Genomic DNA, 108,788 nt, shown 5'->3' with positions numbered 1-108,788 from the left:
TTTCTTGTTTCATGAATAGTGGGTCATCCTGTCACACACCATCTGGCTAACTAATTCACTCAATCGTAATCCTAACGAAAATGTCTGGGGCTATTTGGAACTGCTAGTGGAAGCATAGCAGTCATCATGCCTGTGATCTGGTAGTTTTATAGGAACTAATTATCAATGAGTTGCATCTCTGCTGGCAAAATGTTATACATTTTTGCACCACACTATAAAATTCCTCTTTGAGTCGTCAACAGGACTGTACATGTAAATTATTTTTGCTTCTAATTAACCCTCTCCAACCTGTAACTATGGGCTCTCATTTCATCCCTTAATAGAGTCATCTTTTGCAAACACACTGATATAAGTGCACACATTCACAGTTGTTAGAATTCTGAGCCCCATAAAGAGAATATGATAGTGATCCATTATACATATAATTAATTTTTGTGTGTCAAAAAATGTAACTAAAATCTAGAGGACATCTTCATATAAGCAAACCATATGATACACCACATGAATGTGTGATCAATATCTCTCAGTATCCACATGAGTTAGGAGGCCTGTGATTTTTTTTTGCAGCCATGGCAGATAAATTGGTGCCAATTAAACCTGGATTTGACAGAAAACTGAAAATTCTAATGTAAGGAGGAAGGAATTTTTTTATTAAATCTCAGCATTAGTATTCCAATGAAAACATTTCCTTTTGGTGGTTGGACAGCAAGTACATCTCTTGTAGATATACTTGTAGCTTTAATTTTATTCCCAAGTGCTGTCACTATACTCAGTATTAGTCATTAAATTCCCCTGAAACTTGATGTTTTGTAGAAATGTCCTTTTGAGTTACTATGTCCTTTATTGATTTAGGCATATTGGTAGCTCTTTCTCTGTACTATTCATTTATTCCATGGGTCTTTCTACATCCCCATCTAGCTACTTATTCTAGAAATAATATTAAAATAGTTGAAATTTATATCAAATTTTGCGTAGGTGAAATGAAAAATGGAAAGATTACCACACAGATCTATGCCCCTCATGGCTGAAAAAAATTACATAAGTCTCATTTCTGAAATATTTTTTGTGTGCATTCTCAATATTTTAGTGATTATTTTTAAATCGCACTGCTTGATAATACAGCAAAACAGTACACTTTTAGTCTGTTGTGTAAGATGGCAAAATATGCAAAAACTTGATAATCCAGTTTATGAAGCAAAATCAGTTTTGCAGTTTTCCATGATCCAAATGAACACTGGCAAAATTAATTTTACATATAAGGCATCACATAATTTAAAGTATAATTTTTCAGAACAATTTATTTTAACAAAATAATGAGTGAGTTTGGTGACATGTAAGACCGATGTACACAGTCTTTTGCTAAGACTATGTGTAAATTTGAATGTGCTGTTGAAATTACTCTCATAGTTGTATGCAAAAATCTAGATTTGCTTGTTCTTTTTTGAAGTCTCCTGTGCTTTCAGCATTTGAATTTCATAACCTGAAATCAATAAGGTGGTTATTGTTTACACTAAGAAATATAATGAGCCAGTGTTAAAAGATGATGTCAACATAAATGCTATGCAGAAAAAAATATGGATATTTACCCCAAATTCTTGTACTCAAATATTCACCAAATGCGTAAGTCACCAGTGTCCATACATATATTAGAAGTACTAAGGAAATACGTAGTGGCCAGGTAGATGTTATAAATATTGGGTAGAGCCATACTCCATCAAAGTAGTATGTTGAAAAGAAGCTGAAATTATGAAAGATAATAGTTTAATTTTGTCTGTGAATAATGATTTATGGAGTGATCATGTGTTTCATGCTGGATTATGTCTCACATTTTTAAAAGTATAGTTTTAAGAACCACATCCTGCAGAGGAATATTCAGAATTAAGAAAATAGTAAAAATTGTGTGTTAATTAATTTATTATTATATCCAAATCCACATCATATTGGCTATTGACAATCATTAATTCACATTTGATTGTAATCAGGAGTTTAACTTTGTTGGTAAATTGCAGAGAATCATGGACAATAATTGTTTGTGCAAGTGGCAGTGACTTTCTCAAGGGATACTTAACACAACTGATAATGTTGCACATGACAGCAAATAGACCTGGTAGTTAGACCAGAAACTGCTTTCACACAGAGTTCATAAAATTTGTTTGGAGCTTTTGCTAATATTCCACAGTTTTTGTTGTTGTTCAAACATCATAATAAGGCCAGTCGAAGTGAGGTGGCTTAGAGATTTTATCCAGTACAAGGAATAATGATTAGGAAAAAAATTAATTTTTTCTTGCTGTCAGTGAGCTTAAAAAATTATTAAAGGGTGAAAGAAGCTGCAATTTGCCATTGAACTAACTGTACTCATTGATATGACCTCTTTTTAAACTGAAGATAGAGTGAATTAATACTTTTCACTTCATTTCATTTCTAGAAGGATCAGCCACTATGGTCATACTGTAAAAACTCAGTTACCAGAAAGACATGTTTAAATTTCTGAATAATTTTACAAATTAATGTACATTATTATAATATTAGCAGAAATGAAATGCAGTAAAGTTGTATAACCAAAAACTTCAACAATATTTTGTTGTGGAATAATAAACATCATGGTGTTGCTTGTACTGTAATAATACAGAAAACAGAGATTTGTTTAAGATGCAGCAGCTTAAAAATAAGTTGGCAGGATTTAATAGAAATTAATGGAGAGTCTTTGGACATGAGTACATTAAAACTGATGTTTTGCAGATAATGGACATTGAAAAATGCGTACATGGGGACAGGTCCTATCGCCCTATTGGAAGTGTACCCATCCATTTCCTTAAAATAGAGCTCTAGAATTCGTTCACTGACAGGATATTAAAATAGCAATACATGTGATATAATCCATGCCCTAATAATGTCAGGTTGACAAATCTGTGTGGCATAGGATCATGAAAATATTATACAGACATTCCGGTGTTACCGTTAGTGTGTGGTCATGCATTGTGTGCTGGAAAATATTTCTGAATTCCCTGCTATGCAACAGTCATCAAAAGGGCCTCTGACATCCAAGTGGCCATCATCAGTGACCAGTAGTCCCATTATCTTCAAGGAACTATGCCTATCATTAATATCAATCTGGTTTCATTCAAATGCTTTCCAGCATGCTCTTTCTTGATACTGTTAAACACAGAAGTGGCAAACGATATAAGTCTTGTATCAGGAAATAATACACCACTTGTCGTTATGCTGTCCACTTAAAAATGCTTTTTTTGTACATGATGAATATAATCTTATTACTACCTCTGCGTGGAAGGTGTATATTGGGCATTTGTATCAGTTTGAGCTTGTTGGTGTCTCTTTCAACCACTTGCTAAAAATGGCCAAAACATTCTCATTATGTACACCTGCCCTCATATAACGAACCATAGTTCTGTATTTATCAGAGGAACTGAAAAAAAAAAATAGTCTTAAGTGGTAAGACATACAGAAATATGATCAGCTATATCATATAGCCTAAATGATGTATTTGCCACCCTTTAAACACTGTTAAGCAGTTGAACACTTGTTGACATCAATGTATACTCAGATTACTTGGTAGTACTCTTCACAAATTAAAGCAGAGCCTCAAATTGTCAATGTTGCACTTATTCTTATCAACAGCACGTTCTGTGTGCAACTCTTGAACATTCCAAGAAATCTAATGGACATTAGGGTTTAGAAATCTAATGGAGTATGAAATGCAAGGACAGTTAATGAATGAATTTAAAAACAACTATAAAATAGAGACACAATGATCTTTTATGCACAATGCAGTGCTTTAGTGTTAGTATAAGTTCATAAATTTAGTGTTTAAAGTTAAAGATAGGTGCGAAATTCTTTTTGCACAGGAATAATTAGTGGCTCAGAACCCAATTCTGGGAGGCTATCATTAAGGGGTGGTTTCATGGTGGATACTACATGAAATGTTGCCAGTAGACAACTCAATTTTCTGTGTAATTTGAATTTATTTATTAGTTCAGTAAATAAGAATTATCAGTCTGATACTGAAACTGTGAGCTTTCACCAAGGGTTATGACTGAATCAACCTCCTCACCCCAATAGAAGGGCATGTCCTCAAGTAACCCATGAGAACACCATGCATTTGCCGGTTGGAGCTTAAATAAAGAGGCTCAATGTATTTTCATGAGTTTACAACTAAAGATGACCTGAAGACTGGACCAAAATACCAGATGGTATTCTTTGAATTCTCGCAGTTTCCACATATTTTGTGGAGCACTTACTATGCTGGGAAAGATTTAAATGTCTCGTATGTCCCGATCACTGTAAAGTATGTGTTAGTATGTTCAGCTAATCTGGTGCCATTCAGCCTGTTTCTCTGAGACTGAAAGATAAAGCCTGTGTGCCAGTTAGGACAATTCTAGATGATTTAAACCATCACATTGTCACAAGATGTGAAACAATGTCAATAGAAACTCTCCAGTCTACTCAGTTGTACCCACATGAGTGACTCCAAATACATATTGTGGATGACAGCTGGAATATTAAGCACCTGCTGAATTTATTTTAGGAAAGTGTTCACCACCACTTTCTATTACCAACTGAAGACATAAAATCTTTATACAAGTCCCTGAGTGTATTTGGCACTTTGTTCATAATTGTCCATTTTGATCACACATTTTTATTGTGTAATATTATATTATATATTGTTTTATGTAACTTATGCTACATATTGATATGTAATAATGTGTGATTAAGATTGGTAATTGTGAATAAACTTTGTATTATGTTTTCCTGTTTACAGTTTAAATGTGTGTCTCACAATTATAAACTTGTTAAATTATTATGAAAAGGATAGTTGCTATTCAGCATATAGCAGACATGCTGAGTCGCAGATGGGCAGAAAAAAAAAGACTGTCACAAAATAAGCTTTCAGCCAACAAAGGCCTTTGTCAAAAATAGATGACAGACACACACACACACACACACACACACACACACACACACACACACAAATGCAAAGTTGCATTTGCTTGTGTGTGTGTCTGTTGTTTATTTTTTACAAAGGTCAACAAGTTTATTTTGTGATAGTCTTTTTGTTGTACCTATCTGTGTCTCAGCATCTCTGTTATGTGGTGAGTAGCAACTATCCTTTTCATCATATTGTTACATTCCATCCTGGATTTTCCATTGTTTGATTTTAAACTTGTTAAATTTTTAGTCCATTGGGAGTTATTACTTAGGAAACTTTATAACTATAGTTCTTGTTGTAAATGTGCATTTAGTTTGAGATTCTCTGTTTCATAGCTCAGACTGCAAGAAAAGAAAACAGTCACCCCATATAATACAGTGCTGGTGAGTTGTAGTTAGAAGCCTTATTCTTGTTTTCCAGTTGTGATGTCATCTAACGTAATGTAATCACTGTGTTTATTAGTTTTAAATCAGTAGACTGCCCCTTGATTCTTTAAGGAATTGAACTCTCACTTATAAAGCATCTTGAATCCTCTGACTACTTTGCAAATGAGTTAATGTGTTAAATATTTGACATTTAGTATGCAAGTGAGTAAAAGCTTAGAACTGGTTTGAAATTATGTTTAAACTTTGTTGTATGTTTTAAACCAGTTGACTGCCCCCCCCCCCCCCCTCTCATTTTCAATACACTGGATGGCTATAGTCTGGTTAATTTGCACTCCAGTTTAAGCTAAAGCTATTTTTCACAACATCTCAATGTTGTCATATCTCCTGAACTCTGTGTCGTATAATGATATAATTTTGTAGTGTTCAGTGGTATATAAGGTTATTGTTAGCAAAATGTATTGCAAATATAGTTGATAAAAGAAGTTATGCATTGAAATGTCATGCTTGATGCTGAAATTGTACTGCAAAAATGGCCAAAATAGTGTAAAATCAAACAATGGAAAATCCAGGATGGAATGGAACAATATAGTAAAAAGTATAGTTGCTACTCACCATTAGTAAAGGTGCTGAAGGCACAACAAAAGTGATTCAGCATCTCCACTATATGGTGAGTGGAAATATTGTAAGTGATAAGCTGTCTTCCTTTTATTAGTTAGTGGGAATGCCAGTGAGGAAAAGTTTTGTAAAGGTATGAAATTATTTGTTCATTGGAAGTCACTAAATGCTGTCTGTCACAAATACTGGATTAATATATTGTGGCTAATTTACACACCATGAGTTCCACTACATTATGGCCTGTACACTGTTTCTAACTGTGATATTTGTCTTATTCTGTTAAACCATTAACATCAGCTTATTGCTCTTAATAAATAGGTCATGATAACATTAAAACAAACAAATGAACACCATCCAAAAATGCCTTGAAGGCCCAATAGTATTGCCATATCATCCTCAGCCCTTAGGTGTCACTGAATGCATATACAGAGGAGCATGTGGTCAGCACAACACTTTCCCAACCTTTGTCAGTTTTCGTGACCAGCATCACTACTTCTCAGTCAAGTAGCTCCTCAATTGGCGTAACAAGGGGTGAGAGCACTCAGCTTGCCAACAGCATGCAGTAGACCCAGACGGTGACCCATCCAAGTGCAAGTCGAGCTCAACAGTGCTTAACTTCAGTGATCTGATGGGAACCGGTGTTACCATTGCTGCAAGGCCACTGGTAAATTCATTCAGTAGTTATATGAAACATGGAAAATCAAATTTTTGTTGCCAATCACATAGACAACCTGCAACTGGGACCATGCCCCATGAGCCAGAGTAGCAACTTAGTATCACAGATTACCCTTCCTGCTAGCATGTCTAACTTTTAATTAGGACTGAAGGTGAATCTGTGTGGGGGAAAACATCAGCAAAGTGTGAACTATTGCATGATATGATCATCCACTTGAGACAGCAATTCAACTGATGTCCAAAAAAAGAGAAATCCTATTATCTAAATACTGTAATTACACTGATTAGACATGTAAGATTTTGGAGAGTGATATGCAATTGAGCTCTTCTCTATCATATGAGTAGAAATAGGAAAAAAATTACTGCATTTGTATGTAAAAAAAATGAATTGAAAAATATACTTCTTCTTAATATTTCTAAACCAAGAAATTAAATGTTTTTCAGGAGGACTTTTGTTATGATTCATCTGGATAATAACTGAATAATGGTATCTTCAACAGTTATATTTATGGTTAATAACTTAGGTGGCTTATCTTGTATATTGCACTTGTATGCATATGAGGGAGAGAACCAAGGAATGCAGAGGAATGGAGGGGATGTGTGGTAGTGACTAAAAACAAAAGGAACATTTATTAGATATCATAACTCTATTCATCTACATCTACATACATAGTCTCCAAACAACTATGAAGTGCACCATAGAGGGTATTTCCTATTACAACACTTATTAGAGCTTCATACCATTCATTTTGCATATGAAATGCAGAAAAAATGATTGTTTAAATATGTCTCTGTCTGGAGTAATTAGTCCAACCAAGTCTGTACAGTGAGATGCATGGGTGTGCTTTTGTATGTGTGTGTGTGTGTGTGTGTGTGTGTGTGTGTGAGAGAGAGAGAGAGAGAGAGAGAGAGAGAGGGTTGTAATAAATTTCTATATTCCTCAATTAATGTTGTTTTTCATATTTTGTAAGTATGTTACCACGGGGTGGACGCCATCTGTCTTCAAATAGCTGCCAGTATCTCTGTGACCCTGTACCATGGGCCAAACAAACCTGTTGCCACTTCTGCTATCCTGTGTACATGTTCAATTTCCACTGTTTGGGCTATCTGGTATGGGTCCCAAGGATGAGTCAAGGATGAGTCAGAGTGAGTGTTTTGTGAGCAGTCGTGTTTGTACACTGATTCCATTTTCCCAGTAGACTACAATGAACCAAAGCTTGGTATTATTATGAATTAACTGATTCAGTTGTGACTTAGTGCTATTATAGTAAAGAAATTTCATGTAAGAAAAGCCACGTGAAAAGGAACTTCAATGAAAAAACCTAACTATATTTAGCAATAAGTTAAGAGAGGTTGAATGGCTTTATGACAGCTGTATCTCAAGTAGTACTAACTTTAACAAATTTGTTGGTAGCTTTCTTGAAATATTTAATGAAACTTTTCCACTTAATGCCAAATGTAACAAAATTACTAGGAAGATTAAATGGATAACTCAGGGTATAAAAATTTCTAGTGCCAGAAAGAGGCAACTACATAATGAACTGAAATATAACAAAAACAGACATTTTGCTGTGCATGTGAAACATTATAAATCCATATTCAAAAAAGTTGTAAAGGCAGCAAAACAAATGGCAAACAATAAGTTTATTTTACAACATAATAGTGAGACAAAGGCAGTGTGGTCTGTTGTCAAATTCTAGTTAGGTGTTAAAGTCAGTAGTAATGAAATAACTAAGATTAAAGTAGATGATAATGTTGTTGTAAACCCAGCTCAAATATCAGAGTGTTTAAATGAATTCTTCATAAATGTAGCAAAGTCAGAAGTTGATGTAGCAGGATATCAGAGTAAAGTAAATCCCTTTGGACTCAACCAAGAAGCTGAGTGTCTCACAGATTTTAAAAAAAGTCACAATAAAGGATGTGAAAAATGTCATATTGTCATTAAAAAATAAAAATTCTGCTGGGTGGGATGGGACACCAAGTAAAGTGATTAAATCAGTATATGACATAGTAGCACCCTCGCTAGCTAAAATAATCAACCAATCTTTTGAAAAGGGGTGCTTTCCTGATGTGTTAAAATATGCTGAAGTGAGACCTCTGTTCATGAAAGGGTCGAGGGAAGATATGGGAAACTATTGTCCTATTTCTATTCTCCCAATCCTGTCAAAAGTGTCAGAGTAAGTAGCTGCAAATCAGATCAAAAATTTTATCATGAAAAATAATATTGTTGTAAGTAACCAATTTGGATTCGAACAAGGAAAAAACACACTGGATGCAGTAAATAACTTTATTGAGAAGATATGCAAATGATTGGATCAGAGGAGTAAAGTCGCAGGTATCTTCTGCAATCTTTCAAAAGCATTTGACTCAGTGAACCATGACTTGTTTATCTACAAATTAAACAAATATGGGATTTAGGACAAAGCTCTGAAATGGCTCATATCGTACTTGCACAACAGAAAGCAAAGGGTAAGTGTCACATTAAATGCAGTGAATTATTATTCTAAATGAGTACAGTATCACAAGGTGTGCTTCAAAGCTCCATGTTGGGGCCAATCCTGTTCATATTCTATGTAAATGACTTGCCCATAAATATAAATTCCCTGTCAGTTGTGTTTGCGGATGACACTTCTGTTTTAATTGAAGATGGTGCAGAAAAAATTCAGAGCTCCATTGTGAGCAGAATGGGTACTCTAGAAAACTGGTTCCAGTTAAATGGCTTGAAACTGAACATTGCAAAAACCAATATGGTACATTTCAAAACCAAACATTTGAAATGTGTGGATCTTAAAATACATCATCACAATCGTCCTATGGAAGAAGTTAACACAGTCAAATTCCTAGGACTAAATGTGGACAACAACTTAAACTGGAGTACCCATATTGAGTTCCTATCAAATAAACGAAGCAGCTTTGCATTTGCAATGCAAATACTAGCAAACTCTCTCTGACATGAGTACACAAAAAATAGCATATCACAGTTATTTTGAATCTGTCATTAGGTATGGTATCATTTTCTGGGGAAATACTGAAACTGCATAAGAAAATTATAAGATACATGTGTGGTGCACAACAAACAGAATCTTGTCACCCATTATTTCGGAACCTGCAAATCCTAACAGTTCCCTCCATATACATTTATGAAATTATAATCTGTGTACACAGCAGATAAAAATTATTTGAGGAAAATCATTTTAACCACACATACAACACAAGATATAAAAATAATTTTATGTTACCCACACACCATTTGAAATTATATGCACGAACTCCACAGTATATGGGTATGACAATATATAACAAGCTAATGGGCAAAAATATATTTAATATGAAGCCAGAGAGTCGAAAAATAAGGCTACAGCAGATTTTGTGGGATAAATGCAACTATTCAGTAGAAGAATTCATAGAGGACGACATGATAATTTGAGAAAGGGGTAATTAATTGTTAGTCTTTTATTCTATGTGTAACAAAATTGTATTGTTATTATGATACCATTTGTTAAAATCACTTGTTGTAATTAATTGTTAGTTTTTTATTGTATGTGTATTATTATATTCTATTATTGTTATCGTACCATTTGTTAAAATGTGGTGTTGTATGTATATGGTAAAATTTTACCAAAATTTTGATGTGTCTCCTGTACCTGAATCAAATGATTTGGATTATGTACGTTATGAGACAATTAAACCACAATTCACAAATTCACAATAATCACAAGTATTCACATAGATGCCAATATAGACACAAGACAAACATGGAAGTGACAAAAGGAACTGTCTAGCAGCTGCAGAAGGAACCTGCAAAGCAGGACTGCTCATCAGTTGGTAACATGGCAGCTCATATAGCCAGTTTGCTCGTAGTGGAAATTGTTGTGTACAATACAATTGTGATTTTAGTTCTGCTGCGTATTGTTGACCGCTGTTTTCTCAGAGGCATTGCGCATTACAAGGTCATGCTTAAGGTAGAAGGTGAGTTTAAATTGAGGGCTACAAAACTCATCATTTGCTATGGTTCAGTCATTGGTCACTTAAAATCAGCTGTTGAGAGAGCATATCACATTACTGTCATATCTCATGAGAGCTGCCTCCAAATAGATAGTAAAGCTAGAGAACTTAAAAACAGAAATGGACAGGTTGAAGTTACTGTAGATGTAGTGGAAATTAGTCAAGTGCAGTGGCAGGAAGAACAGGACTTCTGGTCAGGTGAGTAGAGAATTATAAATACAAAATCAAATAGGGACAATTCAGGAGTAAGTTAAATAGTGAATAGGAAAATAGGAATGTGTGTAAGCTTGCAAGTATTAAAAAAATAGCTGAAATTGCCAAATTCATAGTGTATCAGGTGGCAGTAGAAATGTACACCCCTACTGGTGCTGTAACAACTTTGCATGCACAACTAGGCACACACACAGACGAGGTTGGCAATGCATTTGTAAACAAGGAGACATGACAAAACCTGACTGTAATTTGTAAAGGGCATTTCAGGTTACTGTTTGTTGATAGTTTCTCTGACACTACAGTACACAGTTGCTATTTTCAGAAATTAGCCACTCAAGTAACATCTACTACAAATTATCAGTTGCTTTTTGCAGTACTGGTAACTACTGACAATACAGATAAAGCCGAATTAATATTTATTGTGCTTTCATCAGGCAAGCCTGCTAATGGTACCTTAATTTTTCTTCCAGTTTCACAGTATTGTGGGGTCCAATTAACATTCTCAATATAGCAATGATGAAATATGAAGAACATGGTTTCCAGCCAAATTCATCTCTTCTCCTGAGAATGTACATATGTGTCATTTGTTTGTTGATTTCCTTGACATTATATCGAGATTTCATTTGAAATTGTAGTTATGTTAGAAGAAATAGGAAATATCTGTGATGATTCCATGAATTGTGGTTTGGACGATGTCAGTTGTGCCATTAACAGTTCTGAAAAAGAATACCTAGTCTAAAAAAAATGTACTGCAACAGCTTTCAGTAACAAAGAAAAGGCAGTGAATAGCAAAGTTTCACATTGTGGCTCTAACAAGATAGAGTTTGTTAAATGGAGGATGGAAAAAATGCTTGAAATTATACAATGTGCGAAGGTCTTTTCATTTCTTAAAATCAGGGCGTGAATTGTACAAATGGAAGAATGAATTACATGAAGTAAAAAATATGTGCAAAATGGAAATCTGAAACTGTTTGAATGAGAAACTGTTTGAAAGAGGCTGTGCGCCATTACCGATGGAGATCTATGAGACTGGGCCTCCAAATTGCATCTGATACAGACATTGCTAATTTCCAGGATTCATCAACCTGGCTATGCAGATTCAAGAAATTATACAGAATAGGAAGTCACAAACTTATCAAATTTATGTCATTTAAACATGTGCAGCAGCTGCCAGTGATAGACAATGCTATAGAGAAATTCATAGCTAACATGAAGACCAAACTTGCTGTTATTCCCGCAACTGCTGTTTATAATGCTGATTCATGAAAGAACTGCATACACTCTGCACTTTATTATTTTAGTGTGAAAAAAAGACAGAGTTGGTTGCCCAATCAGTGAATGCAATGAAACATTCTTATACGATAATGACAGTGATAAGTATGAGTGGTTTCCACAGCTGTATATCTGTCTTCAAGAACCACAAGGCAAATCAGGGCCAAAAATAAAAATAAAAATGGCTGTTTAGTTGCAAAAATCTCATAATCCATGTATCAAAATCTGGAAAAATGGGAAAGAATAATTTGCAACATTTCGTACAAAATGTATTTCTGCCAGCTGCAGAAACTAATTTATTGCGTTTGTTGGATACATGGTCTGGACATAACCACACCCATGTTTTTGTGGTAGATGATGAAAAAACTGTAGATGTAATGTGGATTTTGCCTGGAACTACTAGCGCGAAAGTGGAAAGAATTTTTCAGGAAATTATCAGATAAGATAATTTCTGATAAATCTCTTCATTTCAGGTTTATCAGCAAGACCATATTCTTAAGCTCCAGTCATTTGTGCATACCAGTTTTCTTTGCCATGTTTACAAGTTTGATTAAGTATGCCTGATATGCAGCGCAATATGCAGAACAATGGCCGGGAACATTTCTGACTCCATTCCAATTCTGTATAAGTAAAACTAGTGGTTACCATGAAGTGCCTGAATGCATCAATTTTGCCTTTGTTCAATGTGCCTGTTGCAAGAAAAATGTTTCCATTCAATAGACACCACATTTTTGTGCCCACTACAGGGAATAAACAAACAACTGTTTGACTGATAGTCTAATGTACAACATTCAAACATTATTATAAGGAATGGCCTACCAAGTTACAAGTCCTCATTGATGGAAGTCATCTGCGACATCAAACACTGCCATGATTTTGTTCCCTTTGCTAGCCCCTTTTACCAGGATTACATGTGAAAGAATTGAACTGTTGATATCAAGCTACTCAAAAAATTGTTTGTATAGTTTAAGCCAGGTTTTCACCAGAGAAAACAAACTAACAAGCACAAGCAAAAGAGAATTGTGTCTGGGGTACCCAGTAGGCCTCTTGCAGGTCTTTCAACTGGATGCCACGGCAGCTACTTACACATCCGTAAATTCCCCAGTTACCTAACTGGAAAATGAAGACCTGCAGTTTAATGTGGAATCCTAATCTCATGTCTTTCATCGCCACTCCAACATCTGTGAGAATGAATGCTTGGTTAAAAATCATAGATCTTACATGCATAATGAAAACGTTACCTGTGTCACCTCTTGAGATGATACTCTATGTGGGCAATTAATGTTCTGTTTATAAATTTCCCCTCAACGGTAATGAGAAGCCACAGAAAAATGGCAGCCAACATATAAGGAAAGTTCTGGACCAGTCCTAAGGAGAGATGGAGATGCAATTCTGTGTAAAGTGCATGATCTCCACACATCTCATGTTTCCATGCAAATTGAGACACTTAAATTCTTCCTCCGCTGTGCCATTTTGCATACTCCATCAAGAACAGTGCACTTGCCATGCAAAAAAATCCTCATGGAATAGCAAAGTTACAAATTGTGGCTCTAACAAGATAGAGTTGTATCCTGTATGCTGAATATTAGCTCCAAAAACTAGTAACACAGCTTTCATAGGCAACGTTTGCTACCTCATGTTCTCTCTCCTTTCCTCTAGTATAAATGATTCTACACATATACAAGTGAATGGTAGTAAATTTTCTGCAAATGTTCATTTGCATGTGTTCATTTCCATTCACTCCATTATAAAGAAGGCTTTAGGTGCTTAAAATTGGTGCCTGTGAACTTTGGATAATTCTGCTCTGCAGCACTGAGTGAATGATTTGCCAAGTTGCGTGCTACGTGGGCAGAGCTGTACAAATGCTGTTATAAGCTGTTTTTCAAGCAGAAAAAATGTGTAACTTCAAATTTTTTTACAAAATACTTGCAGTGCATTTTAGCAGCTAAAATTTTGGCAGTGCATTTCTTTCATTGTTTTTTTCCTGTGTATAAAATTTCAGGATGGTTTTCCACATTTCTTATTGGACCATTCCCTTGTCAGTGTATCATTACCTCCAGAAGAATTCATTGCGTGGAGTACAGTAGAAGACATGCACCCTCCTCAGATCCAGTCAGCTTCCTGGGCATCTGAAAAAAAGCTTAAGAGTACAAGTTCCAGTTCCACTGTGACTTTTATGGCCTGCCAAAGAAACATAAAGAAGACCTTCCACTTCATCCATTTATGAAGAGTATGGGAGCCCCAATACACAATCCAGCAAAACATTTGGTTTCTCTTTTGAGCCTTTTGGTAGGGAAATATGAACACCATACTCAAAATTCAGAAGATTTTACATGACAACTGAAGAACCTTCATCTCAAACCGCAAATATGTTACTGAGTTTCAGTGTTGTGTCTTTATTCGCACAAGTGACGTTGGTGGATTCAGTACAACTCACAGGAGGAGGAGGAAATTAGTGTTTAATGTCCTGTTGACAACAAGGGTATATTAGAGATGGACCATAAACTCAGATTAGGGAGGGACAAGGAAGGAAACTGGGTGTGCCCTTACAAAGGAACAATCCTGGCATTTGCTTGAAGTGATTTAGGGAAATCATGGAAATCCTAGATCAGGGTGGCCATATGTGGGTTTGAACTGTCAGCCACCTGAATGCAAGTCCAGTGTGCTAAACACTGTGCTATCTCACTTGGTCACCTCATAGGGACTAAGCTGAAAGAAGACATCTTACATCTTTTCAAACATGTGCTTAATTTAACTTATTTTGTGTTTTTACAGCCAATATTTTGAGTAAACTGATGGTTTTCCTGTGGGTAGATCCCTGTCTACTGTAGTAGGTAAACTTTTTGTGGAAGACTTCAAGGACAAAGCTCTTCAGTCAGCAGTTTTGAAACCTAAATATTTTTGGAGATAACCAGACAATATGTTTGTATTAAGGCTACAAGGAACAGTAATGCTTCCTTCATTTTTGGAATATCTTAAAACTCCCTCTGTACAACAATCTTCTTCACTATGGAAGTGAAGAAAAATGGAGTCCCATTTCTTGATGACATGATTCATATGAAAGAAGATGACTCCTTGGATCACAGCGTGTTTCATAAACCAACACACACCAATCTATATCTATGAGCTATAAGGGTCATCAACACCCCAATGCAGTGGTGTATTATGGAATCTTGTTCATAGGCTAGAACTGTCTCAGATCCAGAGAGCTTATCAGGAGAGCTTAGCCATTTCCACTATTATTATTATTATTTAATGGATACACTGCTAAGCATATTCAAATTGCATTTTGACCAGCATGCTCTAAACCTCAAGAACAGCCAGAAGACATGGAAAACTCCACAAGGATGGTTTTTCTGTTTTTGTACTTTATGTTGATGGCATCTGCTTTAAGATCAGCAGCAATGCCTCCTTCATTTTTGTTAAATATCTCCCTCCACACAACCTTTTGCTTCACCATGGAAGTGGAGAAAAATGAAGAACCCTATATACACTCCTGGAAATTGAAATAAGAACACCGTGAACTCATTGTCCCAGGAAGGGGAAACTTTATTGACACATTCCTGGGGTCAGATACATCACATGATCACACTGACAGAACCACAGGCACATAGACACAGGCAACAGAGCATGCACAATGTCGGCACTAGTACAGTGTATATCCACCTTTCGCAGCAATGCAGGCTGCTATTCTCCCATGGAGACGATCGTAGAGATGCTGGATGTAGTCCTGTGGAACGGCTCGCCATGCCATTTCCACCTGGCACCTCAGTTGGACCAGCGTTCGTGCTGGACGTGCAGACTGCTTGAGACGACGCTTCATCCAGTCCCAAACATGCTCAATGGGGGACAGATCCGGAGATCTTGCTGGCCAGGGTAGTTGACTTACACCTTCTAGAGCACGTTGGGTGGCACGGGATACATGCGGACGTGCATTATCCTGTTGGAACAGCAAGTTCCCTTGCCGGTCTAGGAATGGTAGAACGATGGGTTCGATGACGGTTTGGATGTACCGTGCACTATTCAGTGTCCCCTCGACAATCACCAGAGGTGTACGGCCAGTGTAGGAGATCGCTCCCCACACCATAATGCCGAGTGTTGGCCCTGTGTGCCTCGGTCGTATGCAGTCCTGATTGTGGCGCTCACCTGCACGGCGCCAAACACGCATACGACCATCATTGGCACCAAGGCAGAAGCGACTCTCATCGCTGAAGACGACACGTCTCCATTTGTCCCTCCATTCACGCCTATCGCGACAGCACTGGAGGCGGGCTGCACGATGTTGGGGCATGAGCGGAAGACGGCCTAACGGTGTGTGGGACCGTAGCCCAGCTTCATGGAGACGGTTGCGAATGGTCCTCGCCGATACCCCAGGAGCAACAGTGTCCCTAATTTGCTGGGAAGTGGCGGTGCGGTCCCCTACGGCACTGCGTGGGATCCTACGGTCTTGGCGTGCATCCGTGTGTCGCTGCGGTCCGGTACCAGGTCGACGGGCACGTGCACCTTCCGCCAACCACTGGCGACAACATCGATGTACTGTGGAGACCTCACACCCCACGTGTTGAGCAATTCGGCGGTATGTCCACCCGGCCTCCCGCTTGCCCACTATACGCCCTCGCTCAAAGTCCGTCAACTGCACATACGGTTCACGTCCATGCTGTCGCGGCATGCTACCAGTGTTAAAGACTGCGATGGAGCTCCATATGCCACGGCAAACTGGCTGACACTGACAGCGGCGGTGCACAAATGCTGCGCAGCTAGCGCCATTCGACGGCCAACACCGCGGTTACTGGTGTGTCCGCTGTGCCGTGAGTGTGATCATTGCTTGTACAGCCCTCTCGCAGTGTCCAGAGCAAGTATGGTGGGTCTGACACACCGGTGTCAATGTGTTCTTTTTTCCATTTCCAGGAGTGTAGATGTCATGTTACGTAGAAAAGAAGATGGCTCCTTGGGTCACAGTGTGTTTTAGGAAACAACACACACTGATATATATATATATATATATATATATATATATATATATATATATATATATATATATATATATATATATATAACGACGATGTAATAAAACAGAAAGAAACTTCCACATGGGAAAAATATATTAAAAACAAAGATTCCAAGACTTACCAAGCGGGAAAGCGCCGGCAGACAGGCACATGAACAAAACACACAAACACACACACAGAATTACGAGCTTTCGCAACTGGCAGTTGCTTCGTCAGGAAAGAGGGAAGGAGAGGGAAAAATGAAAGGATGTGGGTTTTAAGGGAGAGGGTAAGGAGTCATTTCAATCCCGGGAGCGGCCTTTAAATATGTCTGCTTGTGTCTGTGTATGTGCGGATGGATATGTGTGTGTGTGTGTGTGCGAGTGTACACCTGTCCTTTTTTTTCCCCTAAGGGAAGTCTTTCCGCTCCCGGGATTGGAATGACTCCTTACCCTCTCCCTTAAAACCCACATCCTTTCATTTTTCCCTCTCCTTCCCTCTTTCCTGACGAAGCAACTGCCAGTTGCGAAAGCTCGTAATTCTGTGTGTGTGTTTGTGTGTTTTGTTCATGTGCCTGTCTGCCGGCGCTTTCCCGCTTGGTAAGTCTTGGAATCTTTGTTTTTAATATATATATATATATATATATATATATGGGCTATAAGCTGTCATCAAGTATCCCTATGCGATGGTGTACTATGAACTCTTGTTCATAGGGATAGAGCTATCTCAGTTCCAGAGAGCTTGTCAGCAGAGCTTAGCTATCTCTAATGTGTGTTTGTTTGAAACAGATACTCTAATAAGCATATTTGAAATATATTCTGACTAGCCATACACTGAACGCCAAGAGTAGCCAGAAGAAATGGGGAATGTCACAAGGATAATTTTTCAACCTTATATTGATAGCATGTCTTTTAAGAACAGCAAGCTGTTTGGCTGAAAGAAAATGATGCTAGGTTCTGTTAAAGATGATCTAGGTCTTGCGATGTTAAGCTGCTTCTTTATCATTATATTGATTGGCAAGGTAAAGTTTACTTCGGAACTACAATTTACTAGTGTCCAGATTTGCTCACCTTGTTATTTTTTCACACTTGAAAATATTTCTCGAACAGACTTTGTTTCTCAAACCACTGCAGTTATTGCTAGATGTCAATAGTACAAGAGCACCAAAATTGTTGAAATAAATATGATGTTTCTCATAAGCAATATTTTGTTTATTGTACTGTCATTTATATCTACATCTACATATATTCTCTACTAGCCACCAAGCAGTGTGTGCTGGAGGGCACTATTCCTGCCAAAGTCAATATCCACCCCCCCTTTCCATTGATCGATTGTGGAAGGGAAAAATGACTGTCTGAATGCCTCAGTACAACCTCTAATTTCCCTTATCTTTGAATGGTGATCATTGCACAATTTGAAAGTTGGTAGTAATAATATATGCTCTACATCCTCAGCGAAGATTGGATTTTGGAATTAGTGAGTTTCCCCTTCTGTTTAGCATGTCATCTATCTGCAATTGTGTCCCACTTCAATTTTTCTATGAGATTTGTAACACTCTCATGATGGCTAAATGTACCCGTCATGAATATTGCTGCTCTTCTTTGGACCTTCTCAATGTCATGAGTCAGACCCAACTGGTAAGGGTCCCATACAGATGAACAATACTTTAAGACTGGATTAACTAATGTATTGTAAGCAATTTCCTTTGTTGAAGGACTGCATCACTTCAGGACTACCAATAAACTGCAATCTAGAGTTCGCCTTACCCATTACTTGTGTAATCTGATCGTTCCATTTGAGATCATTTCAAACAGTCACACCCAGATACTTGACAGATGTTACCACTTCCAAAGACTGGGCATTTATTTTGCACTCATACATTGATAGGGATATTCACTTTGTTATATGCAGTAGGTTACACTAAGTAATATTGAGAGATAACTGCCAGTCATTACACCGTGCATTTATTTTCTGCAAAGCCTCATTGATTTGTTCACAACTTTTGTGTGATACTACTTTCCTGTAGATTAGAGCATCATCAGCAAACAGTCTAATGCCACTGTCAATACCATCAACCAGAACATTTATGTAAATTGCAAAAACCAGCGGACCTATTATGCTTCCCTGGGGCACACCTGATGTTACGCTTGTTTCTGTTGAGGTCTCCCCATTCTGAACGACATACATCGCCCTGTGTGTTAGAAAACTTCCTGTCCAAGCACATATGTCATCAGATAGACTGTAAGTGTGCACATTTGGAGCAAGCAACAGTGCAGAACTGAGCTGAATGCCTTTCGAAAGTCAAGGAATATGGCATCAACCTGGGAGCTGGTATACCAATCCTCTTCTTTAGTCTTTTTCTTCTTCTTGTTTATCCTGGCTTCTTGAGATCTCTTGTGAAGAGACATGATACAACAAGTCCCATAGTGATGAGGGACAATCAATGAAGTTAAACAACAGTTGATAATTTAACTTTTGAATCTGCTGGTTTATTGGCATTTATGAAAAGAAAAACATTCTCATACTCTCATGTGGTCAGCAAACATCATGTAACATTTTGTGTGTGTAATGGGCCTTACTATGCCGCAAATCATTCTAATGAATTAATTAATCTGCTTTGCAGTGTTGCTGGGCAACATAATCAACAAGGTGATACGTGCCTCGATATTGTGAATGAACTTTCGGTTCATTTTTGCCAAAATCAGCAGCACTTGTCTCAAAATTAATTTCCAACCTCATGCATTAAGTACAAACACATTTGCAACTATTGTATGTGATTTACTGGACATCTCAATCACATACTAGCGTGTAATATATTTCAAATCAAGCACGCCGGTTTCAGTTTTCCCTAATGGGCTAAATGACCCTTTTGTAATAACGTGACATGTCTATCTCACATAAAGTTTAAATGAAACTGGATTTACTCTCCATTCAGGTCAAGATCACAAAATAAAATTCACCACATAGGTCAGCGAACTGTACATGCACACTTTTAGCGTTCTAAGTGATAACTCATCTCAGAGTAAAAGCCGCACTAAAATTACACTTTTTTTAATGCATACAAAATTTAAAACATCTTTATATTAAACAAATAAATTATGGCATGTGATTACTAATTAAACATTTCCCATTCTGAATAACCTTCAAGAACTTATATTTCGTAATCAATAAAATATTATCGCCTGAAAGAAATTATTAGTTTGCTAAAACAGATTCAGATTACAGTCAACTCGTGTCTAGATGATGACACTTGCTTGGAATGAACAAAATACCTGTACTGAAAAATACTGTCTGTTGAGTAATTTACTGACTCTTATAACAAATTTGGTACCCCTTGCATCGCTACACTGGCCCCCAATCTGTAATTCGCGATAAGATCAAAGACATTACAGGATTCACTGGAGTGTGCTGGGGTTGTGTACTGTGCTGTTATATCTTAGTTCAGCCATCCCAAGATGCATAACATAAGTTGTAACATACACTTTACATCAAATTTAACACAAATAATTGTAAATGCGAGCCTAATAGGAACTGCCCATTTAAATGAATCTCCAAAAGTCAATAAATTTGTTCAAAATTCACTTTCTGACACGATGCACTTCACACTTACTACACAACACACACACACACACAACACTTCACTATTTGCTGAGAAGCCCTTTCAACTGGTTGCACAAGGCAGGGATTGCAGCCAGTTCTGATAGAAAATGGATTGAGCTTCACCAAGCTGTATACACAGCTATAGTCGGCTGTGTCATGTTCTTATTTCTTGCTTTTCAAATGAGCCACGTACAGTGTCAGGTCAAATAACATATCAGCTGGTAACGTCAACTATGCTTCTCCACTGTGTGTCTTGTGATTCTCTCTGGAGCAAGTGTTGTGTCTTCATCTGATATTGTTTTGTCAACAGAAAAACGAAGTGAATGCACAATTCTTGTAGTTATTCAGTGAATGTGTTTCATATTTTGATTAATAAAGATTATTTCCTTGAAATTTGGATTACAGCATTTGTTGTCTGTTTCACAGCTTGAAGTTCCTTACTGCAGGTTGGGAATATTCTCATCAATGTGTATCTTGATATTCTGCTGTGTTTAAAAGGTTTCATTAATTAACTGTCAAGTGCTCGTTTATTGTTATAAAAGCATGCTACAGATTTGATTAAGGGTTTTTCCCTTATTGTGCAGATTTGCATCTTCATCATAAATACTGTGAGTATTGTTCACCTGTGCTTGTTTTGGTGCTTTTCTTTTTCTTTCTATTCTATACTTTGTCATCCAATCTTGAAGTTTGTTCAGTCCCATAATTGTCCTCAGTTTATATTAGACAATAGTCCTTCCATCTTCCTACCATTGTACCATCATGAGATTTGTATTCATTTTCCTTACCATAATGGTTATCGGTTCATCATGAAAATCAAAGAATTATTTTGGTATGTTTTGTATCATACCTTCATTGTCTTCAATGCATGATTTTCTTCTTATTATGTTTTCAAGATTATAATGTCAGTTAGACAGTTACATCAGGTTTCTTTTAATTCCTTTCTTATATTTCCTTTAGCTTCGATCATGTCCATTACACACACATGAAATATACTTTCTACCATTAATACATATAAAATTCCTTCAATAATTCATCAACATAAAATACTTCTGCCTCTAGGGTAGCATTCTTTTAAACTTAACTAACCACCTTGAAGTCAGTTAATCTTCCTTTCTCTGCTTCTTTAATCTATTAACTGCTTCTTTTTCTTTTCAGATATTATCTTTTCTGTGAACTTTTTCATTTTAATCTTCTGAAATTATATTATTGTGGCATGTTTGCCATAACACATACATTATATTTAATAATAATTGAATAAAATAATCCTCATGTTGTTGTTGTGGTCTTCAGACCTGAGACTGGTTTGATGCAGCTCTCCATGCTACTATATCCTGTGCAAGCTTCTTCATCTCCAGTACTTACTGCATCCGACATCCTTCTTAATCTGCATAGTGTATTCATCTCTTGGTCTCCCTCTACGATTTTTACTCTCCACACTGTCCTCCAATACTAAACTGATGATCCCTTGATGCCTCAGAACATGTCCTACCAACTGATCCTTTCTTCTAGTCAAGTTGTGCCACAAACTCCTCTTTTCTCAATGCTATTCAATACTTCCTCATTAGTTATGTGATCTACCCATGTAATCTTGAGCATTCTTCTGTAGCACTACATTTCAAAAGCTTCTATTCTCTTTGCAGTAGCCACCAGAAAGATCGCGGGAGGCGCACATCGGCACGGCGCGTCACGGACAGTAGTTTCTGCAAATAGAGTCCGATCCACCAGAGGGCACATGAGAATTCGGCCGCGGCCTCTGCCAGTGGAACAACAAGAACAACAACTCAGGCAGCATGGGCCGTGCCCAGTCATTTCACATCGGGCATGCCTATGAGACAGTTCCTGGTCTACTCTGAAGTGCGACGTAAAATATGAACCATGTTACTACACAATTGGCGACGAGGATGGGATCGTTCTTTCGCATGTTGCGTCATTGTTCCGGTTTTCCAGCTTATCCATGGCATGGAGGGTTTTGGTTGAGCAGCAGACGGAGCTCATGGCCACCATGAAACAAGTGCTTCCGGCGTTGCTCTCCACGCCTCTGGAAAATTGGATACCGGTCTTGGTCCTGCACCGACATGGCCACTGGCTCTATACCTTGCAGACGGGGGACCGGGAGGTACGTCGTCACCAAAATCAGCTACGTCCACGTTTGGGCACCCACCCTCCGACCCGTCGAGCACCGGCTTCCCCATTGCCGACACCTGTGTTGGTTTCTCAGAGGACGCTACCACCCCTCCCCCCTGTGATTCAGCTGCACTGCGAAGGCTCTCAGCCTTGGCAGCCTCCAGTAGCTCCAGCACCGGCATCGCCATTGATAGCGATGGCCCAGCGAGAGCCAGTCCCCCTCACAGGCCCAGTTTCTCAGAGGGCTGGTTCACCTGTGGTTGTCCCTTCGCCATCGTCCCTGCCGCTGGGTCGTGCCCCTCCCAAGGTGGATCAGGATCCAGAGTTCGACGGCCTATCTCCCGTTCTGTCCTGGGTTCTGGTAGTGGGACAATGGGGGCATCTTTGTGTGGGCCACTTCCAGCCGTATTCGAAGGTTCTGGCTCGAGGGTTGGCAGACCCACTCGACTCCAGCCTTCTGATGGATGTGGAGGTCATCACTCCTGCAAGACGCTCCACCAACCGATGCAGTGGATTACAGTGGCTTCACCTCCCGAAGGAGGAGGAGTGCAGTAGCCACCAGAAAGATCATGGGACGCGCACATCAGCACGGCTTCTCACAGATGGCAGTTGCCCCAAATAGAGTCCCATCCACCAGAGGGCACGCAAGAATTCGGCCGCGACCTCTGCCAGCCGAACAACAAGAACAACAACTCAGGCAGCACGAGCCGTGCCCAGTCAGTTCACATCTGGCATGCCTATGAGACAGTTCCCGGTCTACTCTGAAGTGCGACGTAAAATGAGAACCGTGTTACTACATTCTTCTTGTCCAAACTATTTTTCGTTCATGTTTCACTTCCATACATGGCTACACTCCATAAAAATACTTTCAGAAACAAGTTCCTGACACTTCAATCTATACTCGATGTTAACAAATTTCTCTTCTTCAGAAACGCTTTCCTTGCCTTTGCCAGTCTACATTTTATATCCTCTCTGCTTCAACCATCATCAGTTATTTTGCTCCCCAAATAGCAAAACTCCTTTACTACTTTAAGTGTCTCATTTTCTAATCTAATTCCCTCAGCATCAACTGACTTAGTTCGACTACATTCCATTATCCTCGTTTTGCTTTTGTTGATGTTCATCTTATAGCCTCATTTCAAGACACTGTCCATTCCATTCAACTGCTCTTCCAAGTCCTTTGCTGTCTCTGACAGAATTACAATGTCATCGGCGAACCTCAAAGTTTTTATTTCTTCTCCATGGATTTTAATACCTACTCTGAATTTTTCTTTTGTTTCCTACACCGCTTGCTCAATATACAGATTGAATAACATCAGGGTGAGGCTACAACCCTGTCTCACTCCCTTCCCAACCACTGCCTCCCTTTCATGTCCCTCGACTCTTATAACAGCCATCTGGTTTCTGTACAAATTGTGAACAGCCATTTGCTCACTGTATTTTACCCCTGCCACCTGAATGAGAGTATTCTAGTCAATATTGTCAAAAGCTTTCTCTAAGTCTACAAGTGCTAGAAACATAGGTTTGCCTTTCTTTAATCTATCTTCTAAGATAAGTTGTAAGGTCAGTATTGCCTCACGTGTTTTAATATTTCTACGGAATCCAAACTCATCTTTCCCGAGGTCAGCTTATACTAGTTTTTCCATTCGTCTGTAAAGAATTTGCATTAGTATTTTGCAGCCATGACTTATTGAACTGATAGTTTGGTAATTTTCACATTTGTCAGCACAAGCTTTCTTTGGGATTGGAATTATTATATTCTTCTTGAAGTCTGAGGGTATTTCGCCTGTCTCATACATCTTGCTCACCAGATGGTAGAGTTTTCTCAGGACTGGCTCTCCCAAGGCTGTCAGTAGTTCTAATGGAATGTTGTCTACTCCCAGGGCCTTGTTTTGACTCTGGTCATTCAGTGCTCTGTCAAACTCTTCACGCAGTATCTTATCTCCCATTTCATCTTCATCTACATCCTCTTCCATTTCCATAATATTGTTCTCAAGTACATCGCCCTTGTATAGACTCTCAATATACTCCTTCCACCATTCTGCTTTTCCTTATTTGCTTAGAACTGGGTTTCCATCTGACCTCTTGATATTCATACAAGTGGTTCTCTTTTCTCCAAAGGTCTCTCTAATTTTCCTTTAGGCAGTATCTATCTTACCCCTAGTGAGATAAGCCTCTACATCCTTACATTTGTCCTCTAGCCATCCTTGCTTACCAATTTTGCACTTCCTCTCGATCTCATTTTTGAGACATTTGTATTTCGTTTCGCCTGCCTCATTGCCTGCATTTTTATATTTTCTCCTTTCACACATTAAATTCAATATATCTTCTGTTACCCAAGGATTTCTACTAGCCCTCATCCTTTTACCTACTTGATCCTCTGCTGCCTTCACTATTTCATCCCTCAAAGCTACCCATTCTACTTCTACTGTATTTCTTTCCCCCATTCCTGTCAATTATTCCCTTATGTTCTCCCTGAAACTCTGTACAACCTCTGGTTCTGTCAGTTAATCCAGGTCCCATTTCCTTAAATTTCCACCTTTTTGCAGTTTCTCCAGGTTTAATCTATAGTTCAAAACCAATATATTGTGGTCAGAGTCCACATCCGCCCCTGGAAATGTCTTACAATTTAAAATCTCGTTCCTAAATCTCTGTCTTACCATTATATAATCTATCTGAAACCTTTTAGTATCTCCAGGCTTCTTCCATGTTTACAACCTTCTTTCATGATTAAATTCTACCTGGCGGCTTCCTCTTTCATTTCTTAGTCCAAATCCATATTCACTTACTATGTTTCCTTCTCTCCCTTTTCCTACTACTGAATTCCAGTTACCCATGACTATTAAATTTCTGTCTCCCTTCATTGTATGAATAGTTTCTTTTACCTCATCATACATTCATCAATTTCTTCGTCATCTGCAGAGCTAGTTGGCATATAAACTCGTACTACTGTAGTAGGCATGGGCTTCATGTTTATCTTGGCCACAAGAATGTATTCATGATTCTGTTTGTAGTAGCTTACCCGCACTCCTATTTTTTTTATTCATTGTCAAACCTACTCCTCGTTTACCATTATTTGGTTTTGCATTTATAACCCTGTAGTCACCTAACCAGAAGTCTTGTTCCTCCTGCCACCAAACCTCACTAATTCCCACTATATCTAACTTTAACCTATCCATTTCCCTTTTTAAATTTTCTAACCTACCTGCCTGATTAAGGGATCTGACATTCCACCGTCTGATTCGTAGAACGCCAGTTTTCTATTTCCTAACAATGACATCCTCTTGAGCAGTTCCTGCCCGGAGATCCGAGTGGGGGACTATTTTACCTCCAGAATATTTTACCCAAGAGGACACCAGCATCATTTAACCATACAGTAAAGCTGCATGCCCTCGGGAAAAATTATGGCAGTAGTTTCCCCTTGCTTTCAGCCATTTGCAGTACCAGCACAGCAAGGCCATTTTGGTTATTGTTACAAGGCCTGATCAGTCAATCATTCAGATTGTTGTCCCTCCAAGTACTGAAAAGGCTGCTGCCCCTCTTCAGGCACACATATCTGTCTGGTTTCTCAACAGATACCCCTCCGTTGTGGTTGCACCCACGGTACAGCTATCTGTATCGCTGAGGCATGCAAGCCTCCCCCCCAATGGTAAGGTCCATGGTTGATGGGGGGGGGGGGTGGATAATCCTCATAACTATATAACTATATACAAAGTAATGAACAAAATAATACATCTTGCTTCTCATCCTGTGGCTCAAGTCTAATATCGGTGTCCGTTTAGTAAATACTTTTCTCATTCTCTTTTCCTGCATTTTCTCTTCATAATGGTACATATCTTCTCATTGATAATATTTCTTTATTCTCTGTTGTGGAATAAACCTTTTATCACATCAGAATTACAGTCAGCAAGTATATAACTTCCTTGATGGGGAATTTGTATCATTCTGTATAGTCCAGTATGTAAATACTGCCATTTCTTATTTAACTTTCTCTTTATTAAGGCTTTTGGATGATTTCTCACCAATATTTCTTCTCCAACAACCCAGGTTTATTACCTTCTTCACATTTTTCTTGAATTTTACTTTTTGTAATTGAGTTTGATGTTGTAGATTTGAGTCAACTTTCTTCAAGATGCCCTCCTCAGTGAGATTTTCTCCTTCAATTTGTGGCCATTCCTTTAGCCAGTCTTGAGAATTGTCCTTGCCATACATCACTTGGTTGGGCAAATATCCTGTAGAAATATGAAGCAAGTCATTATAAATCCTTTCAAATTCTGATAACCATTCGATCTATTTGTAATTTTGGTGTGTGGTATAGGTATGTAGAAACTGTAATCATGGAACAGTCTTTTGATCCACAGGGATAAAAACATGATATATATTTAATATTGTATTCCCTCATAATCTCTCTCCAGGTTCTGCTGGTGTAATAGGCAGCATTGTCTGTCAATATCATTTTTGGTTTTCCAATCTCTGTTTTGAAACCATTGACAAATTTCTTTAACATAGGATGCACATGTATATTCCTCAAAGGATAAAATTTCACATATTTCAAAAAAATATCATAGAATGCCAGAATATACATAAATCTTCTATGAGTAGTAAGACATGGTCCACACACATCACAAGATATCAATGTTGAAGGTTGGTGTGGTATGACTGAATGTAATTCAATTTTTCAGCAATAGTTGATGGGTTTAGTTTTCTGGCAAATCTTACATTTCTTTAGAATGTAACTAGCCAAGCATTCTAAGTTTGGATGGTAGTAATATTGGGCCAACTCGGATTTGCATTTTAAAGATCTACAAATTGTCCCCACTTCAGATGTGTACACCACAGTAAAGAGTCCAGATGTTCCTTTGGAACGCATACTTTCCATGGTTCGCCATGAGGTTTTCTTTGAAATAATATATTAGATTGTAAAGGATATAGGTTACCAGAATAATTTGTAGCTCCTTGGGTGATTACATCCCATTCTAATTGTGATCCTATAATCTTAATGGTATTCATATCTTGTGGATCATCCATTTGTAAAAGCGTAGCTCCTAGGCCTGTTTCAGAAGCATCAATGGCAATGCAAAAATCCTGTTCAACTTTCGGATGATGTTACAACGGGGTGTTAACTAAAGTGTTTTGGACTTTGTCAAATGCTTGACTACACTCAGAGGTCCATTTCCACATGATGTTCTTTCGCAATAACTGTAATAAACATTCTTAGCTGATTAATTGATTAGGTAATAATTGACAGAACAATGAAGCTAATCCTATGAAAGATTTTAATTCCTTTTTATTTTTCTGGTAGGGACACTCTTTGATACCACTCATTTTCTTAGGATTCGGCATAATACCATCCAGCATAATTATATGTCCCAGAAACTTCAGTTGACTTCTGGCGAATCTAGACTTCATTAAATTTACTGTTACTCCATACTCCAAGAATTTCGCAAATATTTTTTCAAGCAGACTGAGATGCTCCTCCCATATTTTGGTAGTGATCAATAAATCATCCACATACAAGGTAACTCTAGTGAGCAAATCTAGTCCAACTGCAGTGTCTATCACCAATATAAATACACCTCCACTAATATTTAGTCCAAATGACATAACAGAGAATTGCTAACTTCTGCCCATAAACATAAAAGCAGTATATTTTCGCGATTCAATAGAGATTGTCATTTGCCAGTATGAACTTCTCATATCAAGGGATGTCAGGAAGCAGGCACCACAGAATTTCTGAATTAATTCATCCCAATTCTTAGGTCTTGTCTGTACTGGTATGATTACCTTTTTTATCTCTCTGGCACCTAGAACTAATCTGACATCACCATTTGCTTTGAGGACCACCAAAAGAGGGCTACAATTTTCAGAATGAGAGGGCTCTATAAGTCCCCACTCTAACATTTTGTTAATTTCTTTCTTGACTACCTCTCTCTTCAACCAAGGAACAGGAGAGAAAGGATACGTCTTAATGTTGTATTCAAAATCTTTGATTATTCTGGGACATCTGTTAAATACAGGCAGATAATTACTTATCAAGCAACACAAACTTCTTGTTGACTTGCAGATAGGTATTCAGATTCAGAGATTTTCTCCTGAAGTGTAACTTGACTTATTTCTTCTCCAATATATTCAATATAGAAAATATCACCAACTAAATTACAGTCAATACCAATATAGCTAACCATGAACTTCATGCAATACTGATCTGGGACTGTTTTGCCCTCTACGCTGTCAAAACATCACCTTCTGAGTCCAAGGTACATGTTCCTTCTTTTGAATTGATGAGTGCTCCAACATTACACAAAAAATCTAGATCCCAAACACATGGTATGGTCATTCTTGGAACAATCAAGAAGGTACTTACTATTGAAGCCCCCTGCATTACAATTTTGACTTGTGCCAGCTTTGAGACCTTTTGTGCTTTCGCACTAAATGCTCCAGATACGGTACATCCAGTAACAGGAAATGTAAGCACTGATGCTACTCAACTAAGTTGTTTAATACTATATTGCATCATTATGCTAATAGTTGCTCTAGTATCAATAAAATTTTCAACATCAATACCATTTATTACTGCTTGAACTACTGCCTGCAAAATTTGTCCACACTTATTCGAAATGTAAGGTGTTTCTTCAATCAGTTCCTCCTTTAGATCCAAATCATCATTATACCTCAGTACATTCACTTTAAAATGATGCCTGCCCTCCTCATCCTCTCCAGTCATCCTAGGAAGGCTTTTGGTGACCAGTTCTTGTTTAATCTTTCGGTAGACATTGGTGGTTCATGTACTTCAACAATACGTACAGCATGGTCGGAATTTGGTAGTTGTCCCCTTCATGACTTTATTGCTCCTTTACCAAGTGGTATTGGTCCTTGTGGTTGTTGTACTTGTTAAGTTACATTTGCATCTACCCATCAAACTTTAGGTGTCAGAGGGTCTTTCCACGGTTGTATACTATCAGGATTGTCTTCTGGGTATATATCATGTCTGCATGAATTACCATACTGATTATTCGCATTATTCTGTCTGCATTTTCAATCTGGTTTTCATGTACTAATCTGATTCACCTGATTATTATTTCCATAGGTTTCTTTAGTATAATAGTTGCTACATTTATACTGATTATTATAATTGGCTTTATTATAGCCATAAGATTTCGCTTGTCCCTAGGTTTGTTGTTATTGTTAGTACTATTATTTTTATTACATAGTGAGGTAGACATCTGATTATTATTCCATACTCAGGCATCTTTTAGTATCATATTGACTGAAATGACTACAGACAGGAACTGTTCCACATCATAGTCAGGGTTATTTATGTTTCTCTTGTATATGAATAGGTAATCTTCCTTTCAAAATATGTATCACTTCTCTATGGGAAATAGGATCACTCCAGTACCTCACTTTATTAATGTTTTTCTCAAAATACTGTCTTAATGAACCTTGTTCACTATTATAAAATTCTGGTTGATACACCTCCTTTCATAGCCCCTCTTGTTCGCTCCTCAACCAGTATTTCGCTAAGAAAAGTTGTTCAAATTCTGCGCATGTATTAAAATTCTCACTTGCTTCTGCAGCCCACAGTGCTGCTTCACCTGTCATCTTGGACACAATAAATTGACGTCTACCATGTTCAGACCAACTGTGAGGAAAAATATGCTTAAAGTTGTTGATGAAAATTTTTGGATGGATGTCATCTTTTTCAGTTGAAAAGGTAGCAAACTGCCTGCTTTTGAATATGGAAATGAAAATAACACTTTTATTTAAAGGGGGTACTTGTTGTCTTCAAAGTCAACAAGTACCTGCTTTGGATAAAAAAGTGATTTTCATTTCCATAACAATCACAAAATTTATCAGGAGTATTCCCACAACAGTTACATTTTACTTCACTACAGGATTTATTATTTCTAAGTCTGTCTTCAGAATAGTTGTCTTTAGTCAATACATGTTGTGCAGATTTTTGTTCTAATTCTGACAATTTACAGTTTGTTTCACTTTGCCACTTAGGTTACTTTATCTTTAATAGCCTGAAACTCACTAGTAAATAACTTGATAAGTTCATCATTTGCCATCTGTTTTTCCTTAACTACCTCATCTTGTTTCAACTCGAGAGTGGTATTGCCTTTCTCTTTGATTTCTTTATTTTGAACTTCTATCCACTCAGAAAGATCATCATCTAATTTTTTAGTTTGGTCCTTTAAATATTTATCTATGACCGTGCAAGTGTTTATTTCAAATTCTGACATCTTTTTAGACAGATCCTCACTATGCCCATTAGCCTTCAAGTAACTACTTTCACAGTTACAGATTTTATCTGACAAATCACTATGCCTCTTTGATATAGTTTCACATTTATTGTTCATCTCATTAATTTTACCCATAATTTTGGTGTGTAGGTTTGTCATATCCATGAAACTTTTATTTCTAATTCACTAAATTTAGTATTTAATTGTTCTTCCAACTCTACTTTTAAGTTATCAAATTTCTCATTTAATTCTTTATTATCATATTTAAGTTACTCAAACTTGTTGTCAAATTTTTCATTGAGTAAACCCATTTGGGTGTTGAAATTTTCAGTTTGGGAATCAAATTTGGTATCAAACTTATCATTTAAATGATTCTCAGTTAACTGACACATACTCACCAGGAATTTAATAGTTACATCATCTTTAAGCTCTGTAACATTTGATGTAAGATTCACACTTTCTTGTGTATCTTTGGTATTTATAGACTAATGTATATTACTATTTCTACTTGTACTCGGGTCTGCTTCTACTGTCACCTCCACATCAATGGTATTACTATCACTTAAATTATGTGATTGCCGTACTACATTTATAACATTTGGGATTCTTTCACCAAGATATTCCTCACTCAATTTATGCAATTGCTGGTCCATAATTGGTTCCCTAGATACCTCCTCATGTGGATTATATCCACTTTCACTCCCCTCACCTGTCACTGGGTTGCATTATCTCGTGCTCTCCATGTTTGGGTATAAATTTTTCCTAATATCTTTATATACAGTTAAAATATCAATATCAACTAAAAATATACTTTCACCAACTGTAGAACTGTTCTTTTATATCATGTCCATCCTACTCATACCTGCGAGTACTTCAAGTTAGCTGTGAGTACATATCCTTTCCAATTGTTTGAAGTTCGTGCCTTGGGCCTGAAGTTGTTAGTATATCCTTTTCAAGCCCCAAGTTGCAGCACCAAATATACCAATGCCTGTTCTTTAATCTTTTTCTTCTTCTTGTGTGTCCTGGCTTCTTGAGATCTCTTGTGAAGAGAGACGATACACCAACTTCTGTAGTGGTGTAAGACAATCAATGAAGCTACATACAGTTAATATTTTAGCTTTTGAAACAGCCAGTTTATTGGCATATATGAAAAGAAATACACTCTCATACTCTCATGCGGTCAGCAAACTTCATGTAACATTTTGTATGTGTAATGGGCCTTACTACATCACAATTTATTCTAATGAATTAATTAAGCTGCTTTACAGTATTGCTAGGCAACATAATTAACAAGGTGATATGTGTCTCAATTAAAACTGGACCTTGATATTTTGAATAAACTTTCAGTTCATTTTTGTCAAAATCAGCAGTTGTCTCAAAATTAATTTCCAACTTCATGCATTAGTCCTAACACATTTGCAACTATTGTACATGATTTACTGGACAGCTCGATCATGAACTGGCGTGTAATGTATTTCAAATTGAGCGTGCAGGTTTCAGTTTTCTCTAATGGCCTAAATGACTCTTTTGTAATAACATGATGTGTCTATCTCATGTAAGTTTAATTGAAACTGGATTTACTCTCAATTCAGGTCAAGATCACAAAATAAAATTCACCTACAGGTCAGAAAACTGAACACATGCACTTTTGGCACTCTAAGTGATAACTTGTCTCAGAGTAAAAGCCACACAAAAATTCTCACCTTTTTTTATGCATACAAAATTCAAAACACCTTTATATTAAACAAATAAATTATGGCAAGTAATTACTAATTAAACATTTCCCATTCTGAATAACCTTCAAGAAATAAAATTTTATTGCCTGAGAAAAATTATTAGTTTGCTAAAATGGATTCAGATTACAGTCAACTCATCTCTGGACGATGCCGTCATGAATCAACACTTGGTTGGAATGAACAAAATACCTGTACTGAACAATACTGTCCTTTGAGTAATTTACTGACTTTTATAACAAACTTGGTACTGCTTGCATCGCTACACTGGTATCTAGAGCCTGTTGCATATCATGCACAAAGAGGGCCAGCAGTGTCTCGCATGACTGCTGTTTCCTAAAACCATGCTCGTTTCTGCAGATGAGCTACTCAGAGTCTAGAAAGGTCATTATGTCTCAACACAAATTATGTTCCATGATTCTACAACAAATCAATGTCAGTGAAATTGGCCAGTAATTATGTGCATCCAATTTTCTATCTTTTTTATAGATTACTATGACCTGGGCCTTCTTCCAGTCCCAAGGACTGGACCATACATAACAATGCTGGCTCATTATTCAGAAAATTCCAAATACATTAATACAGCTCTGTCCAAAACAGTCTGTTTTAGTTAACAGATACCAACTGAATTATATAGTCTTTTTTTCTTGTTCGCATGATGTCATTGGGAATGTCATGGCCATTCATCTTAAAGGGTTTGCATCATATCTCCACAGCAGAACCCGATGAAACAGAATAAACTGCTTAACTACCAGCTACTCCAAACATATTAAGATTTCTACTGCCATCCCAGCTTGCAGATGCAACGTGTCCACTCTTACCAGAACACATGCACACAAAAATAACTTTTGCATGATCACAGTTGTAACTGCATTTCCTTTGTAATAAATATACTTGTTCATGTTTATTACATATGGAATGGCCCACAATGACTTATAAATCATTAATCATATGCATGTTTTCCCCTTACACCTCTGACAGCCAGCCATTCTCTTACCATGGATATGAATCCTTGGGTAACAAATATTTGTTATCAATATTGATCATTGGACAGTTTTACAATATCTCTTTATTTTATACACTTTTTAGTCTTATTACCAGTTTTTCATTTAACTAGTCATATTCTTGCAGAACTCAGGCTTTACTAGCCATATTTATTTCACTTTTTGGAATCGCTGAATGTGTGCTGCATCCCTGGCAAACATGTGAATACAGGTTTTCATAAATGATCTTAGAAGGATTCTGCAGTGGAGACTACTGAATACGGAAAAGAGGGAGGACAGCCTGTGTACACCAGGTGATGTAGAAACAAAAGAAAAGAAATACTAAGGATGTCAGAACTTAAAAAAGAAACAAAATAGACCCGAAAGACTGATACTAATCCCCCGTCCCTCCTCCTCTATCCCCCTTCCCCCCCCCCCCCCTGCCCACATCTGCCTCCCCCCCCCCTCCCCACACACGCACCAGGGATCCCATTCTGGGAGTTCTTCAGTGATGTCTTGGAGAATGAAGATATTTGCCAATTCTACAAAATAAGTTTCATCAGCTTCTTCTCAACGGACCCCCAGGCAATTGTATTAGGACCTTACTGTTGACACCTAGTCAAGAGGGTAACAACATGATGTAGTAATCCCCTTCTCTGCCATAAACCCAACATTCAGGTTAAACCAATTCATTGGACTAAATTACCCAAACCTTCCATAAAAAATCCTCTAAACCCAACCATGTCACTTATCATCTTCAATAAGAAAAATCTGGAAATTCCATTGACACAAACGTTTATCAGACTAAATTCATGCATCCACTAGGAAGAGTATATGAAAATTTACTAAATTTACAAAGCTGGGATATCGATTTGTATCATTTGTTATAGGGAAAAGAACATTCATTGTTATGAGGCCAGTTTCCTCATCAGACACTTTCAGCATTTATGTGACTGACATCGAACCAGAGGAGTCACATATTTTGAGAAATTTTAAAATACAAATGTAACACTATGTCATTAGTTACATATAATTATTTCATTGTGTATGCATTAGTTATTCTATCATGTTGCTCTAGTATAGACAGTTACAAGTAACTACAGTTTTAAACAAGTTAGGGAAAAGGGTAAGAGACTGCTATATGAAAATCTAAAGCTGAAGGAATATAACAGACAACTTGGTACATAGCAGGCACCAGTCCACTAAATTCACACAGAAAGTGAATTTGTCTGTTCCTTAGGACACTTATATTTTGATCATTTCTATGTTATTAAGTACTTTTTCTTTATCACTAGAAGGTCTATTAAAAAACAGCCTTCCAATGTGGAGTCCCTATAATTCTAAAGGACTTCAATAATGAAGGAAAAATTTGCTTGTTTCTTTGTTTAGTTGTGAGCTGGGATGAAAAACTTAAACACCAGATTAGGTCAGCCAGAAAAATCTGCTATTGCTGAACTCTGCCTTGACATGGGACACAGCATGAACTATGGAGAGACAAGGATCCTCTTGCCCACTTCTGCGTGCTGCGACTTGACCATTAAAGAATTGGTCAAGTTTAGTATTACTAATGACTTAATTAAAAACAAAGATGATGTGACTTACCAAACAAAAGCGCTGGCAGATCAATAGACACACCTGAAGAAGCAACCGTTGGTTGTGAAAGCTTGAATTTTGTGTGTATGTTTGCATTTGTTTGTCTGTCTATCGACCTGCAAGCACACCTGAAGAAGCAACCGTTGGTTGTGAAAGCTTGAATTTTGTGTGTATGTTTGCATTTGTTTGTCTGTCTATCGACCTGCCAGCACTTTTTTTGGTAAGTCACATCATCTTTGTTTTTACATATATTTTTCCCACGTGAAATGTTTCCCTCTATTATATTCATATCATTAATGACTTAATTAACATAGACATGGGATTTCAACTCAGAAAAGCACGGGAACCAGCACTAAAGTATCATTGGCCATGATCAATGAAAATAATGATTTAAGAAATATGGGGAATTAAAGCCAGGACCATAAGCCAGGCACCAATACCTGGGCCATGTGTGTACAACATGACCATGGCTCACAGCCACCTTTTTTCCATTCCATGCATGTAAAGACCGTGGCCCACTTCTTCAGCAGTAAACTCTGGATGTTCAGGCCATCTACAACTCAACTATGATGACACTATAGCTGTGCCCCCTCCCGCCTATACTTTTCTAGTAGGTCAGCACAGATTAGATTAGATTAATACTAGTTCCATGGATCATGAATATGATATTTTGTAATGATATGGAATGAGTCAAATTTTCCAATACATGACATAATTAAGTTAATTTAACAACATAATTAAGTTAATATAATAACTTTTTTATTTTTTTGTTAAAATTTTTTTGTTTGGTTTTTGTTTCTTTTTTCTCTCAATTTATATCTCAAAATTCCTCTGTGGAGTAGAAGGAGTTGTCATTCAGAAATTCTTTTAATTTCTTCTTAAATACTTGTTGGTTATCTGTCAGACTTTTGATACTATTTGATAAGTGACCAAAGACTTTAGTGGCAGTATAATTCACCCCTTTCTGTGAACTATACTGCCACTAAAGTCTTTTGTCACATTAATTGCCAAGCCCCAATAGCAGTGCACCAGTAGCTCCTGAAGATAGTGAGCAGCTTTTTCATGGAAATATTGTACATATCATACAATACTGTCCGATGCTGATTCAAGCAATGACAGCATAATTTGAGAACATTTGTGCTAGTGAACTGACATTCTCTCTTAAACTTTCTGGTTACGTCTGGGGGTTAGTCTGATGACTGATAGAAAGATCCAAAAATAAGTTTTATGCTTACTCTTTATGCTGACTCTTGCCCACACAATCTCCCATGCAGCTTTAATTTCTATCTCAATGGTTTTGAGTCTTTTGTCTACTGTGACACACCACCTCCATTCCTGCTACCCTGTCATTTTTGACAAACACTTAGATTCATCCCACACTCTCACTACTACCAGTTTTGGGTTTTAAATATATTTCTGTACCTAGTATCACATGGAGCCAATGGCCTTGCTGCAGTGGTCACACCAGTTCCCATCAGATCACTGAAGTTAAGCACTGTCAGGTTGGGTAGCACTTGAATGAATAACCATTGGGTATACTGAGTATTGTTGCCAAGCAGAGTACACTCAGCCCTTGTGAGGCAAATTGAGGAGCTAATTGATTGAGAAGTAGCGGCTCCAGTCTCATAAACCAACAAACAGCTGGGAGAGCAGTATGCTGACCACATGCCCCTCCATATCTGCATCTGGTGATACCTGTGAGCTGAGGATGACATGGCGGCCGGTCTGTAACTTTGGGCCTTCATGGCCTGTTTGGACAGAGTTTAGTTTAGTTTAGTATCACATGAGCTCCACTAAAGGAGTAGCACTTTGTTGCAAATGCTTCAACAGTTGATTGATACACATTTAACTGTCTCTTCCACATGAGTGGGGGGGGGGGGGGGGGGGCGGATGACATGTTTCTTTTGACCTTACATCTATTTCTTCCCTGATTAGATGACTGGATGGAGACTCACTTAATCTAAAATCCCTATGTGTGCTCCACCACAAACAGTCAGCTACTTGTTTAGCAGTCTAAAAGGACCCTACAGGTCTCAACCATACAGGAAGTCCCAGCCTACTTTTTCATATAACCTCTGAAGTCTCTGTTTCATGCCTTCCATTTGACTCTGAGGACAATGCTGCATATTTTGAACTATGTTGAAATTTGTGAGCAAGGTTGGTGTTCTCTGACAGTCACTAGAATGATACAAGTGTGACCCCAGAGCCCATACTACAGGCAACATTCATTCCATCATGTGATTCACAGTAAAATAATTGTGTTTGTCTAGAAGTTACTAAGGATTCAATCAAATAAAGTTATTGTTATTCAATAAGCAATATTCTGAGCAAATAGTAGAATATACCACTAGATGTTAAGTGTTTTATAAAATATATTACTGTTCTATAGGGAATCTTCACTCTGCAGCAGAGTCTGCACTGATTTGTAACAGGCATACTTCTGTTAAAACAGTTATTGTACCAAATAAGTATATTGTAAATATCTAACTTTCCATGTATTACACCATAACGAGCAAACAATGGAAAATCCAGAATAGAATGTAGTAATATCATGAAAAGGAAAGTTGCTACTCACCATATAGTGGAAATGCTGAGTCACAGATAGGCACAACAAAAAGACTGTCACAAATAAAGCTTTCAGCCAGTAAGCCTTCATCAACAATAGATGACAGGCACACACACATACACACACACACACACACACACACACACACACACACACACACACACACAACTGCAGTTGTTGTTTATGGCTATCTGTGACTCAGCATCTCTGCTATATGGTGAATAACAATTTACCTTTTCATAATATTGTTACACATTAATAAGCCATAGACTTAAGAGAAATTGTGCTGCTGTGCCTGTCTGGTATGCTTACTCCACAATTTAGGTTTATTCTAAAGGTATTATTATGTAGCAGTCATGAAATATGGAAATTATTACCCAAAAAAGAACTGTTCATAATTTCAGTTTGTAATTCCACTATGTTACTTAAAATGTCTTTTAATGACTCATTACAAATATCAGTCACATGTATGTTAATGGATGTAAAAGTGGTGGTTATTTGCTATCCTTCAACACTACTTTTTTTGTAGTTGTATAAGGATTAATGAGATAGTTTTTGAACAAGTTGTGTATTAATATGTCTCTGGACCACCCAACAAGAAATGAAGTGTCTCACTCATGTGTCACATTGAAGCATGTGACCAACCTAACTTTACTGTTATTCTGCTAGACTTCATGAAACTTGGCACCAGGGTCATGAGCACACCTTTGGTTGTGCATATTTTAAGGAACTTTCGCAGATGTACAAGTGGTGTGATGTAATTGTCTTACCGATCAAATACATATGGATTTAATAAAAAATGTGCACAGTTTACAGCATGCACAGCTAGCCCTTACCACTCAACTACAAGTTAACGTTAATGCCACCAGAAGTCAGCACACTGCAGCAGTAAAGTATAGTGTGGCCCAAGGGTCAGTTTTGGGTCCTTTATTGTTCATACTATATATTAATGAACTGCCCACAGAACACAACAGCAAGATACTTAACTATGCAGATGACACAACCATTGTTAACTGGGGAACCAACAAGAATGATTTGGCCCAAAATTGTTCTGATGTCTCATTTGGATTAAAGAATTACTTCCAAAACAATCACGTAAGCTTAAACATCAATAAAACAAATCTAATGAAATTTCAAACACACAACAAACAAGATGAAATGCAATGGAGTGTTGTGTATGATGATGGTTTGGAAATAAAATTGAAAGATAAAACTTCCTTTCTTGGCATAATGTTAGATCAGCATCTCTCTTGGGAGCATCATATCAATTTCTTATGCCAAAAACTTAGCAAACCAGTTTATGCAATGTGGACAATGTCACAATTTCTTAAATATGCTTTAGTGTCTCCATACCTCACATATGGAATTGAAGTATGGGGATGTGCTGCTGCCAAGTATGTAAATAGGGTATTCATCCTTGAAAAAAAGGCAGTTAGGATCATGTGTAAGCTTAGATATAATGAGCCTTGCAAAGCAATTTTTAAAATTATGAAACTAATAACACTCCCATCACTATATATTTTTAAAACTGTTCAGGTGATGTTAAAATACAAGCAGTACAATCATCTAAATAGAGAAGTGCACATGTACAATACTAGGAGGGACAATGATTATCACCTGGAAAGAAATAACACAAAAAGTGCAGACAAGAGCCCGTATTACATGGGGATCAAATTTTATAACAAATTTCCAAAAGAATTAAAATGTGTAAGTGGAATCTGCCTTGAAATTGCATTGAAGGAGTTCCTCAGCAATAAGTGTTTTCATAGTAATAAGGAATTCATCTCAGAAGAGTAGAATACTTTCATTTGTATAAATAGTATTTACACGTACAAAAAAAGTAGCAACATAATTTTTTATCTGTTAGACCTATTTTATATAATTGTTCCCCGCAATGTTATAAGGGGAATTGATCAATATGTAAACTGTTCAAGAAATACTTGTATTTGTCCATGGAGAATAAATAAATAAATAAAATTTTATACCCATTGTTGTTGTTCTGGTCTTCAGTCCTGAGACTGGTTTGATGCAGCTCTCCAAGCTACTCTATCCTGTGCAAGCTTCTTCATCTCCCAGTACCCACTGCAACCCACATCCTTCTGAATCTGCTTAGTGTAGTCATCTCTTGGTCTCCCTCTACGATTTTTACCCTCTACGCTGCACTCCAATACTAAATTGGTGATCCCTTGATGCCTCAGAACATGTCCTACCAACCGATCCCTTCTTCTGGTCAAGTTGTGCCACAAACTTCTCTTCTCCCTAATACTATTCAATACTTCCTCATTAGTTATGTGACCTACCCATCTAATCTTCAGCATTCTTCTGTAGCACCACATTTCGCAAGTTTCTATTCTCTTCTTGTCCAAACTATTTATCATCCATGTTTCACTTCCATACATGGCTACACTCCATACAAATACTTTCAGAAATGACTTCCTGACATATAATCTATACTCGATGTTAACAGATTTCTCTTCTTCAGAAACGCTTTCCTTGCCGTTGCCAGTCTACATTTTATATCCTCTCTACTTCGACCATCATCAGTTATTTTGCTCCCCAAATAGCAAAACTCCTTCACTACTTTAAGTGTCTAATTTCCTAATCTAATTCCTTCAGCATCACCCGACTTAATTTGACTACATACCAATTACCTTGGCATAAATCCCTCTAACAGCAGCACACGACTGAGCTATGTCAATTCACTCATTGAGTAGTAAAATTAGATTAGACATCAGTATGTGTTATAGTTATACTTACAGAAAACCTCATTTTGTGGGATTCTGAATGAGATGTAGCACATTAAGGTTTAGATTTCATCATACAGTTATCCATTTGAGGCACTGAGAACTGTAAAGTACATCATCATCAATTTTGAGACTTTAGCATTTATTCTTGCTTCTGATATCTGATTGTAGCATTTATTCATTCTTCTGATATCTGATGATCTTATAATGGGTCAGGTTTGTATATGTGGTAGGCCCACATGGAATATGTCAACATTCACAAAAATCTGTCTCACTGGTTCCTCTTGTATTAATTTAAATGTGGGGTCAAAGACAGCACCTCATTAATTTTTTAGTCTGACCATGTTGGTAGACATAAAAATGAAAACAATCAATTATTTATAAAATTATTTACTTGGATCGATAAAAAATTTACTCACCAAGCGGCAGCATAACACACACACATAAAAGACTGTTGTGATTGGCAAGCTTTTGGAGCCAGTGGCTCCTTCTTCAGACAGAAGGGTTGAAGGGGAAGGGAGAAGGGTGAAGGAAAAGGACTGGAGAGGACTAAGAAAAAGGGTACCATATGGGATGAGAAGGAAAGACTGATTGTTGGGGACTGCAGTGGATCAAATTTGAAAAACTGAGAGTTTAAGGTGGAAGACAGGGTAATTAGGAAAATGGAGATTATTACTAAAACATCATGCACAAGTTAATAAGAGTGAGAAGCTAAGTGCATTCCTTGTAAGAGATCTGGGAGAGGGTGGTGAAAAATAGATGGGAAAGACAATGCAAGATGCAGGAAATTACAACGGGGTGAAGCAAAGAGCAGTTACAGTGAAGAAAAGCTGAGACAGAATAAATTAATGTAAATTAAGGATAGGTGGGTTGTGAGAACCAAGGACATGTTGTAGCAGTAGTTCCCACCTGTGGAGTTCTGAGAAATTGGTGTCTGGGGGAAGAATCCAGATGGTGCATGCTGTGAAACAGGTGCCATCTGTTTTCTACCTTCCATGCGAACCCATTTATTTATTTATCTGTATCACCAAGACTACTCAGCACTTTGACCCAACATCATATCTAATACTGATTTCCATGCTCATAGATAGGTTCAGTTTCATTTTCATTTTTATTTGCATATAACAATTCCATTGTTATTTGCATACAACAATTTACGGTTCACTACACTGCTAGGCCTTCTCCTAATTGTCTGTCACCAATACATTCGCAAATTTGACAGGTATTTTCTTTTACACCATTCACTTATCTAAATTAGAATTATATATTAATACCTTCACCTGCTGACAGGTGTTGATATATATCAACGGGAATAGGTGAAAGTGTGTGCCCCAACCGGGACCCGAACCCGGTATCTCCTGCTTACATGGCAGACGCTCTATCCATCTGTGCCACCGAGGGCACAGAGGATGGTGTGACTGCAGGGACTATCTCGCACACACTTCCCACGGACCCACATTCTCACCTTACATATTCACACACTACTTTCATTGAGTCCCTACCCAACACACTCATTACTTGTGGAAGACATTCTTACCAAGTCATGTAAGAGTTCGGGTAGTATGTGTGCATCTGCACAGAAGAGGAAGCTCATGGCCGGTACTGCCAGAACTATATACTTACATGGATATGTTGTCTGTTCTTTTGGACATGTCCGAAAGAACAGACACAATATCCATATAAGTAAATTCACTTATCTTGTCTATACATAATTCTTTCATGTTTTTATGCGTTTGTTTTTCAGGAAATCACTCTGATCGACTTTTATTGCCGTCTCCTACGTCACTGTAATTGCCAAGCTAAGTAGTTTACATTTTCTCCTATGACTTTTGCTTTCTGTTTACCCAGTTTCTAAAATTCGACTTTGTTCTTGACTTTCCCAATCGATTTTTCCTTTTTTTTCTTTTTATCATTTTCCGTATCAATATAGATCTCTCAGTCATTACCTCTTATTAACGATTTCTGTACGAATTTTTATGATTTTTCGGACCTTTTTCGTTGCTTTTCTATCCTTTCCACCCTATTCATACTTATTTTTTTGCCACTTTCACGATTTTCAACTCTCCAATCTGTCCTGTTTTGCCATGAAGAATCCCCATATCATATTACATCCATTCCTTTCAAAACATGCCTTTGCACTATCAAAACTAAGGTTCCACATTCTCATCACTTAACATTTCTGGGCTGAGATGCCGTGGTCCATACATAAAACTCTCCACTGAAGTTTCGCCTTTGACTGTGGAAGGCAGCCGACAAGAAGTGAACTGCAACAAGAGCGGTATATGGATAAGCCATCCAGAGGGCGCGGCTGTCAATCGCGTGATGTTGGTTGTGCTATAATCTCTGATATTGCCAACTTTCTTGATTGAAATTGATCAATTGTCACACTGTTGCTGCACTGTTAACATCCATATCTTATCCAGCTTAATGCCTTCATCTTCTCTATTACAACTATTGCAGTGTTTAGCAATCTCAACACCCTCTCTGTGCATTCACACATAATAATGTGACATCTTTGCTATGACCGTCATCTCACTAAACGTCACTTCACGATCACCTTCCTGAAACACATGATCTGCTACAGCTGATTTATCAATATGTCCAAGGTGGCAGTTCCTTTTTTGTTCACCCAGACGGGTGTTGACGCTTCTTTTTGTTGTGCCTATATAGACATTTCCACAGATACATGGACACCTGGTATAGCTAGAGGATGTTGTTTATCTTTTGTGGATCTTAAACATTCTTTTATTTTTGTGGTGGGTCTGAAAACAGTTTCAACATCATACTCGTTTAAAATTTTTTGAATGCGATCAGAAAAATGGTAAGAATGTTTTCCCCTTAGGTTGGTGTCGATCCTCATCCATCCTGGTTGTCAGTCTAGGGCGTAGTGCATGATATATCTCTCTGTTGGAATATTCATTCTTCTTGAAGGTCCCTCTAAGGTGTTCAATCTCATCATTTAAGTGAGCTGGTTCACATATTTTGTGTGCCCTGTCTATTAATGTTTTAATCACCCCTCTTTTATATCTTAGGTGGTGGTTAGAATCTTTCTGCAGATAGCGAACAGTGTGTGTGTCTTTCCTGAATGATCCATCCTCTCAATTGATTACAGTCACGTCTAAAAAGTTCAGGTGACCATCGATTTCCTTTTCTATAGTGAATTGAATTTTTGGATTAATACTATTCAGATGTAACAGGAAGGCATCCAGTTCTTCTTCCCCATGGGTCCATATAACAAATATATCATCTACATTACAATACCATCTCTCTGGTCTTTTTCTAGCTGTTTTCAGTGCATGTTGTTCAAAGTTCTCCATGTAAAAGTTAGTGACAACTGGACTAAGAAGACTTCCGATAGCCATCTCATCAATCTGTTCATAAAAAAACATTATTATACTGAAAATAAGTTGTTGTAAGGCAATGTATTAATAATGCGAAAATATCATTAGGAACAATGTCCACTATACATGTGATTGCTTTGTTCACTGGGATCATGGAAAACAATGACACCACATCAAAATTGACCAGGATATCATTAGCGCCCACACTAATTTCCTTAATAATATTGATGAAATGATATGAATTTTTAACATGACTATCAGTTCCACCAACATGAGGTTTCAGCAGCGAGGCAAGGTGTCCAGCTAATTCATGGGTGGGAGATCCTATTGCACTAACTATAGGTCTCAAACAAAGGTACCAGCTGTTTATGGCTCTGAGCACTATGGGACTTAACATCTATGGTCATCAGTCCCCTAGAACTTAGAACTACTTAAGCCTAAGGACATCACCCAACACCCAGTCATCATGAGGCAGAGAAAATCTCTGACCCCAATGGGAATTGAACCCGGGAACCCGGGCGCAGGAAGCAAGAACGCTACCACACGACCAAGAGCTGTGGACAGCGGTTTATGGATCTTGGGTAATCCATAGAGTCTGGGCGAGTAAGCTTCTGATTTAAAGAGTTGCTTCTTGTCAGCTGAAGAGAGGGAAGACGCTTTTACCAATTGATTGGTCATTTTTATAATTTTCAATGTCGGATACTTCTGAAGTTGTTTGTAATTGTTGGGGTCCAAAATGTCCACGATTTTTTCCTGATAATCTTACTCTGCATTACAACAGTTGTGTTGCCCTTATCTGCAGAAAGCACGAAGATGTTTTAATCTGCGTTGATGTCCCTCAGTGCTTTCCTTTGTGCCTGAGATAGATTACTATTACGTGGCTTACATGTGCGCAAAATTCTAGCTGTTTCCATTCTCATAACATCAGCGAGCTGCTGTGACAGCTGATGGGTACTTGCCTCAACATTAGCCACAATATCTTCCATGGGAATCATTTGGCTCATCACTGCAAAATTTCCAACCTTAGCAAGTACTGAAACTTCATCTACAGTCAAGACTTTGTCTGACAGGCTAATAACTGTCTGAGAATTATCCTCTCTTGTGCCTCCCAACGTGTTCTTCTGTAAGCTATCGAACTTCCTCTTTTGTCTAATCACTGATATTTTGTCACTTACTTCCGTAGTTCTAAATGCAAGGTTATCAATCTTAGTCCAATCGTCATACTGCAAGTTATGAATATGAAGTTGAAATAGCTTACTGTTGGTTTCTACCAGTGCTCACTGTGTCTGTTGAATCCTCTCTCATAACATTGCTGATTCCATATGGCTGCAAACTCGAGGAGCTTGTGCTGAGCAGAATGTCCTCTTCACTTGCAAAAATTTCAGCATAGTTGACTTGTTTCTGCAGCATAACAGGAAGGTGAGCAAACACAGTCGTTGTGACTTCTTCTTGCGCATGCTCTTGAACTGTCAAACCGATGGTGACATATCCTCCCCGTAGAGGCATTTGATCATAGAATGAAGGCTTTCATGGCAGGTGTTGTCATCATTTAACACTCCTGAGCTGAGATGCCGTGGTGCATAACATGAAAATAACAGAATGTTTAAGATCCACAAAAGATAAACAACATCCTCTAGCTACACCAGGTGTCTATAAAATTCCATGCAGTTGTGGAACAAAAAAAAGTGTTAACACCTGTCTGGGTGAACATAAAAGGAACTGCCACCTCAGACATATTGATAAATCAGCTGTAGCAGATCATGTGTTTCTGGAAGGTGATCATGAAATGAAGTTTAGTGAGATGACCGTCATAGCAAAGATTTCACATTATTATGCATGAATGTACAAAGAGGCTATTGAGATTGCCAAACACTGCAATAATTGTAATAGAAAAGATGAAGGCATTAAACTGGATAAGATATGGATGTTAACATTGCAGCAACATTGTGACAATCGATTAATTTCAATTAAGAAAATTGGCAGTATCAGAGATTATAGCACAGCTGACGTCATGTGATTGATGGTGGCGCCCTCTGGATGGCTTATATATATGGCGCTCACTCTTGCTCTCATTGCAGTTTGCCGCTTGTCCTCAGAGGATGCCTTCCACAGTCAAAGGCGAAATGTCAGGGGAGAATTTTATGTATGGACCATGGCATCTCAGCCTGGGAGTGTTAAGTGATGACAACACCTGCCATGAAAGCCTTCATTCTATGGTCCCACATTCTGTTTCTTGAAACCTACTTCTCCCTTGGAGTTACTCGAAAAGTCCTAACACTGAAGGTCCTCATTTCTGGATGGAATCCTAACCTACTCCAAGCTCTTCTACAGTTTCCAATATAGCAATTTCTTGCTCTTACCCAACTAATCTGTGACCTATATGCCTCATCAGCAATTTTTCACCTACAAAATACTGCAGTTATTTGACCCTCATGTTTCCTAGAATCATATCATCTGTCAAGCCAACGTCAAACTGCAACAACATGCCAGCCTTCACCTCAAAAATCTATCCCACATTCTCCTAAACTACCTGTTAAGTGTTATTTCCCTTCCTGTCCTTCTGCAGCTCCCTAAGCAGCCACACCATCAACCACCACTCCTCTCCTACAAACTGAGTTTGGCCAATCTCCTTAACATTCCACAGCCTTCATCACTGCCTCCCAGACCAAGAATAACCCGTAATACTAAAAAAGTCACAACTGTACAGTGTCCTTAACATCTCATCTAAAGCACTCTCCCATCCTAAATTATTTGTATTATCTAAGGGCCCCACTTCCAGCCCTAAACCTCCATTTGATCATACTGCTTTGGTGAAGGACCTCCTTTCCTTCACATGTAATATCCATTGGAAGTATTGCTGTACAACCAAACCCCAAAACCTTTCCAACCTGACATTGAACCTGGTCTTGAACAGTTGACACCACTATCTCAACTTTATCCACCACCACTACCTCAGAATCATCCCTTACAAGCCTTGCAAGAATCCTCACGTCCAACATTGCCTCACAATCCTTCCTCAGGTCCCTATAACATGACCCTAACCTGTCCTCTGCAGAATTCCAGGCTCTATGTTACCTAAAAGCTGATGACTCCATGTTTATCCTCCCAGCAGACAAAGGATCTACCACTGTAGTACTTGACCAAAAGGAGTATGTTAGTGATGACCTACGCCAGTTGTCAGACACCTCCACTTACAGCATCTGCCATCAAGATCGCATCCCTGTGATTCAAACTGACTTGCAGTCCCTCCTTAAAACCTCAGGGCCCTCATAAGGACTAACACCTCAATCCATAGAACTTCTCACCCCACCCAAACAATGCACCCCCCCCCCCCCCCCCTTTTAGCTTCTTCCTAAACTCCACAAATCCAATCATCCTGGCCATCCCATACTTGCTGGCTTCAAAGCACCCACCAAATGTATATCTGCCTCAGTTGATCAATACCTGCAACCCATAGTACAAGAACTCCCAAAGATACCAAGCATTTCCTAGGTTGTCTGAAATCTGTGATCAACCCACTCCCGCCACACACCTTGCTTGCCACCATTGATGCAACATCCCTCTCTGCCAACATCTCCCATGTATATGACCCACCTGCTGCTGAACATTTCCTCAGTCAGCACCCACCTGATTCCAAACCTATGACATCCTTCCTACTCACCTTCATCAACTTCATACTTACCAACAACTACTTCACCTTTGAGGGGCAGACATACAAACAGATCAAGGGTATGGCCATGGGAACTAGAATGGCTCCTTCCTGTGTCAACGTTTTCATGGGTTGCTTGGAAGGGGCTTTCCTGGGATTCATTAGTGTTCAGTCTCTGGTTTGGTTGAGATACATTGATGACATCTTTACCATATGGACTCATGGTGAAGCCGACCTGCTAACATTTCTGGAATCTCTGAATATCCTCTCCCAATTAAATTTCACATGGCCCTATTCTGAATCCCATGCCACTTTCCTTGATGTTGATCTTGTCCTCACCATAGGCCAGTTACACATGTCCGTCTACATTAAACCTACCAACAAACAACAGTACTTACATTTTGACAGTTGCCATCCTTTCCATGTTAAACATTCCCTTCCATACAGTCTTACCATCTGAGGCAAACATATTTACTCAGATGCAGACTCTTTACAGCAATACATCACCATTTTTACCTCTGCCTTCACTGCATATAATTACACCCCCAGTCTAGTTAAAAAGCAGATTTCCCGGGCCATCATGTCCAATCCTGGCACTGCTGATCCCTCCACAAAACAACTTCGCAGCACTCCATTGGTGACTCAGTATTATCCTGATCTGGAATGTGTTAATCAGCTACGTCAACAGTGCCATGATTTCTAAAATCATGCCCTGATATGAGATCCATTCTGTCTGAAATTTTTCCCACCACACCTGGAATAGCTTTCCATCACCCTCCCAATCTCTGCAATATTCTTGTCAGACCCTATGCTCCTTCTGCACCCATCTCCCTACTCTATGGCTCCTACCCCTGTGACTGTCCCTCTTTCAAGACTTGCCCTATGCACCCTGCTACCGCCATCTATAATGGTCCTGTAACTGGTGAAACATATACTATCAAAGGGAGAGCCACCTTTAAAATGACACACGTCATATACCAGCTTTTATGTAAACACTGTTCAGCCTTCTACATCAGCATGACTACCATCAAGTTATCAATTAGGGTGAAAAGCTATAGGTAGAGGGTATATACAGGCAACTCCCAATATCATGTTGCAAAGCATGCTCTACAATATGACAATCATGACCTCGGCACCTGTTTCACTACACGTGCCACCTGGTTTCTTCCCTCAGACACTAGTTTCTCAGAACTCTGCAGGTGGGAACTAGCACTACAACAAGTTCCTGCTACTCACCACCCACCTGGCTTAAATTTATATTAATTTCTTTTGTCTCATCTTTTCTTCACTGTAAATTTTCTTTGCTTCACTCCGTTTGAATTTCCTACATCTTTCATTGTCTTTGTCATCTATTTTTCACTGCCCGCTCCTACCTCTGTTACCTACAATGCATTTAGCTTCTCACTCTTATTAACCATGCACAGTGCTTTAGTAGTGATTTCTGTCTTGCATGTTACCCTGCCTTCCACCTTTAAGCTCTCAGGTTTCCAAAACTGGTCCGCTGCAGTCCCCAACAATCCGTCTTCCATTTTCATCTCGTATAATAATTCTCCCCTGATCCATGGTTCTGGGTGACTTTCTCAAAATCTACCTCTTTTCCTAGACCTGTCCAGTCCTTTTCCTTCACTCTTCTTCCTTCTGCTTCAACCCTTATCTCTGAAGAAGGAGCCACTGGCTTCAAAAGCTTGCCAATCACAACAGTCTTTTATGTGTGTGTGTTCTGTGTTGCTTGGTGAGTAGATTTTTTTATCTATCTAGTTAAATAGTCATGTTGGTAGACAGTACTACTTGAATTTAATTATTTACACATTTGGCACTTTGTGTTTGGAGTTGGTTCTCCACAGTGCAGGAATCGGCTTTCTTCTATGGTGTCAACCTGAACTCCACTGAATCCATTTTAAGTGCTAATGGGAAAAAAATTACCAGGAAATGTTAGCTGCAATGCAATTATGGTCTGCACAACTACAAGCAACCATTTAACAAAAAATGTATAATAAGCATAAGTTGTTGCAATGTAAGAATGTAATGTTTGATTTTTGGTGTAAGCTAATTCATTAAATAATATGTATGTTGAGGATCTTGTACATTTGTCTGAAAAAATAAAAAAAAAGCATGAAAACTCCCACTTATGCAAAAATGTGAAACGGAGAGTAGTTTAAACTTATACATTATGTTGTTGTTACCATAACCTGTATTTAATTATGTACAAAATAACAAAATTCCACAAAATCAGTTTTTTCTTTTTTGAGACAAGTTGTGCATATTATTATTATTATTATTCTTATTATATTATTATTATTATTTTATTGTTATTGTTATTATTGTTGGTGGCAGTGGCTGTAGTTTAAATATACTGATAAGCATTACTGTTATAGAGCAGATGCTGTTAATTTCACACTCTCACAGTTAGCTGACACGAAAAATTTGTGAACACCCAAAATGCATTTTAACGAGCCGCCACTGTTTGAAATTACCTGATTATAGAGCTTACAATAGGTGCCTACTCCAGCTCCAGTTAATGTCTAATGCCAGAGATGTACATATTCAGATATATTTAATGTGTGGCTGTTGGCTACTAAATGTGAGTTACTGAGTTGTGAGTTGAATCCGAGGCTGTATATCATTTTAAGCTGGTGTAACATGCTGTAATTTCCCAGTTATGAAGATGCTTGCACGTGATGAGTGGAACTAGTCAATAATGGAATGTTGTATAAAACTGGTGGCTGCTCTAAAATATTAATATTACTGTTATGTTAAATTTCTGTACAGTTGAGCTATCAAAATATTATTAAAGAACAGAAGAATTAAAATTGTAGCATGATCAGAACCTAGCAACTAAAACCCATAAATGATTACTAAAAATGTTTGTTATTAAGAAACAGAAGTTTTCATATAGTACTTACCATATAGCATAAGCAACTTGACTTGCTGTGATACCCCAAACAGCCTTCTGCCGTGAAATAGTATACCAGTTAGATGTTATAAACATTTCAGTAAATACACTCACACTGCTAACTGTATGGAGGCCATGGTTTAACCAAACAGAAAAACACTGATCCAAAATTTTAGGAAATACCAGTTCACGGTCTATTAAATATATACTCCAAAATACCAATGATATAGCCTGTGTAAGAAGAAATGATTGTATAAAAAACTGTCTCACTTCTACCTATTCACATCAGAAGATGTTTTGCATTCATCCCAGTTCCCAGAACTCCTGAAGATTGATGTTGACTGTAGATATTGTATCACAGACACAGTCCCTTTGACTGTTCAGAGATGTCATTAAACCTGCTGAAGATGTAAACAACAATGCATAAGCAGTGCCTATTAGATGGAGGGGTCCCGACAGCCGATCAGTTCCAGTCATTCTACCTGGAAGGAGGTACATGGCTCGTGTTGTCTGTAGTACATCCATGCCTAGATGGTCAACATCACAGTTTGATCATGTCCACATTGTTACTTTATGCCAGGAAAGGCTCTAAACAAGGGAAGTGTCCAGGCGTCTCAGAGTAAACCAAGCGAAGTTGTTTGGACACGGAGGAGATACAGAGAGACAAGAACTGTCAGTGACATGCATTGCTCAGGCTGCCCAAGGGCTACTGCTGCATTGGATGACAGCTATATATGGATTATGGCTCAGAGGAACCTGACAGCAATGCCACCATGTTGAATAATGCTTTTCGTGCAGCCACAGGACATCGTGTTATGATTCAAACTGTGCATAATAGACTGCATGATGCGCGACTTCTCTCCCAACATCCAAGGTGAGGCCCACCTCTACAACCATGACACATAGCAGCATGGTAGAGATGGACACAAGACCATGGTGAATGGATCGCTCAGAATTGGCATCACAGTCTCTTCACTGATGAGTGTCGTATATGCCTTCAACCAGGTAATTGCCAGAGACGTGTTTGGAAGCAACCTTGTTAGGCTAAACACCTTGAGTACAGTGTTGTCCAGCAAGTGCAGCAACGTGGAGGTTTCCTGCTTTTTGGGGTGGAATTATGTGGGGCCAATGTACGCCGCTGGTGGTCATGGAAGGCGCTGTAATGGCTGTATGATAAGTAAATGCCTCCCTCCGACCGATAGTGCAACCATATCGACAGCTCATGGCCAATAATTCACACCATCATCATGCGCATATTGTGAATGACTTCCTTCAGGATAATGACGTCGCTGAACTACAGTGGCCATCATGTTCTCCAGACATGAACACTATAAACATGCCTGGCGTAGATTGAAAAGGGCTGTTTATGGACAACATGGCCCACCAGCCATTTTGAGGGAGCTACACCGAATCACCATAGAGGAGTGGGACAACCTGGACCAACAGTGCCTTGATGAACTTGTGCACAGTATGCCACAATGAATACAGGCATGCATCAATGCAAGAAGCTCTGCTACTGGGTATTAGAGTTACAGATGTGTACAGCAATCTGGACCACCACCACTGAAGGTCTCACTGTATGGTGGTACAACATGCAATGTGTGGTTTTCATGAGCATTAAAAAGGGCAGAAATGATGTTTATGTTAATCTCTATTCAAATTTGCTGTACAGGTTCTGAAACTCTCGGAACCGAGGTGATGCAAAACTTTTTTTGATGTGTGTATCTGCAGTTGCGTATAAGACTACTATATATCTCAAAAGTGACATAGTTTTCCCATCATTGTTATGTAACCTTAAAATATTCATTGAATTACACATTTTTATGTCAGTCACTTATCTCATAGGATAATGTAAAGTTCTCCAGAAAGTTCTTCCTACAGTCGATAAGAGGGCAAACAAAAACCTAGGCTAGCGTCTGTATAATCAAGTTTCATGTAGTTCCTGCTCAAGATGATTGAAGAAAATATTTAAAACCAAAGTATCAACATTTTCAGCATACAGTAATTAAGTAAGACCTTATTCAGTTGTGGAATTTAAAGATATATGACTTATAGCAACTGATCTGCACCATTTTCAAAAGGAAAGTTTGCCAAATTTATCTTCACTCCTTTCCTGCACCAGGCTAATAATATAACTCAAGTAACACTATACCTAAATAAAATTCATGGCTTAATACCAGAATTTCTGCTTTGATGCTTGGGTTAGTCCGTTCATGAACCATGGACCTTGCCATAGTGGGGTAACTTAACATGACTCAGTGACACAGGAAACCAAACTAACATATGGTTCCTTAAGAGAGGCAGCAGCTCTTCCAGTAGTTGCAGGGACAATCATCTGTATGACTGACTTATCTGTCCCAATAACATTAGTCAACATGACTTTGTTACGTTGTAGTGTGAACTGCTGGAAGAAAGGGAAAATTACAGCTTTGTATTCCCAGAGACATGCAGTTCAACTATATGGATAAATGGTGATGGCATCTTCTTGAATAAAATGTTCCAAAAGTAAAACACTCCCCGATTCGAAACTCTGGGAGGATCTTGTCATTAGGAAAAATTCTGATGTTCTATGGGTCAGGACATGTTCTGCTAGATTCTTAATCAGTTAGATACGTTATAGAATCTAAAAAGGGAATGGGATAAATTGAAGTTAGATATAGTGACAATTATTGTAGTGCAGTGGCAGGAAGAACAGAACTTCTGGTCCATTGAGTACAGTGGTTTCAGTGTATAATCAGATATGGGTAATGCATAAGTAGGACTAATCATAAATAAGAATATATGATCATGAATGAACTACTGTGAAAGGGAAAGTGAAGACACTGTCATATCTAAGATAGATAAAAAGCCAAAGCCCACTACAATAGTACAAATATATATGCCTGCTGTCTAAGCATCTGATGAAGAGGTAAAAATAATGCATGATGAGATAAAAGAAATCTGTCGATTGGAATGTGATGGAGGGCTTTAATTAAATAGTAAGAAAAGGAATTATTCATCATTTGTCTTTACAGCTCTTTCAGTAGCCATGTTGCAGACAGAACTGCTCGACATCAGGCCCGCCTGTTAATCAAACAACTGTTTATACATATACATAAGCCCAAACATATTCAGCACCTTTGTATAAAACAAAATTACATTTATAGATAAAGTGGCTTGTCAACTCACCAGCCAAACTTAGAGTAACGCCATTTAATTGTGGATGACAAGCTACCAATATCCAATAATGTATTAAAGGTCCTATGTAACCAAATAATGTGGAAAAAATAGAGTGAATGACAACAAACAAAAACTGTTTTGGGGTCTAATTTCATTATAATAATTATTACTTAAAATTGTTTATGTTTTACAGTACTGAATAAACAAAACATACTGAAGTGGGCACAAAGGTGCTGAAACAAATTTGAGTTTATCTAAAAAAAATAGTTGCTTACATAACAGGAAAACCTTACATCCAATAACTTAGGGAAAGATAGAGAAGGAAAAATAGAAGGAGAGCTTGGACTGGGGAAAAGCAATGAAAGTGTAAGCCACCAGATAAAAGTTTTGTCTGAACACAATTTAATGATTATAAACACTTGAATTAAGGCTCATGTAAGAAGGTTGTACACAGGTAAGAGACTGGGAGACATCAGAAGATTTCAGATAGGTCATATACGTTAATGATAGGACAAAGATTTGGAAACCTGATTCTACTGTGTTATTCTTATGTTTTGTAACATGGAAGTTTTCATTACCTGTAACAAAAAAATATTAATGGATAAATGTACTGGGATGTGAGTGTAAAAAAATCCAAGATCCTTAAAGAAACAATTAAGTTACAACAGTAGTGACAAATGTTTTTTGTACTTAAAAGTTCTGCTAATCTGAACCCCAGTAATCCAATGGTTTGGTTAATCTGAACATGAAAAATGTTAGTCTAAGTATGGAAAACTGTGTGGCAAATTGCTGTACATACACATTATTTTAATTTACACAGTACAGTAAACATGTATTAGAAAAATTGACAAGAAAACATTAGGTTTAAACAATGCATAACAATGAAGGAAAAGATGTCAAACTTACTTAAATGCAGCGGACGTTTTATATCTACTTTTTAGTTAACAAAAACTGACTCATTGTTTTTTGGAGAAATAAAGACAGTCTGTTATAAGATGCATAGTTGCGCCATCATCTCGTAAACATCAAATCAGAGGGTGTAGCAGTGGGCTGTTGCTCCAAATAGTGAAGTGCGAGGTCAAGGGCGGCAGCTGCATCACTGTGTGGCACCAGCTCTCCTTTGTCACTGTCAAGTTTATTGTCACCTCCATCACAGCAGTCCACTTCTTCCTGGTCTTGAGTCATGGCAGCAACTAAATCAGCATCAGTAAGGTTCTCCTTCACACATGTCCCATTCACTGCCATCCACTCATTTACGACTCCTTCACAAATGTCTTCACATCCAGAGATTGTCTGTATCATTTGTCATAAATTTTCCTCTTCATTTTCAAATAAATTGTCCTGAAATTCGATAGATGTCCACAGTTTTCTCCACAAATTTCTCAGAGTATTTTCTGAAATATTCTGCCATGCCTCAGTGGCCCAATAAATAATGTCCTTCATGCTGGTCTTTTTTATTTTGTCCACTAAAGGAATGCTATCATCTTGGATCAGCATTATTAAAAATTGCTTTCTGTAAGTCAGTTTTAATGTTTGTGCTATGCCCTTGTCCATCAGCTGTAGAAGTGGTGTAACATTCGGCAGAAAAACTTCGCCACAATTTCTCCGTCACATAATTCCTTAGTGCTGGGTGAGATGATGCATTATCAATCAAAAGGATTGCTTGGGGAGACAAATGATTTTCCTTAGTAAACCTTCAAACAGAGGGAACAAACTGGTCATGAAACCATCCATCCATGCATTTCTCTGGTTGTGATAATGTACAGGCAGGGATGTCATTTGCAGTTTTTAAAAGCTCTGGGCCTAGCAGATTTGCTGATCAGCATTAAAGGCAGCTTGTAATTAGCAGCAGCAAGCTGCATGCTAATAATGTCACACGATTTTTGCACATTTTAAAACCAGGAGCATGGTCTTCTGCTTTTGATGCCAGGGTTTTTGATGGCGATGTCATCAAATTAAGTCCAGTCTCATCAGCATTATAAATTTTTTGGGGAGAATACTTTCTCTCTCTTATCATTTTTTCAAACTCACCCAAGTGTTCCTTCACTGTATCATGGTCAGAAGAAAGCTCCTATCCAGTAACTGTTAGCTGACGAATTCCATGACTTTTTGAATCTGTCCAACCAACCCATACTCTCACTAAAAGACTCATCATCATTCATTAATTTTTTCAGGTAAGCAGCCTTCTCCTGAAACAGTTGTCCACTCAAAGGAGTTCCCCTTTCTTTCCTGCATAAACCAAAGGAAAAGACCTTCATCCACTTTATCGTACTGGGACTGTTTCAAAGTCTGCCGAATTTTGAGTGTTTTACCTCAAGATGTTGCACAGGACTGTTCAAGCTTCACTTGGTTCTTCTTCCAATCACAAATGGTTGCTTTACCATCGCCCAGTCCCATTGCCAATTTAGATACGTTCTCACCATTGTCTGTCTGCTTCAAAGCATTCAGTATTTCTTTGAGAGTTAACGTTGCATGTTTCGTTTAACTCATGACAAAAATGTGTACACCACTACAACTGAATGAATACAATACAACTGTTAAATGTGTCAGCAATCAAGAACTAACATAACCAAATGCTTTGTGAGCCAACTGGCAGTACATTGACCTCAGACACTACAGAGGTATCCACAATGCTCAACACCAAGGGCAGGGAGTGAGAGTGAGCCATTGTTCACACACTTATTCCCATTTGTTACCGTTGTGTACTTACTTATCTGCTTGATATACTTCATTCTAGAAACATGTCACCATAATTCTGGCTAATCCGAACAAATCGGTAATCCAAATAAGGCCCGGTCCCAATTACTTTGGATTAATGGGACTCTACTGTGCTCTGATAAATAAAACAGACTATTTAATTTTGTTGCAAAAATTGAATTTTCATTGGCAACAAGAGATAAGTAATTATATTTTTTTATTACGCAGGGCCTGTTCAAGGTCCAAGTGACACAAGACACTGCTTGGTGGCCAAACTGAGAGGTGCACTAGAGGTGCCACAATTGTAAGATTTCTACACAGGGTGTATCAAAATTAGTGGCAGCTGCTTCGGTGCCAAGCTGAAAGGCAAGGCAAGATTTGTATACAGTTTGTATCACAATTAATAGCAAAAACCAACATGGGTGAGAATGTGCAAAGGGAAAAAAGGAGAGGGGCATGAAATGGCAAGTCACTTGTTTGGAAAACTATTCTCAAGCTGGCCCTGGCACTACAATAAGTAACCTGTGTATGTTTTTACTCAAAATTTTTAGGTATTATGATTTTGATGCAAATATCATATTTTTGAGAAACTGAAAACTTTCTTCTCTGTATGGTACTTTGTCCATCATTGTCTTTGCTTCTGTTGTACGTTTACATTTCATATTTGGAGTATTATGAAGTCATCTTTTTGTATTACAAAAATATGCAATTTAGGTATTACACCCCATGATCTAGTCAAAACACATTATATTTAGTATGATCAAACAATGGAAACCACAGGTAGGAATATCAGCAATGTAGGAAAAGATTGATTGCTACTTACTGTAAAGGTGACATGTTAAATTGCAGACAGGCACAATTAAAAGACACATACACAAAGCTTTTGGACACAGTCTTCACCAGCAAAAGATAAACACACCATTTGTACACACAAGCAAGTACACCTCAGACACACATGGCAGTCAACTCTAGCATCCCAGGCGAGAATGTAATTATCACGTGGAATGCAAGCAATAATCTGGGAGGGCAAAACAGAAACACACACCATTCATACACACAAGCAAGCACACCTCATACCCACATGACTGCCATCTCTAGCATCTCAGGCCACAATGCAACTATCATGTGGAATGCAAGCAGCAATCTGGGAGTGGCAAGGAAGGGGAAGGGGTAGTAGCGTATGGGAGGCGAGATAGACAAACACTGTCTGGCAGAGTCTCCAAGGGCTAGAATGCCGACAGGTGCAGCATCAGGAGGTTGTGGGATAGGGAGGTGGGGAAAAAAGAAGAGGATTGGGAAGAGATGGGTGGCTGGGTTGTCAGACAGGGGAGCAATCAAATAGGGTAAGAGACAAGATTGCTGAGGAGATGATGGGACAGAGGGGGTGGAAAAAGTTGGGTGGAGGGTGTAGGAACAGTATGTTACCAAAGGTTGAGGCTAGGATAACTACAGGAGTGGAGATTGTTTTCTAAGGATAACCTCCATCTGCACAGTTCAGAAAAGGTGGTGGTTGAGGGAAGGATCCAGGTGGTTAAGCACCCATTGAAGTCAAGCATGTTATGTTCAGCTGCATTTTATGCCACAGGGTGGTCTACTTTGCTCTTGGCCATTCATCCTGGTGGACAGCTCATTGGTAGTCATACCAATACGACAGGCTGTGCAGTGATTGCAGCAGAACTTGTAAATGATGTGGTTGCTTTCACAGTTGGTCAGGCCCCTGATGGGGTAGGATAAACCTGTGACAGGACTGGAGTAGGAAGTGCTGGGTTCAGTGAATTGGACAAGTCTTGCACCTGGGCTTTCCACAGGGATATGATTCTTTTGGGGTGAGGTTGGGGTTGATAGTGGCATGGGGATGGACTAGGATGTTGTGGAGGTTGGGTGAGCATTGGAACACCTCTTTAGGAGGGGTGAGAAGTACCTCAGACAGAAAGTCCCTTATTTCAGGGCAAGGCAAGATGATTGGTAATCAAAGCCCTGGTGAAGTATGTAGTTCAGTTGTTCCAGCTCAGGGTGGTACTGGATGACAAAGGAGACACTCCTTTGTGGCTGGTTTTTGGGGAGTGGTGGGAGGACTGGGGTTGTGAGGGGAAATGACATGGGAGAGCATTTTGCAAGCTATGTCTTCAGGATAGTGCCTGTCCTTGAAGGCCTTGGTGAGACCTTCAGCACACTGAGCAAGGGTGTTCTTGGTACTGCAGATACGCCATCCCGGGATACAATTGTTTCGTATCTTAAATTTTATTGTTGACATATAAACAAATATAAACTCTGTAATAATTGTAAACACTTGGAAGACGAAATGCTACTATTCTTAAAGGATCTATTTGGCCTTTAGTCGGAAAAGTGTTAGCAAAGCAAAGTATTTAACAGTTTTGTCAAAAGTATTGTTTGTGTAACTTGTATATATGTTAATTCCGTGATTTAAACAAATAATTAGGCTTAACCCTTGTAGTAATAAAAACTGATAAAAAGAACCAATTTTTTCAAAGTATTCAGTTTTTATTTTTATTTTTTTTTAACAACCATATTGACCAACTAGGATCATGTTAACAACTTCAGTTCCTCTTCTTCCTTTGTTGTTGTTTCCTATTTTTCCAGTATTCCCTCATTTTCTCCCCATGAAGTCTAGTCCTTTCTTCTGTCCATGTTGTTCCCAATTTTTTATTTCTTCTGCTTTGAAAGTCTTCCAGATTCAGGAATTTGATTTTAAAACAGTTTCTTTATGCTATTTCTGATTCTTTGATGTTGTTTCTTACAAGATCTTTTCTTACTTCTGTAATCCATGCTATTATCGATTTCTTCTTCTGGAAATATAGGAGTATTTGTTTTGTTAGCCTATTTCCATCCATTTGCTAGAGATGTCCAAAAAAAGGTTAATCTTTGTTTGGCCATTACTTCAGATATTTTTTCTATATTTTTGTAGCTCTCCTCATTACTTCTCATTTTCCAACCATCTGCAGTTTTCATTGCATCCATTATTTTTCTAATAATCCTTCTTTCCAGTACCTCTAGTTTGTCCATCTTATAGTTCATCATTAGGCATTCAGATCCATATAAACATTCTGGTCATACCACTGTGGTGTAGTGTTTTAGTTTTGTTTTTCTAGATATGCATTTCTTGTTGTAAATATTTTTGGTCAAACCATATGCTCTTTCCATTTTGTTAATTCTTACATCTATTGTAGATTTTTTATATTTCTCATGAATTTTGTTTTTTCAGCTGAAATTTTGAGACCAGTTCTGTTTGCTAATTTTTTCAGGATGTTTATTTGAGTGACTGCTTCTATCAGGTTTTCTGAAAGTATTGTGAAATCATCCGCAAAAGCCTAGCAGTTTACCTTAATTTCATTTGTTTTCCTTGCCAGAGTTATTGGTTCAAATTTGTGATTTTTTAGCTCCAAATTCCAGATCCTTACAATTTTTTCTTGAACACAGTTAAACAGTAAAGGTGATAAACCATCACCTTGTCTAACACCAGTTTTTATTTCAAAAGGCTGAGATACTTCTCCCATACATTTGACTTTAGATATTGTATCTGTTAGTGTCTCATGAATTATGTTTGCTAGTCTTGATTTAACACCGAATTCTCTAATGAACATTTCTATCATTTCTCTGTCTATACAGTCAAATGCTTTCTTGAAATCTTTAAATGACTCTGGACAGTTTAACAACTTTTCAAAATAATTTGCTAAAATTTCACAATTTTCTTTATTATTTAATCCTATTTTGTCATTTTCTTCTTTGAAACAAATACTTGGTGCCTGATATCTTTAAGTATGTATTTAAAGGTTTGGTAAAAATTTCTAGAATTATTTTTGGTGAAATTTTCTTCTATTTCAATAAGCTGACAATTTTCAAAGTTCCTTTTGATTTGCTGTATTATTTTTGATGTTTCTTTTCTTTGCTGTACATCACAAAAATTAGGAATGTTAAAATAATCAGAAATGGGGAATTTGATTCAGATCATTATCTCTCTAAGATTAAAATAAAATTTCTCTCATCTAAACCAAAAAAGGCGACCAAGAAAATGATCAGATACAACACCACTACAGGTAATATTACAAAAGAAAATATAGAAAAAAATAGAGAATTAATTGAGACTAGGTGATTGGCGTGAACTCCAGATGACAATAACTCAAGCAGCAGAGAAACCTTTAGGATTAGCCAAGAATAAAAAGAAGACATGGTGGAATAAGGAGTGTGAAGAAGCACTAACACAAAGAGCTCAAAAATGAAGAAAATGGAGATGTTCGGAAAAAAAGGAAGACCTTGAACAATTCAGACAAAGTATTCAGTTAATTTAATGAGTTAAGTTTTAACTGTACATTCTGTAAATTTAACTTTGAACAATGTGTAGTTTCAGCACCTATTATTGTGAGGACATATAAGTGCCTGATTTTTTACCCTGACACAGTCAATCCATGTCCAAGTTTATGCTTCAATTTAACTATGAAATAAGTGTTATACAATTAGGCCATGTGTTAAAACAATGACCGTGTCTGCTCCATACATACCTTTCTATTCTTCAAGAACTGTGAACTTTGTGGTTAGGTTTTTACTGCTAATATATGTTCAGTAGGAAACTAATGTAGCAGTTTGTGGATGTTTGCCTGAAAACTATTAATGTGTCTTATCGAAAGTTAAACAATGGTGCACTGGCCATATTAAATGTGTATATGGGGGTTGTGAAAAGTGAAAGTAAACAACTGTGAAATGCAAATGAGCACCTGTCAGCTACATTATTTACAGTAGACAGTACTGCTCTTCCACCCCCTATTTTTTCAGCCAGTATGTTGACACTGAGGACAACAAATGAAGAAATAAAAGAAGATGTCATCATCACAAGGTACAATAAACTGCCACCGTGAGGCATCCAGGATTGTTGGGTTTGTGGCTTTGGGGAGCACGTAGAAGGTTGGTGCGTGGGTTTGTCATAGGAGTGAGGAGGGAAATGGATTCGAGGGAGATGTTCTGGGAAGGGTATAAGGCCTTAAGCAGAGACTGGAATTTTTGTTGGAAAAGTTTAAAGGTGGAGAAGTCAGACAACTGGCATAGGCCTTCTGCCAGGTAGTCACTGTGCTTCAGCACAACAATGGGGTATCTTTGTCTGCAGATAGTGGACAATTAGGTCAGAATTAGTTTTGAGATTGTGTATGGCTGTTCTTTCTTGTACTGAAAGATTGGTGGTTTGAAGAAGGAATGTGGGGAAGGATGGTGAGGCTAAGTAGGATGTAAAGAATTCCTGGAAGGTGACCAACGGTTGGTTAGGATAATGAGGGAGGATAATGGTTGGATGAAGGTATGATCTGGAAGAGGCAGCATTCAATGTTGTTATTAGGATGGGTTTGGTTGGAGGGATTACCACCATTCCTGGAACAATGGACCCTTGCTCAATCTTTCTGTACCAATTTAGAAAAGTATCCCTTTCCCTGGCTAATACCCAGTCCCACATCCTATTTCTCAAATACTGCCTAAACCATATAATCCCCTGATATGGCCTAAATATAAAGATTCCTTTCTCTGGATCCCACCCCTCCTTTCATGATGGCCTACATGTCTTCATATTCTACCAATCTCTGGGTCTCACAAACATGGTGCTGCAAGAATGCATCTTCATGGCACAGGCATCCCAGAACCACCTTTACTCTCTCTGCAAGATACTATTACCCCTGCAATCTCTACTCCATACATCATATCTCCGAAATTGAATCCCTTTCTCTCCAGCACCTGGAGGAGCATTCCAGACACAACCTCCATTAGTTATCCAACCTGCTGACATCCTACTGCCACTTCAGTCACCAATATCCAGCTCCTATCCTCCTCATCCGCCACTCATAACAGCTAAACCCTGCCTATCTGACCTTTTCAACACACCACATTGCCAAAACTCCTTACCAATGCTCAACCAAATCCAGAGCTAAAACATTTCCAAATCACTGTTGTTAACATTTCCACCAAATCCTCGGCTCCATAGAAGTTTCAGTCCTATTCAAAGGCTCTGCCTTTAGCCCTACACCCAAATTTAACCATGCTAGACTTGTCACAGACCTACTCTCCTTCTTCCAACCTCTGCAATGGAAGCACACACTTGCCGCCAATTCCTCCAATGAAAACCACCCTAATTACAACATTGAATCCTGCCTCTTCCAGTATGTACCACCATCCAACAGTGATCTTGCCCCCTTCTCCCCTCCTACCACTCCCCCACCCTGCTAACCATCTACTGGTATCTTCCAGGAAATTCTTACCTCCAACTTCACCTCACCAACCTTCCCCAGTCCCTTTCTCAGAACACCAACTTTTCAGCAGAAGAAAGAACAGCCATACACAACCTCAAAACAAATTCTGACCTAATCATTCTACCTGTAGACAAAGATTCTACCACTGTTGTGATGAATCACAGTAACTAGCTTGCAGAAGGCCTCTACCAATTGTCTGACTCCTACACCTATAAACTTTGCCAGAGTGATCACAGCCCAGAAGTCCAACAAAATCTCCAATCTCTGCTTAAGGCTTTAGGATCTTGCCAGAACATCATCCCTGAATCCATTTCACTCCTCGCCCCGATGACATCCCACACACCCACCCTCTACATGCTCCCCAAAATCCACAGACCCAACAGTCCTGAACACACCACTGAAAGAATTTCAGCCCTCATTGACCAACACCTCCAGTCAGTCGCCCATAATCTAGCCTCCCACATCAAAGACACCAACTACTTCCTTCACTGATTCTCCACCATCTCCACCCCTTTACCTCTTTGATACCTGCTTGTCACTTTTGATGCCACCTCCCGATACATGAAAGGCAAAGGTCCCGAGTTTGAGTCTCGGTCTGGCACACAGTTTTAATCTGTCAGGAAGTTTCATATCAGTGCACACTCCACTGCAGAGTGAAAATCTCATTCTGGAAACATCCCCCAGGCTGTGGCTAAGCCATGTCTCTGCAATATCCTTTCTTTCAGGAGTGTTAGTTCTGCAAGGTTTGCAGGAGAGCTTCTGTAAAGTTTGGAAGGTAGGAGATGAGATACTGGCAGAAGTAAAGCTGTGAGGACGGGGCATAGTCGGGCTTAGGTAGCTCAGTTGGTAGAGCACTTGCCTGTGAAAGGCAAAGGTCCCAAGTTCGAGTCTCGGTCCAGCACACAGTTTCAATCTGGCAGGAAGTTTCACATTCTCCATTCCTGTAATTATCCTGGCCTCAACCTTTGTTAACATACTGTCCCCACACCCTCCATCCAACAGTTTCCACCCCCTATGTCCTATTATCTCTTCTTCATTCTCACCTCCCATCTTGTATAATTGCAGCCCTCTGCCAATGCATCCACCTCTACTCTCAGTTTTTGTTTCTTTTTTCCCCCAACTCCCTGCCCCACAACCTACTGAAATCCTAGTGGACAGCTGATTGGCAGTCATTCCAATATGAAAGGTTGTGCAATGATTGAAGCAGAACTGGTAAATGACATGGCTTCTTTCACAGTTGGTCAGGCCCCTTATGGGGTAGGATAAACCTGTGACATGACGGGACTGGAAAGTTCTGGGTTGGTGGATTGGACAGGTCTTGCACCTGGGCCTTCTGCAGGCATATGATTCTTTTGTGTATGGGTTGGGGTTGGGAGTAGCAGGGGGATGGACTAGATGCTGTGGAGGTTGGGTGGGCGTTGGAACACCTCTTTTTGGGGGGGGGAGGGGGGGGGGAAGTATCGCTAACAGAATGTCCCTTATTTCAGGGTAAGGCAAGATGATTGGTAATCAAAGCCCTGGAAAAGGATATGGTTCAGTTTTTCCAGTCCAGGGTGGTACTGGATGACAAGCGAGACACTCGTTTGTGGCTGGTTTTTGGGGGTGGTGAGAGGTTTGGGGTTGTGAGGGGAAATGGCACAGGAGAGCATTTTGCAGGCTATGTCTTGAGCATAGTGCCTGTCTATGAAGGCCTTGGTGAGATCTTCAGCATAGTGAGCAAGGGAGCATTTGTCACTGCAGATACATCATCTGTTGGTAGCTTCGCTATTTGGGAGGGATTTTTAGGTGTAAAAGGGATCACACCTTTCAAAATGTAGGTGGTGCTGGTGCTTGGTGGATGTAATGTGGATGGAGGTGCAAATGGAGCCATCAGAGAGGAGGAGGTCAACATCTAGGAAGGTGGCACTCTGGGTTGAGGATGACAACATGAAGCAGATGTGAGAGGTGTTGAGGTTGTGAAGAAATGAAGATAGGGTGTCTCGGCCCTGGGTCCACACTGTTAAGATTCCATCAATGAACCTGAACCAAAGTAGGAATCAAGTGTTCTGGGAGGGTAGGAAGATCTCCTGTAGTGGCCCTTAAAAAGGTTGGCATAGGAGGGTGCCATGCTGGTGCCTGTGGTTGTGCTGTGGATTTGTTTATACACCTTCTCTTCAAATGAGAAGTAATTGTGAATTAGGATAACATTAGTAAGGTGTATGAGAAATGAGATATGGATTCTGAAGGACATTGGGAAGACCATTGGCATGAGTAATACTGGTGTATAGGGAGGTGGCAGTAACAGTGACGAGTAGGGATCCAAGAAGTAAAGTGCTGGGGATGGTGGAGAGTAGTGAAGGAAGTGGTTGGTATCTTTCATGTGGGAGGCTAGATTATGGGCAATTGGTTGGAGGTGTTGGTCAATGAATGCTGAAACTATTTCAGTGGAGGTTGTGACAAAGCAAGCTGGGGTATTTTTACTTCCCCTGTTGTTTTGCCATCTGCCTCCTTAAAATTCATTTTTTTACTTTTACCTGATTACCATTAACATATGCAAGTACAATCTGTTTTAAAGAATATAATACCAGATGTAATTTTGTGCTTAGTATTAAGTATGTAATTGGTTTTCTAATTTATTTAGTCTATTCCTAGTTAGTAACTTTCATCATAGGGTGAAATCAACAATTGTTTTGTTACTTCAATTCCTTCGTTGACATATAAACAAATACAAAATTCTGTAATAATTGTAAACACTTGGAAGACGAAATGCTAGTATTTGTGTTGGGTGGGGGGGGGGGGGGGGGAAGGGGGGGAGGGGGGGAGGCTGTGGCTGTAACCTACATGTGAGTGTCTTTTAACTGTGTCTGTCTGCAACTTAATGGGTCTTCTTTATGGGAAGTAGCAATCTATCTTTGCCTACATTGTAGAAGTTCATAGAGGTATACCTATCGCTGTAGATGAAAGTTTAACCTATCTTAAATTCCCTAACTTGAAATGTATGTGTATGGGAGGGGTATTAAGCAATATTCCTCTAATGAAGCATTTGGCCTAGATCTCTAGTATACTTTATTATAGAAACTGGACTGAAATTTATTACAGGGTTTAGGTATCTGTTACCTGTTTGTAATAATGTAATTAATTTTATTGAAAACATGTTAGTTAAAGAAAAAATCACAAAATGACAACATAACCAAAATGGAGGTTATGTATATTTCTGCGTAGCCAAAAATTAATTCTATCAGCTGTCATACATAACAATGGGCAAAGCATTGTGCTATCTACTGATGAAAATAAATTTCAAAAATACAGTTTTCAGAAGAAACTTTTGAATGTGTGAAACTTTGATTATAAATTTGAAATTTAATTTAAAAAACAAAAAATATTTATTATTTGTTGTTTTACTTATTTATTTTGTTGTGAGTTCTCTTGAATCTGATAGCAATGGAGTTGCAAGGATATGGAATAAGTCAGTATTTTTACAGTGTTAACAATACAGCAGCAAAAAATATGGCTAATTCATGACAAGACTTATAGTAACAATATGGAACACTAGAAGAAATAAAAACATATTGCATACATCAGAATTAATACTTATGTGTACTCATTCAAATTAACAATATCAAAGTATTTGAGCAACAATATAAAACTACAGCAACATATAGTTTACATTTATGCTTACATTGAATGTCTAACTCAGTTTTATAATAAAAACTTGCCCCTATGCACTAAAAAATTCATTAATTGAATAGAATGGCTTTTTTATTACGTATTTCTTCAGTTTGCTCTTGAACTTTGGTGCTTCAGGAGCCAGACTTTTGATGACACTGGATAAATTTTGATGTCTGTATAATTTACTCCTTTCTATACAAGGGTATTGTTTGAGTGGTTGCTATGAAAGTTCTCTTTTGACATTGCCTTGTCACCATGATATTCACTACTGGTTTCAAAGAGAGAGTGGTTTTTATTAATGAAACATACAAGGGAGTATATTTACTGAGATATCATTGTAAATACCTGTAGTTTCCTAAACAGTTTCCTGCATGAGTGGCTTGGTTGCACACCACTCATGATGGGTATAGCTCTCTTCTGTGCAGTAAAAACTTCTTGCCAAAGTCTGGTTGCCCCAAAAGATGATTCCGTAAGCCAGAAGTGTATGGAAATATCTTAAATAAGCAGCTCTTATGGCCTCCTTGTGTGAGGTTGATGCAATCATACATAAGGCAAATGTTGCAGAATATAGGCTTTTTCCTACACTCAGGAACTTAGCTGAGTCAACTTGCCTTATTTGTTGTCCATTACATCCTATATTTCTATCCCCCAGTTCTTAATGTGCCATGTGAAACTGCACATAATGAGCTTTTCAATATTTAGATAGAGTCCATTACATTTAAAACATTTCAGAATGTCATCAAATGCATTGTTCACAGATGTTTCCTAGTTGTTTGTTGCTTTGTCAGCTAGAATCATCAGCAAGTAGGGTGAACTTGCTCACTGATGTGGTGCAGTGTGGGAGGTTATTTATGGAGGAGGAGGAGATTAGTGTTTAATGTCCCATCGACAATGAGGTCATTAGAGACGGAGCGCAAGCTCGGGTGAGGGAAGGATGGGGAAGGAAATCAGCCGTGCCCTTTCAAAGGAACCATCCCAGCATTTGCCTGAAGCGATTTAGGGAAATCACTGAAAACCTAAATCAGGATGGCCGGAGTTGGGATTGAACCGTCATCCTCCCGAATGCGAGTTCTGTGTGCTAACCACTGAGGTTATTGACGGATATAAGTAATAGAAAGGGTCGCAATACTGAGCCTTGAGGCACTGTCTGCAAAGTGGGATTTAATTCATGTCTGCATTATTACAATTAAACCATAATAGTCTGCTTTATTTACCAGAATTTCATGGTTGACACAGTCAAAAGCCTTGAATAGATCTCATAGGATTCCATCTGGTGCCACTTTTCTGCTAAGAGATTCAAGAATTTGATTGGTGAAACAGAAAATGGCATCATCAGTTGATAGGCTTTGCCAGAAACCAAAGTGGCATTGACTGAGAATGTTACGGCTGTTCAGGTGATTAACAATTCTCCTGAATACCAGTTTCTCAAGGACCCTCGAAAAACTTGTTAGCAGGGATATTGGGTGGTAGTTTGTTACATCAGTTTCTTCACCTTTCTTGAAAAATGGTTTCACTGAGGCATATTTCAATCTAAATGGAACAATACCTTGTTTTAGTGATTCATTAAAAATGTAACACTAGACTGTATTTATATAGCCATGAGGGTGTTTAAGCATCTTAGCTGAAATATTAACAACCCCACCACAGTTTTTTGACTTTATCTCTCTGATTGTCTTATTGATATCACAAATTGTTAAGGATGTTATCTGTATTTGGAAAACTCTGGCATTGTTAGATTTATACACAAGGGCTAGTGCATCCTCTCTGAGCCTCCACAGCCAATTTTTTCAGCAGCTGTTAAAAAATGTTTATTGCAGATATTAGCAATTTCCTCAGTATTTTTTACAATATTTCCATCCTGAATTAATTCCATGTCAGTCCTGTAATCTACTTTTTTTACCATTCTTCCTTTTTATAACTTGCCAGATAGTTTTTACTGTGTTATTTGAGTTATCAGTTTCTAATACTAAATAACAGTTTCTAAAATATATACTATTTATTGAAATTTATCTTTTATTTAGAAAATAATTCTAATTAAAAACATGTATTTTCTAGAAGGTTCTGGTGCAGCCAGTTAGCTTGTAAATAGGTTAAAATTCAACTGCTGGTTTAGACAATTATACACTTTTGATGTATTAAGATGTTCAAATGTTATTCAGCAGTTCAGATGTTAGATCGTGGGAGGTTTATTCACTCTGTCTTTCTTAACCCATTTGTGTACAATGATGAGTGCAGCCATTATAGTGCTGTTGACACAACATGCGACTCTTCTGTAGCTCGCTGCTTTCTGTAATAGTTCTGTAGCCATACCGTTAGATGGCACTAGTTGTACATTTTTGAAATTGAGGCCCACATTTGAGCTTCAAGCATTTAGTCAGTATCTTAGTACATTTCCCCTCTCATGTGTTCCTTGTATGAAAACCATTCCCTTTTTGAAATGAACAGCATGTATCATAACTGTGACACTAATGTAAAAAATGATCTACATCTTGAACAAAAGAATCTAAGTATGGTACAGAAAGAAGTACACTACTCTTGCATAAAAATATTCAATGCTCTCCCTCAGGCAATATAAATGTCAGTTACCTATCCACCTACTTTTAAAGATCAACTTAAACAATATCTTCTGAGTGAAAACATTTACTCACTGGACAAATTTATGTATGAGAATATGTGAATTGATTTTGATCTATTGTAGGTCTGTTCAATGTAGTTTGTAACTTTTTACAAAAACAATTCTTGTAAACATTTTTTCTATGTAATATATTATTCATTGTACAACCTATTATTATAAACAAATGTCTCCAATCTATGTAAATGACCAATTCTACACCCAAGTGATTTATCGCTAATGGGTCTATAGAACACGAATGAGATAAATAAATTAATTAATAAATTCATGGGTTCAGTAAGTGGCAACATATCAGACCCCCATGAAGCATAATCTGATCTTTCGAATAATGGTGTAGGCTATGACACTACATATGATACTTACAGTATAGTGAATAGTGTGTCATCAAGTGAAGAAAAACAGGGAAACTGGAAGAATGCAGCAAAGCACAGTCATGCAAGAAATATGTGCCAATGCAACAGCAAGGCACACTATGAACTGTTCAAAGGTGATTTGTTGGGACTCAGACATTGAAGCTAACTGTCATAAAACTAGTATTTGCGCTGTGAAATCTGAGACAAAATCCTAAGGAACTCCCAAGTCTAAATGAACTTCTAACAATGCTTTTTTTTAACCCCTATTACAAGAGAATCAAATGTATGCTGCAAAAGCTAGGAACTGAGGACGTGTTCCAGCGAAAATATTGCTGACTCAGAAGAAAATTGCTCCCTCTAGAAAGTTTAAAGTTCATTATGATCAAGGGGATAATGAGGAAATCTGTATGATAGTAACATACACAGATGTTGCCTTTCATGTGGACAAATGTTTCATGTTGTCCCATATGGAACTAATAGAAATAAAGTCCCATGCTTCTTAACAGAGTGTAGGGGAACGATGCAGGAGACCCACACCGCCATACTAGGCGAGGTCCTAATGGAGGTGGTTTTCTGTTGCCTTCTTCTGAGCGTAATGGGGGTGAACGATGATGAAGACAACACAACAACACCCAGGCACCTAAGGGCAGGTGAAAATCCCTGATCTCGGCGGGAATCAAACCCGGGAGCCCATGGTGGGGAAGCAAGAATGGTACCAAGAGACCATGAGCAGCAGACATGCAGAACTAAACTATGTGAATATTGTATGAAAAAGAGTTCATGGTGTACCAAAAAAAATTGAACTTTGTGTAAATGGTTATGTTGTTATAGGTTCTTAGACAAGCCTTTTTCTTCTTGTTTGCCAAATAATCATCTATATATGAGAAACATAAACATGCATTGAAAATAATCATATACCTATGACAAATCTGTTCTCAAAAAATAATATGTATTAAACATGTAGCTGATTCAGTTGTTATAAAGAGCATTGTCAAATTTTTTTCTGATGTGTATTTTCATTGTGTTGATTTTTAAATAAATGTCCACATTTAAAACAACAAATAGTGTTTCAACCAGTACAATAACAAATTTGGGATTATAGGCATTGAGATTGAAATGGACTGCAAATGGTCTACAAGAGACCCAGAAAAGATAAGTACAACATTTTAGTATTTTTAATTATTTCTTCCCAGATATAATTATATGGTGCAACATGACTCGTGATATAACTCATAGTAAAGATGCCTCATGGTATATTGAGTTGCAGTCAGGTGCAATGAAAAGCCACTTACACTAGCATTCTGCCAAAGCCTTCATCAGCAAAGGAAGCATACACACACACACACACACACACACACACACACACACACACACACACACACACACACACACATTCACTCACACAAGCAAGAACACCTTATGCCCACATAACTGCCATCTTTTGCAGCTCAGACCAAAATGCAACTGTCATGTCAAAAGTAGAAGCTATCTAGAGAGCATGGGGAAGGGGAAAGGATAACAAGGTACATATGGGGGCAGACAATAGCACTGTCTCGTGGAGGGTGTAGGGACTAGACTGCCAGCAGGTGCAACCGGGGGAGGCTCTGTGGCGGGGATATGGGGAGGGGCGAAATGGGGAGCAAGGAAGGAGAGCAGTGGGGAAGGGGAAAGATGGGTGGTGCACAAAGGGTGTGGGAAACAAGAACAGGGAGGAGGTGATTGGACAGAGAGGGTGGAAACTTTTGGGAGGAGGGTGGAGGGCAGTAGATTACTACAGTTGAAGTCTGGTAAAATTTTTTGAGCAGAGAATGTGTTGTATGGATAAGTCCCATCAGTGCAATTCAGAAAAGGTGGTGGTGGAAGGGAGGATCCAGACAGCTTGGGTAGTGAAGTAGCCATTGAAATGAAGCACGTTATGTTCCACTGTATGTTGTGTCATAGGGTGGTCTACTTTGCTCTTGGCCACAGTTTAGCAATGGCAGTTCATCCTGGTGGACAGCTGGTTGATAGCCATACCAATATAAAAAACGGAGCTGTTATATGTCATGGCTGCTTTCACAGGTGGCCCAGCCCCTGATGGAGTGGATGAGCTGTTGGCATGACTGGAGTAGGAAGTGCAGGGTGGGTAGATTGGGCATGTCTTGCACCTGGTCTTCAACAGGATTATGATCCCTTTGGTGAGGGGTTGGGATTGGGAGTGGCATAGGGACAGACTATGATGTTTTGAAGGTTGGGTAGGTGAAGAAACACCACTTTATGAGGACTGGGAAGAATCTTGGGTAGGCACGATGCTAGGTAATCAAAGCCCTGACAGAGGATATGGTTCAGTTGCTCCAGCCTGGGGTCATACTGGGTGAGTAATGAAGGAGGCACTCCTTTGTAGCTGGTTGTTGCAAGTGGTGGGAGGATTGGGTGTTTCAAGGTAAATGGCATGGGGGATCTGTTTGTGGACTGGGTCTGGGGGATAATACTTGTCTGTGAAGACATTGGTGAGATCCACGGCATACTGAAAAGGGAGTTTTTGCCACTGTAGATAAGCTGTCCACGGATGGTCAGGCTGTATGAGAGGGATTTTTTGGTGTGAAAGGGATGACAGCTGTCAAAATGCAATTGTTGCTGACAGTTGGTGGCTTGAATGTGGACAGAGCTGTGGATGGACCTGTCAGAGTGGAGGAAGATGGCAAGCTGGGTTGAGGAACAACAGCTGAAGCACATGGGATAGAAGGGGTTGAGGTTGTGAAGGAATGAAGATAGGGTTTCTTGGTCCCAAGTCCAGGCCATGAAGGTATCATAAATGAACGTGAACCAAACTAGGGGTTTGGCGTTTTGGGAAGTTAGGAAGGTCTCCCCCATAAGATCCATAAATAGGTTGGCATAGGAGGGTGCCATGCAGGTGCCCATGGTTGTGCCATGGATTTGTTTGTTACTTTCCCTTCAGCTGAGAAGTATTTGTGTGTTAGGGTTAAGTTAATAAGGTGTATGAGGAATGATGTAATGGGCTTGGAGTCTGAAGGATGTTGCGAAAGGTAGTGTTCAATAGTAGTAAAACCACAAGGATGAGGGCTGTTGATGTATAGGAAAGCAGCATGAGCAGTGATGAGTAGGGATCTAAGAGGTAAAGGGGTGGGGATCATGAAGAGTCAGTGAAGAAACTGGTCAGTATCTTTGATTTGGGAGGTTAAGTTATGAGCAGTTGGTTGGAGGTGTTGGCCAATGAATGCCAAAATTCGTTCAGTGTGGGCGCAATAATCAACAACATTGGGGGGGGGGGGGGGGTCCTGGATTGTTGAGCATGTGTGTTTTGGGAAGTATGTAGAGGATAGGCATCCAGGGTGTTGTAGGGGTGAGGAGGGAAATGGATTCAGGGGACAGGTTGTGTGAAGGGCCTAAGATTTTAAGCAGGGGTTAGAGGTTATATTGGACTTCTGGGATGGACTCACTCTGGCAGAGTTTATAGTTGGAGGGATTATATAATTGGCTGAGGCCTTCTGTCAGGTAGTCACTGTGATTCATAACAACAGTCCCATTGCCAGTCTATGGCCAAGAGCAAATTAGACTACCCTATGGCACAACATGCAGCTTAATACAGCATGCTTGAGTTCAACGGCTGCTTCACTTCACAAGCCAACTGGATCCTCCCCTCCACCACCAACTTTTCTGAACTGTGCTGATGGGAGCTGTCCTTACAACACATTCTCCAGTCTCAAAACTGTCTGAACCTCTACATATGGCAAACTATTGCCCTCAGCCATCCACCCAACATTTTCTTACCCCCTTGTTCTATCACCTCTTCCCTATTCTCATCTCTCACCTTCTTTCTGTGCTGCTCTCTGCCAGTGCACCTGCTCATCTTTTCCCTTTCCTACCCTTCTTCTTTCTCACTCTGTGTTTCCCCACTCACCACCACTCTGCTCCTCAGCCTCCCAGGCTGCTTCTGTTGACAGTCTAGCACCTCCATACTCTGCCAGAAAGCGCTCTTCTCTCTACCCATCTGTACTCTGCTATCCCTTGTCCTTCCCTGCCCTCTCCAAATTACTGCTTCTGTTCTACATGATAGTTGCACTCTGATCCAAGCTGCCAGAGATGGCAGTCATGTGTGCATAATGTATGCTTGCTCGTTTAAATGAATACCTACATGTTTCCTTTGCTGATAAAAGCTTTGGCAGAATGCTAATCTGTAATTGTCTTCTTGTTGTGACCATCTGCCAGCCAATGTGTCCTCTTTATGGTGACTAGCAATGTGTCTTTTCCTTACATTGTTGGTATTCCAACCTGGAGTTCTCATTGTTTGATTTAATGTTGGCAACAAGTTTCACCAAAAATGCACTTACATTATTTAATGTTGAGTTTTGTGGCTATGACTACCTGAGAAGGAATACGTTACAGTTGTGCTAGCTTGCCAGTATGAAATATTATAATTGGGTTACTTGTAACTGGGACAGAGATATATTACAACTACAGTGGATATAATAACAGGATGTTGACAGGTACTATAGCTGAGGAAATTCACTACTATTCAGCTTTTTTTATTTGAAAGGAAATTTATAAATTCAGGAATTTTTCATTTGGACCAAGTATTTCTGTATGCATTTTCATATGATAGGCCACAATATTTGTTCTACTGTAGGAATTGATAATGTATTTCTCTTTTTTCTCATTACAAAGAATGCTAACCTAATTACATGAAAAGAGCATTACTATCTAGGCACCAAAGTCCATTTTTCCCACCAACAGGTACAATTTTTGGAAGGTTTAGGTAAGGTATCCACATTTGGTTGAGGTGTTCATGAAACAATCATATCTAGAGAAATGGGGAAATATTAAGGAATGCTGGATATTAGACAGTTATGTTCCTTTTTATGATTGGCTGATTATTATATAAGTTTTTGAAGGGAGAAGTAATGAATTATGCTAGAAATAATACTGTTGAAACAAGGATCACGTTGGGAATGGGATGAAGGCCAGTCACAAACATATCAGGCAGTTAACTAGAATTTTGGATGAATATGACATAAATTATGTGATGACAGAGAAATAATTACTTTTGATTTTCTGGAGACTGTATAAATTCAAACATTTAATAGACTGTTTGGAAATTATAATTTATACTGACCACAAGGCAGTCTCCTTTTCAACAGGTAACAGATTGTTATTAGTGATATTATCTGATGGGTTCTGTTCTTTGAAGTATTCTAACAGAAATTAAGAACTGGTCATTAAATGATATTATAAATGTAGTGCCAGATGCACTCTCACGTTTTCATATAGTAAAGCAAAGCAACTGTTGATCAAAAGACCCAGGGGTCATTTTTAGGTTGGATCTTACGTAACAGAGAAGGCATGTCATAAAAGTAAAGAGCTTGCAACTATCATAAAGAAAAGAATAAGTAAATAGCCTCATTTCAGTAAGATCATTTATGACATACAAAATAACACTAGAGGTTTTGAAGAAGAAAGCTAAGTTGTTTTGCAACAGTTAATGACTTATTGTTCCAGAAAGTGACAAGTGTTACACAAAATTGCTGAATTTCATGTATCTAGAAAGAATGTTATACTCCTAATGTGGCATCTGCATGAAGGATGTGGCCATTATGTTATACAGGCCCAATATTTTACACAGATATGCATATGACACATGTAATTACTTTATCATTTTGAAAATTTGAATAAACAAGTAAAAGCTATTACAAGAACATGCGAACTGTACCAGAGAATGAAATTTTCATGACCAGTCACATATTAAAGGATGCACCCTATAATCCCAAAGAGCATTAATAACCTAGCTGAAGTAGATATTCATGGATCCTGTCCAAGAAGATGAAGTGGTGTCTCATAATTCTAGTGTTGACAGACTTTTGTTCTAAATGTAAATTAGAACACTTGTTCTGCACTTATTTTGCAGACAGATTTACTTGATGGCACATGTGGTACATGAATTTTAAGAGGATCTCAAATGAGCTTCCTGATTTCATCAGTAATTAGAAATAATGAAATGAAAATTAGTAGGTGAACCTTAACTAAAACTCTGTAAGTGCCAAAGTGTGTAGAGGCCCTAACAGGTAATACAAACTCATATATATAAAGAAATACAGAAGAGCATTTGCACCAACATCTACATCTACTTCCACTTCCTCCACCTCTACCTGTTCCTTTGGGAATGTTTCTTGTCAAGAAAGATTGCTGACAATCCTCCATATGGACTTGAACCTCTATAATTTTATTCTCATGGTCTTTTCATGAAATATACATTGAAGGAAGTAATATAGTGTTAACTCTTCTAGGAACGTATGCTCTCAGAATTTTAACAGTAAACCACAGCATGATATAGAATGCCTCTCTTGTAGTATCTGCCACCAGAGATGGTTGGTCATTTCTGTGAAATTTTTGTGCTTCTAAATAAACCTACGACAATATGTAGTGCACTTCCTTGGATCTTCTCTGTTTCTGCTAGCATTCTTGTCTGGTATGTATCCCACACCAGCGCCAGTGAGCTATGTTGAAGTATTGGTTGAGTGGTGATTTTGTTAAAGTTACCTACTTTGTTGATCAACTACATTTCCTGATGATTCTTTCAGTGAATCTCAGTCTGGTTTCTGGCTTTCCTATAGTTAGTTTTGTGGTAATTAAACTTTAAATTGTTCCATATACATATTCCCAGAAATTTTATAGAAGAAATAGATCCCAGTGTAACTACACAATAATGGGTCTTTCTGTCTATATACATGAAGTACATTACATCCATTTATTTTGAGTTTCAATTGAAATTCTCTGCAGCAAGTGTTGATCCACTGCAGGTCTTCCTACATTTTGTTATAGTTTTCTAGCATTGTGACTTCTTTGTATAAAGTGCTACCACATGTGAAAAGCCTCATGGAACTTCCAGTAATGCCTACTGTATCACATATATATGAGGGTGGTTAGAAAAGTTTTCAGAATCACCATGAGAGGTCAGTGCTAGCACAATCAGTTGTTCACCTGATATTCATTGGACTGTTGCCTGTAAACATGTGCCACGTCAATACTCTTAGAAGAGAGTTGTGGTGGTGATGTAGATCTGTTGTTGTTCCCATGTAGTGATTTGCAAAGATGGAAAAAATCGAGATTAAAGCAGCGATTAAACACTTTGTAAAGAAAGGTATGAAAGCAAAGGACATTCATGCCAATTTCCAGAATACACAGGGGACTCTTCTCCTTCACATTCAACTGTTGCTAGGTGGACAAATTAATTTAAATTTGGTCCGGAGAACTTAAATGATGATCTATGCAATGGTCAGCCAAGCTGTGTCACTACTCCAGAAATCATTGCAAAAGTGCACAAAATGGCCATGGAAGATCGCCGATGAAAATGCATAAAATTGCTCATCCTTGCCAGATATCATCTGAAAGGGTATATCACATTTTAACTGAAGAATTAGAAATGAAAAAATTATCTGTAAGATGGGTGCCGTGACTCTTAATGCTAGATAAAAAATTCATGAGAATGGACGTTTCGGAACAATGTTTGGCCCATTTGAGGAGAAACAAACAAGATTTTTTGAGCCAGTTTGTGACCACAGATGACACTTTGGTGCACTACTATACCCAAGAGAGAGGGAGAAAAAAAACAATGGAAACATGCTAATTCGCCGCCACCAAAGAAAGCAAAGACAGTTCCTTCAGCGGGAAATGTCATGGCATCAGTGTTCTGGGATGGGAAGGGGATTCTGTACGTAGATTATCTTCCCACTGGGTGAACAATTACTGAAGAATACCATCTAACTTCATAGAAAAATTGCAACAAAAGGTATGCGAAAAAAAGGCCAGGTTTGGCAAGGCAGAAAGTCATCTTCCATTAAGGCAATGGCGTCCACACACACATGCCATCGCCATGGCAAAATTACACAAACTAAGGTATGAATTGTGGACACACCCACCTTATTCACCTGGTATGGTTCCATCAGACTTCTATCTCAACCAAAAACTGAAAATTTTTCTTGGTGGATGAAGATTCACTTCAAACGAAGAACTGATAGATATTTTGCAGGCCTGGAGGAAACTCATTTTTGAGATGGGATCAAGGCACTGGAACATTTTTGGACCAAGTGCATTAATCTACAAGAAGACTACATGAAAAAATAAAAAATAAATTCAGTGATGTAAGTACTTTTTGTCTATTCCATTCCAAGAACTTTTCAAACCACCCTCGTATATTGTGAAAAGCAATGGAACTATAACACTGTCTTGGGCTATGCCTGAAGTTACTTTTAGGTATGAAGAATTCTCTCCATTGAGAATGACATACTGTGCTCTGTTTATTAAAAACTCTTCAGTCTAATCAGACAGTTGGTCTGATGTTCCACATGCTCAGGGGCAGTACAAGTCTGTATCAAATGCATTTTGGAAGTCAATGGACATGGCATCTACTTGGGCACCTGTATCTACTGATTTCTGGGTCTCATGGATGAACAGAGTGAGCTATGTTTCACAAGACTGTTGTTTTCAGAACCTATGTTGATTCCTAAGAGGAGATTTCAGTCACCAGAAATGCTATAATAGGTGAGCATCAAACGTTTCAGAATTCTATAACAGATCTACATCAGAGATACAGCCCTATACTCCATTGCTTTTGTTCAATGACCCTTTTTGAAAACAGGAATGACCTGTGCTTTTTTTGCAGTCACCAGGAACACTTTGCTCTCCAAAGGCATATGGTATAGTGCTACTAGGAAAGGGGAAAGCTCTTTTGCACACTCTGTATAGAATCAGATTGATACCCCACCAAGTTCAGTGGCCCTCCCACTGTTGAGAGATTTCAGTTGCTTTTCTATCTCATGGTTACTTATTTCAATCCCAACATTTTGTAATTCATGCTACAATTTAAAGGAGATACTGCAGTGCAATCTTCTTCTGTGAAATAGTTTTTGAAGAAGACATTTAGTATTTTGGCCTTTTCTGTGTCACACTCCACTTCAGTGCCATTATGGTCATAGAGTGTCTGGACAAATTCCTTCAGTCTGTTTACTGATTTAACATAGAACCAAAACCCCTTAGAATTTTCTGTCAAGTTGATAGCCAGAATTTGACTTTCAGATTGATTGAACACTTCATGCATGGCTCTCCTTCCACTAATTTTGGCCTCATTGAATTTGTTGTTTGTCTGTGATGCTTTGGCTACATTTAAATTTGTGGAGAAGCTCACTTTCCTTTTGTAGCAGAACATAGTTGTCAAACCATGGTGGGCCTACTCCATGCCTCACAACTTTGCAAATACACAAAATTTTTCAGTCTTGATTGTACTTCATTATTTCTGACATAGATTATGTGTTTTGGCTAACTGCTGTCATCAGATCTGTCATGAGACAGAAAACATAAATATGGGATATACAGTCCTTTGCACATATTACAAAAATATTTTTGTAAGAAAAAATAGTCACAGGATGCATGTTATTTCATGAGATTACAAAATGGGGAGTGCTTGCAATTAATAGGGTACAAATACAATAACACAGGTTCACAATACACATCAAATTACATGAATGCATAGTGTCTGTGTCTGGCTCATGTGTGATTTTAACAAACTTAGTGTGAGACAAGAGTAACACAACAGTAAAAGGGCTTAGAGTAAAATATTGAAGCTTCAAATGCATCACCACAGACCAAACAGAGAGAAGTCATGGAGCACTAAACAAACAATCAGCAAATGATATAGTAAAAAGCAATGATAAAATTGCAGGTAAAATATTCCAAGGCAACCAGTGCAAAACCTATATGGAGCCAATAAAAAATAATGTGAGGGTGGTGCAGATGGTTTGTTGAAGTACTCAAATGTACTTTAAATGTGATCTCTAAAGCATTTGATTGTGCAGGTAAAAAAATTTTAATAAGCACACAAAAATTTTTGGCGTTAAAATCACTCCACTGGCATAGTGGGAGTCTTATCTTAACAATTCAAAGCACAGGGACACATTAGCAAATTATAACAAACAAATAACTGGTTTGATGCAGCTCTCCATGCTACTCTATCCTGTGCAAGCTTCTTCATCTCCCAGTACCTACTGCAACCTACATCCTTCTGAATCTGCTTAGTGTAGTCATCTCTTGGTCTCCCTCTACGATTTTTACCCTCCACACTGCCCTCCAATACTGAATTGGTGATCCCTTGATGCCTCAGAACATGTCCTACCAACCGATCCCTTCTTCTGGTCAAGTTGTGCCACAAACTTCTCTTCTCCCCAATCCGATTCAATACTTCCTCATTAGTTATGTGATCTACCCATCTAATCTTGAGCATTCTTCTGTAGCACCACATTTCAAAAGCTTCTATTCTCTTCTTGTCCAAACTATTTATCGTCCATGATTCACTTCCATACATTGCTACACTCCATACAAATACTTTCAGAAATGAGTTCCTGACACTTAAATCTATACTCGATGTTAACAAACTTCTCTTCTTCAGAAACGCTTTCCTTGCCATTGCCAGTCTACATTTTATATCCTCTCTACTTCAACCATCATCAGTTATTTTGCTCCCCGAATAGCAAAACTCCTTTACTGCTTTAAGTGTCTCACTTCCTAATCTAATTCCCTCTGCAACACCCGACTTAATTCGATTACATTCCATTATCCTCGTTTTGCTTTTGTTGATGGTCATCTTATATCCTCCTTTCAAGACACTATCCATTCCGTTCAACTGCTCTTCCAAGTCCTTTGCTGTCTCTGACAGAATTACGATGTCATCGGCAAACCTCAAAGTTTTTATTTCTTCTCCATGGGCTTTAATACCTACCCCGAATTTTTCTTTTGTTTCTTTCACTGATTGCTCAATATACAGATTGAATAACTTCGGGGATAGGCTACAACCCTGTCTCACTCCCTTCCCAACCACTGCTTCCCTTTCATGTCCCTCGACTCTTATAACTGCCATCTGGTTTCTGTAGAAATTGTAAATAGCCTTTGGCTCCCTGTTTTTTACCCCTGCCACCTTCAGAATTTGAAAGAGAGTATTCCAGTCAACATTGTCAAAAGCTTTCTCTAAGTCTACAAATGCTAGAAACGTAGGTTTGCCCTTCCTTAATCTAGCTTCTAAGATAAGTCGTAGGGTCAGTATTGCCTCAAGTGTTCCAACATTTCTACGGAATCCAAACTGATCTTCCCCGAGGTCGGCTTCTACTAGTTTTTCCATTCGTCTGTAAAGAACTCACGTTAGTATTTTGCAGCTGTGACTTATTAAACTGATAGTTTGGTAATTTTCACATCTGTCAACACTTGCTTTCTTTGGGATTGGAATTATTATATTCTTCTTGAAGTCTGAGGGTATTTCGCCTGTCTCATACATCTTGCTCACCAGATGGTAGAGTTTTGTCAGGACTGGCTCTCCCAAGGCTGTCAGTAGTTCTAATGGAATGTTGTCTAGTCCTGGTGCCTTGTTTCGACTTAGGTCTTTCAGTGCTCTGTCAAACTCTTCACGCAATATCGTATCTCCCATTTCATCTTCATCTACATCCTCTTCCATTTCCATAATATTGTCCTCAAGTACATCACCCTTGTATAGACCCTCTATATACTCCTTCCAACTTTCTGCTTTCCCTTCTTTGCTTAGAACTGGGTTCCCATCTGAGCTCTTGATGTTCATGCAAGTGGTTCTCTTATCTCCAAACGCCTCTTTAATTTTCCTGTAGGCAGTATCTATCTTACCCCTAGTGAGATAAGCCTCTACATCCTTACATTTGTCCTCTAGCCATCCCTGCTTAGCCATTTTGCACTTCCTGTCAATCTCATTTTTGAGACGTTTGTATTCCTTTTTGCCTGCTTCATTTACTGCATTTTTATATTTTCTCCTTTCATCAATTAAATTCAATATTTCTTCTGTTACCCAAGGATTTCTACTAGCCCTCATCTTTTTACCTACTTGATCCTCTGCTGCCTTCACTACTTCATCCCTCAAAGCTACCCATTCTTCTTCTATTGTATTTCTTTCCCCCATTCCTGTCAATTGCTCCCTTATGCTCTCCTCGAAACTCCGTACAACCTCTGGTTCTTTTAGTTTATCCAGGTCCCATCTCCTTAAATTCCCACCTTTTTGCAGTTTCTTCAGTTTTAATCTACAGGTCATAACCAACAGATTGTGGTCAGAGTCCACATCTGCCCCTGGAAATGTCTTACAATTTAAAACCTGGTTCCTAAATCTCTGTCGTACCATTATATAATCTATCTGAAACCTGTCAGTATCTCCAGGCTTCTTCCATGTATACAGCCTTCTTTTATGATTCTTGAACCAAGTGTTACCTATGATTAAGTTGTGCTCTGTGCAATATTCTACCAGGCGGCTTCCTCTTTCATTTCTTTGCCCCAGTCCATATTCACCTACTACGTTTCCTTCTCTCCCTTTTCCTACTACCGAATTCCAGTCACCCATGACTATTAAATTTTCGTCACCCTTCACTATCTGAATAATTTCTTTCATTTGATCATACATTTCTTCAATTTCTTCGTCAGCTGCAGAGGTAGTTGGCATATAAACTTGTACTACTGTAGTAGGTGTGGGCTTCGTATCTATCTTGGCCACAATAATGTGTTCACTATGTTGTTTGTAGTAGCTTACCCGCATTCCTATTTTCCTATTCATTATTAAACCTACTCCTGCATTACCCCTATTTGATTTTGTGTTAATAACCCTGTAGTCACCTGACCAGAAGTCCTGTTCCTCCTGTCACCGAACTTCACTAATTCCCACTATATCTAACTTTAACCTACCCATTTCCCTTTTTAAGTTTTCTAACCTACGTGCCCGATTAAGGGATCTGACATTCCACGCTCCGACCCATAGAACGCCAGTTTTCTTTCTCCTGATAATGACATCCTCTTGAGTAGTCCCCGCCCGGAGATCCGAATGGGGGACTATTTTATCTCCGGAATATTTTACCCAAGAGGATGCCATCATCATTTAATCATACAGTAAAGCTGCATGCCCTCGGGAAAAATTACGGCTGTAGATTCCCTTTGCTTTCAGCCGTTCGCAGTACCAGCACAGCAAGGCTGTTTTGGTTATTGTTACAAGGCCAGATCAGTCAATCATCCAGACTGTTGCCCCTGCAACTACTGAAAAGGCTGCTGCCCCTCTTCAGGAACCACACGTTTGTCTGGCCTCTCAACAGATACCCCTCCATTGTGGTTGCACCCACGGTATGGCTATCTGTATCACTGAGGCATGGAAGCCTCCCCACCAACGGCAAGGTCCATGGTTCACGAGGGGAATTTCAGAATAAGGAAACATTAAATATTATGTTCCTCAGTAAATAAAGCAAAGCAGTAAGAAAGTCATGTAAAACAGATAACCTTACATCTTTTTAATGATTTTAGAATTCTTACACTCCCTTCTCAACATACCTTAATGGCTTTGTTGCTGAAAATAGAAAGGAGTTTGGGAAACCATATCACTCCAAATGAAACTTAAGAACATAGCATACTAGCCACCATTCTTTCTACAAATTATCTGATATCTAGATTCAGGGATTGAAAACTTCTGTTAGCTACAAGGAAAGTTATACAAGTTTGTTATACAGCTATGTGGCAAGTAGAAATGTACTATAAATAATACTCAGAATTTACAGATGTAAAAAATACTTTCTTTAAAAAATACCATTGTAACCAAGTAAACATAACCTGCTAATAGTAGATAAACTATTGCTATGAAGTAAAACTGAAGATGCAGGAGCATTAAGAAATATACTGATAGTTTATAGTTAATACAGTTAACAGCTTATGTTTATATGATGGTTTTTTTCCTCTTTCTTGATGGGGTATATGGAATGCAATAAATGATTGGGTCTTTGGTACTTAGCTCACTTTTGTTCTTGGTGTACATAAATCCTTCAAAAACTGTATTTGCTGATGACACACTGAATGATAAAGGACCCAAACACATCGAGACCAAACACAGCCAATAGAATGATGGATAAGGCATGCAACTAATTCTTAACAAACATGAAGTATTCACATTATAAAATTCTAAGCACATAACAATTATTTACAATAACCAGAAATAAAAACAAATGGATGCATATTGTATGAGGCTGCATGTATAGAGTGTCTAGGTGTCCAGATGCATAATCAACTGAAGTGGTTGTAGCAAGTGCATAAGTCAACCAAAAAACCAGCACTGCCTGTTCTGGACTTAAAAAATCTCTCTCACTGTGTTGATATGCAGTCAGTACTGCAAACTTCCACTCAGTACTGTCACAGTTTAATATAACAGTCATGACACTTAGTCTGGATTTTGTTGCCTATTGCACCAGCAGCAAGCCAAGCGACCAGTAAGTTAAAATGTTGAGTTTGCCGTGATCGTGAAAGCAAAAGCAAATAGTAGTTGTTTATTTTGGTTTGTACAATGGTTTTTACAAATGGGAGCATAGCACAATAAATTGTAGCACCAACAAGAAGAAGATTTTAGGTTTTAAAAAACCCTGAGAGGTATATACCATCATGTTACTAAACTGCATTGTCAGGATTTGCTCACAAATTTCATATGTTAGGCTGTGGTACTGTCCTATGGCATAGTCTTCTGAGGTATGTAGATAAGGTCAAAAATATTTATTCTACCTAAATGTGCAGTGAGCAAATTTTGTGCAGTTGATAGTAGAACATCTTTCACAAGCCTCTTCAGGCACCGAGAAATTCTTGCAGAACCAATACACTCACTCTATATTGAAATTTGTAGTTAAAAATAAGATGAATTTAGGACTACTGGTAACAATTAAATTGACATGGACAACAGTAAGAGTAAAGATAGTTTCGATGTAGAGACTGCATCACTCTTTATAATTTCATATATGAAGCAGGAAACTGGATATCCTTTGATATTTAAAACATGTTCACTTGTACCCCAGGACCAAATAAAATTAATTTCAGTTCAGTTCAATGGCTTACACTGCAATATGTGCTTGATTTAGGGAATACTTGGTGAAATAGAAATAAATAAGCGATTTTTTCAAAATGTAATGCTGTCAGTTCTTTACCTTTCATTTCACTTTGTTTAGTAATCATATCAGAAATGGAGCCTTGTTCTAAAGGAGAATTCTAGTAAACACGCTCAACTACTGAAATATATAAAGAATAGAGAGAACTAAAAACTGAAGTACCGATTAAATCTCTTGCATTTCCTGACTGATCAAAATTTGACAGCTTTTCATCATCAGTATGCAGTAGGAAACGTCACATTCATACAAACTAAACTACATTTTTACAAATGTATACTTACAGGAGATAATGGAAATACAAAGGCCTGGAAGATATAACTGTTGAGTTTCCTTACATAGTGATTCATTTCTTGCAAATGATTATTTGACTTCAGTTCTAGTGTATCTTGTAAAATACACACAGTGTAATAAAATGCCTGCATTGCCTGGAAGAAAAGCAGAAACTAACTTTGAGACATATGCTGTAATATTATTGTAGAACTAAACATGTTATAGAGCTTGTTTTAAGTCATGAAAAATACCAGTATAAGGAGTTTTTTAGTTTCAACAATAATTATAGAAATGAGGGAAATATAAATCAAATGGCAGATTTTATTTAAAATGATACATACCTCATAATCATTTTAATGTAAGACTTGTGTAAATATTGCAAATAGTTCTCCTGTTATAGAAAGTAAAAGAAGAAACTTACATTGAACAAAAATATTATCATAGCTGTAATTTCTAGAAAAGGGTGGGAATAATAATCTCAAGTTAAAAAAAAAATAACAGGGACAGAGAGATACTAATGGATCTGAGAGCTAGGAATAATTTATTCACTTTGAAATGTAGGCTATCTATTGGCAGTACTGGAATTTCTCCCCATGAACATGTGTGTGTGTGTGTATGTGTGTGTGTGTGTGTGTGTGTGTGTGTGCTTCCGAGCCATTCTGTCCCTTTTTGTAGGTATCTCAAGTGAATTTCCCTTCTATTACAAAAAAGCTAAGAAAGGCCATGAGCAATCAAACAGAATTAACAAAGGAACTTACAAAATTCCACATTGTTAAAAATCTTCCTTGAAATCTTTCAAGGCGTTGAATCCAGGGATTATTTATCTTTCTCACACAGATTACAGCATCAGCTAAATAATAAATTACCAAAGCATGATGCAAAACTGTACCTAAATGAAAAATTAAGCGAAAAGTATTAATTTTATCTACAGCCATTTTATGTGAATGCTGTGTAGGGAAATGTTGTTCCTCGCAAGAATTTGATTAAAAATACTGAAACAGCCACTTTGTCGATTTCTTAGCAACATTAGCACATCAGAATGAAGGACAGATTCTTGTGTTTTTCTGCCTAAATGCATCAGTTGCACTATTTACACAACACTGTCACGTCCAAGCAGTATCTTAAAAAGAAAACAGGCCAGTTCATCTCTCCTGAACAACAACATTTCATGACCTTGAAAGAGCTTGCTTCGAGTGCTCCCCATACAGCTCAGTCTGTTGCTTAGATGGGGTACTTACGCACTTACTAAGTATTTAGAAACACACTTTACCTTTATTCCATTTCTCTTTCTTATAATTATTTTGGTGAAGTGTAGAATTGAGTTATAAACTAAACAATATGGATATGCCTTATGCAGCTACAGTACAAGGGTTCTGGGTGGGGTTCTTTGTTGTGTTATAAGGATCTTCAGTGGCTTCCTCCAGCATAAAGGAGGAAATGAGGAATCACTGTAATATTAAAGAAAAATTAACAACACTTTGCAAAAATTATCTAATTATTTACATTAAAAGACTCAAAATATCTCTTATCTGAGTAACAGTTGCCATTTCTTTGACACACAGATAGGTCATTGTTCAATTATAAATTCTCTTGTGATCATGTGAATCTAATAAAAAGAGATAAACTACTTTCACTCAATATAACTGAAAAGCTGCAACTTTTTTCAGTGTACAGAGTTTACACTCACTTTCACTATGTTAATTTTACTTGAGTAGGCACAGCTAAATGCTTAGTTGTTAATGCAGTTCCCAGTAAACACTTCATTTTGTTGATGGTTGCCTTGATTTGTACAAAATCAGTGAAGGTTTACTTTTATCACAGTATGTGAATGAATAAATAAACAATGAATGAATTATTTAATAGAAAATAATGAATGAATTATTAAATTAATTATCCAGAAATTATTTTTACAGGTTAATGAAAGACATGAGAGTTTTTCTCTTGGCCAACTTAATATATGTAATTTGATTTGTTAAACATTACATTTCTAGTTGTTGTTTTTTTAAACAGCAGTACTAATAACATATTCAGAACCTTTTACTATGAGAATAAAGAGTTTTCATTGATTGAAAACATTATACTCAAAATATTTTGTGTAGACCTTGCCAGTTGTTCTCCACAAAATATGAAATGCTTTAAACAATTACTTAATCTCCCTTCATCATCAAAACATGTGCTTCCTCTTCCTCCTGAGACCTGAGTGACTTGTGTCACATTTCTAACCTTTGACAAGTTACATCTCTTCCATTTCATTCTTTTATACACTGATTAAACAAAACTATATGACCACTGTCTATCATGAAATTGTATACCACCTTCTGATGATGTGGGCATGTGACTCAATAAGGAAAGTAAATACGTGTAGCAGGAACAAATGTGTAATTATTTTAGTGATTATACAGTCTACAATGGTGGAAACCCACTCTCATAAAAGACTTTGACAGAGGGTAAATTGTTATGGACCGGTGCCTGGAAAAGAGCATCTTTGAAACAGTGATGTTGGCTGGCTATTTGCATGCTACTATCTTGAACATGTATGGAAAGTGGTTGAAGGATGGTGAAATAACAAGTAGGTGCAACATGTTGGACATCCACTCCTTATCACAGCATATGGAGGTCAGAGACATGAGCACTGTGGAAATCAGTATAGGTGACAGTCTGTGGCAGAACTAATAACAGAGTGCAATGCTGGTACAAGCACAATTGTCTTGGGGCACTCCATTTAGTGGGCACGGTTAAAAAAAAGGGCTCTGTGATAGATGGTCCCTATGTGTTCTTATGTTGAGCCAATGACTTCAACAATTATGATTGCACTAGGCATAGGGACATTGAGATCAAACTATGGATCAGTGAAAATGTGTTGTCTGGTCAAACAAATCATATTTCTTGTTAAACCAGGTCAGTTATCATGTCCAGACATGCTGTTATCTAGATAACTGATTATTGAAATACACACTACACCATGGATGCTGACTGGTGAGGGCAGTATATGCTATGGGTGTCTTTACCTAATTTTTCAAGGGATCTGTGGTAGTAATCAAAGGTACCTTGGCAGCTGTTTGTATGTGTGTCTCTGTGTGTGTATGTGTTCCTTTTCCCCTTAATTTTCAACTCTTGGGTGTAGCATCACATCTCAGATGCTTCATTCTCTTCTTTTCTGGTTTTCCCACAGTCCATGTTTCACTACCATACAATGCTGTGGTCTAAACATACATTCTAAGAGATTTATTCCTTAAATTAAGGCCTACATTTGACAATAGTAGACTTATCTAGTCCAAGAATGCCCTTTCTGCCAGTGTTAGTCTGCTTTTTATGTCCTCCTTGCTCTGCCCATCATGGGTTATTTCCTTAACTTTGCCTACTTCTCATTACTTTAATCTGTCTTCAGTACTCTCAGTCTGTATACAGCACTCATTAGACTGTTCATTTCATTCAACATATCCTGTAAATCTTCTTCAGTATCACTGAAGCTAGAAATGTTATCAGAAGATCTTATCACTAATATTCTTTCACCTTGAGTTTTAACCCCACCCTTGAACCTTTCTTTCATTTTAATCAGTGCTTCTTTGATGTATAGATTGATCAGTAGGGGCGAAAGACTGTATCCCTGTCTTACACCCTTTTTAATCCAAACTCTTCATTGTTGGTCTTCCAGTTTTATTGTTCTCTCTTGGCTCTTGTACATATTATCTGTTACCCATCTTTCCCTGTAACTTACCCCTGTTTTTCTTGGAATTTCAAACATCTTGCACCATTTGAATTGTTGAACACTTTTTGCATGCAACAGATCCCATGACTACATCTTCTTTTTTCTTCAATCTCGCTTCTATTGTCAACTGCAACATAAGAACTGCCTCTTTGATGCCTTTACCTTTCCTAAATTCAAACAGATCATCATGCAAGAGATCTTCAATTTTCTTTTCATTCTTATTATTATTATTCTAGTCAGCAACTTTGATGCATGAATTTTTAAGCTGACTGTGCAATAATTCTCACACCTGTTGGCTCTTGCTATCTTCAGAATTGTGTGGATAATGTTCTTCCTGAAATCTGATGGTACATCACCTGTCTCATAAACTCTACACACCAATGTAAATAGTCATTTTTGTGCCACTTCCCCCAATGATTTTAGAAATTCCATTTTAATGTTATCTATCCCTTCTGCCATATTTGATTTTAAATCATCCAATGACCTTTGAAATTCTGATTTCAATAATGGAACCTGTATTTCTTCCCTGTCGACTCCTATTTCTTCTTCCATCACATCATCAGAGAGGTCCTCCCCCTCATAGAAATCTTCAATGTGCTCTTTTCACATATACATTCTCATCTCCACATTTAACAACGGAATTCCTATGGCACTCTTAATGTTACTACCCTTGCTTTTAATTTCACCAATGGTTTTTTTGACTTATCTATATACTGAGTCAGACCTTCTGACCAACATTTTTCATGATGTCATGTCACCTTAGCTTCGCTGCACTTCCTATTTATTTCATTCTTAAGTGACTTGCATTTCTGTATTCCTGACTTTCCCTGAACATTTTTGTGTTTCTTTCTTTCATCAGTTAACTGAAGTATTTCTTCTTTCACCAGTGGTTATCTTCTTTGTACCTATGGTTTCCTTTTCAGCTTCTGTGACTGACATTTTTAGAGATGTCAATTCCTCTTCAAGTGAACTGCCTACTGACCTCTTCATTGTACCTTATCTATAGCCTCATAGAGCTCAGAGCATTTCTTTTCATTCCTCAGCACTTCTATGTCCCACTTTTTTGTGCATTGATTCTTCCTGACTAGTCTCTTAAACTTCAGCCTGCTCTTCATTATTACTAAATTGTGATATGAATCTATATCTACTACTCTGTATACCTTACAATCCAATATATGATTTCAGAATCTGTTCCTGACCAAGATGAAATCTAATTGGAATCTTGCCATATGCCCTGGCCTTTTCGAAATATGTCTCCTCCACTCATGATTTTTGAACAGAGTGTTCACCATTACTAGCTGAAATTTATTGCAGAACTCAGCTAGTATTGCTCCTCTCTCATTCGTCCTGTCAGGCCCAGTTTGTGCTGTAACCCTTTCTTCTATTCCTTCCCCTACAACTACATTCAAATCCCCCATCAGTGTTAGATTTTCACCTCCCTTTACAGATGGAACAGCCCATTCAGTACCCTTGTAGATTGTCACTATCTCATCATATTCTGTTTGTGATTTTAGTATGTACACCTGAACTATTGTTGTCGGTGTTGGTTCACTGTTGTTTCTGATGAGGGCAACCCTATCACTGAACTGTTCACAGTAACTCACCCTCTGCCATGGCACTCTATTCATAATGAATCCTATTCCCATTATACTATTTTATGCTGCTGTTGGTGTTACCCTATACTCATCTGACCAGAAATCCTTTTCTGTGGACTATGTGAACATTATTTTGGACTGCCTGCACCCTTTCATGTTTGATGTCTTCCCTATGGCAATGCCTTCTTCCAGCAGAATAACTGTCTCTGTCTATGTCCAAAGACCAGAATGATGATGTAGTGATTTGAAGGGCATGATAGTGAACTCATGTTGACATTTAGGCCACAAAATTTGCTTGATCTGAATGCAATGGAATATATTGGGGATGCCACCAGGGGACAGCCTGTCATCCACAAATGACTGGCCTGAAATTTATGGAAAATATATGTCCTGTGCATGGGCATGTCATACCACATACTTCTGGAAATGTATTAAGGACATGTCAAATCTGTGCTATTCACAATGTTGCTGTATTGCATTCAAATGGTTGACCAACATGATCAAACATGTCTATTGGTAGTACTTAGATTTTGACACACAGAAGCTAAGAAGTGACCCGCAGTTCGTGACCTTGCAATTTTAAAACAATTATTTTGTTAGTGTTAGATTGAATGTCATTTGTCTCATTACAATATCAGTTATGTCAATTTCTGCTGATGTTATAGGCAAATGTCACCTACGATTAGGAAACCATCATGAGCTATGATTTTGTAAACAATTTTGGTTAATTTTGCATAGTATTTGGTATCTGGGATATGTATTCTTTCTTGGGAAAGGAATAAAATATAAAAGATTATGTAAAATCAGACAAAGGAAATTCCAGGTGGGAATAACAACAATGTAGGAAAAGATAGATTGCTAGTTACCATAAAAAAGAGACATCAAGTTGTACACTGGCACGATTAAAAGACACTCACATGTAGCTTTTGGCCACAGCCTTCATCAGCAAAGACACACACACACACACTCACACACACACACACACACACACACACACACACACACACACACACACACACACACACACAAGCAAGCACACCTTATACACAAGCAAGCACATCTCACGCACACATGACCGCCAACTCCAGTATCTCAGATCAGAATGTGATATAATGTGAGTTGTAAGCAGAAATCTGGAAGGGATGGGGAAATGGAAGGGTAAGGGGAAGGGCAAGGGGAAGGGGAAGGAGAAGGGGAAGGGGAAGGGGAAGGGGAAGGGGAAGGGGAAGGGCAAGGGGAAGGGGAAGGAGAAGGGGAAGGGGAAGGGGAAGGGATAGTAGTGTACAGGTGGGGAGAGAGACAAATGCTGTGGAGTACGCACAGGCTATATTTCAACAGGCTCAGCATCAGGGGGTTGTGGGGCAGGGAGGTGGGGAAAAAAAGAACAAAAAGTGAGAGGACAAAAGATGAGTGGATGTATTGGCAGAGGGCTCCAAATAAATAGGGTGGGAAACTAGAATGGGGGGGGGGGGGAGACGATAGAACATAGGGTGTGGAAATTGTTGGGCAGAGGGTGTGGGGACAGTATATTACAGTAGGTTGAGGCCAGGATAATTACAGGAACGAAGAATGCATTGGAAGGATAACTTCCTCTGCACAGTTCAGAAGAACTGGTGGTGGAAGGAAGGATCAAGATGGCTTGGGTACTGAAGCAGCTATTGAAATCAAGTGTGTCACATTCAGCTGCATGCTGTGCCACAGGGTGGTCTACTTTGCTTTGGCCACAGCTTGGCAGTGGCCATTCTTCCTGGTGGACGGCTGGTTGGTAATCATACCAATATAAAAACCAAATGCTAATAGTGACTAGTGAAATCCCAAAGACTGTGGTGATCATGTCATTCAGTTTATTTGCATTTTCATTCTTGCCTTTTGGTCTCAAAAATATAAAAAGCTGTGCTGTGATTGCAGCAAAGCTGATAAATGACATGGCTGCTTTCAAGGTGGCCTGACCCCTGATGAGGTAGGATAAATCTGTGACAGGCCTGGAATAGGAAGTGCTGGGTGACATGATTTGGCAGATTTTGCACCTGGGTCTTCCACAGGGATATGATCCTTCTAGCAAGGGGTTGGTATTGGGTGTGTCATAGGGATAGACTAGGATATTGTGGAGATTGGGTGGGTGAAGGAACACCTGTTTAGGAGGGGTGTGAAGTATCTTGGGTAGGATGTCCCTCATTTCAGGTCATGATGATACGTAACACATCTGCAAAAAAATATTTATTGAAAGTTGTTTGGAATCTGACAACAGACTTTTATATACCTTTCAGCACTGATTTCAAAAATGCAATTCATTTTTTTCTAACATGTCAGGTTTTCTCACAAAAAAGGGATTAATTTTGGGTATAATGACAAAATTTAAGCAATTTATCACATTTTTCCCAACGTTATATTTTATTTATAAATCATGTTCTAAACTACATTTCCAGTACACTTTCATTTCTATTTAAGCTCATAAGTCCTTATAATAATGCTTCTGCTTTCTGTCGAAGCTTCTTTTATTGCTTTTCTGACTCTGGACTCATTGAGGATCATCTCCTTCTATCATCCAGCAGTAGTCTGCTATAATTCTGATGTGCCATCTTCCTAGATATCTTCTTTCCATCATAGCAATCTCTGTCTTCTTCACTATCACATTGCTGAGCTAATCATCTATATCATCCAAAGAATCTGGAGGAGAGGGTATTGGTATTTCAGGCACATGAGGAACAGAGCGAATGGCTGAGTGAATTTAGGGTAAGAAATATCCTTTTTGTTTTTCAAATTGAAACCTCATACATTGCAAGAACAAAAACAGCAGTCATCACTATGATTTTTGGGCTCCCTCCAAACCATTGGTATTCCAAAACGTAAGGACTGCTTTTTACAGTGAAACCAATGCCTCAGATCTTCAACACTCACTGAACAAACTTTGTGTGGGGACCAAGGTTTATCTTGATCGCCTAAATTTATACCCAAATAGGTGAAATATACTTTTTCAACAAAATTGGAAATGTTTCTTTGTTGTTTTTTAGTGGTATAGTTACCACAAATGTAGCAGAAGCAATCTGGCCAGTTTAGACAGCCTCTGGTATCCATTGTCCATAAAACAACTTCAAAACACAAGAAAACAGTCACTAATTTAAAGCACTAGTAACAACAAAATGTGAACAGAACAAAGTGAAGAGGTACTATGAACTGAAGGACAATAGTAGAAGCTCACTGCTTGGTGATGGCGGGGGAAGGGACATGTGTATCTAGTATGAAAACTGCTAAATAACAGTTTATGGAGATCCTAAAAACCAAAATTCAAACTCACTAGACTGCTGAAATACCAAAAAAAGCTAAAACTAGACAAGCAGTTTGTGAATAACTGTATGCAATGGAATTTTTTCAGTATTTTTCCCAAAATCATTATTGAAAACACTATAAAAATCACTTAATAAATTTGAAGCAATTTTGATATTGCAGACCTATGTAATCAAAGCCCTGGCAAAGGATGTGGTTCAGTTGTTCCAGTCCAGTGGGTTATGAAGGGGACACTCTTTTGTGGCTGTTTTTTTGTGGGTGTTGGGAGGATCGGGATTGTGAGGGGAAATGGCATGGGAGATCTGTTTGTAGGCTAGGTCTGTGGGTTAGTGCCTGTAAGTGAAGGCCTTGGTGAGACTCTCAGCACACTGTGCAAGGGAGTTTTTGTCACTGCAAGTATGCCATACCTGTGTAGCCAGGCTATATGGGAGAGATTCTTTGGTGTGAAAAGGATGACAACTGTAAAAATGCTGGTACTGTTTATGGTTGGTGGGTTTAATGTTGACAGAGGCATGAATGGAGCCATCAGAGAGAAGTCAACATCTAGGAAGGTGGCTCACTAGGTTGAGGAGGACCTGGTGAAGTGGATGTGAGAGAATGTGTTGAGGTTGTGAAGGAACAAAGATAGGGTTGTTGGCGCGGAGTCCATATCATTAAGATATCATCAATGAATCTGAATCAGACAAGGTGTTTGGTGTTTTGGGATGCTAGGAACGTCTCCTCTAGATGGCTAGTTAAGATGGAGGATGTTGGCTTCAAGTTTGTCACATAACGCCACTTCCCCTCTTTTGTTTTACATCCATGCTGCAGATTCTCCAGTGATGAACTTACCTTGATGCATGTAGTTGGTCATCAGTGCAGTGTATTGTAAATAAATTGCTTATAGTGTAAGGTACTTGTTTCAGAAAATTGTGTGAAGAACCTAATAGATGAAATAAAATTAATTCAAGTTAAATTGGTTGTTTGTAACAAATGCATTGTTACTATGTGGGTAGATAATTAACATATAATAATGTTATTGTTGTTTGCAAATTTAGAGAGATTAAATGTCATTTTTATTCAAAAGTTTTTATGGGCGTTATGTACACTGTTGATGACTGCAATAAGCTACACTCAGCGCAGCTGGTCTGCTGCTTAGCACTTATCAGCAGTGCTATTCCAGACTCACCAGGTCAGTTGTCTTTTCTATGGCTTGAGTGGCACTTCTGGAGTGCAGGCAGCTAGCGGCAAATACCACATAAAAAATACATTCAGTTGTCTGTTACTTATTTATGCAGTAGCAAGATAAGTATTGATCTATGCTATATGCAGTTTTCTTTTTAACTCTGCATGCGAAGAACAAGTAATTACCTTTGCATAAGTTCCTCAAGGGAAATGATATGCAAGCAAAAACTGTCATTTTAATAGTTTGGTTATGTATGGTTGCTTTAGAGATTCAGGCTCTCCCATTTCAAGAACAGCTATTAACAAATGACAAATTTTGTCTTGTCTGGGTGAAACATTACTACATATTGTCAATAGTAAGTATTGTTCACATTGTGGTGAAAAGTAAGATTTCACAATTTTGAATTTCAATTAGAAATCAATGCTTGGACTAAAGTCATTATCAGAGATTGATCTGCCTGGAAAAATCTGAATATACTGTAGTGCATCTCTCTCGTAGTGAGAACTTTCATGAAAATGCATGCTGAGTTAATCACCTTGGCTACAGTGGCAGATAGGCTGGCCAAATCTGCCAGCAATCAGTGCCTGAACAGGGCTGGAATAATTCCATTTATGCAAGATTATTAGCATTAATATCCTGAGTTTCCAGTCACAGTTAAGTTGTTTGTCAGATCTCCAGTATGCCTGTTTTTTACCTACAAGAGAGTCTCAAATATTTGCTTGCTATGCAAGGATTCTACCAAATTATCTGGGTGAGCTCTGTATCTTCCAAAACTGATTTTATTCAAGCCATTGTGCAAAAGTATAACTATTCATGCAACAAGTGGCTTTAATTTTCAATTTCATATTTTAAAATTTCATTGTTAAAGTATGATAATACAACCTACAGACTTGGTGAGAAGAAGTCATATTTTGATGTTTGAAAGGTTAGCTTGACACATGTGCATGCATCCTTGCACAGGCAGATTGCTGACACATGAAGCAACGTTCTGTGATGTCACACAGCAGCAATTTTGCTGTTTTGATGTCATGGTGTCACACACTTGTACAATCTGGCACTGTTCACAACATCATGCATAGTGGTGATGGAACTTTTTGACTCATATTTTCACCAATAATCCTTATAGAGAAGGGAGAAAAGCATTTAATGACTAATCTGTATGTGATTCTACAGTCTGATGACCTGTAGTGACAAATTCATAGTTCTGCTGTCTCCGTGCTGGCAGAAGTAAAGTTACATTGACAGACTTGTTGTTGTTCTATTTGTTTTTTGTAAGTAGGCACATGGGTCATAAAGGCATTAATGTGATGAAGAACTTAAGCAGTTCTTACAAATTATTTCAGTGTCGTATCAAGTAATCTGAATAAATGTGTAATGGGCAGTTATAAATGTTGAATTTGGCTGTGTTATATCACACATAAGTATCATTAAAAGCTCACCTGTTGCAATATAAATCACTTAGTGAAAACATTTGTAGCTGACTATCAGATAGAACTGCAATGTACATAAAGTAATTGAACAAAGTATAAAATACTGGTGCAATGATGTACAGATGTTTCATTTAAGTATGTAGCTCTTGGCCTACTCATAATATTGTGATACAATGAACTATTTGCAAACTCATAAGTGTTGCAGGTTATTTATTGTTAACACTCATAACTGTGATTACAGTATAATGGTGTGGTTTCCATGCTCAGATAGCTTCAACATATTGTTACATAGCAGTTAACTGAGAATGGATTTTAGACTCAAATGTACCAGAATATCAAATATGTAAGCTGAATGTCATGTCCTCCTGTAGGAAGGCTAACTTGACAAAATTCAGCAGTTATAAGCAAAAGTGTTCAAGGTGTAGCACAAGAAGTGGTGTGTTTACCTGAGATGGTTCTTGGTAAGCATTTAAGAAACCTTTTACAACATGTTACACCTGTTTCTTGTGGAAATAATACTGTGTGAATAAATACTTACTACACGCCTCACAGAGGCCTTTTGTCTTACATAACTTATGGATGCAATGACCTTGTAATTATTTAGCTTTTTCTACATGAAGTATCCTCATCCATGACCAGGAACAACTGGTTGACAAATAGTAGTCTGTGCAACTTAGAGATTCTATTTAAAAAGCTCAGCTGTACTTTCATATTTTTCTGTGGTTGGCATTATTTTTTCACAACTGCAAAAGTAGTTATTATGACTCCCATTTAACATTTATCTCAATTTCCTAATGTTAATTACAAAATTATTTCTCTCTTCTCTGGATGCTAATACTCAAAACTATGACATATACAGTTATTCAAAAAAGTGTTGCATACTTTGAGAGCTGATGGTACTCATTGAAACAAGAAAAATAAGTCCAATAAATGTGTGTCCAGAAATGCATACTTTCTGAGATAAGGTCAATAAATGTGGGTCCAGAAATGCATATTTTCTGCTATAAACATGTGTTTACAGGCAGTGTTCAATGTGGCATCCATTTGTGACAATGCACTTCTCTGCCCTCTGGCATAAGGAATGATGCACCCTTCGAAGTACACCCAGTTGTTGTCATACCTGCTGGTGCACATTGCAGATGTGACCCTGTAGTGTTTGTGCATTGTTGATTGCCATGGCATAGACCAAACTTCAATAGTTCTCATAATCAAATGCCTAGGCAACTGAGCTCTGGGAAATGGACAGGTCAAATTGTGGGGTCCTTGACAAATCCAGTGGTCCAGAAATGCCTGCATCAGATTTTGGTGCACATTTTGATGAAAGTGTGCTGGTGTGCCATCATATATGAATCACATTTGTATTTGCTGCTGCAGTGGCACAGTCTCCAGCAAGGTAGGTAATCCATTAACAAGAAAATCTAGAAAATGCACCACAGTTAATCTTTGTGGTAGCACGTATGGCCTTATTAACCTATCGTCATGTACGCTGGCCCATGCATTAATTGAGAATTTGTGTTGATTCCCTTTCTCCTGAACTGCTTGGGAATTTACATAATCCTGTGCATGCTGGCTATGAAAATTCACAACACCATCCCTTGTGAACCCTCCCTCATCGGTAAATAATAACTTGGATGAGAACTGTGGATCTGTGGCACATTTCTGCAACAGCCATTGACAGAACAGCCATCTGCCTTAAGGCCTGAATGCAATGATGTATGCCCCAGATAATAGAGTGAAATACATATTCTGCTGCTGATCATTGCATGCTGGTCCCAGGGGTCTCCTCCACCGAACGTAGTTAAAGGTCCTCCATGTCAGGAATGTGGATTGTTTGGAGCCTTCCACTGTCAGTCTTCCAAGGTGCAGAGGTAACTGTGTCCCTTGATGCTGGAAAAGTCTGCTGAAGAGCTTCTCAGAGAGCACTCTGTACTGTGGATATTTTTCAGTGCAGAGGGCATGGGCTCATGGGCTACCTCCATTTGCTAAACCATTGCAGAATATGATATCCGCCACTTCATTTGTCAAGTAGTAGGCTTCCATTGCTGACAAGTGGTGGAAGAGAGAAAATGTAAATGAACTACAGCATTTGTATGTGCAAACAGTGCAACAACTGTAAAAACATAAATGAGTTTGTGTTTGCAACAAGGTAAAACACTGTGATTCATACCCAGGGTTGACAGCACTGTACAATAAGGCACACAAAGATGACAAAAACTAACGTAGCCTACAACATGACTTGAATCACACAACTGACTTCAGGTCACCTAATAGTAGGTAGAGTACTGTGAGTAAGACATCATACATAATACCTCCTCAATACATTTGATGGAGTGCCAGTGCTATGACTGTTGCTAATATTTGCAATCAAGTGTTGCAAAGCCCATCGTATAAGCAACTGTTTATCTCAGAAAGTATGCATTTCCAGGCCCATGTTTGTTGGACTTATTTTTCTTTTTGATAAGCACTACCACTCACAAAGTATTCAATACCTTCTTTTGAACACCCTGTATGTAACAAGACACAAATGCAAACACATGTGAACAGCACAAGCACGGCGCAGCAATGCATCTCTTTGGCAGTTGTCTTCATCCTCTCAGTATGTTTCCTAAATAAAACTTCCATTAAACTTCATTCAGCAATAACCTCGATGTTTTTGCTTAGTTATGAAACGTATTTTTTCCTGGGAGCATGGGGCATAAGGGTGCTTATTCATTAAGGCATAGCAGGAATGGACTTTCATCAGCTGGTTCTTCTTTTTCCTTGGCTCCACCACTGTGGCATTTTTATGTATGGTAGTTGTTTTAGAAGGAGAGACAGATGTATCTAATTGAGATACGGCTTTAACCAGTAGAATGTACAATGATAGTATGAACAGATAACTATATTTCAGTATTTACCAGAGAAGTTATCCATAAGAATTGGTAAGGGCACTTGTAAGGAGGAGTTAACTTCTTGGTTTGCCCTTTCTTCACCACAGAATTTAGAAGCAATAGTGTATTGCTGGGCTTGTACTAAGGAAGCATAGTGCCTTTGTTTCTGTCTTCCAACTGCTTTTGTGTGGCTTTCAAATTACTGTGTTTATCCTGTTTCAAAATGGCTTTGATTTGAGGCAGTGGGTTAGCCTTTTCGTGTCACCTATATTGATGACAAAGTGTAATTTGTCGATTTTAGAACGTGAATTCACGGGTCTCCCATAAACGGCTTCATATGGGGAATATCCCGTTACCCTGTGGACATGGCTGTTGTATGCCTACAGGTCTGTCACAATTTAAGGGTGTTTTCAATGCATAATATGATAACATTTGCACAATAGTTTTGTGCACGAGCTCCAGGTATGTGTTGGCTTTACAGTGAAAGGGCATAGTTCATCATCCTTTGATTCATAGCATTTTGAAAACTTGTGCAACAATGATGACACAAAATCTCAGCCTTGGGTGGTGAGTATTGATAATATTCTTCTCGCATATGCAGCCTGATCATAACATCTTCATGCCACAATATTTCTGCAGTCCAACTGGCTGCCATCTTCAGATGAGAGTGCTGGTGCACGATCTTGCCGGAACTGACCTCCCAGTGCAAGCAGCGGGCCCTATATAGGCCGCAGAAGACCCACAACGTGTGCGCGAGAAGGTGCCGTAACTGCCCTCTAGAGCAGTAGACATACCCCGCCGCTAGTGATGGAAACAGGCAAAATTGAGATATCGCTGTCAAAAATTAAAAAATAAAAATAAATAAAAATTTTATTCCGACGATAGAACCACAGACCGTTGTTTTTTAATGTCAGATAACACTGGGTCCCAAGTCTTACTTAAAAGAAAACCCTTGTCTCTATTAATAAGATTGTCAGATAACCGAATCTCTATGGATTCTTTTAAAATACAGTCCCAATAGTGAGATGCAGGGGCAACCATTTGTGTCTCTTCATATAGTATTCTGTGTCCCTCGGTGAGACAGTGTTCCGCCACTGCAGACTTCTCAGGTTGAAGCAGCCTTGTGTGCTGCTGATGCTTAACACATCACTCCTGAATGTTCCGGATTGTCTGACCAATATAAGCCTTTCCACAGTGGCAAGGGATCTTGTAAACACCGGGCTTCCTCAAACCCAAGTCATCCTTAACAAAGCCAAGGAGCGCTCTAATCTTGGCTGGCGGACGAAAAATACTTTTGATGTGATATCTTTTCAGAATCCTTCCTATCTTCGAGGAAATGCTCCCAGCAAAAGGCAGAAAAGCTACCGATTTGCAGGTATCTTCTGGTGGTTCAGGCGAAGGTCCAAACTGGAAAGCACGAAGCATCTGTTTATCTATATAGCCATTCTGCTTGAACACAATATTAAGATGGTCCAATGCTTGTGTCAAGCTTTCTCCATCTGAAATGGCATCAGCTCTTCTCGCCAATGTCCGCAGGACCCCCGTACGCTGGAACGATGGATGACAGCTAGAAGCATGTAAGTAACGGTCCGTGTGCGTAGGCTTTCGATAAACGCTGTGTCCCAGTGTCCCATCATCTTTTCTGTACACCAGAACATCCAGAAACGGAAGCTTTCCGTCATTTTCCACCTCCATGGTAAATTTGATGCTAGGATGCAGGGAATTGAAATGATCTAGGAGGCGGTCTAGAGCTTCTCTCCCATGAGGCCACACTATAAATGTATCGTCAACGTACCTCCAAAAACAGGTTGGTTTTAAGGACGCCGTCTTCAGCGCCATGTCCTCAAAATCTTCCATAAAAAGATTGGCGACTATTGGGGACAAAGGGCTCCCCATAGCCACTCCGTCAGTCTGTTCAAAATATTTGTCATTGAATAAAAAGTACGTCGACGTTAACATGTGGCGACAAAGCCTGGTTGTTCCCTCATCCAGTTTCTCACCAATTAATTGCAAGGATTCTTCCAGAGGAACCCGGGTAAAAAGCGACATGACATCAAAGCTCACAAGCAAATCCCAGCGACTAAGAGACAAGGACTTCAATCTCTGAATAAACACCATAGAATTGGAAATGTGATGTTCGCATTTACTGAAGTGAGGGCCAAGAACAGATGCTAAATACTTGGCTAGATTGTAGGTAGGAGCACCCAAATTACTCACGATCAGACGGAGCGGGACCCCTTTCTTATGAATCTTGGGTAGACCGTATAATCTCGGTGGCACGACAGCACCAGGATGAAGTTTTTTGAGAACGTCGTCAGGTAAAGAACTCTTCTTCAACAGTGAAAGCGTCTTCCATTTTATCCATTCAGTTGGGTCATCCTGCAATGTTCTGTATGCTGAGTCTTCGAGTAAGGGATCTATCTTTCTCAGATAGTCATCACGTGACAGAAGAACAGTTGCGTTGCCTTTGTCCGCTGGTAGAACTATCAGAGCTTCGTCTTCTCTAATGGACCTGACGGCTGCCCTTTCGAGAGAGGAGATGTTACTCCATGGAGGCGGCGCCCGCCGCAATGTATGTGAGACCTCTTGCCTAATCTCTTCAGCTTGATCCTGCGAAAAGCTGGACACTGCTTGTTCGACTATGCAGATGAATTTGGTGATAGGCACATTCCTTGGTGTAGGGGAAAAATTCAGGCCTTTCTCCAACACTGACAGTGTGGCATCATCCAATTCTTTACTTGTGAGGTTAACCACTGTCCATTGATGGGTGTCGTCATCAGATATCATGGGTTGAGAACAAAGCCGTTGAAACTTCGAAGACTGTTTTGTTGACGGTGCTACTATGCGTCCAATCTGATAGTGCCCAAAAAGAACTATCCACCCATTCCCAAGATGCATCCGACAGCAGCGACGATAACTGCAAGTGCAAGAAATATGAGATCCAGTTTTCGTATCAATAAAATGCACAAATCTAGCAAACTTAGGTATTACTCTTCCATCACAGCATCTCTGGTGAGTATTGCTTGGGATCTTACAAACAGCAATACAAAGTGACTGACAAAGGTGCAAGCAACAGTTTCAGCAGTCACATCTGCAAGTGGTATCAAAATAAAGTAACTGACAATATATATTTACTATTCTTGATGCTCTGTGGAAATGGGCCACAGATTTTCAGGGCCACAGTATTAAATCCTTTTGATACTTCTGGTAATGTTTGTAAAGGAACTTTAGTCCTTAGTGGAAATGCTCTTTGCAGCTGAGGCAGACAATTTTGTATATACTCCAAACATCAGTTTGTTCACGTCTCCACCAGTAATTTGAGGCTATTCTTACATTTGTGGCTTGTCATCCATTATGGCAGGCCTGTATACTGCCATGACACTGTGCCATTATTTGTTGCAATTCTTTAGGTATTACAACTCTACTACCCAATGGAGTCAGTAATCTCCCCCCACTTTTCTACGTCCATCTATTGTCCACATTAGTATTTTATGAAGATTTGAGAGAAGCAAAGATTACAATAAACTTTCTCTTTTACTTAGCTTTTCATGTTGAGTTGGCTCCAGTTCTTGTTGTCTAGGGGTGTGATTCCTGAAGCTGAAAATGTTACATTTCAGGTCCTCACGGTTGGATTGATAAACAGATTTGAAGATTGTTATTGCAGAATTTTTGTTTTTATGTTAATCTATTTTCTCACATTTTAGTATATCATACAGTCTTCTGATTTTTCACATTAACAAAGCTGAAATTAGATTGTTTGCACAAAATATAAAAAACGTCTGATCACATCAGAGGCATGCTTACAACTCACTCACTCTGCGGAAATAACCTTATCCCAAAGGGTTTACAATTTTTCTTGACAAATGAATTTCTGTTAGTTTTGATTGTGATTTCATAGATGAATCCAGAAATAAATATAGTAACCAGTATAGGATTGCTTGATTAATAATAGAAATTTTAAGTGTACCATTAATTCGTAATTTCAAATGTTTCTAAAAGAAAAAAGAAAAAAAGAAAAAAATAATAATTTTAACTGTAAATTCAGAACTAGTACTTATCAATTATAACATCCAGACTAAAACATTTTATAAAGTAATTCATTCTCATAAATTTTAGTTTGAAATATAACACACTGTGTACAAAATTATATGTTAGTTTTCAGAAAAGCAACTGAGATAATATTGACCTGTCCACAATTTGAAAAATAATACTGGTATTAACAACTACTGTGGATAATGCTAGAGGAGTTACAAGTCTTGTGGTATCGTATACCATCGTCTGTAACAGAATCAGAGAATGGTGCATACCAGTGGCATTCTACATCTCTCTCTTCGGGATTCTTTCAGTTCTTCTATGGGAACATCATCCGTTTCCACAACTCTAATTTCAAACATGAGAGCTAACAACTCTTTCTTGATACTGCTGTAGTTAATTTCTGCAGAATTCATTTGCCTGGAAGCACAACCTTCTGGTCTTTCCTCACCATCTATTTCCCGGCTTGAAATGGCCTCAACCATGTATCGGAAGGGTGAACAGTTTTTCAAAGGTTGGGTATACTACTAGGGGCAAACTAGTCAATACATTTCTAATTTTTCTCATTGCTCCCTCACGCTCTTCTGTCCATTCAAACACTGTACCTTTCCTTAATAGATTTGTCAATGATTTGCTATTGCACCTTAATCTTATAAAAATTGACAATAATAATTGGCTCCGTTGAGAAAAGATTGTAACTCTTTAACATTTTTTGGCACTGGAAAATTATCCACTGTTTCAGTTAGCCTAGGATAGGGCTTAACTCTTTCTGAACTAATGACATGTCCAAGGTACAGAACCTGTCACTGCACAAAAGAACATTTTTTTTAACTTTAAACTTAATTTTGCATTTTTAAATCAAGATATTACATTTTTTAATCTTTCAGCATGCTCTTCAATTGTTTTTGTAGACATTAGAAAACACTGAGATACACAAGACACATAGTAGGTTTTAAACCTCTTAATAACAAGTTGGCGAATCTTTTTAAAGTGGCAGGTGCATTTCTTTGACCAACTGGCATGAGTGAGAATTCATACAGTCCAGACAGAACCACAAAAGCAGTTTTTGGTCTACCTTGTGGTGCAATATCAAGAACACATGTGCGGGGTGGTAAAGTATTTGTTGTTTCCTAATCTGTCTAAGGTCTTGTCAACACATGGCAGGGTGTAAGAATCAGGTATGGTAACCTGGTTTACCGCCCTCATATCGACACATGTATGATAGGTTATCTTCCCATTGATTGATTTTTAGGCAAAACTGTGACAGGACTCAACTATGGACTTGCAGAGAGTGGAATCATTGTTGCAGTCAGCTGCTGTTGAATAGTATCTTCAGCAACAGACTCTAGGTAGTATGGTATTCAATATACTTTTAGCACAATTGATGTTGTATCTCCCATGAGAATTTTGTGCTGTACACAGTCTGTTGCTGGCAAATACTGCCTTTCCTTGAACAACCACACATATTCCTCTAAAGCTGGGTATAAAAGACTTTGCTCTGACTCCCACAAATGTGATAACTTCTTCTTCAATTGATCCCTTAATGAAGGTCCTATCATGCAAATCTTCCTCACACATAATTGCTTCTTTTTTTTTCTTTTAACCTGTTTCTGCTTTGCTACTTTGGTTTGTATAACCTCCTCAGCACTGGCCAAAATTGTACCACATGGTAGTCTAAATCCCATTGACCAAATTGTCAACACACACAGGTATCTGAAACCTATTCCCCTTAATCCCAGATTTACTCAACTCTCTTCTAAAAAGTTCTTGAAACGTGTAAAGAAAGTCATTCTGAGTGATCGCATCGACCAGGAAGTCCAATCTTGGCAGTTTCCAGTCTTTGAAATTGATCCAGAGAACTCTTCCTGTTCCACTGCTGGTTTTTACAGGTTTGGGAGTTTTCAGCTCACATATATGCAGCTTGGTTGGACCTTACGATGTGGATTCCCCTTCACAAGTTCCTCATGATTGTGACAACACCCACTGCTCAAACAATCTATGAAATAACTTAATTGAACGTTGCATGTTTTGTAATCCATCACAGCTGTTAGCATTTTAGGAAACCATTTCCTAATAAAACATTAAAGTCCTGTCCGCATTTCCTTATTGCTTCCAAATCAAAGACATACTTTTTCTCTTCAATGTGCGGATCTGTTGTACAGGTGCCTGCAGGAATGATTATCTTGTCCCGAAGACCACTTACATTGTAGTGTGGAAGTTTTAGCACACATTTGTCATTATTAGAAACAAAGAGAACACTAATGTGAGCTCTGATATCCACAAGAATTTTGATGGTATTCCCTCTGAACTTGCCCTCTAAAACTAAATTTTCCACCTCAATGGGCTCTCCTTTTTTCATAGGGTTTATATATTTAATTGGGGGTGAGGGTAGGTGGCAAAACCTGGCTCACACTTGTTTCCCAGTGTATTAGTATTCCTGTTTGACTGACCATTTTTTCTGTTGCCTGCTGACACATTCCCCTTGGGTGCATTCGTCCACTTATTTTGCAGACAATGATTCTGTTCATGTCTGAGAGTATGGCATTTCTTACAACAGAAAGCCCTGCAGCACTCAGCCATATGGTTGGGCTTCCCACATCTCTAGCAATTAGTCTCATTAATAAACATATGTCACACTTTACTGGCATGTGCAGGTGCATATACAAATCTTCTCAATTCCTTGCATAATAGAGAAAGTCTAACTGCTTCATACAAGGAGGTGGAAGAAGTTACCTTTACCTCACCCCCTATTTGTGGATTGATTCCATGTATGAATACTTTGATAGCTCTTGCTTCAGCTTCTTCAATTAACACTTTGTTAGGTGTATTGTCTCTTCTTAGGGTGTAGGTGTAACAAGATAATGCCCTAATCGTGTCTGCAAAGCCCTCCCTGAATTTCTGTCTAAGGGCAGACAGCAGATCAGGTAAAAGCTAACCTCATGCATGTCAGAGTAATGCTCTGCAAACCCCTTTGCCAAGAATTCAAAAGTGGGTGCTTCCCACAACACATCTACTCACTCAATGTAAGTTTATTCATCACCTGGAAGCTCCAACTTGTTGACATTTAATGAAAAGTGATCTGGCCATGCACATGTACATCCCACATCACAGATATTAAAAAAAAAAAAAAAAATGTTGTTACATTTTTGCCTGGTTTTCCAGCAATAGGGGGTACAAAAGTTGCGGCTATATCTAGTATTAGTTTTTCAGGTTCAGCCTTAGGGGCCCTTGAAGGTCCTGGAGTTGCCACATTTTCAGCAGCTCTGGCTTGATGTTCACAAGTTATCACATTAAGCCACTCCTATAACTTTATTTTTTCAAGGGTCAGGGTGCTTATTTGCTGTTACAGAAATGTAATTCAATCAACCTCTTCTGTGGCACCAGATGCAGCATCGGGAGCTGATTTGCTCCTCTCCACTGGTTGTAAATCAGGCATGGTTACAAAACTTGGATTGAGACTGAACAGTTGCACGCAAAAAGAGGTCTCACTCTATTCTAGGTGACAAATAGATCCCTTTGTTGGAAGTTCTCCAGAGTTGTCAACTAGCACAATACACTGCAGCAACACTTACATCACATGGAAGTGGTGGTGGTGGTGGGGGCAGCAGATGTGGTGGCAGCAGCGACCTCAGCAGTGACATCGGAGCAATGGTGCTGGTGCCATTGGCAACAGTGGTGGGAGAGGTGGCAACAGCATTGGAGGTGGCCTGGGGAAGCTCGCTGTGTCCATCAAAGCAGTGCTGCCTGCAGCAGTCCAGCAACTGCCAGTGGCTAAAACTCTATTTGGCTTGGACGGTGATGGCACATGGATTACAGCATGGTCAGCATCATTACTTAGCCATCCAGGCTGACCGATGTGACAGGTGCGCTTGGCATGCAAACGTATGTGAGAGCACATGTGAGCACATGTGTCCAGTGCTAGCAGACATGTAACCCATGGCAAGGTCCCCCTGAATAGGTCAGGTGTGCACTACATGCAGGAAGCAGCTACAAGAGTAGCGGAGTACGTGTGGAGTGCACATGTGGATTTTTAGGTTAGAGAATTCCCTCCCTAGGCCCGACAAGATGCCTCCTGAGATGCGACAAGGTAGTAATAGTCAAAACACAACAGCGAATAACAATATTAATGTGGTGATAGTAAACTGCAAGAGCGTCTATAGAAAGGTCAAAGAACTGCTCTCATTAATAAACAGTAACAATGCCCACATAGTACTAGGGACAGAAAGTTGGCTATAACCAGATGTAAACAATAATGGAATTCTAAACTCAGATTAGAATGTATACCACAGAGACAGGCTGGACAGTGAAAGGGGAGGCATGTTTATAGTGATAAAAAGTGAAATAGTATCGAAAGAAATTGACGGAGGTACGAAATGTGGAATAATTTGTGTGAAGGTCACGGTTAAAGCTGGCTCGAACATGGTGATTGGATGCCTCTACAGGCCCCTGGCCCAGCAACTGTTGTGGCAGAGCACCTGAAGGAAAATTTGGAAAATATTTCAAGTAGATTTTCCGACCATGTTATAGTTCTGGGTGGAGATTTTAATTTGCCAGATATAGACTGGGAGATTCAAACGTTTATAATGGGTGGCAGGGACAAAGAATCCAGTGAATCTTTTTTAAGTACATTATCTGAAAATTACCTTGAGCAGTTAAACAGAGAACTGACTTATGGCGATAACATATTAGACCTTCTGGTGACAAACAGACCAGAACTACTTGAAACAATTAGCACAGAACAGGGAATCAGAGATCATAAAGAGGTTACTGCATCGATGATTTCAGCCATAAATAGAAATATTAAAAAAGGTAGGAAGATTTTTCTGTTTAGCAAAAGTGACAAAAAGCAGATTTCAAAGTACTTGATGGCTCAACACAGAAGTTTTGCCTCAAGTACAGATAGTGTTGAGGATCAGTGGACAAAGTTCAAAACAATCATACAATATGCATAAGATGAGTATGCGCCAAGCAAGATCATAAGAGATGGAAAAGAGCCACTATGGTACAACAACTGAGTTAGAAAACTGCTGTGGAAGCAAAGGGAACTTCACAGCAAACATAAACATAGCCAAACCCCTGCACACAAACAAAAATTACATGAAGCGAAATGTAGTGTGAGGAGGGCTGTGCAAGAGGTGTTCAATGAATTCGAAAGTAAAGTTCTATGTACAGACTTGGCAGAAAATCCTAAGAAATTTTGGTCTTATGTCAAAGCGGTAGGTGGATCAAAACAAAATGCCCAGACACTCTGTGTCCAAAATGATACTGAAACAGAGGATGACAGACTAAAGGCTGTTTCACAAAGGAAGACTGCACTGTAGTTCCTTCTCTAGATTGTCACACGGACGACAAAATGGTAAATATTGAAATAGATGACAGAGTGATAGAAAAACACTTAAAATTGCTCAAAAGAGGAAAAGACGTCTAACAGATGTGCAGAACTATAGACCTATATCTCTAACGTTGATCAGTTGTAGAATTTTGGAACACGTATTATGTTCAAATATAATGACTTTTCTGGAGACTAGTAATCTGCTCTGTAGGAACCAGCATGGGTTTCAAAAAAGACAATCATGTGAAACCCAGCTAACGCAATTCATCCATGAGACTCAGAGGGCCATAGACATGGGTTTCCAGGTAGATGTCATGTTTCTTGACTTCTGCATGGTGTTTGATACAGTTCCCCACAGTCATTTAATGAACAAAGTAAGAGCATATGGACTATCAGACCAATTGTGTGATTGGATTGAAGAGTTCATATATATATATATATATATATATATATATATATATATATATATATATATATATGGCGATGTAAATAAAACAGAAAGAAACTTCCACATGGGAAAAATATATTAAAAATAAAGATTCCAAGACTTACCAAGCGGGAAAGCGCCGGCAGACAGGCACATGAACAAAACACACAAACACACACACAAAATTACGAGCTTTCGCAACTGGCAGTTGCTTCGTCAGGAAGGAAGGAAGGAGAGGGAAAAATGCAAGGTTGTGGGTTTTAAGGGAGAGGGTAAGGAGTCATTCCAATCCCGGGAGCGGAAAGACTTCCCTTAGGGGAAAAAAAAGGACAGGTGTACACTCGCACACACACACACACACATATCCATATATATATAGAAAGAAAATTCCACATGGGAAAAAATATATTAAAAACA

At 38.5% G+C, this 108,788-nt stretch overlaps 1 protein-coding gene across 1 annotated transcript; it reads right to left on the bottom strand.

Annotated features, from left to right (window-relative positions):
• Positions 1-629: 629 nt before the first annotated feature.
• LOC126336903 (androgen-dependent TFPI-regulating protein-like) lies at positions 630-85,583 on the bottom strand. Its single transcript, XM_050001030.1, has 5 exons — positions 85,285-85,583; positions 84,538-84,681; positions 50,582-50,802; positions 1,587-1,738; positions 630-1,480 (listed from the first exon to the last, which is right to left on the bottom strand). Exons 1-5 carry the CDS (start codon positions 85,459-85,461, stop codon positions 1,422-1,424), a joined length of 753 nt encoding a protein of 250 aa, XP_049856987.1. The 5' UTR covers positions 85,462-85,583; the 3' UTR covers positions 630-1,421.
• Between the last annotated feature and the right edge of the window lie 23,205 nt (positions 85,584-108,788).

Source organism: Schistocerca gregaria, chromosome 2 (genome assembly GCF_023897955.1).
Source record: "Schistocerca gregaria isolate iqSchGreg1 chromosome 2, iqSchGreg1.2, whole genome shotgun sequence".
Taxonomy (NCBI): Eukaryota; Metazoa; Arthropoda; class Insecta; order Orthoptera; family Acrididae; genus Schistocerca; species Schistocerca gregaria.
The sequence above is the reverse complement of the archived record's forward strand: the minus strand, read 5'-3'. Positions and strand labels throughout refer to the sequence as shown.

Bases quoted from the DNA above. Each gene is read 5' to 3' on its own strand.
- LOC126336903 (XM_050001030.1), bottom strand. From the start codon at position 85,461: ATGGCTGTAGATAAAATTAATACTTTTCGCTTAATTTTTCATTTAGGT. The intron at 50,803-84,537 runs GTAAGTATACAT...CTTCTTACACAG, and splicing joins TTGTATTTCCATTATCTCCT to GCTATATCATTGGTATTTTG. The intron at 1,481-1,586 runs GTAAATATCCAT...TATTGATTTCAG, and splicing joins TTTGAGTACAAGAATTTGGG to GTTATGAAATTCAAATGCTG.